Here is a 119,980-nt window from a genome sequence, read left to right on the forward strand (position 1 = left end):
GCAGGCAGACAGGCCTTGCAGCAGGGAGTTCATGAAGCAGGTGTTCCCTAAGTTGACAAGGCCAGGCACCAGCCCTGAAAAACGTTGGGGGAAGAAGAGAAAAGCACATCACATTGGACCAACTCTTTCTCTCCCACTTGGGAGCCAGGGTTTTTGCACTGGAACCTGACACCGAAAATCCCAATCTCAGAAAGTCCTTATCCACAGACATCAGGGGGCCAGGCATTCTGTTTGTACCAAGGCCTGGTCCTAATGCTCCTCCTTCAGAAGACTGTAAGCGACAGAAGGACAGGTCCCCTGTCATGGGTTACTTCTGACCGCCACCACAGTGTCTGGCACGGCTTGTACAAAACACTTCGTAACATCTCTCTCTCATTCTTTCTCTCCTTTGATAAGAAAGCAACATCAGAACAGAAGAAAACAATTGTTCTTTTGTTGCTCCCCAGGACAATGATTTTGTTCTTATAATCAGTGCGAAAGATACCACCAGAGAAATTCTGATCAGTCTTTCTGCGAAGAGATCAACAAAATTTGACATACTTCCCTTTTCTGCTGAAACTTTTTCAAAAAACTTTTTATTATGAAGGTTCTCACACATGCATAAAATGAGAGGATATATAATCAACTCTAATCATACATAACCACCCCCCCCCCGATTTAACAATGATCAATATTTTGCTATACCGATCCCTTTTTTGTTTGCTTGTTGTAGCTGAACTTTAAGCAACATAAGGAGAGTAGCATTTACAAAGGGGGCACATTTTAAAATAATGAAATAGAATTTTGTATTAAAGACGGTAGCTGGGAACCCTTACTAGCTGACTAGCAGCTAGTCAGCGAAACCACAAACGTGTCACACAATCGGTCAGCTGTACTACTGAACAACACATGCACCAGAGGAACAACAGTTAGACAATTAAGCCACGTGAACTTTTTCATTACAGAGCACGTCTCAAACTCAAGATTTTAGAGGGGGAGGAACAGAAATCTTTGCACAATAGGGTCTAAAATAATGAGTCATTAAAAATAATTTCTGCTTAAAAGGAAGCAATGTCCCAAAACTAGAGATACAAGAGAACAAAAAATGCCCTCCTCTTTTTGTACTGTTTTGGGACTGTAAGGGCTTGGGTCAAGTCTACAGACTATGATGCGATAACCTCATTCTTACCTTTTCTACGCTTCTTTCTTTCTGTAATAGGACCCCAAATCACATAGATGCCCGCAGCAAGGGCAGCAGCAATTCCACCTATAACACCCCAGTTCTTCATGACTTTATATCTAGAAAGGAAAATAAGTTTACTGTCTTCCCTCATCCCAAACGCAGCACGTGTAAATACAGATATAGGTACAAAGAAATAACATTTCATCAAAATAACCGACTGGCCCACCAAACCCCTAAGGTTCAAGCTGAACATTCTCATACAGTACAGGGTTATGTCTTGAAACTCAGCATGTTCAGACACTAGGATTTAAAGCTTAAGGCAGGTCACAGAAGCCCCATCTCACTCAGAGGGGGAGCTCAGGTGGGAGCTCTGCCTCCCATGCTGGCACCACACTGGCTAGGTCAGGGCCTTTGCCTGGAATGCTCTCCCCACTCCCCGGATCACTGCATGACTCTCTCTCATACCTCCCCTGCACTTCTAACCAACAGTGAGAACCTGTACTGCTGGTCCCTTCAACCCAGTTCTTCATTTTCTTTTTATCACCTTCACTTATTAACTACAGTTATTGTCCCTCACTGGAGAGCAAAGTCCCTGTGGGCAGGGATCTTTGTCTGTTTTATATACCCCAAGTCTCTAGATCATATTTGGCACCTAAGAGGTTCCTAATAGTATTTACTGGATGATTACACACTGGAGAAAACATATAGAAATGAATCTATCTTTTAGAAATAAACAGGGAGGGGAGGCTGGGTGGCTCAGATGGTTAAGCATCTGCCTTTGGCTCAGGTCATGATCCCAGGGTCCTGGGATCGAGTCCCGCATCAGGCTCCCTGCTCAGTGGGGAGCCTGCTTCTCCCTCTTCCACTCCCCCTGCTTGTGTTCCCTCTCTCACTGTCTCTCTCAAATACATAAATACAATCTTAAAAAAAAAAAAGAAGAAGAAGAAGAAAGGGGAGTTGCCTTAATCTGGTTCAATTAAGGCTCTGCTCTTCCTTAGAGCATCATTTTCCCTTCTCAGGCTCATCTCTGTCACCTGTACAATGGGGACAACCAAGAGACCTGCTTCATGGAGTTCTGACAATCAAACAAGCGCTAGGTCATACGAGGCAAAGGTAAGGGCTTAACAAACATTAGCTACTACAATTATTAAGTATTAACCATCTCAATTGCATTCGGGAAAGTTATTCTTGAATTTCTTAGTGCTGTATTGTGCTGACTTCCACACAACAGGTGTATTAACAAAAGTGCCTGGAAAAGTTAAAAGAACCATTACTGAAATTCTAAAGCACTATACAACTGCTTTAAATTCCCTAAGCAAACACTAATATTTAAGGGTGCATACTCTATGCCAGGCACTGTGACAATCTTATCTCATCCTAAAGACAATCCCACAGAGGTAGGTTCTGTTATCATCTTCATTTTCTTTTTTTTAAGATTTTTATTTACTTTAGAGAGAGCAAGAGCAGGGGAGAGAGAGAAGCAAATTCCCCTGCTGAGCAAAGAGCCCGATGCTGCGCTCGATCCCAGGACCCTGAGATCATGACCTGGGCTGAAGCCAGATGCTTAACCGAATGAGTCACCCACGTGCCCCTATCATCTTAATTTTCATGTTAGCAATGCAGCCAACTTGGTCAAAGTGAGTGAGGCAGCATTGAACTGAACTCGTGCCAAGTGTGTGCTTAAAACCACAAACCTCCTGAAGGAAACCGAAGGACAGAGAGTCCGAAGGGATGGGAGAGAGGACTTGCCCAGGTCCTCAGCAAGGTATGGACAAAAAACCCAGTGAAATTTGGTGACTCTGGAAACCCCCATCTCTCTGCAAAACGACAACACAGGACAGCAGTGGGGTCTAGGAGTAAAAAGATCTGTCTTTTCCCCCAGCTCTACTGTGAGGTCAGCTGTAGGCCACAGGCAAAACTGTCTCAAGGCCCGTTTCCCATCTACAGAATGGGGGCACTGGACAGGACAGCCATTGAGGGCTCCCAGCCCTGCCATAATAAGCTCTTTAAATCTGCTCCAGTTCCAGGGGAAAGAAGCTAGGCTGAGCAACAGGTCTCAGTCATTTAGGTTCAGTAATGGGGATGCAGTGTTCAGCTCTCAAGACTGGAGCCCATGGGAGGATGAAGAAAAGAAGGGAAAGAGGGACCCTGACACGACTGGGGGCCCATACTATTGGGGTTCCTAGCAGGAATGGGAGACCTTAACAGAACTGGAAGCCTTTACAGGTTAAGGAGTCCTGATCTGTTCTGGGACCCTCGCAAGACAGAGATTCACAAATCAGACTGAAGACCCACATTGAATAAAGGATCCCTGGCTTGACTGCGGGATGGAGGATGACAGGAATAGGGGTACTGACAAAATGGGGGAAGGGCTAGCAGACCTGGGTGGCTTTGCAGGGCTGTGAGAACCACGGCAGGACTGGGGAGCTTGGCAAGACTGAGGTACGCTGGCGGCCCAGGGCACGACAAGACTGGGAAGCCCAAAAGGACTGGGGGTACCCTGAAAGGATTAAGGGGTCCTGGAAGGCCTGCACGACGGCACTGAGAGGTCTGAGGGCCACTGGTAGAATTCGAGGCTTTGACAAACCTGAGGGTGTCTGGAAGTTCTGGGGACAAGGACAGGCTTGGAGGAGGATATGGCAGGTGGGGGGGCAGGGCACTGAGAATTTGGGGCGCTAGCAGCACTGGGGAAGGCTGACAGAATTGGCGTTGCCGAAGAAATGGAGGGCCTGGAGGCTCATCCGCCGTCCCGCTCCAACGGAGCCCGACGCAGAAGCCTCCGGAATGCTTGCTCCTGCTAGCGCCGTGAAAGGCCGCCGCAGGCCCAGGCTGGGGACCCTGGCCCCGGCCTCTCCGGCCGCCCCGCCCCCAAGGCTCACCTGACGGCCGCCCCGGTCCGCAGGAAGCGCTGGATGGCCCGGTCCGCCGCGGTCATCGCCGCCTGAGCCCGGGTGCTCAGCATAGCGGCCGCGCGGGAGACCCGCCGCCGCCCCCGCCACTACCACAGCACTGGACCGAGGGCTCGGAAGGTTCCCGAGGCGGCGGAACCTGCAGCCGTAGTCCCAGCTCCTCTGGGGAAGGTAGGACGAAGGACCGGCTCCCCCGAGAACCGGAAGCAGCTGCCGCCGGAGAACAAGAGCCGGCGGACCACATCCTTGTTTTCCCGTCTCCCGCTTAGCAACAGGCGTCAGCGTCGGTTACCAAGGGAGGCCCTGTGGCTCCGGCTCGCTGGGTGTTCAACCTGTGCTTTGGCTCCGTGCATTTTAAATGTCCCACTTCCAGCTCCTGGGACCATTTTAATTTTTTTAGTTATAAAGAGGGCCCGTCCGAAAGCGGGATCAGGCCTCGGCCACCCTTAGTTATTATTGTCGTCGGGAGTGTAAATAGGTCGCGGAGGAAAGGCCTTTAATGAACACGTAGGGCCATCTCTGACCGCATCACCAGAGAGCGCGAGGCCTTCGATGATAGCCACCGAGCTTACCGTTTACTTACATGCATTGCTAAGTACGTCACATGCATTTGTCCCATTCAACCTTCACACCAGCCCTAACGTGACCCATATGTTACAGGAGATAGGAAGCAGCTGGTAAGTGGTGGAAACAAGATTGGCAGCCAAGTCTGTCTCCAGAATATCGCTGTCCCCTAGAAATATAACGGAGGCCACATTTTACATTTTCTAATAGCCACGTTAAAAAAAAAAAGATGAAATTAATATTAACAATACCTTTTACTTGACCCGCTATGTCCAAAATATTGTCATTTCTTTATAAAAGTTTTTATAAAAACTTAAAAAAAAAGAGAGATCATTTACATTCTTTTGTGTGTGTGCAAAGTACATCTCGATTTGAACCAGGTGCTTCTCATGCGTTCAGTAACTGCACGTGGGCAGTGGCTACCACTTTGGACAGCACAGCTTCTAGAATCTTAGAGCCAGAGAGATTTGCACTCCCTTTTAATCATTCTCCCCAACTCTGGAGCAAGTGATTGCACCTGCTTTAGGAAAGAAAGCAATGTTTTAGCTCAGTGGTCCATTCTCAAAGTTTTAGGCCTCAGGACCCTTTGGTAGGCTTAAAAATTACTGAGAGCTTTTGTTTAGGTGGGTTATAACTAAGTATACTTAGGCTGTTAGAAATTGAAATCAAGAAATAATTTTGAGGAGCCTGGGTGGCTCAGTGGGTTAAGCCTCTGCCTTTGGCTCAGGTCATGATCCCAGGGTCTTGGGATAAAGCCCTGCATCTGGCTCTCTGCTCAGCGGGGAGTCTGCTTACCGCCCCCCCACCCGCCTGCCTCTCAGCCTACTTGTGATCTCTCTCTGTGTGTCAAATAAATAAATAAATAAATCTTAAAAAAAATAATTTTGTTTTTTTTTTTTCTAAACTGAAGTACCATTTATGGAATAAGATTCACCTATTTGGTTCTGTGAATTTCAGCAAATGCATAGTCATGTAACGATGACCACAAACAAGATATAGAAGCTTCACCCCTCACCTCAAATAAAATTACTGCCTATCTGTTTGTAGTCCACTCCTCCACCTACCTCCAGTCCTTGGTAACTACTGATCAAGACTGAGAAAAGTTTTAAAATCCAACAATACCAAAGCATACATTCCATTAGACATTAAAGCTATGACCTCATCACCTGTTGTGTACCTCTGGAAATTCCAAGGTACACTCATGAGTGAGTGACAGTGGGAAAGGAAAATTTAAAAATGTCTTAGTGATATTATGAAAATAGTTTTAACCTCAATAAACCCCTGAAAAGGTCCTCCAAATGGGGTCCTGCTACAGTATTTTGAGAATAGCCATGGTAGCCTGCCTAGTGAAAATTCTGCCATCCCAACCTACAAGTATGCTCTCGAGTCTATGTACCAGACTCTTTTAAATAATTGGCACTTACGGAGTATAGTCAATCAATTCACAAAATTTTAACCATTGTATATGCCTAACTTCAATTTAATGCTTGCAATGACCCCTTGAGTAATAAGAGTACAGACTATCTCCCAACTTATGATGACCTGACTTGAGATATTTTGACATTACAATAGTTTGAAAACTACATGCATTCATTCAAAACCTTACTTCAAATTTTGAATTTTGATCTTTTCCTGAGCTGGCCATATGCAGTTCAACGCTGTCTCCTGATGCTGTGTAATGGCAGCCAGCCCCAGCTCCCAGTCAGCCTGGCAACCAGCGGGGTAAACAACCAATACACTTACAGCTGCTTTGCACCCGTACAACCATCCTGTTTCTCACTTTCAGTAGTCAATAAATTACAAGAGATAGTCAACATTAAATTCTAAAATGGGCTTTTTGTTAGATGATTTTGCCCAACTGTAGGCCAATGTAAGTGTTCTGAGTCCATTTAAGGAAGACCAAGCTAAGCTGGAATGTTCAATAGGGTAGGTGTATTAAATGCATTTTTGACTTAGTAAATTTTAATCTATGTTGGGTTTATGGGAATGTAGCCCCATACAAGTCAAAGAAGATCTGTACTCCACATACCATGAGGTTAACAATGTCTGCAGCCTGGTCCTTGTTGCTCCTCTAACCAGTAGGGGTGTGGCTGTCACTGACTAACAGAAGTTCTTAAAAATAAGGATGTATTACCAATTTATGATGATGACTGCTGCCAGGAACAAGGCGGTGTCTGCTCTAACATCCATTGGGCGGGTCAAGGATTTGCAGCATCCTGGGAGATCACAAGGTCATCTTTCAGAACCTTTGGCATCTCTCAACTGTTGGGATTATTTTGTAGATAAATGGTTTATCTGAGATCTAAACTCCATGGGGTAAAAACTGGAAGTGGTATTTTTCCAACTGCCTGCACCTATACTAAGTCAGACCTCCTCCTTTCACACCATGGAGTAGGTCCCTAAATAATGCAACTAGGTAGACACTTTCAGAGATCCGTCTCATTTCAATAGTCTCTATCAAATATATAAAATATTTAAAAAAATAAAAATAAAAGGGGCGCCTGAGTGGCTCAGTGGGTTAAAGCCTCTGCCTTAGGCTCAGGTCATGATCTCAGGGTTCTGGGATCGAGCCCCACATCAGGCTCTCTGCTCAGCAGGGAGCCTGCTTCCCCCGCCCCCGCCTGCCTCTCTGCCTACTTGTGATCTCTCTCTGTCAAATAAATAAATAAAATCTTTTAAAAATTAAATAAATAAATAAATAAAACTCAAACGTGATTCTGAAGTCTTCTCCCAGACTCCAGAGGAGAGAGTGATGTGGAGAAAGAGGAGAAGTCCTGTTGTGAATACCTTTCTCACCCCCTCTCCTAGCAGGGGAGCTAGACAGAACTCAGAAACTCAGAAGACAGAACTCAGAAACTATAATCATATTGTCACACAAAGCCACAAGAAAGATCTAGAATCCAATCGGGAGTCTTTTTAATATTTTTAAAAGTTATCATTGTGCTGTGTTCCTACCAGATAGGTAAACTATGAAAAAGAGTATTGAATTCCTTTCCAGTTTTTAGAACTTGCTGCAGGATTTGTCATAGAATTTTCCTTGGGACACTGATTAATAGAGACCTTTGCTTTCAAAAGCCACATCAACCCAGGACCTCGTGGTGCAACGGTAGCGCGTCTGACTCCAAAAGCCACATCAACCCAACCCCTCTTAGGAAACTCTGAGGGCAGGACTGGCCCCAGTGGCTGGCTCTGGCGGGCAACTCTCTCAGCTTAGACTATGTAGCACTTGGTGTCTTTTTCCCTCAGATTTGGGCAAGAAGATAAGATCCCTTCACATGAATGGAACACTTGCTTTTTTTTTTAAATTTATTTTATTTTATTTATTTAACAGAAAGAGAGAGATCACAGTAGGCAGAGAGGCAGGTAGAGAGAGGGGGAAGCAGGCTCCCCGTTGAGCAGAGAGCCCAATGCGGGACTCAATCCCAGGACCCTGAGATCCTGACCCGAGCCGAAGGCAGAGGCTTTAACCCACTGAGGCACCCAGGTGCCCTGGAACACTTGCTTTTATTTCCAGGCAGAGAAAATAAAAACAGAAAGATACAAGCATTAGCAGAATTTTGTTGTTGTTTTTCTTATGTGGTTGTTTTGTAGACACCTCCCCCTCAAAACCCAAAAAAACAAAAAAACACATAACAACAAAATGGCTCAAAAATGGGTAAATTCTGCCTTAAACAGCACTCCAGGACTCTCCTGCATTCTTCTGTTATGTTTTTCCCAGAAGTCTTCTGACCACACAGTTGGCCCTCATGATGTCGGCAACACGTTCTTTTTCTTTTTCCTTTAAAGATTTTATTTTTTTTTTTTTATTTGTGAGAGAGCAAGCGAGAGACACAGCAGGGGGAGTGGAAGAGGGAGAAGCAGGCTTCCCGCAGAGCAGGGAGCCCAATGCGTGGCTCAATACCAGGACCCTGGGATCATGACCTGAGCTGAAGGCAGACCTTAACAACTGAGCCACGCAGGCATCCCAGCAACACATTCTTGAGGCTGGTCCTTCCTCCTCCCCAGATGAGTTTATGAGCTGATCCCGGGGGCCAGAGGGGACGGGGTAAAGGATAAGCACTCTCTCAGATTTCTAAATGTTTAGCAGAGTTGAAAAAGGGTTTCTCTGCTTAAACTGGACACTCTGGGAAGTCAAATGTAAGTGTTACTAGTATTAAAACTACAGGTTTGAACTGGGCTTAGATAAAGAGATCCTTGGTTCTAGATATAGACCAAAACTTTCATCTGGCTGGCCATGTGAACTTCAGCAATTCATCTCCCCTGGGTGTGATGGTTTATTTTATATGTTAACTTGGTGGGGTCACGGTGCCCAGATATTTGGTCAAACATTATTCTGGATGTTTGGGTGAGATTAATATTTAAATCTGTAGACTCTGAGTAAAATAAACTGCCCTCCCTAATGTGGGTGGGGCTCATCCAATCAGCTGAAGATCTGAGTAGAACAAAGAGACTGATGTCCCCCAAGCAGGCAAGAATTCTGCTGGCAGGTGGCCTTTAGACTTGAACTTCAATATTGACTCTTCTTTAGGTCTCTGCCTTGCTGGCCCATCCTGGATATTTTGGACTTGATAACTTCCACAATCATGTGAGCCATTACCTTAAAAATGATCTCTCAGTCTCTGTCTCTCTTTCTCTGATTGAATATATATCAGGTTGAAAGCATGAAAAATATGATAACACACAGTGATGTCGACTATATGAGGAAACAGGCACTCTTGGGATTCCCTGTGGGAGCATAAATGAAGATCTCCATCCAAGGCAATTTGAACTACTTAGAGAAACTAAAAATCTGCATATTCTGTGATCTAAGTATTTATCATACACACATAAGAATAAAGATATTTATTGCAGTCTTGTTTTTAATACTAAAAAGTATGGAAGCAACCTAAATACTCAGGAAAATTATGGCAACCCCACACAGCATAGTACTATGTACTGTGAAAATAATGAGCCACCTCTTTGTGGACTTACAAGGAAGACTCTAAGATTCCAGGACGTTGAGAGAAAACAGTAAGGCGTGGGACAATGAAATGGAATGTTGTTATTTGTGGGAGAGAATAAAAATGAAGTGTTTATAGATATAGAGAGAATCAAGAAACTGGGAATACTGTTTGCCTCTTGTAAGGAAGCTATGTTACTGAGAACAGGGAAAGACATCCTTTTGTCCTTTGTGAATTTTGTACCATAGGCATGCATTATTTATTAAAAAAATAATTAAAAATTTAAAACCTGAAAAACATAGGGGAAACAGTATCAAAATAGACATTCCTTTTGGTCAGAAATATTCATTGGAAGCTTGTGAAAAGTGAAAAAAGCAAGCCTCCATTGGATAAATAAGATCTCAAATATATAAAAAGATATATATGTACGGGTGTCCCAGCATAAAAAATGACCAGAAGGGTATATTCCCAAAGTGATAACTCTCGTTATCTCTTTGTGTATATAGTAATAATTTTTATTTTCTTCTGAATGCTTTTGCATGCTACCTGAATTTCTATAATGATCATTTATTTCTTTTACAATTAGAAAAACAATTTTTAAAAAATATTTTATTTATTTACTTGAGAGAGAGAGACAGCAGGAGAGGGAGAAGCAGACTCCCACTGAGCAGGGACCCCAGTGCAGTTGATCTCAGGACCCTGGGGTCATGACCTGAGCTGAAGGCAGATGCTTAACTGACTGAGCCACCCAGACACCCCTAGAAAACCAATTTAAAAAAATTTTTTTTTATTAACATATAATGTATTATTAGCCCCAGGGGTACAGGTCTGTGAATCGCCAGGTTTACACACTTCACAGTACTGACCATAGCACATCCCTCCCTAAGTGTCCATAACCCAACCACCCTCTCCACCCACCCCCCGGCAACCTTCAGTTTGTTTTGTGAGATTAAGAGTCTCTTATATAGAAAACCAATTTTTAAGAGAGGTCTATATGTATGATTTTGTCTTTCTTTAAGCAATAGCTCTGAATTATTGCAACTTTTGTTATTCATATCCTGGTTGATGTCCAGTCTCCAGAGGAATCCTAAAACTCAGATTTAAGCTCTTCTTAATAATATTAAGCCCACATTTAACCCTTTCTAGGTAGCTCTTCAGTGTAAGTCCTTTATAAAAATAGTTTGCAATAAGCAATTGCAGTAGTCATTGCCTAATTTATATGACTGATCAGTTCATACATTTTGTATATTCACTTTCTTTTTTAAAAAATTTTTATTTACTTATCTGACAGAGAGAGAAAGATCACAAGTAGGCAGAGAGGCAGGCAGAGAGAAGTGGGGAAGCAGGCTTCCTGCTGAGCAGAGAGCCCGATTCGGGGCTCAATCCCAGGACCCTGGGATCATGACCTGAGCCGAAGGCAGTGGCTTAACCGACTGAGCCACACAGGTGCCCTGTATATTCACTTTCTTAAACTAGCAAGCCCCTTTAAGCTTTTTAGAACTTGAATATGGTTAATCGTGTACACTTCTTCCTATCTGATGTTAATTTATGTCTTGTCAAATCGTGACTGGATTCTTTTCTTTGTTTTCCCCCAGTAAGAATGACATTCAAAGTCACTCACTCCTGTTCAAACAGTAGTCCTGTAAGATCTTAGCACATTGCTTTAAGAAACTGTCAAATAGTTTTCCAAAGTGTTTGTATCTGTCCCCCAGTTTCTGGCACAAGGCTCCTGAAACCTCTGTGATTTCCTAAGTGTTAAGAGAACTAGGAGCATCTTTCATTCTATTGAGGTGACTCTGAGTGGAAGCTGGCTACCAGAAAGCCCAAGCCATGATTAGAAGGTTGGAATGTTCAGCCCTACCTCCCATCCTCCAGAGAGGGGAGAGGGGTTAGAAGGGGAGTTAATAATTGATCATGCCTGCATGAGGAAAACTCCATACAATCCCAGTAATAGGGGTTTGGAGAGCTTCCAGGTTGGCAAATGCACCCCAACTCCATGGGAACAGAAACTCATGCACATTTGGGACCCTCCCAGTCCTCACCTTATGTATTTATTCATCTGGCTGTTCATCTGTATCCTTTATCATATCCTTTAATAATCTGATGAATGTGAGGAATTGTTTCCCTGAGTCCTGTGAACCACTCCAGCAAATTAATTGAACCTGAGGAGGGGGTCATGGGAATCTCCAATTTGTAGCCAAATTGGACAGAAGTTGTGGGTAACCTAATTGCGATTGTTATCTGTAGTAGGTTCAAAGTCTCATGGTCTTCTCATGGGATTGAGCCCTTAACCTATGGGATCTGACATTATCTTCAGGTAAATAGTGTCAAGGTTGAGTTAAATTGTAAGACTCCAGCTGGTGTTACAGACAATTGCTTGGTGTGAGAAATCATGGTATGAGAAATCTGGTGACAGAAGCATGGTGAATGTGATAGTAGTTTGAAAAGTGAAAGAGAAACACAGTAAGGAGCTGGGGTTTTTTCTCTACTAAGGAAAACTGAGCAGGTTTTCCCTATATACAGGTATGAAGAACTAAGGAAAAAGTGAGAAAAATATTTCATCAAATAGAGGATGTTGGGGCACCTGGGTGTCTCAGTCGTTACGTGTCTGACTTTAGCTCAGGTCGTGATCCCAGGGTCCTGGGATCAAGCCCCGGGTGGGGCTCTCTGCTTGGCGGGAGGACTGCTTCTCCCTTCCCTCTCTCTCTGCTTGGGTTCCCTCTCTCACTGTGTCTCTCTTTGTCAAATAAATAAATAGAATCTTTTTAAAAAATAGAAGATGTTAATAAAGAGATAGAAATTATAAAAAGAAATCAAGTAGAAATTCTGGACTTGAAACTGAAATGAAAAATTCACTAGAGGGACTCCACAACAGATCTGAGCAAGCAGAAGAAAGAATCAGTGAACACAAAGGTAGATCTATTGAGATTATTCATTTTAGAAACAGAAAGAAAAGTAAATAAAGAACACTGATTAGTGGCGCCTGGGTGGCTCAGTCGTTAAGCTTCTGCCTTCAGCTCAGATCATGATCCCAGGGTCCTGGGATCAAGCCCCACATCTGGCTCCCTACTTGTCGGGAAGCTTACTTCTCCCTCTCCCACTCCCCCTGCTTATGTTCTTTCTCCCACTGTATCTCTCTCTGTTAAAGAAATAAATAAAATCGTAAAAAAGAAAAAAAAAAGAACATCAATCAGAGTATAGAGACCTGTGGAACACCATCAGGCATATAACAGATGCACAGTGGAAATCCCAGAAAAGAGGAGAAAGAAAGAGACAGAAAAAATAGTTGACAAATAGTGACTAAAAACTTCCAAAATTTGATGGGAAACAATAATCTACACATCCAAGAAGCTCAGTGAACTCCAGGATAAATTCAAAGAGATTCACACTTAGACTCATAAAAACAGACCAAAAAAAAGAGAATTTTGAAAGCAGAAAAAGAGGTGACCCTCACACAAAAGGCTCTCAATAGGATTAACAACTGATTTCTCATCAGAAAGTATAGGGTACAGAAGGCAGTAGGATGATATATTCAATGTTCTTTAAAAAAAAAAAAGGATTTTCAGTCAAGAATCCTATATCTGGCAAAATGACTCTTCAAAAATGAAGGAGAGGGATGCCTGGATGGCTCAGTTGGTTGGACGACTGCCTTCGGCTCAGGTCATGATCCCGGAGTCCCAGGATCGAGTCCCGCATTGGGCTCCCAGCTCCATGGGGAGTCTGCTTCTCCCTCTGACCTTCTCCTCACTCATGCTCTTTCTCTGTCTCTCTCTCAAATAAATAAATAAAATGTTTTTTAAAAAATGAAGGAGAAATTGAGACATTCCAGATAAGCAAAAACTGAGATTTGTTTTCAGCAGTCTTGTCCTGCAACAAATACTAAAATGAATTTTTTAGACTAAAATGTGAAGACACTAGTTAGTAATTCAAGTCCACCTGAAGAAATAAAGATCACCAGGAAAGATATTATAAAGGTAAATATAAAAAATGGGAAGTGTGGTTTTTGTTTATAACTCATTTTTGTCTTTATTTACAGTGCATAAAGATGTAACTTACAATCATAACAATTTTTTAAAAGATTTTATTTATTTATTTGACAGACAGAGATCACAAGTAGGCAGAGAGGCAGGCAGAGTGGAGGAAGCAGGCTCCCCGCTGAGCAGTGAGCCCGATGTGGGGCTCTTTCCCAGGACCCCAGGATCATGACCTGAGCCGAAGACAGAGGCTCCAACCCACTGAGCCACCCAGGCACCCCCAATCATAACAATTTAAAAGATGGCAGAAATGAAGATATGCAGAAGCAAAGTTTTTGCAGAATAATGAGATTAAATTGGTATTAATCCAAACTAGATTGTTATAAATTGGGAACTTAATGGTAATCCTCAGAGCAACCACTAAGAAAATAACTAAAAATATATATAATAAAAGAAATGACAAGGGAATTAAAGTGGTACACTAGAAAAAAACATATTCATCACAAAACAAGGTAGGGATGGAAGAATGGAGGAACAAAATAGACATAAAACATAATTTGTTTTCTACATGATCCATGATCACATTAAATTTAAATGGATTAAACTCTCTAAAATCCAGGGATTGGCAGAATGGATGAGACAACATGATCCAACTATATGCTGTCTACAAGAGCTTTTATTCATTTTAGATTCAAAGACATAAATAGGTTGAAAGTAAAAGAATGGAAGTCTTGCCATGAAAATGGTAACCAAAAGAGAATGAGGTGATTATGAAATATGAGACAAAATAGGCTTTAAGACAAGAAAAATGTTACTAGAGACGATGAAAGACATTTTATGACAATAAAAGGGTCAATTCATCAAGAAGAGATAACAACTGTAAGCATGCATGCACTTAACAACACAGCCCCAAAATACATGAAGTAAAAGAAGACAGAATTTAAGGAGAATATAGACAATTCAAGAATAACAGTTGGAGATTTTGATACCCCACTTTCTCTTTTTTTCTTAAAGATTTTATTTACTTATTTGACAGAGAGAGATTACAAGTAGGCGGCGGGGGCGGGGGAAGCAGGCTCTCTGCTGAGCATCGAGCCCAATGTGGGGCTCGATCCCAGGACCCTGAGATAATGATCTGAGCTGAAGGCAGAGGCTTAACCCACTGAGCCACCCAGGTGCCCCAATACCCCATTTTCAATAATGGATAGAACAACCAGACAGAAGATCAGCAAAGAAAGAGAAGTTTGAGCAACATGATAAACCAACTAGATCTAACAGACATCTACAGAACATTTCCCACAATAGCAGAATATACTTTCTTTTTTTTTTTAAGATTTTATTCATTTATTTGACAGAGAGAGAGATCACAAGCAGACAGAGCAGCAGGCAGAGAGAGAGGGGGAAGCGGGCTCCCCGCTGAGCAGAGAGCCCGATGCAGGGCTCGATCCCAGGACCGTGAGATAATGACCTGAGCCGAAGGCAGAGGCTTAACACACTGAGCCACCCAGGTGCCCCCAGAATACACTTTCTTCTCAAATTTACATGGAGCATTCTCCAAGATAGACCATAAAACAAGTCTCAATGGATTCTAAGACCAACCGTACAAAGTATGCTCTCCAACCACAATGCAATGAAATTAGAAATCAGTAATGGAAGGAAATTTGGGAAACTAATAAATACATGGAAATTAGACAACACATTTCTAAATAATAAACAGGTAAACAAGGAACTGAGAAGGGAAATTAAGAAACACTTTGAAGTAAAGAAGTTGAAAGTACAAGTCACAAGACTGCAAAGAAAAGACCATCGCTTCTTCAGTGTTGACTCAGATATCTTGAACTTCTTCTGCTTGATAACCTCTTCCCTAGGTCTGGATAGGTGTTCTGGCCTCTGATTCACATTTATCTCTTCCTTATTTTATGTCCTTCTGAAAATACAATGTCTAAGAGATCACGGTTTTATTAGGAGAACTTTAGAGTTTGTCTTTTGAGCCAGCTGCCCCAAAATACAGGAAGAAAAAGAGGACAGAATTGAAGGGGAAAATAGTTCTCTTTGCCCTCTCCAGTCCTCTCTCATTGTAGATGAGAACACATCTTGTGTTTCATTGAAGAATAAGACATATGAGCAAGGGACTCTTTGAAGTTGTATGCTTTACATTTTTTAACAAGGGCTTACTCTCCTGGCCAAGCATCCCCTTTCTACTGGCTCCTGGGTAAAGTCCGTAAGTAATTAACAGCTCCCAGCACAATGCCAGGGACCTGGGAATGACTCCAGGTGGAAATGCCATCCTACCAGCAATGGCTAGCAGAGCAGGGATCTACCATCAAAGCCTTATTTGCCCTTTTTGTGTTTTTTTTTTAATCCAATTTCAGTTCTAAAGAAAAAAAAATCTCAATAATAAACAATAGGATTCAGAACACAGTCAATAGGAGAATCACTTGTTCATAGCACGTAATTGTATATTCAGTATTTCAGGCTACGGGACGGCTTGTCAGCCTTTATTCCAGCCCCTATAGGTTTTGTTTTAAGAATCTGAGAGGAGAGATCATGATGCATCACTCTGATGTGAAATAAAACCCATCTGGCTTTTGGCATGTCCCCATTTCCCGGGCAGATGGATAATGTGGTTAGCTGGAAGTAACTGCCTTTATAATATTCATATCTACTCAAGGATGTCTCAAAGACCAGAGGTATAAACAAACATGGGTCATATTTTTCTTGGCTGATAATCTCATTCAGACATAACTTTAGAACAGGGGTTCTCAGTGTGGTCCCCAGACCAACAGAATCAGTATCATTTGAGAACCCGTTAGAAATGGAAGCTCTCAGGCCTCACCCCAGACCTGCTGAATCAAACTCTGGGGGTGGTGCACAACCATATGCATGCAACAAGCCCTCTGGCGGGTGCTCACTCACACTCAAAGGCGGAAACCACTGCTTTAGAAAAGTGTAACCATATTTCTAAGAAAGAAGAAAAAACATTAATTCTTTAGGATTTTTAAAATACCTATTACATACTAAGTACTGTTCCCCCAGTTTTCAGCAGTGAGTGCCTCAAGTCTCCAAAGGGCAGTGAGGGAAACTAAATGTGTGAAGCCTTGATAAAGCCCGGCAGGCTGCTTGGAAGCATCACTTCCTAGTGGCCAGACAGAAAGGCAGACTCGGTGGAAGAACACTGCTTCCCTCTTCCCCAAAAAGCTGGTGATCCTGTTACGTGAAATCTCTGTTTAAATGTTGACAAAACTGGAAGTCAATTTTATTATTTATTATTAAAAATTATTGAAAGTCATTTTTTAAAAAACGGCTCTATGAAAGTTTAATTACACGCCACACAATTCACTCTTTTTGTTTGTTTTGGGTTTTTTAAAAAATTTTATTTATTTATTTATTTATTTGAGAGAGAGAGAGAGGGAGAGACAGAAAGAGAGAGCATGAGCAGAGGGAGGAGCAGAGGGAAAGGGAGGGAGAATCTCAAGCAGACTTAGTGCTGAGCCTCGAGCCTCACCTGGAGATCAGTCTCATAGCTCTGGGATCATGACCTGAGCCAAAAACAAGAGTTGGACATTCAGCTGACTGAGTCACCCAGACGTCCCCAATTCACTCCTTTTAAGTGTAAAATTTGATGACCACCTGATGAACTTTTGGGTGTTTTCACTTTTTGATGTTATGAATAATATAAACATTTGTGTACAAGCTTTGTGCACACTGTGTTTTCATTTCTTTTGGGTATTTACCTGCAATACAAGTGGTATTACAGGGTCATGAGGTAACTCTGTGTTTAAATTTTTGAGAAACTATCCAACTGTTTTCTATAACAGGTGCACCATTTTATATTCCCAGCAGCTGTGAATGAGGGGAATGTCCCATCTATATCCTCACAACACTAGTTATTGTCTGTCTTTTTAATTCTAGCCATTCCAGTGGGTATGAAGTGGTATCTCGTTGTCATTTTGATTTGCGTCTCCCTAATGGCTAATGATGTTAAGCAATTCTTTTCAAGTGCTTATTGGCTAGTCACACATTTTTAAAAAATATGTATTGATTTATTTGAGACAGAGCATGTGTGCGAGTGGGCAGGGAGGGGAGAGGGAGAGGGAGAGAATCTCAAACACACTTCCTGCTGAGTGCAGAGCCCTACGTGGGGCTGCACCTCACAACCCTGAGATCAGGACCTGAGACAAAATCAAGAGTCAGATGCTTAACCAACTGAGCCATCCAGGTGCCACATCTGGTCACACATCTTCTTTGCAGAAATATCTATTCATATTATTTTTCCATTTTTATTTTTTATTTTTTTAAAGATTTTATTTATTTATTTGACAGAGAGAGAGTGAGAGAGGGAACACAAGCAGAGAGTGGAAGAGGGAAAGCAGAGAGTGGGAGAGGGAGAAGCAGGCTCCCCGCTGAGCCAGAAGCCCTATGTGGGGCTGGATCCCAGGACCCTGGGATCATGACCTGAGCTGAAGGCAGTTGCTTAAATAACTGAGCCACCCAGGCTCCCCTATTTTTCCATTTTAAAATTATACTGTCTTTTTATTATTGAGTTGTAAGAGTGCTTTAAATTGTTTGAAGTAAGTCTCTTATCAGGTATATAATTTGCAAATATTTTCTCCCATGCCGTGGGTTGTCTTTTCACTTTCTTGACGGCGTCCTTTGAGACAGAAAAGCTTTTAACTTTGATCCAGCCCAATGTACCTAATTTTTTCTGTTGTCACTTGTGTTTTTGATGTCGTGTCTAAGAAACCACTGCTTAATTTAAGGTCGTGAGGATCTATTCCTATGGTTTCTTCTAAGAGTTTCATAATTTTGAATCTTTACACTTAAAAGTATTCTTGTTAACCCTTCAGGCTACTCAAAACACATCTCTTTGTGGATCTGGCTTATGACTGTCGAATAACCAACTGTCAGGCTTGCCTGGAACTCAGAGCTTCCAGGACTTGGAACTTTCAGAGCAAAGACTCAAGTTCTTCAGCAAACCAGGATGAATTGGACACACTACCAATAGACCTCCAACCTGCCAGCTCTAATAGAAATCATTACCCTTCCTCTCCATAGCTTATAATAGATACTGAATCCCTACTCACCTGGAATGAAAGATCAGTTTGCTTTCAGTTTAACAAGGATGTATTGAGTGTACACAATGCAAAGCCCTGGGGTTGCCTTTAGTGGGGAATATTAAATTCCAATTCCAGTGTCCATAAATAAAGTTTTATTGTTCTAGGCCCTTGGGGTACATCAACAAGCCTTTACCGAGCTTCAGTTCTAAGACGGCAGATATTCTAGACATTCTAGGAGGATGGGGAAAACAGATAGGGAGGATTTTGAAGGTGGGCATTTGGTTTTATTAATCTTTGATTCCCAAGGGTGGCTATAGAAATCACTCAATAATGCTTGTTTGTGGAATGAATGAATGAATGAATGAGTGACCTTTGGCTTTCTCATACTTAATTTACATCTTTTTTTTCTTGATTCATTTCACTAGACAGCTCCATGATGACAATGACATGTCTAACTTGTCTTGCATATGCTTGGTGCCTATTACAGTGCCTGGCATACAGTAGGTGCTCAATAAACGGTGTTTTAATGCATGCTCACATCTTTGAATTTTTCATTCCCTTCATTTGCTATACCAGCCTGGGTTTCAAGAATATTACACAGGTAACAACATTAATGAATCCCCACAAATAAACATTTAGAGAGGCGTTGTCAACCAAAGAGTGCTCATTGGTACCTCGACAGCCATTTCACAGGCTGTTGTGCCCTATAGGCACCCAGTAAAACATCGCCAATCACAGAGAGCCTGTAAATTCCTCTAACCAGAAGGGCTCTTCCCCGCCCCCTCTCCCCGCGCCGCTTGCTCTGCCCTCCGCCTCCTCCTCTCCGCCCACTCTCCTGGCGGCGGCGGCTTTGTCTCGTGGGCTGGTCCCTGGCGGCTCCCTCCCCCGAACAGCTGCTGCCGAGGGAGGAAGCGGCGCGGGAGCTATCCAGCACCCCAGTGCTGAAACCCCGACCGCCCGTCATCCACCAACACCATGTAAGGGCCATGAAAAGGGCTCGTCCTGGCTCAGCGCGGACATGGAGGAGGACTTATTCCAGCTAAGGCAGCTGCCGTGAGTATCATGGGGGCGAGGGAGAGGAAGGCAGGCTTTCCTTTAAAAAATGAAAACCTGCAGGGGGGCATCTCTGCATGGTTTCTTGAATGTACAAGGAACTGTTGGAGAGGAAAGAATTAGGCCCCGAGGAGACAAGCCATTTTCCTATTCCAGCAGTCCAGCCTCTGTATCTCTGACTCAGTTCTATCTTTCAGATCCGTCAGAATCTTATGGGGAGCTAGGGGTGTTATGTTTTCCTTTGTAATTTCTCTCAGTCCTAAAGGGATTTTTGAGGTCTGTGTTTTAAGAAAGCATTAGCTGCTGTTTTGAAATGTGGACTGAATTGATGAGTCCATGCAATGACATCGGTTTTTCCCAGCCTTTTCTCCTATGCCGTGAAATTCCCAATTTTTCTGCAAGGTCTTTTGGAAGGTAATGGTACTGCTGTTACGAAGTGGTTTCTAAAAAGCTGGAATGCCTTCCTAGAGGGGAGGCTTGGACAAAGTCTTGTTTATGAAGTGTGTGAATGAGAGGGCTGAAACCTCTTGCCTTCTTCTGAATGAAAGGTTTTTGTAAGAGCTGGCTAGAGTGAGACTCTGTCTATGGCTATCCTTGAGAACATCAGGAATACAAAGCTAGAGGATGGGAATTTTTAGGGGATGTCAGATTTGCTCTGAGAATCTTGGAGAAATACAACCAAGCAATGGAAAGGACAGGGGCCTTGTGGAGGGGTTTACAGATTTCTCCTACTACAAGCCAGTGGTGATTTGTTAAGCAAATCCCAAGACTATGAGATGGGGCATTAATGCGGATTTTTGTTTTAATTTTCAGACACACTAGCCATTTGGATGGTAAAAGTAGACACTGTTTGGAGTTGTTGTAAAAGATACATCATTGTTAGTATGTGTATTTTCTTGACTTAAATTTTTTTCCCCCTCTCTAAGCCACAGAGGAATTCTCCCAAGTGACTTTTAGTGTGATTGATACAGCTCTCTGAGGCTCTGAATACTGAAGGGTATTGTAAATGTTTACTTCTCAATTGGTGTAAAAATTAATTTTCATTTTAAAATTCTAATTAAATTTTACTCTCAAGTTTTTATTAATTGATCCACAAATAGCATATCTTATGTAATCAGCATTATTTCACAAATGCCAAAAGATGCTCAGTTATAATATCCAGAGGTCGATGTATGAATAAATAAAAATACACATATCTGAGTGTAAATCTCTCGAGGAAAACATACCACTTTCAATGGAAATAATATCATGTTAAAAAAAACAGCCTATTATCTCAAAATAAAAAATAATTCAGAAACTGAAATATGAAATCTCATACTCAGAAGAAGAATACAATACATATTGGAACTACCGCTACTGAGATGAATTTTCAAATAATGTCAGAGCATGTGAACTTTGCAGATTATTCAGAGCCCATGTATATTTAATCTATTCAGCTATAGACATGACACTATTGTGACAAATCCTTCCTTAATTAAAAAGAAAGTAAAAATGATGAGGCTTTTATTAACTTAAATTTTAAAAATCATTTAGTTTTTTATACTAATGTATATAATATAATGTACTAATATAATCTCTGCATAGAGTAAATAAAGTTAAAAAATACAAGAATAAAAACTAGTCTCTCTCTTACCAAACCACAGGTTAAGTTTCTTGGTTATTTTCATTGATACTTTAATGCATAAATACATGTAATATCTATTAGCGAGGCCAAATTGTGTTTTGGCTAAAAGCATTAGCTCTTGGGTAAGACAGACTTGAGTTCAGATCCTGGCTTTGCCACTTTCTGGCTATTTGACTTTGAGCAAGTGATTTAACCTTTCTGAGATTGAGTTTCCCTCGCCATAAAATGGGGCTCACAATCGTACTTGATTCACAGAGTTATTGTAATGACCAAGTGAGAAAATGTGTGTTGAATGCCTGGTAGACATAAAGCATTCAACATATATTAATTAATATTATTATTATCTTTAAAAATCATTTATAAAAATCTTTAAAAATCATTTAGGAAAATAGATATAGACTCCCTATGTTGGAGTCTTCAAAACTGTAATCTGCAATTTGAATGAAGTCAAAATTAGCCCTGAAACGTGTTGACATCTATTTATAAAAAAGGGAGTGAAGTAAAAGGAACAGCCACGTGAATCTGAGTGGGTTACAAATCACGACTTAGATGTTTTTTTAAACCACACCCTCTGTATACTGTGCACAGACTGCAGGCAACAGATTTCCTGAGAGCAATATGGTTTTTTAAAAAAAAATCAGAATGCCTTGGAGAGGGTTGGCAAGAGTGGACTTTGGAACAGCCTCAGTCCTGTGGGAATCCAAGTGTTAATAGATTATAAGCTGCTAAGTAGTTTACAGGGTTTGGGGAGGGGAAAAGGAGTTGAAGGTACCTAAGAAAACAGTCCCTCCTTGCACTTGGAAGCTCCTTCACACAGCTCTAGGATGGTTCATTTTAAGCCCCAAACAACCTCTGTCTTTCACCTGTTGTCCTTTCAGGCATGGTACCATGTACAGGAGACTTCAGAGGCTAAGATTTTGTATATAGTTCTGCCTTTTGTGTGACCTTGTACAAGGCAGACTTCTCTGGGTCTTTCTTTTCTAGGATGATTTCTTTTTTTTTTTTTAAGATTTTATTTATTTATTTGACAGATGGAGATCACAAGTAGGCAGAGAGGCAGGCAGAGAGAGAGGGAAGCAGGCTCTCTGCTAAGCAGAGAGCCCGATGTGGGCTCCGTCCCAGGACCCTGAGATCATGACCTGAGCTGAAGGCAGAGGCTTAACCCACTGAGCCACCCAGGTGCCCCTAGGATGATTTCTTGAAAGCAACTTTTGCAGACTGCATTGGTTAATTGATTGATTGATTCATTCATTATATTCATTTGGGCACATGGTACAAGGGATTCTGCAATTGAATAATATAGACACAGTCCTTGCCCTCAAGGTAGTCACAGTCTGGAGCTGCAATGTCCAATATGGTCGTCACTAGCCATATGTGGTTATTTAAATTTATTTTTTTAAGATTTTATTTATTTATTTGACAGAGATCACAAGTAGGCAGAGATGCAGGCAGAGAGAGAGAGGAGGAAGCAGGCTCCCCGCTGAGCAGAGAGCCTGATGCGGGGCTCGATCCCAGGACCCTGAGCCAAAGGCAGAGGCTTTAACCCACTGAACCACCCACGAGCCCCTGGTTATTTAAATTTAAACTTAAATTATATAATTTGGATATGAAATCATTTCTATAGTATAATATACAACATAAAATGTAATTTATAAATAAAATATGTGAAATTTTAAAAAATCATCTTTCTCAATTGCACTAACTACATTTCAGGTGCTCAATAGCCACATGTGGTTACTGGCTACCATATTGGACCACGCAGGCCTAAAACATTTCCATAACTGCAGAAAATTCTATTGGACAGCGCTGAACTGATGCTGGGAGAGGCAGACATCAAACACATATCATTGCCCAATAATTATGAAGATTGTTTTAAGGGCTGCAAAGGACAAGTGCAGGGTACGGTGAGACTAGTACTAGGTGGGGAAGGAGGGGAGGATCAGTGAAGGTTTCCTTGAGGAAGTGACATTGCTGTTGAGCCCCCAGAGATGTGTAGGAGTCATCCAAGGAAAGAGATGGGATGAGGAGTATTATGGACAAAGGGAACTGTGTAGATAAAAGCACTGAAGTAGGAAAAAAGTGTTGAGTCTCAAAATCAGGCCAGTGGAGGGGGCATACAAAACTAGGGACTTAAGGGAGGCTGCAGAGGATGACCTAGACCAGGCCATACAAGACCCTGTAGTCTGTGACAATGAGCTGGAACTTTATCCTCTGTTTGCCCAATTTTCTCTCTCCCTCCTTTCTTACAAACTTTGTCAAGATTAAACTTAAGCCCATTGTCTCAGTGAATCTCTCACTGACTTCTCCTGGGCTTAATCAACAGCAGGGATAAAAGTGTGGGCTCCGAGGCAAGCAGACCTGGGTTCGAAAACCAGGGTGGCCTTGGGCTAGTGACTTCACCTCCTGAAGGCTGGGTGTTCCTCCTTAAAGTCAAGATGATGGCAGTCTCTGCATGACAGGTCTGTTGTGAAGATCAAGATAGTCATCTTTGGGAAGTTCTTAGCACAGTACCTCCACACTAGCTTAGTTTCCCTTAACCTCCAACATTACCTAGAAGCCATGGCCTCCTTCTCCAAACACTAAGAAAATGTTCCCCAAAGGGGGAGATTCCTGGCCGAGGAGGAGAAGTGGTTTCAGTATCACTCACTTCACAAACAAAAAAAAAGAAAAAGAAAAGAAAAGAAAAAAGAAAAGAAAAGAAAAGAAAAGAAAAGAAAAGAAAAGAAAAGAAAAGAAAAGAAAAGAAAAGAAAAGAAGAGTTATTTCAGTAGCTTAGGTCCGGATCCTCAAGGTCAACCCACCAGAACCTTTTAAAACTTCAAGTTCAAAGCTGTTCACACCCCATCATTTCCAACACATGCCACCCAGCCTCACCTCTAGGGGATATGTGTTTTAGTGACTTAAGGGGAACAATCAATCTGGAGTCCAAATAAAGAAGCTCTCTTGCAAAGAAGCCACTGCTTGGGGGATTTTAGGTTTCAGGGAGGATCGTCCAAGGGTCTGCTGGCCCAGAGAGTAGCTTTACCGCCCCAGTCAAACTCCTCTCTGGCTGTCTAAAAGAATTATGCAGATCTGCATGCAAGTCACTGTGTGATCTTAGGCAATGTATTTGCTTTCCTGAGACCTAAGGGGTGCCTAGGCCAACTTTAAGGGCATTTTTAACTTTATGATTCTAAGCTCTCTAGTTGGGTGTGTCTGGTACCATCCTGGTTCAGGGAAATTTTCCTGCTCTAATTATTAATTACATCTCTTTTACCTTGTAATACCTGGTTTCTCGACTTTGACACTCTTCACATTGTAGACCAGGTAATACTTAGCGGTGGGGGCTGTGCTGTGCTTTATGGGATGTCTAGCACCGTCCCTGGATGCTTTACCCACTAGATATCACAGCCGTCCCCCCAAGTTGTGACAATCAAAAATGTCTCCTGATATTGCCAAATGTTCCCTAGGAGACAAAAATCACGCCCCATTGGGAACCACAACTCTAAAGTATTTTAGTGGAGGCAATGAATTATTCAGTCTCTCTATTTCTAGAGCATCCTTGGGTCTCTCTCTCAACCTCATTTCTCTGACCTTAGTCATGTCAGGACCCTCGTATGTGTTCTACCAGCAATTTGTGCACCTCCCTCCATCCTCAGTATACCTTTGGTAAAAGATTGTAAGATCCATGAGGACAAGAGCTCAGTCTCACACACAGAAGGTCCTCATGGCATGCTTATTGAATGAATAAGATACAAACTACCCAGAAACTTGTCACACAGACCTCTGTCCCCCATCCCTCTCTCCACTGAAGCCATGGCATAGAATGATCAAGTGTAGAGGCCTCTCTACTCAGGCAGACCTGGATTCAAATCCTGCCTTTCCTGATAAATTGGAAGGTAATCTTTTCTTCTCCAGGCCTCAGGTTCAAGTGCTTAGTGGAGCTAGCAGCACATGGTAAGGGCTTAATAAATGTTAACTATTATTTACTTGTGATTGTTACCTTTTGTCCAGAATATAAACTAGTGGTCCACTACCCAGGGAACAAGATCAATGCTATTCAGGTCGATGGGGGTGGCAGGAAAGTACAAACAAATAAAATCCACAGAAAATTAAAATCCCCTTTAATGTTGGCCTTCTAGACATTCAGGAATGGAAGGGACCTTAAAAGTCACTGTATCCAAACCCTCACACCTTATCTCCCCAAATCCAGAGCAGGAGGGCATCAAGGACTGCCTATCAAACATCTGAGGCCACCATTAATAGCTTATTAAAATTCAGATCCCTGGGCTCTACTCTTCAGAGATGCACTAGCATTAGGTCAGGGCAATGACCCAGGAATTGGCATTTTAATCAGTTCCCTAGGGGTATTCTTGGCCTCAGAGAAGCATCAGCTAATTGGTTGAGACCACAGGCTGTGGGACCACCCAGGCCAGTGACTGTAGTACCCTATTTACTATCTGGGGAACCCGGGACAATTGGTGTAATATCTGAGCTTCCATTTACTTGTTTATAATTTGGGGATTTTAATAACACGTCTCTCTCAGGGTTGAAGAGATTATATAAGAGCGTAAGTAAATATAGCATGTAGGCATATCGAAGTGCTACATGTTAAATATCCTCACCCCCGTGTCCATTCAGATGGATACCCTCCTCTCCTAGACCATCTCTCACGAAGGGGAGCTCTCTGCCTCTGAAAGCAGCCTTTTCCACCTCTGGACTTCTCTGCCCAAGAAGGCTCTCCCGACTGTGTTGAAATCTGCTCCCCTCTTCTCTAAACCCAGAAGCTCAAGCTCTGGTCTCGGGGTCCAAGTTGAACAAGTACCATCCTTCACTTGCCCAGACCTCAAATACGCCCCCGAAAAGGCACTTCCCAAATCACACAGATCAGGGAGTGCCACGTCTTGTCTTGAAGGAAACAAAAAGCAAGTCCTATTTTAAAGGACCTTGGCAATTTCCACTGCTTCGGGTCCACAGCCTTTAATCCCATTTGTCAATAGGCCTCAGATTCCAAAGAAGCCCCTGTGTGACACAGCTGAGCTCCTGGGACAAAACAGAGGGGTGCTGGTCATCAGCATTGCCGACTGTGTTCCCCAAATAAGTGGGTACTTGTCATGCCCTGCAGAAGGGTCTCCCAGGAAAGGTGTCTTCTGCCACTAATGGGGGCCAGTGGGGAGGGAGGTCAAATAAAAGCTTCAGCTCCCTCCATCCTTCCCTCACTCTAGTCCCTCTACCAAGCCACTGTCCCCTCTCACACAGCTGACCACACAGCCTCCTCCCTAGTCTCCCTGCTTCCTTTCTTGCTATCCTTCTGTGTTAAGCATGCCTTTTATTTCCTATCCTCTAGTGTTTTGACATCTTGGGGCTTTGCTGACCCTGAAGGGATTGACCCTCCCCGAGATAACTGTAATGATTCACCTGCCAGTGTCTGTGCACAAAGTAACCAATCCAGAGCCACTCTCCACCTGTTCTCAACATCCCAGGGCCAAGTACCAGACAGCCCCTATGTCCCAGAACCCACTGACATTATTCAAACTGGCCAGTTCCCCAGCCTGGTTACCCTGCCTCGCCCCTTCCTGTGGAAACCAGGATAAGGGCTCTTACCTGCCTTTCCTCCTCCACTCCCTCTGCTTCCCCATAGGGTGCCTGAGGTGTGACAGGCTATTGCACTTGTGATCTAGGAGTATTACAGGGTATATTTTTCCCCCTGGCAGTCATCTCCTGATCTGTTGGCCTTGCTATACCCAAATAATAATAAAACCTGCATTTTATTTTATTTTATTTTATTTAAAGATTTTATTTATTTATTTGACAGAGAGAGACAGAGAGAGAGAGGGAGCACAAGCAGGGGGAGTAGGAGAGGGAGAAGCAGGCTTCCTGCTGAGCAGGAATCCTGAGGTGGCGCTCAATCCCAGGACTTTGGGATCATGACCCGAGCAGAAGGCAGACACTTAATGACTCATTCAGGTGCGCCTAAAACCTGCATTTTAAAACACTCTCTACAATCTTGTTCCTCCTCTTGTGGACACATGTGTCTGATGAGTGATCTTCTCAAACTCAACTCTGATCATCTTCCGTCCTCTCTCGCCTACTTGAAAACTTTCAGTGGCATCTCCCTGGTCTCAGGAGAATATGGAAAATCCTCACTGTGGTGTCCAGAGCTCTGCGTGATCCGGCCTGTCTCTCCGACCTCTACATCTTGGTCCTGCCTCCGAGCCTTTGCACCGGCCATTTTCCCGGCTGTCTCCCCACCATCTGTGCACCACCCTCCTGGCCTTGCCGTCTTTATCTCAGCCTCTGTAGGGAGGTCTACGCTGACTCCTCCTTCCTCCAATTGTTCTTTATCTTGGCACCCCTTTTTTTCCTTCTCAAAATCAAAGCGTGTGCAAATCTATTATAATTTCTTCATTTACCATCTCCCCAACTAGAGCACCGGCCCCAAGAGGGCAGGGACCACATCTATTATTTTTGTCTCCTTTGGTATCTATCCCAGCAGTCAGCACATAGTCAGCACATAGTCAGCACTCACTCAGTAAACATTGAAATACTGAACGATTATGCCAGGCTCTGGAGACAATCTGTCAATATCGACTCCTTTTGTCTCCATGGCAAACCTGTGAGGTGGGCATTATCATCTCCATCCAATCAGGGAGGAAATGAAGACTCAGAGAAGTAAAGTAACCCACCCAGGATCACACAGCAATGGAGGAGCATGAGAAGGGATCCAAACCCCGATCAGTCCGTTTGTCAAAGCTGGACCCTCTTCTCCCCTGGGGCAGACCACCTCCCTTCATGATAGGACACCAAACACCACCCTGTGAAAATCAGTTAGGAGTAAGCTTCCTTTTCTGTCTGGTAGATTCATCAACTCAGAGGATCGAAGTCCAGAAGCTCAGATGAAAAGAGAAGAAGCTTCCTTATCTAAAATACCCTAACCGAGCCTCAGACCCTAATTTAAGGTACTGGAGAGAATTACATGATGGTACAAATAAGACCTTTAAGTTGACAGCCATCTCCTCAAGCTCTTCCCTTCTTTAAATAGCAAAATTATGTGAAATAAATGTTCTCTGCTATTTTGGTAAATTACATGCTGTATATACACAACAAATGCCAAGAAATTGTGAGCCAACTTGTTTCAGAGCCCTCATACACTTAACGGATGTCCCTTCGATTTTTATCTTTTGTATCACATTCCCCATCCCCCACCTTGGGAAACCTTGGCTCTGGTGGTTGATAGATACTTTCAGGAACCCGACCGAATCAAAATGTAGTCTGGCCAATTTCCGAGTATAAGTTAGTGTCAAAGGTCTCTTTGTACCTCTGTCTTTTTTTTTTTTTTTTTTTTTTGACAGAGAGAGATCACAAGTAAGCAGAAAGGCAGGCAGAGAGAGAGGAGGAAGCAGGCCCCCCAGCGAGCAGAGAGCCCGATGCGGGGCCCGATCCCAGAACCCCGGGATCATGACCTGAGCCGAAGGCAGAGGCTTTAACCCACTGAGCCACCCAGGCGCCCCTGTACCTCTGTCTCAAAACAAGTTTTCCTAAATACAGGTGCCCTGGCTTCTAGTGATATACCAGAGTAGGGATATGAACAGATCCTGGTTTACAACTGCAGGGAGGTAAGCTGCCTTCTTGGAGTCACATTGCGCAAACATCCGTATACTCCCAGCTCAGGCAGGAAGGTGACTTGAGTTGGGCCAGGTCAAGGGAAGCTGAACGCCCACCGTCTTCCCTTTAACCTTCATAGCAGTCTTGCAATTCCACTGTCATTCCCATTCCACAGATGAAAGCATCCCCAGCACGCTTAGCAGATGCCACATGATCAACAAGAGCTCTGTAAATAGTTGTTATTATCATTTATATGGGTTACTAAAGGAATAGATGCGCAGGTTAAAAATCACAAACAGGGGCACCTGGGTGGCTCAGTGGGTTAAGCCACTGCCTTCAGCTCAGTGCATGATCCCAGGGTCCGGGGGTCGAGCCCCACATCGGGCTCTCTGCTTGGCAGGGAGCTTGCTTCCCTTCCTCTCTCTCTGCCTGCCTCTCTGCCTACTTGTGATCTCTGTCAAATAAATAAATAAAATCTTAAAAAAATTTTTAAAAAATCGCAAACATGGCAGAAAGGTCCAAAATGAAAAGCAAAAAAAAAAATTTCCTTCCCATGCAAAAAGTCCCCATTCCCAATGCAGTCCTTCTCCTCCCCAGAAGCAACTAGTCTTTGGTTTCTTAGGGATCCTTCCAGAACGCCCAGGACTGTGGAAACATAAGTACTCGGCAGCTGCGCTTCTCAGACTTGAACACGCACACAGATTGTCTAGGGACCGCATTAAAATGCAGATGCTGTCTCTGAAGGTCTGGGTCAAGGTCTGGGACTCTGAATTTCTAACAGGCCTGTGGGGGATGCTGGGGCCCCTGATTCAAGACCACACTTAAATCTTAGTAACAAAGGACCTAGATCATGGGACCATATTCTAGCATATTTAATGACAAACCCCAGGACACCTGGGTGGCTCAGTCGGTTAAGCGTCCGACTCTTGATTTCAGCTCTGGTCAAGATCTCAGGGTCATGAGATTGATCCCCACATCAGGCTCTGTGCTGAACGTGAAGCCTGCTTAGAATTCTCTTCTTCTCCCTCAACCCCTCCTCACATCCCCGCTTGCACTCTCTCTCTCTCTCTCAAAAAAAATAAAATAATAAGCCCAACAATCTTTTCCTTTTGGCTCTTACAGGTCAGATCGTGTGTGTCTGTGTGTGTGTGTGTGTGTGCGTGTGTGCATGTGCCTGTGTCTGTGTTTATTGTGGTAAAATATACATAAGAGAAAATTTGCCATTTCTACAATTCTAAGCATAATTGTCAAAATGATAAGTTTTCTCTAAGTACATTCACACTGTCCACATTCTTGTGCAACCAGCACCACAATCCGTCCCCAAAACTTTTCATCTTCCCCAACTGAATCTCTGTCCCCATTAAACACCAACTCTCCCTTTCCCAAGCCCCTGACAACTTGCCCTTCTTCTTTCTATCCCTGTGAATTTGACTATTTTAGTCCCCCTCACATAGGTGGACTCACACGGTATTTGTCTTTTCAGGTCAGAAAAGACCTGCTTTAATTCTGCTTATTTCGTTAAGCAGAATATCTTCAAAATTCATCACGTTGTGGCATGTGTGAGACTCTCCTCTTTTTTCAAGGCTGCTTACTATTCCATTGTATGTACACACCACACTTTATCCATTCATCCATCGATGGACACTTGGGCTATTGTGATACTGTGACACGGATCAACAGACAAAATTTTTTCCCCCACATTTTCCTACGTGGATGTGTCATAATCTATATACTCATTCCTCTTCTGATGATTGATTCTGGTTTTGCTGCAAACAGCACCAGAAGGAACTATAGCAAAATGGCTGGGTGTGGGGACTCAGCAGGCAGGTGGTTTTGCCAGCATCTGGATTAGACACATGCTGTGTGACCTTGGGCCACTCTGGGCATGACTGTCCTCATCTGTAAAATGGGGTTAGCCACAGCAAAGATGATATAAGGTAATCAATGCAGAGCACAAACATGGCACTTGGCACACGGCCAGCTAACAATGCCTATCAGCCATTGTTCAAATGGTAAGTCATTGCCTACTCATGTCTGTCTCTGAAATGAATTGCCAGCTGCACAATTCTGAGTGAGAGCACAGAAGACTTAACATTTTGAAAGCTATCACAGAGTACCTTCTCTAAAGTCGCAGCGGTCACTATTCCGTCACGGGGAAGATGTGTGGAGCTCCGGATGGCCCTTGAAGAGAGGATGTGATGCAAACAGGATTCAGGGAAGATTATCAGGCTGCAGAGTCATTTTCTTCCGTGAGGTTCCCCTCAGAGTCGAGGGTGATCCATCGACCTTCCCTTCATCCCTGAAAGTGGGAGGATAATGCACATAAATGTCCCTTTCCCTCTCTCCTCTGATACTTCTCTGTATTTCCATCTCCCACGAATACCTTGGGGGCTGTTCATGTTTCTGATTGGGGGGTTGGTTCTTGAGGATAGAGAGTCCCACTTATTTGCAATTCCTTCTCATTGAATACCACCCCTTACTCAGTGGGCAGCGGAGTGGACATGTCACCCCCCACCCCAGCTAGCCTTTCATGACATTTGTTATTTGTAGCATTTCTCACAATGTGCAAGATAGCTATGTTATACACACACACATACACACACACACACACATCTGTGTGTGCATGCCTTTTTAAATGTCTGCCCCCCTGGGGCACCTGGGTGTCTCAGTGGGTTAAGCCTCTGCCTTCGGCTCAGGTCATGATCTCAGGGTCCTGGGATCGAGCCCCGTATCGGTCTCTCTGCTCCTCAGGGAGCCTGCTTCCCCCACTCTCTCTCTGCCTGCCTCTCTGCCTACTTGTGATCTCTCTCTCTCTCTGTCAAATAAATAAATAAATAAATAAATAAAGGTATGTCTGACACCACCACCACCCCCCCACTTTCCAGCAGACTATGAGCACCACGGGAAGGAGCCTAAGTCTGCTTGGCTCACCTTGGAAATCCCAGCAGTACCTTGGACTTGCTATGCGAGGCAGGAGCTCAATATGTATTCGTTGAATAAATGAACCAGAGGGTTCCAGTAACATCGGTGGCAGTATTAAGGGTGGAGAATTTTTTTGGGGGGGGATGGTGAATACACCTAACATAAATTTATCATCCTAATCATTTGCAAGCGTGCAATTCTGTTGCATGAAATACGTTCACAGTTGTGAACCAGCACCACCATCCTTCTCCAGGACCGTTTCATCTTCTCACACTGAAGCCCTGGCCCCATTAAACCCTAATCCTCTGTTCCTCCTTCCCCAGTCCCTGGCCACCGCTGTTCTATTTTGTGTCTGTGAAATTGACAGCTCCGAGCATCTCAAACATGGAATCATACAGTATTTGTCATTCTGTGACTGGCGTATTTCACTTAGCATGACGTTTTCAAAGTTCGTCCCTGTTGTAGCTCACATCGTTACTTCCTTCCTGTCTAAGACAGAAGAGTATCCCCTCGTGTGGATGGACCACATTTTGATTATCTTTCCATTCAGCTACTGATAACCCCCTGGATTGCTCCCATCTTTGGGGCTATCATGAGTAACGCTGCAGTGAACAGGGGCATACATTCACAAGGGTGTGTGACCATCACCTCTCTCTGATTCCAGAGAATTTTCATCACTCCTAAAGGAAACCCTGCACCATTAGGGAAACACTTCCCATACCCCCACTCCCCCAGGCCCTGGCAACCACAACTCTGCTTCCTGTCTTGTCTCTGTGCATTTGCCTGTTCTGGAAATTTCACCTAAATGGAATCCTACAACATGCAATCTTTTGTGTCTGGCTTCTTTCACTCAATAGCAAGACCCCTCTGTGTTGTAGCGGTGTCAGCGGCTAGAGGACTCCCGTACAGTGGTGTGCTCCAGACCATTCATACCAGCTCTAAGAGCAGATTGATTGATTGTTAAATGTTTGGAATTTTTGGAGCCCATTATTTAACCATTGGCAGGTTGAAATTGGTCACATATACACTCTGGATATTGTCCTATGTTACACACCTTCATGGTTTTGGGGGGTTTTCACTGAGATTCCATTTATAGGCATACCACTGGCTTGAGAACACGCCCATGAGCTCCATCAGCAGGCCCCCTAAAGCTGCCTCGGATAAATACATACTCAGAATAAAACCGTGTTCTTGTTGGCAAGTGCTGCTTAAGTGAAGCCCGAGACCCCAGCTTCTAACCAGATTTCGTCTGTCTCCTGGCCTTTGCTCCCAGGTGACACCTGCCACCAGGGTCTCAGGGAGACCCAACTCCAGATGGCCGGGACATTTGTCTGGGTCTCTATCACAGGGGTTCTGGGCCTGTCAAATGAGGCAGATGAGCTGCTGGCACCCACCTCTGCCAACAGAGTAGGGGCTCTGTTGCTCAGCATGACAGCTTCATTATCGACATGGGGCAGGACGACAGCAGAATGGTTCCTCTGATGCCCTAAATCAGTCCCCAGGTGAGCAAGAGTGGCACCACCTGGGAATGTGTCAGAAATGCAAAATCTCAGTTCCTGTCTAGGACCTTCTGAATCAGACCTTCTGGGAGTGGGGCCCAGACACTGGTGCTGTGACCAGCCTTGTGGGGGTTCTAAGGCTGCATCCAGATCAAAGCCCCCGCACCAGTGTGATGACCTGCAGAGCTGTCAGCCAGGCTGGGATGAAGCTGTGCCTTTTGATTCCTGCTCCAGAACATACCATTTCCCACTGTCTGGCAAAGTCTCCTACCTCGGCCAGCTCAGTTCAGGCCTCACAGTCATTCCCCAGACACAGGTGAATTCTGGGGAGAGAAAGTGATGCCCAGTGATTAGGACCAGGGCTCTAATAGGAAAGCCAACAAGCTTGGTCCTCAGTCCCTTCAAGCTGTGTGACCTTGGATGAGTGCCTTAACCTCTCTAAGCACTTGTTTCCTCATCTATAAAATGAGGACAAATAACAGTATCTAGTTCATAGGTGACTTGTCCGAGTAACAGGAGAGAACGTGAAAGGCTTATAGCATAGCTCTGTGCATATAACAAGTGCTCAATAAAAATTGATATGGCTTGAGAGCTATTAACTTAGGACTTTGAGGAAGGGGAATTCAATGTTTGTATGCTGCTTAAGATTTGTCTGCATGGGGACGCCTGGGTGGCTCAGTTGGTTAAGCAGCTGCCTTCGGCTCAGGTCATGATCCCAGCGTCCTGGGATCGAGTCCCACATCGGGCTCCTTGCTCATCAGGGAGCCTGCTTCTCCCTCTGCCTCTTCCTGCCATTCTGTCTGCCTGTGCTCTCTCCCTCTCTCTCTCTGACAAATAAATAAATAAAATCTTTAAAAAAAAAAACTTTAAAAAAAAAAAAAAAAGATTTGTCTGCATGATCACTCTGGAGGGGCTGGTTTGTAGCAGATGCCATTGGTGTCTGTCCCAGATCCCCTTTACTGGGCTGGTGCATCTCCCAGGTGCCTCCAGGGTTGGCTGCTAATAGCTCACAGCTGCCATTGGCTTTAGAAAATTGTCCTTAGCCCAGAGGAGCTGCCTTACCTGGGGACAACCTGGGAGGTTATGCCCTCCACCCCTGGGTGGACATACCAAGGCCTGACCCACGGGAGCCCAGACCCCAGACCTCTGGGTAGGACTATCTCAGTGGCATAACTCATATTCCAGAGCTCCACATCAGATCAGATTCCCCCAGAAACCATCTCCATTCCCCCAGAAACATCTATTAAGCTTGCCCCCCCACCTTGTCCCCGCCTGGTCCAGCCACCCTCACTTCCCAAGGGAAGTACTTCCTTAACGAATCATTGCACAAGAATCCCCAACCCATTTTTGCCAAAAGGGAAGACTTTATCCTAAAATTCATTTGGAATCTCAAGGGACCCAGAATAGGCAAAGCAATCTTGAGAAAGAAGAACAAAACTAGAGGCCTCACACTTTGTGACTTCAAACCTGACTACAACTGACTACAGTGGCCACAAGAAAGACAGAGACCAATGGAGAGAATGGAGAGCTCAGAAGTAAATCCTCACATATGCTGCGAAGTGATTTCTGACAAGCGTGCCGAGACCATTTGATGGGGGTGAAGGACAGTCTTTTCAACAACTGGTGCTGGGAAATCTGGAATATCCACCTGCAAAATAATGAAGTTGGACCCTTACCTTATACCATATACAAAAGTCAACTCAAAATAGAAAGACCTAACCCTATGAAAAGCTCTTAGAAGAAAATACAAGGAAGAAGACTCGTGGTATTGGAGTTGTCTGGACTACATCACAGTCAAAAACTTGTGTGCATCAAAGGACACAGTCAACAGGGTTAAAAGGCCACCGGCAGAATGGGAGAAAATATTTGCAAATCAATTCTCAGACAAGGGATTAATATCCAGAATAAACCGACAACGGAAACCCCCAAACATCCTGATTTAAAAATGGATATGAGAACAGACATTTAGTTCAAAGAAGATATACAAATGGCCAGTAAACACATGAAAAGATGCTCAGTTTTAGGGAAATTCAAATCAATACCACAATGAGATCCTTTTCCACACCCATTAGAGTGGATTTTATCCAAAAAATGAAACATGGTAATATCGGCAAGGATGTAGAAGCATTGGGACCTTCCTTCACTGGTGATGGAAATGTAAACTGGTGCAGATGCCTAGGACAAGAATATGCAGGCTTCTCAAAAATTAAACACAGAATTATCACATGATCCAGCAATTCCAACTCTGGGTATAGAACTAGAAGAAGTGGAAGCAGGGACTCAATAGATACTCGCACACCCACACTCATAACATTATTCACAACAGCCAAAAGGCAGAAGCATCCCAGGTGTCCACTGGTGAATAAATGGTTAAAAAATTATGGCATATCCACACAATGGAATATTATTTAATCTCGAAAAGGGAAGGGCATTCTGATGCTTGCTACAACATGAATGAGCCTTGAGGACATTTTTCTAAGTGAAAGAAACCAGGCACAAAAGCACCAGTACTGTATGATTCCACTTACGTTGAGGACCCTAGAATAGGCAAATTCATAAACAGAAAGTCGAATGGTGGTTAGCAGGGCTTGGAGGGAGAGGGGAATGGGGAGTTAGTGCTGGGTGAGTAGGGTTTCAGCTAGGGACAATACCTTAAATATCTCAAAATAAAATATTTCTTTTTTTTTCCATTTTTGCCATTTTTTAAAATTAACATATAATGAAGTATTTGTTTCAGGGGTACAGGTTTGTGAATCATCTGTCTTACACAATACACAAAACTCACCATAGCACATACCCTCCCCAATGGCCATAACCCAGCCACCCATCCTTACCACCTCCCTCCCCTCCAGAAACCCTCAGTTTGCTTCCTGAGATTAAGAGTCTCTTATGGTTTGTCTCCCTCTCTGTTTTCATCTCGTTTCATTTTTCCCTCCCTTCCCCTATGATCCTCTGTCTTGTTTCTAGAATTCCTCAAATTGGTGAGATCGTATGATAATTGTATTTCTCTGATTGACAAAATAAGATATTTTTATGGAATAAAAATTAGAGTAGGTAGGGAGTGACAGAAGGGTTTGGAGGGGGAGTATCCTGACTTTGGCTGGGAATATAAGGGTTTGATCTGACAGGCATCAGGTGGAACCCTGGTTCCATGTCCCTTGAACTGCATGACTGGGGGTGAGTCTAGGGCCTCAGTTTTCTTGTCTGGAAAGGGGTGGTCATAATCCCAACCTAGCAAATCAAGTGCATGGAAAATAGCAGCTAGCACAGAGCTGGAACATGAGCTCGATGCTGCTGGACTGTGTTGCTGATGCTCAAGGGGATGAATGTTAGCTCCAGGCTTCAGTGGGACCCCACCACCTACAAACTCCGGGCTCTGTGCTCCATGCTATCATTCTAGCCCAAGGTGAGCTTGATGGCTCCAGTTTTCCAGACCCAGGCTTGTTAGTGAGTGGGGGTACAGGTATTTACAAAATTGCTGTGATTTCTTCTGTTTTTCTCCTCTCCAAGTGCACCAGCAGGCTATGTTTCCCATGCTTCTGCAATTTGGTTTACTCTTTCTATGTCAGAAACCCAGTTATTCTTTGGTGAAATATATGGAAGAATGCAAGTTAACTAATAATAATACTTCAACAGATAAATGGATAAAGAAGATGTGGTCCATATATTTAATGGAATATTACTCAGCCATCAGAAAGGATGAATACCCAACTTTTGCATCAACATGGGTGGGACTGAAGGAGATTATGCTGAGTGAAATAAGTCAAGCAGAGAAAGTCAATTTCCATATGGTTTCACTTACTTGTGGAATTAAGGAATAACATGGAGGACATTAGGAGAAGGAAAGGAAAAGAGAAGTTGGGGGGGAGTCGGACGGGGAGACAAACCACGGGAGGCTTGTTTCTCGGACTCCGAGAAACGAATTGAGGATTTTAGAGGGGATGGGGGTGGGGGGATGGGTGAGCCTGGTGATGGGTATTAAGGACACGTATTGCATGGAGCACTGGGTGTTACACATAAACAATGAATCTTGGAACACTACATCAAAAACTAATGACGTATGGTGACTAACATAACAATTAAAAAAATAAATTAATTTTAAAAATAAAAAATAATAATAGCACTATGTTTTACTTAGATATTTCTCCTCTTTTACCTTGTTTTTTTATTAACATATAATGTATTATTTGCTTCAGGGCTACAGGTCTGTGAATCATCAGTCTTACACAATTCACAGCACTCACCATAGCACATACTCTCCCCAGTGTCCATCATCCAAACACTCTATCCCTCACCCCCCTCCTCCCAGCAACCCTCAGTTTGTTTCCTGAGATTAAAAGTCTCTTATAGTTTGTCTCCCTCCCCAGTCCCATCTTGTTTCATTTTTTTCCCTCCCTTCCCCCAACTATTGCCCACCCTGCCTCTCAAATCCCTCATTATTGGAGATATCATATGACAGTTCTCTTTCTCTGACCGACTTTTTTCGCTTAGCATAATACCCTTTAGTCCCACCCACATCATTGCAAATGGCAAGATTTCGGTTTTTTGATGGCTGCATAGTATTCCATTGTATATATACACCACATGTTCTTTACCCATTCATCTGTTGATGGACATCTAGGTTCTTTCCATAGTTTGGCTATTGTGGACATTGCTACTATAAACATTCGGGTCCACATGTCCCTTCGGATCAGTACATTTGTATCTTTAGGGTAAATACCCAGTAGTGTGATTGCTGGGTCATAGGGTAGCTCTATCTTCAACTTTTTGAGGACCTTCCATACTGTTTTCGAGAATGACTGCATCAGCTTGCATTCCCACCAACAGTGCAGGAGGGTTCTCCTTTTTCTGCATCCTCGCCAACATCTGTCATTGTCTGACTTGTTAATTTTGGCCATTCTGACTGGTGTGAGGTGGTATCTCACTGTGGTTTTGGTCTGTATATCCCTGATGCTGAGTGTTGTGGAGCACTTTTTCACGTGTCTGCTGGCCATTTGGATGTCTTCTTTGCAGAAATGTGTGATCATGTCTTCTGCCCATTTCTTGATTGGATTATTTGTTCTTTGGGTGTTGAGTTTGATAAGTTCTTTATAGATTTTGGATACTATGTCATTTGCAAATATCTTCTCCCATTCTGTCGGTTGTCTTTGGTTCTGTTGACTGTTTGCTTTGCTGTGCAAAAGTTTTTGATCTTGATGAAGTCCCAATAGTTCATTTTTGCCTTTTTTTGCTGTCTTCTGCTCCTCTCTCTCTTTATTCTTCTGGGATCCCAATTATTCTAATATTGTTTCGTCTTATGGTATCACTTATCTCTCAAATTCTCCCCTCATGGTCCAGTAGTTGTTTGTCTGTCTTATTCTCAGCTTCTTTATTTTCCATCATTTGGTCTTCTATATCACTAATTCTTTCTTCTGCCTCATTTATCCTAGCAGAAGGAGCCTCCATTTTTTATTGCACCTTATTAATAGGTTTTTTAATTTCAACTTGGTTGGATTTTAGTTCTTTTATTTCTCCAGAAAGGGATTTTATTTCTCCAGAAAGGGATTCTCTAGTATCTTCCATGTTTTTTTTTGAGCCCAGCTAGCACCTTGATAATTGTCATTCTGAACTCTGGTTCTGACATATTACCAATGTCCATATTGATTAGGTCCCTAGCCATCAGTACTGCCTCTTGTTCTTTTTTTTTTTTTTTTTGAGGTGAGTTTTTCCACCTTGTCGTTTTATCCAGCTAAGAATAGATGAATGAGAGAACAAAATACTAAAAAGGTAGCAACGACCCCAGAAAAATATACACTAACCAAATTGGAAGAGCTCTGGAACCAGGGGGAGAAGAAAAGAGAAGGAAGGAAGGAAGGAAAGAAAGAAAGATACACATATATACATATGTATATATATTAGACTGGTGAATAGAACAGAGCTACACACTTGATTCTGGGTGTATTCTGGTCTGTTAGAAGAAACTGCCTCCCAAAATTTTAAAGAAAGAAAAACCTACATGTATACAAAAAACAAGGTTAAATATAGTGAAAAGATAGAATATAACTGTAACAATGAGAATTTTGAAAGATTTTTTTAAAGGTATCGATAAAATACTTTAAAAAGGTTAAAATAGGAAAGAGGAAAAATTTTTTAAATGGAATAAGAAAAAAATTTTTTTTAAATTTTTAAAGATTTTTTTGTTTATTTGACAGACAAAAATCACAAGTAGGCACAGAGGCAGGCGGGGTGGGGGGGGAGGCAGGGGTTTGCAAGCTCCCTGCCGAGCAGACAGCCCGATGTGGGGCTCGATCCCAGGATTCTGGGATCATGACCTGAGCTGAAGGCAGAGGTTTTAACCCACTGAGCCCACCCAGGTGCCCCAAGAAAAAAATAAAATTTAAAAAACTTAATTTTGAAAGACTAAATGATCATGGCAGGAAAAGCCATGAATTCTATATGTTGCTTTCCCCTAACTCTGGAGTTCCGCAGTTCTCCTTGATCCGTGAACTTGGTCTTGGCTGGATGTTCTTGCTGATCTTCTGGGGGAAGGGTCTGTTGCAGGAATTCTCAAATGTCTTTGCCCGCCGGCGGAATTGTACCGCCCTTGCCAGGGGCCAGGCTAAGCAATGTGCTCGTGTTCACTCTCTCGGGAGCTTTTGTTCCCTGAACGCTTTTGGTACCGCTTTGGAGGACGGGAATGAAGATGGCGGCCTCCCAATATCAGGCCTGGAGTAGCGGAGAGCTCAGGGTGCCACTTCTCAGTGCAGCCTCAGAGAAAAGCCGTCAATCCTTCCCATCTCCCTGGTTTCCAGCCACACTCCGAGCTCACCTGGCCTGTGACTGAGCTTTTCTATCACGCACGGCCCCGTTTAGAGTCTCCAAACCCAGCAGATTCCTGCCATGCGCTCCCACACCGCTCCTCCCAGAGAAGGAAGGTGAGTCTCCCCAGATCTGCCTTTTGCGGGGTCACTGCTCAAAGAGCAGCAGCCCGACTGTGCCTTGGGTCATGGTTTAAGTTAATCCCGATCTGAGAGCCCCTCCTCAGCTCCATCTCTGCAGCCAGCTACCCTGCTCCGATACCTGGGGGCTCTGCCACACTCAGGCACCCCTGGTCTTTCTGTGACCCCACAAATCCTGATACCACATTGTCCCCGCAAGGGCTCCACCCCCGCACCCCTCCACCCCACCCCCCTTAGCCTCTGGAGTGACGTTCCTCAGGGGAGCACACTTCTAGAAGTTCCAGTTTTGTGGTCAGCTGCTCCACTGCTTGCCCTGGGAGCTGGCCCCTCCCCCCGCTGTCTATCTTCCCGTGTATGGCCTCACTTCTCCGCACGTCCTACCTTCCAGAAAGCGGTTGCTTTTCTGCTCCTAGAATTGCTGCTCTTCTTCTCTTCAAGCTCCTGTTGAGTTTGTAGGTGCTCAGAATGGTTCGATAACTGTCTAGCTGAACTCCTGGGACCCAACAATACCCAGGTCACCTACTCCTCCACCATCTTGCCCCTCCCATCCTCTCACCTTGTTAAAACATTGCCAAATTTGCCTCCTAGCCATTCATGCCTGTGACCTCCCAGATTTCTTTCGTCAAAGCCTTGATAGGAATGGGCATTACTCATTTGATATCACTCTCTGGAGGTGCTTAGTGGCTCAGTCAGTTAAGTGTCTGCCTTTGGCTCAGGTCCCTGGGATCAAGCCTGGCATGGGGCTCCTGGCTCAGTGGGGAGCCTGCTTCTCCCTCTCCTTCTGTGTGTGTGCTCTCTTGCTCTCTCTCTAGCACTTGCTCTCTCTCAAGTAAATAAATAAAATGTATTTTTAAAAAATATCACTCTCTCCTGTGATGGTAGGAACATGTCTATCTTGTCTCTGCTTTAACCGCAAAACCCAGCACAGGGCTGGCAGGCAGCAGGGGTTCTGTCTTTGGGAGTGAGGGAGTTGGAAGGACACAGGTACTTTCACTGTTGAACCTTAGATGAAGAGATTGCTGCTCAGAGAAACCAAGGTTTGTCCAGAGTAACAAGAAACAGCATAATTTGTATTGCAAAGTGGAGTCCGTGGGTCTCAAACTCAAAAGCCTACAAGGTCAGACAAATGGCTAACTGCCAAGTAAGAGGAACAAGGAGCGCACATCAGGCTAAGTGGCAAGAGACCCTCAGGGCTAGAGGTAATTTGGAGAGGAAGAGACTGATCAACCATGGTACGTCCTGTCTAGAGGAAGGACAGATCTAGCCACATGGCTCTATTATAGGAATGTGGGCCCCAAATGACCAGATACTCTACTCTTTTTTTTTTAAGTTACCTCTCCACACAATGTGGGGCTTGAACTCACAACCTCGAGATCAAGAGTCACATGCTCTACCAACTGAGCCAGCCTGGTGTTCCAGATACTCTACTTTATAAAGAGATATGAGGAATCTGGCTTTTTACATTAGTTTTCCCAATTTAAAAACATGAGCATCCACATTAAGTTAAAAAAAAACAAAACCAACTGTGTGGGCAATTTTTTGTGGGCATAATGTAACCCCTAGGTGACCAAATTTTTACCTTTGTTCCATACAGAGAGACAAATCTAAATTCTGAAAATGTGATTCCAAACAGTATTTACATCTAGAACAATGATGTCCTCTTTCATATTGCATAACATGTAAGTAGGGTCCCCCTGGAGTTGTGCAGTGCCCAACCTACGCAAATGTATGTGGCAGCCCTGATATGTAACTCTGGAAGCTGTCACACACCCACCAGTCCAACTCAATAGAAATGCCAACACATCTTGCCCCACGTCCACTCTATTCTCTGGACCATGAGGAAAAGCCTTTCACCTGTCTTGGGCCCAAGAGCTGTGCAGCAGGGCCATCAAAGGGAAGTTCTAGCTATCATGACCAGATTTTCTCTGTCCTCTAGGGTGGTGAAATTCCGTCGCACGGGCGAGAGTGCAAGGTCAGAGGATGACGCGGCTTCGGGAGAGCATGAGGTCCAGATTGAAGGGGTCCGCACGGGCCTAGAGGCTGTCGAGCTGGACGATGGGGCAGCTGTGCCCAAGGAGTTTGCCAATCCCACCGACGGTGAGAGGGCTCTGCAATTGGGACATCAGCCTGGACCACCGTCAGGGGCTCTGAGGTGCCAGGGTTACCTCCCCAGATCGTGCTCTCAGAGGTATCTAGGGAAGGGACAGGTAGGAGGGCCCAGAGGGCCCAGAGGTTATGCTGGAAGTGTGGGCTGGCCCTACATGGCTTCCTCCAGCAGATAAGGTTACATCACAATCCCCACCAGTCAGCTTCATTGCATAACACACAGCTGAGGACCACAGCAACAATGATGGTGATAGTTGTGATGGTGATGATGGTGATAATGTTGATGATGTTGATGATGGTGATGACGGTGATGATGATGGTAATGATGGTGGTAGTGGTGGTGTGATGACAGTGATGATGATGATGATGGTGATGGTGCTGATGGTGGTGGTAGTGGTGGTGGTGATGATGGTGATGATGATGAGGATGGTGGTGATGGTGATGATGGTGGTGGTGATGGTGATGGTGGTGCTGATGGTGATGATGGTGGTAATGATGATGAGGATGGTGGTGATGGTGATGATGGTGGTGGTGATGGTGATGGCGGTGCTGATGGTGATGATGGTGGTAATGATGGTGGTAGTGGTGGTGTGATGACAGTGATGATGATGATAATGTTGGTGGTGATGGTACTGATGGTGGTGCTGGTGGTAGTGGTGGTTGTGATAACAGTGATGATGATGAGGATGGTGGTGATGGTGATGATGGTGGTGGTGGTGATGACGGTGATGACGATAATGATGATGATGCTGCTGATGGTGGTGGTGGTGGTGATAACAGTGATGATGATGAGGATGGTGGTGATGGTGATGATGGTGGTGGTGGTGATGACGGTGATGACGATGATAATGATGATGATGCTGCTGATGGTGGTGGTGGTGGTGATGATGATGAGGAGGAGGAGGATGATAGTGAGGATGATGATGGTAGTGGTGATGATGCTGATGATGGCAAGGCTGATGACAACTCTGGTGGTGGTGATGATAGTGTAATGATAATGGTGGTGATGACAGTGATGATGACCATGGTGACAGGAACAGCTGACGGTGGCTGAGGATTTACTCTGGGCCAGGCACTGTGTGAAGCACTTTACACATAGGACCCATTTAATCTTCACACCGGTTCCAGTTGGAATTAGCATGCTCATCTTCCCCATATTGCAGAAGAGCAAACTAAAGCCCAGAAAGATTCAGCATCTTGCCCAGGGATACACAGCTAAAAATGAGCGAAGCTGAGTCTCCAGCCAGGCCATCCGACCTCCGAGCACGTATGCTAACCCATGACCTTGGGTTCCTCCGAGTAGAACTAGTCAAACAAGAGGCCGGAGGTGGGCCGTCGGACCTGGTCTACCCTCACACATGCCGCTAGTGGATGGAAACTTTCCATGCATTTCCAAAAGGTTCCAGATTCCCACCATGAGAAAGGGTTAATGTCTTCAACCCAAAGCCTGGTTGGGGTGGGAGGGAGTTCTAAGGAGGCAGTGGCCAGGGAGGGGGCAGACAGTGGGTGGGAGCAGCAGCTTTACTCTCAGGCTTATCTGGACTTAGCTCCCAGAGCTACAGTGTGGCCTCTGGGTGACGCTGGGCAAGTCCATGTCCTCCTCTGCAACCGGGAGCTGGGACTGGTCCTGAAGTAATAGCTGAGACAGGGACTAAATGGGACAGGGTACATCAAGGTCTTTGTGCAGTGCCTGGTCCATGATCAGCAATCAGACACACACCATTAGTTTACGTATTCCCCTTCTTATTACTGATGACTCTCCAGGACTCACTCTGCTTTCTCCTCAGTATTTTTTTGCTGGAGGAAACCAGCCCCTGCTGATATGATAAACACTAGCTCACACTTTGGGAGAAAATGATGATTGATGCGAGAGGCCCATGATTGAAATTCTGCAAAGATGACAGCTCCCAGCAGGGGTTGATGAGAGCCTCAGAAGCAGCCCACAGAAGGGCCACCCAGCGTGCTCTTTTAGTATTTTTATTTTGTAATTAAGTTTTTTTGGAAGCCCTTGTTGATTTCAGAAAGGTTGCAGACATAGCTCCCACAACCCTCCATGCAGCTCTCCCTGCTGGTACCCCTCACTCGGCCACTGTGCGTTTGTCGAAACGGAGGAAAGAACACTGGTACCATGCTGTTGACTAAACCCCAGACTTCATTCAGACTTCACCAGTTTTTTCCAGCAGCGCTGTTGCCGGACACCATCCAGCCTACTAGATTGTGTTCGGGCTTTCCATATTTTCCCAAAACACTTTGTGTATTAATTATATCCTACTTCTTCTGAACACACAAAGAACAAATGTTCCTTTGGAAAGCATTTCAACACAAGAGAAAGTTACCCAGTGGGAAAGTGAGTGCCAGCCTCAAAGATGACTCTGTTAACAGTTTGTGGACATTCAATCTTACTTCCCCTGCATGGCACACATGCACACACATCTCATTTTATCACGAAGACCGTTCTTAATGACGCCTACCTCTCCCCAGTTACCTTTCGACTTCACAATATGATGTGGACAGCTTTCCATCTGAGTGCAGGGGCATTTAGCTTTTAAAAAGTCTCTTTCTTTCCTGACTAAGGAAGCAATACATTGTTGAAGAGAGTTAAAATTTCACAGGAGCTCTCCCTTCCTCTCTCCAAAGACAACAAAAATGAAACCCTAAGGTGAAGTTTGGTATACAGTCCATGCATCAGCACATACATCCATCCATATGCATACACGTACACGTAGGTGTGTACATTTCTGAGAGTCATACCATACAGGCTGCACAGATTGCTTCATTTTTAAAAATTAATTAACAATATGTCGGGTACATCTTCCTATATCTGCACATTCCTTTTAACAGGCAGGTCATATTTCATAATGTGCATGTATACATGTGTATATATGATGATGAGACATATAATAATTTATCTAACCAACCCCTGTTGACAGACATTCGGGGTTTTCCTGTTTTCCCTTTTATAAACAATGTTGCCATGGACTTTGTAAGCAAGACATCTCTTAGCATTTGCAGGAATGTTTCTTTAGGATGACATTTCTAGAAGTAGCGTGTGATGCCTTTACTAAGCTTGGCTATAGACGGCTCCCCCCCACCCCCTCACATGAAGATAGCTGGGGGATGCCCTCATTCCTTCCTCTGCTCTCCCTCTCTCCTTTCCAGATACTTTCATGGTGGAAGATGCGGTGGAAGCTATTGGGTTTGGAAAATTTCAATGGAAGCTGTCTGTTCTCACCGGCTTGGCTTGGGCAAGTATTCCCAGGAACGGTGACCTCATATTCGGTCCCCGGGAAACCTCGTGCTGCTTGACTAGCTTCTGGGGGCCACAAGGAAGGACATAGTTCCCTCCACATGGAGGCTTTGCTTGAATCAACAAAAGTTTATGTTGAATGATCCTTGGCGACAATGAAGATCTGCCCTTGGTTGGAGTTTGTGGGTAATTGGCGATTGCCCTCAAGGTGGATTTGAAGCTTCTGGCTTAATTAAGGGGTTCTCAACCATTTGGGACTCAGGGCTGCCATAGGATGATGATGTCGTCTTTAGAGCTCCCCCTCAATAAACATGCGCCAATAAAAATGTGCCTCCTGCTTCAAGAGGTTCATGATGTGTTGTTAAAAATCCCCTAATCTACCTCTAGCAAGGAACACAGCTAGACCTTTAATACAACTGAAACTGATTTTTATGAAAGCTGCAAGACAGTGACCAGATGACCCACTTTTTTTCAAGTGGATCTCCAGTTTCCCCACGTCATTGAGCACCCCCCTAATTTAAAAAGCCACCAGCATTATCCATCACATTCCCACGGCCGTGCGGGTCTGCTTCTGGTCTCTCATTTCTGTCTCGTCTCATAAAGATACCATGATGTGTAATTACTGGGACTTCCTGGCATGTGTTAATATAGTAAAAGGTCGTACTTATTAAATACACTGACAGTTCTGCCTGAGGTTTATAAACCAAAGATAAACCTGTCTTCCATTGAGTTAAAGAGAAAAGACCATTTTCTCTCTACCTCTACAAAAAGTTTTTCTCAGATTTTAGAAATAGAATGTCTCCCCCACTTCATTTTGGGAATGCCCCTATTGCTTTATTTTTTTTAAGTTTATTTATTTTATTTATTTATTTGAGAGAGAGAGTGTGTGTGTGTGTGTGATCATGAACCGGGAGGAAGACTCCTTGCTGAGCAAGGAGCCCAACTCAGGGCTCCATCCCAGGACCCTGGGATCATGACCTGAGCTGAAGGCAGATTCTTAACTCACTGAGCCACCCAGGCGTCCCTGCCCCTATGGTTTGAAACGCAGAGACACACACAGAATATTAATTGCCTATTTGTCTGTTCCCACGTGGTACTCATACTGTTTGAACCTTTCAGTGTTTTGATGTGCAGCAGGGCGCTCAGCAGCCAGTAGAAGAGGAGGAGGGTTCTGTATGCCCTCTCAGGGGTTATGGACTTGGTCGCAGCCTGCCCCAGCCCTGGGCAGATCCTGGCCTTATGACGTTTGCTTCCTCCCTGCAGATGGCTGACGCCATGGAAATGATGATCCTCAGCATCCTTGCCCCGCAGCTGCACTGCGAGTGGAGACTCCCCAGTTGGCAGGTGGCGTTGCTGACCTCGGTAGGCAGCCCTGCAGCTCTCTCCTGGCGCGCGCGCACACAGTCAGGACCTCCCCCGGGGCGTTCTGTGGGGGTGTCTCCCTCTCTTTCTGCTGCCAAGGGCTCAGCAGGAAAGAATGAAGCCCTGGTTGGAAATCATGCACCACCTCCCCCTGTGGGGCCCCACAACCTGGGGTCCCAGACCTTCTGCGCAGTTGCTGGGAAGTTGGAATCCACCTGCTCATAAATCTCATAACCTCACTTGACGGCAAAATGGAGACGCCAGCACCAGCGTGATCTGAGGATTGAAACTACTCCATTCCTGACCCATAGTAGATGTTTAATAAATGGTGGGGAGCGCTGCTCCCTGAATGAAGACTCGATGGAGAGTGACGAAGAACCCTCAATATTTGTTAGGGGAGTCCAGCGGCAACCCTCTAAAAGGGAGAGGAATGGCCAGGCTGGAGAAGAGGGTAATAATAATGGTACAAAAGCTAATATTTCTTGAGCTCTTTCTGTGCAAAGGGCTTTACATATATTGCATGCAATCTATGTATAATATATCTTGTGCTCTTTAATCCTTACAACCCTAGGAGGTAGGTACTATTATTAAATGAGGAAAATGAGGCACAGAGAGGTTAAGTCACTCACGAAGGTCACACAGCCTAGCTACTGGCACAGTACAGTAATTGCTAGCCAGGAGCTCCTCCCAGAATGCTGTAACTGTCCTGGAATGGCCTTCAGCAACCAGGCCTGGTATTAGCAGTAAAGCTGTGCAGCCCCATGGGAGGAGTTTTATAAACACATAGTCCTGCCTTTTGTGGTTTAGTCACCTGGATGTGTGTGTGACCTTGAGCAAGGTGATTTATGGCTCTATTTCATCTCCTGCAAAATGGGTGTGATGACACCTGTTTCTCTGCAAATGAGCAATGAAAATATACAGTGCCTAGCATGTGGTAGGGTTGTGTGCTTGATACTTCTCTCTGTGTTCCTGATTCTCACTGATACCCCCGAAGCATACCCACAGGGCTATGTTTTTGCAATGTGGAACCTTTCTTGTCTCTGACAACCATTTTGTTTGTAACAAACAAACCATTTACTGAGCACTTACTATGTTCCAGACTCTGTGCTAAGGGTTTGGCATACATATCTTTTTAGCCTTCTCAACCCTGTGAAAGAGGTGCTCTTATCACTCCCATTTTCAGAGAGGTGTGATGACTTGCCCAAGCTCACACAGCCCATGAGAGGCAGAGGCAGAATTGAAATCCAGGTCTGTAAGACTCAGAGTCCCCATTCCCAGCCACTGCCCTGGACTACTTCCTTATGGCATAAAATTTGGACTCATGGGCTGGGTAAAGTTATGAAGTTTCATGGCCAAGCTTCTATGGAAAAGTTAGAGCACGGCAGGAGTTGCTTTACCTGTATAAGGTACATAAAGAGGATAAGAAAGACCAACACTATTGTCATAGGAAATACAGTGCACGATTACCGTAATGACTGTGGTATAAACCAGTGTTCTGCTGTGCCTAGATCTCTCCCTCCAGGGAGGGAAAATGGGACTGAGTGCTTACAGGGAAAGCTTAATTCTTCCAGGGTGCAGGGATATCCCTTAGTACATGATTAAGACAAAACTGCACCCAAAGACACCAGCCTTCAAACATTTTTGTTCTAAGTTATCTAGAAAAGAATTTTATGAAAACTATGCAGGTGCCAGGACTCTCATAGAATTCAAAATTGACATTAAATGTCTTTATTTTATTTTTATAACTTTTTTGACATTACTTTTTCTTATTATTTTATTTTTTTAAAGTTTTATTTATTTAAGTCATCTCAACACCCAAAGTGGGACTCAAACTCACAATCCTGAGATCAAGAGTCACACACTCCTCTGACTGAGCCACCTGGGTGCCCTAATGTTAAATGTTTTAAATTGTATGTTGCAGATTCAAAGATTTCTGGCATATTGACATATTTTAAAAATTGAGTAAAATTTCATATCACTTTTTAAAATGTACCAAATGGAATTGAAATATTTATCTGATACCCACTGTCCCATTTAAAAATAACATGAATAAGGTCTTCAGAAGTATTTGGAAATTTTGCCTTGTCTTGTTTTCTTCTTGGACTGGCATTTCCATTCCATATCTCTATGTTTCATCATAGCAATGTTTTACTCTATTCGAAAGCACGCCATTTATCACCTGTCAGAATCTTCTGGGACAGAATACATAAATTTTAAATTATTGCTTTTAATTTTCTGAGCTCATAAGGCTCTCCAGTGTTGACATTTTCCTCTTGCACTGAGTTATCATGATAGTTTTTAGAAATATGCAATAGATCAAAATGAGAAAGAATTACTTTTGATAGATAATGGTTAAACACAAGTGAATTTTTATCAGGAATCTACCTTGTAATGAGTGGCGTGCAGCATGTTCCAATTATATCCCATATTCTTGGATGAGGACTTTCTATTAAAGTGAGATAGAGCTTAGCAGCAATTCCTTCCTATTTTTCATTTTTACTTCGTTTCATGTAAAAAATGAGGGGGAACTGAAGGAGTTTTGTAATAACTCAAAAAACTAGTGCCACTTATTTTTTTTTTCACCAACTTCCAAGTTATATGCTGAAGAGCACACAGCAACTGCTTATGAAAGATTATTTTTAGGGATCTAATTTGCTGACAGCTTGATTAGGCTCTCTTTCAAGTCAGTTAAAAGGAAGTTAAATGGAAGTTAAATGGAAAAAAAGTCAGTTAAATGGAAGCATGACTCACACAATGATTTGTAACTTGTCATTGAGGTCCCTTTGGAGGTGTCCTAGAAGGTTTAACCTCGAAGCATTGCCCTGGGAGGTGGAGGCACTGAGAAGCAGGAGGGGGTGATTGAGAAAGGAAGAGGACAGGAAATGGGCAAGACCTCTAGCTTGTCCTCAGGAAAGAGTTTATATGTAAGTTGAGGACCTGGAAATTAATTCCTTTAAAATTAGCCATGTCTGGTTGGAGCACCTGCCTCTATGTCACCCCCATTTGCAGCCAGCTGCCCCACGACATGCCTGTGGTTTGGGGGGTCAGACAGCACCAGGCAGTGCCTTCACCTCTTTGGGCCTCAGTTGCCTTATCTGCAAAATGAGGATGATAATGGCACTTACCTCATAGGGCCACCGTGAACATTAGGTAAGATATGAGTACAAATCATTTAGTGCACTGTCCTGCACTTGGAGAGGACAAGAAGAGGACACAGGGATGAAAGCTCCATTCAGCCTTCCTGGGTTTCAGACCTGGCTCTTCCCCCACCCCCCTGGGGTACTGAGCCAATTTCTTAACCCTCTGAGCCTCAGGCTCCCCATCTATAAAATGGGTATGATCATTCAAACCTCATCAACTCTGTTTAATAATTAAGAAAGTGACAGTGACAATTGCGGGGCACTCCGTGAGTATTTCCTCTTAGAAATAACTTATGGTTCTCATCCCAAACTTTCTGTCTTCTGTTTCTCGCACCCTCCAAACTCTATCTTTGATCTTGTCTTAGCAACAGGGCAAGACCTTTCTTCGGTATGGTGAGAAATTGTTAAGAGTCTAGTTCTATGGTTATCCTGCCCGATTCTAGCCCAGGTTGTACCGTTTACACCTGCGTGACCCTGGCCAAGGGACGTCCCCTCTGTGAGCCTCCGTTTCCTGGTCTGTCCCCTGGGCATAATGATATCACCCCCCCCCACAGGATCATCGTGAGGCTTACCCAATAGCATGAAGCACACAGAACAGCATTTGCACCTTCACGGGATCCCAGCCAGTGTCAGCTCTGTGGTGTTCCTGGGCTGTGATAGCACAGTTTCCCATCATTGTTCCTTTTTTCTGCGATGCTCCGTGTCACTGTCTAACACACCCTGTCTTTCCATCCACAGGTAGTCTTTGTCGGCATGATGTCCAGCTCCACGCTCTGGGGAAACATCTCAGACCAGTATGGCAGGAAAACGGTAAGGTGACCTCGCCTAAGTGCATGTCCCCTGGGTTCTCTTCATGCAGCAAAATGGTGCTGTTTAGCATTTGGGAGCCCCGATGAGCTCTGTAGAAATGCAGTGAGAAGACATTGCTCTGAGGCGGTGGACTCTTGAAATCACACGTGCCTAGTGGGGCCCAAGCATGTATGTTTCAGAATGCAGAAGATTCTATCTGCCCTTCCTGGTCCCCTTGGCTCTCACCATTCCCTTACACAAGACTGGGGGCAGTCAGGAGCTGGTAGGTCGAGATGTCAACTTTCTTGCCCTAAATGAATCATTTCTCAATCCCAGCAGCATTGAGCTTCAGGGCCCACTGTGGGAACCTGTCTGCCTTTCCCAGCCCTCCTGGGATCACCACCTAAATAAACTGTTTGTACTAGAATTCTTATGTCAGGGTCTGCTTTGTGGGAAGCCCAGCCTCAGAGACAACATGAAATGGATTCGTAAAGAAGGAAGAAGGAGGGAAACTTTCAGGTCTGGCATCGCATTGAGCTCTTACTGTTTTCTTTGTCACTTTGTGGTCCCCTTTATATTTTACGCTGCTCTTGCTTTGCTAGGCTGCCCCTGGGTTCTTTGAATGCTTCAGCTGGTGAAGTTACCGTCCTCCAAACTATAAACTTGGGCCTTATGGGAGAAAAGATCTCTGGAGATCTAGGCAAGCTCTACTTGGTTAAGTACCCTGCTCAGGACTAATTGTGCAATTCTGAGTAATCACATGCCCTGACTGCTTTATCATTCTCTTTTCTGGACTCCCCTCCTCTGTCTGTAATTTCTCTGAGGCAGGATGGTGTAGCTGTTTACATGCTGGGGCTCTGGAATCTGGTGGGTCTGGGTACAGTTGCAACCCTGCCACCTCTGGCTGTGTGACCTCGGGCAAGTGAATTGACCTCTCTGAGCATCAGTTTCCTCTTCTGTATAAAGAAAAAAATAAGAGAGTCTACAGTGGAGGGTTCATTGAGAGCCTAGGTGTGAACGGCTTTGCACAATGCCAGGCACAGCGTAGACACAGGACACATGTGAGCTGGCACTGCAATGATAGCATTTCTGACAAGTTCCCAGGGAATGCTGATGCTGTTGGTCTGGGGCCATACTTTGAGAACTGACTTAGTCTAGTGTAGAGATCTAAAGAAACTTAGAATTTTATTAGGAAGGAAGAAAGAAGGTATGGATGCTGAGGCGGTAACAGGTGGGGCCCACTGTAACTAACCAGCATGCCATGGACTTATAATAACACAGTGCCTTGTATGGCAGGCCCTGTACCAAGCATGATACATGCATTAGCTCACCCAAACCCTGGTACTGTTGTCAATCTGGTTCTACAGAAGGGGAAACTGAGGCATGGGGTGTGGGCACCTTGCCCAAGCCACACGTTTTTATATCACAGAGCCAGGTCTCACTCCTTCTAAGTCTAAACTCTTGCCTTAACCATGATGCTACTGGCTTGAATCCATAGATGCTCAACCAATGTATGTTGGTTCAATGGATGGATGGATGGATGGATGGATGGTTGAACAATGCAGTCCTGCTGTAGCCCCTCCCACTGTGGCTGGACAGGAAACACATGGGCCAGCAGGCACCTGGGAGACATTGTCTTATAAAACCACCAAGAAGTGGCTGGGGCAAGGATCAGAGGTGACCAGGCTGGAAAACCAGCTACAACCATTGTAGTACAGGGGCTCTCGGTTGGTTTTAGAGGCTGGGGAGGTCAGTTGGGAAGACCTCTCCAGGCCTCCCAAGGAGACTCGAACCTGGATGACTCTGGTTTTCAGGCCGTAGCTCTCTAAACTCTGCCCATGCACCTCCTCCCACCCACTTCCTTTTTCTAGAGGGTGTAAGTCATTGCTTCAGCCATTTTCTGGCTGGAAGATAGAGCAGAGCCAAGGCTGGAGGGAGGGAGGGAGGAAGGGAGGGAAGGATATAGGGAGGGAGGATAGAAGGAAAGGAAGAAGACAGAAAGGAAGGAAAGAAGGAAAGATGGGAGGGAGGAAGGAAGGGAGGGAGGGTTAGAAGAAAGGATGGATAGAAGGGAGGGAGGATAGAAGGAAAGGAAGGAAAGAGAGAAAGATGGGAGGGAGGGAGTGAGGAAAGGAGGGAGGGAGGGAAGAAAGAAGGAAAAAAGGGAGGGAGGGAGGGAGGAAGGGAGGGAGGGAGAGAGGGGAAATCCCTCTTAAAATGAAGCAGAGCGATTCTTGGGTGACTTGAGCATTGAAAACTGTAAATATGTGGCTGAGGCTGGAACTAACATTAGCCTTCGCAGTTTTAAAATAATCTAAAGAGAAAGCTCTTCTGAAGTCTTCACGTGGTCTCTTCCTGTTCAGACTGGGCACGGGGTGGACGACTTGTCCCTCCGTCTCTGGCTAAAAACAATTTTTATTTACTTGTTCTTGAGGCAAACATCCATCTGCACACACAAAATATGCAGGAGCCCGTAACAAGGAACTTTACTGTGCCCCAAATCCTCTTACCCCATTGCCGAATCACGAAGCCGTGAGGAATACAGGGGGGATTCAGTGAAAACACCTGCATTTGGAGCCTGGGTCTGCCACTGGGTGAGTAAAGCAAGTTACTCTCCCCTCTTGGGGCCTCAGTTATGTCGGGGGAAATTGGATTAGTAATAGCTGATAGTAACAGCTACCATTTATGGAGTTCATGAAACTAAAGGGCAAATGGGTTTGTCGTCCGTTGTGTCTGTTCTAATCATTCCATAGGGGATGCCAGACACATGGATTGGAGGAGTGGGAAGGCTCAGTGGGATGGTGCCGTGATCGATCAGTGATGTCTGCCAGGGGCAGGAGGGTGGCCAGGTGAGTGCCGTAAACCCCATAAGGAAGGTGGCTGTGCCTGTTTTGCTCCCTAGGGTGGCCCTGGGCTCCTGGCAGAGGACCTACCTTATAGCAGACACTCTATAAATACCTCTCGAGTGGCTGAGCTCAATAGATGAAAATCAGACCTCCTTGTTGCCACTTTCTGCTGCTCTCTTATCCTCTCCAGACCAGCAAAGGACTTTACTGCTGAGTGTTTTCTGTTTGCCGAGAAGCCCCCAAAAGGTCGCTAGCTTATGATTCTGACATCCCTCAGAAGAGTGTACTCATTCTGCCACTAAGGTCAGTCATGCCTACCCTGTTCCCAGGAGGGAGCCCTATAGAATGTAGATGTCTTCGTTTTATGATGAGGAGGAGAAAACTATAGCTCAGATTTTAAAAAGATTCCTAGATGGGTTTTCAGTAATGCCATTTACTGAATCTTGTGAGTTCTGAACACGTTTTGGCAACTTCTAGAATAGTAGTTCTCACCGGAGGAGGGAGTGGGCAGATTTTTGTCTCCCCATTCCTCCAAGGGGACACTCAGCAATGTCTGGAGATGTTTTTTTGGTTGTCACAATGGAGGGGAGGTGTGCTCCTGGCATCTAGTGAGTCAGCTTCTGCTCGATTTCCAAAAAGTCCATAGGACTGTCCAAACTGTGAAGGGCACCAGGGTTGAGAAACCAGGCTGCAGAGTGAAGGCACAGGTGATGCCAATTTGTACTACAGTGGAGGCTTCATTCTGTAGCATCTGATTGTGTCACCTGGGACCACTGCACCCTGATTTCCTATTTACCTCCGGTGCTCATCTGGACAAATACTAACATGCCATCCCTGTGAAAGCATGGGCTTTCACTGTTGAGGTTCCTCCGCAGACAGGCTGCATGACCCTGAAGAAGTTACTCGACCTCCCTGTCCCTCAGTTCCCTCATCTGTCAGTAGGATAATAATATTCTCCCTTCCACAGGGGTGTTCTGGAGTCAATGGGCCTTTGCACAGAAAGCTCTTGGCCCAGAGGAAGCGATTCATAAATGCTCATTATTGTTTCTATCATTTGCCAAGCTCATGACAATAATTGGAAATGCCAGTGTTGAAATGCAGGTGTGTCTGGCTGCCGAGTCTGCTCCCGTGGCTGTTGAGAGAAGTAACTGAATTGTCCCCCCGAACTCAGCTGAGCAGTTCTACATTCATCCATTCCCAACAGAGGAAGCCTGAGAGGATGCCTCTAGAGTGGTCCTCTAGCTCTCCCGACGGGAGAGAGGAGAAAGCACCCCCAGACTGCAGGGCCCCCTCCTCCCTGCACGGAATTCTGGCCCAACCGCAGGGAGGATGGATCAGGTTCTAATTATATGGCTTCTGTAGAACTCCTCCAGAAACAGAGGGTGAGCCGGGCAGCTGGCGAGCTTTAGCAAGTGCCAAGAATCTCCTCCTAGCTCCTTGATCTGCCTCCACCCAGCTGGGAGGCTTCTGGGAGGGCGTCCGCTGCATGACTTTGCAAGGGACTCACTTTGCAAGGTTAGAACGCTGTGGGTCACTTTGATTCCTACAGAAGTTTCTGCACCCTGAAGGCTTATGGCAACCTCACAAAGGAAGGGCAACTGTGGGTGTGTGGCCTTGCTAGGATGAAAATTCTCCATCCCCTATGTCGAGCGAGGGAAACTTAAGCAAGTTGTTTCACTGCTCTGAGCCTCAGTTTCTCCATCTGTAAAATTGGGTTGACAAGAGCAATAATAGTTCAGAGGGTTGCAGGGAGGGTTATATGAGAAATGGAGGTAATGTGCTTAGAGCAGTATTTACTGATATGTGGTTAGCCCGTGATCAATGATAACTATTATTGGCTGCGACTCAAAGAAGAAACATTTCAGAATATGATCAGGTCACTAGCTAGTCCAAAGGCTATAGGTCCCTGTTATCTTTTGCGAGGGTAAAGGGGGTGGCTGGCAGTCAACAGGCCTTTCCTCTCAATATTTTGAAGATCCCCAGACCTCCTTGTCCCATGACTGTTTTCCTTGTCCTGGGCATCCCTGGAGGACACCAGGCATGAGTCTTCAGCCTTCCAGAACTGAGCGATGCTTATGATGATGACATCATCATCTCCTTTTGGAGGCTGCAGACCTGGAGCCCAAGTGGTGGCAAGACCCTCAGCTTCTTGGAGCAGAAGCTTGAAGGCTTTCCAGGCTACAGGTTGTGAACCAGTGAGCCATGAACTGATCATGGTCTACAGATGTGTTTTATTTAACCCATGCTATGTTGCACAGGATTTTGAATCAGTTGCCTCTGCTTCAGAAATGTATTTTGCATAAAAATAAACATTTGTGGCTTTTTTTTTTTTTTAATTCGGCTACCTGGCAACCCGGGGTCCATATTCTGTGATGGCAACTTTTGGCTAGAGCTTAGTAGAGACTGACAAGACAGGCCGAGTTCTCTTGCAGTCACCTGTACCCACCTGTCATTGCTGCACGACACTGTCACGTATGTTCTCTGTCAAAGGCAACTGGAGCCATCAAAGCCCCAGGAGGAGGGGAGTGGCTCATTCAGAGTACAGCATTCAGGGTTGGAAGTTCTGACTCCAGGTTTGACTCTGCTGATTCTGGACAAATCACTCAACTCTTTTGACCTTCACTGTGCTGATTTGTGAAGTAGGAGTGGAAATAGAAGCTTCTTTCCACAGGAGGCTGTGACGACCCAGTATAATGATGGGGCAGTGATTTATAAAACAGGAATGAAAGGTCCCTGAAGTCAGAGACTATGGCTGTCATCTTCCCTGCTATAGCCCAAGACAAAGTGCAGTGTTTAGCAAACAGCAGGCACTCAATGTATGCATGGCCAAGGGATGAATGAATGAATAATAGCATCTTGACTGCCAGGCATGTGACAGGTGCTCAATACATGCATATTGAACAAATGATTGAATGAGTGATGCATATCATTTGTTTAAGCAGGTGTCTGATACATGCATATTGAATGAATGAATAATACATAATATTATTTCCAGTGTCTGACATACAGCAGGGACTTGATATATGTTTACTATTAAATGAATAATCGAGTGAGCAATTTTTAATAAGTGCATAATGTCTAGAGCCTGGCATACAGGGAATGCTCAGTAAATGAATACGGAAGGAAGAAAAGGAGAAAGGAAGAGAAGGTAGGAGGGAGAAGGGACCAAGAGTCTGAAAGGCAGGACTGATGTTAGGCAGAATGACAAGTGTGGTTAATGAAAAGCTCAAAAACCCAGGAGACATTTCTGCAGAGTCCCCAGCAGTGCTTGGATGGGGCTTGCTGTAGTACCCATGCCTTTGCAGTAGCCATGATGATACTCACCAGTGGTTGCTGAGTCCACATTTCCTGGCCAACTGGAAAGCCCCAGCATCAGCAGACAAATGCAGAGCCAGCTGCAGCCTGCAGTGACCCCACAGAACAGGTGACAAGCAGGTCTTTGCTGCTTGGCATAGGGTCATGTGAGAACCCCAATGGGATACCGCAGCTCCCAGGCAGTCCCTGGAGGGAGGCTTAGCTCTCAGGCACTGGTCTGGGGGCCGTCTTCTCTAGCCTCTCCTCTCCTGCTCTGTTTTCCCTCTCTTCATTTTCTCTACTGCTAATGATGTCTTTTTTTTTTTTTTTAAGATTGTGTTTATTTCTTTGAGAGAGAGAGTGATCGAGAGAGAGAAGGAACAGTGGGAGAGTCAGAGGGAGAAGCAGACTCCCCACTGAGCAGAGAGCCTGACCTGGGGCTCCGTACTGGGACTCAGGATCATGACGGGAGCCAAAGGCAGATGCTTAACTGACTGAGCCCCCCAGGTGCCACCCCAATGATATCCTATTTCTGATTCAAGGCTCCTTCCAAGGAAGCAAACCCCTCTAAGTTAGCTTAAGCCAAAAGAAGAGAAGTAAGTATATGTGTGGCAAGTTACTAATTTCATAGTTATGTGTTTTAGGGTTGCAGAAATGTTGCTTTATTATTGTTGCAATAGATCCAGAGCTCCCTAGCCTTTAATAATTCCTATCCTACCTGTTTTGTTATGTACTTAATATCTATCTTTATACCCATTTCATTAAAAAAAAAACAAAAAACACAGAGCACCTGGGGGGCTCAGTTGGTTGAGTGGCCAAATCTTCATTTCAGCTCAGGTCATGATCTCAGAGTCCTGAGATTAAGCCCCACGACTGACAAGTGGAGTCTGCTTGAGATCCTCTCTCTTCCTCTCCCTCTGCCCCTTCCCCCACTCCCCCATGCCCTCTCTCTGAAATAAATAAATAGAATCTTTAAAAAAGAAAAAGAGAGAGAGAGACCTCAAATGCTTGTTTTTGAAAAAGGAAACTTTATAGAGCCTTAAATAGGAAATCAGTAGCAATTGCCCTAATTAGAAAATATCTGCAAAAATAAATACAATGAAAATAAGACAATGTTACTAATTCTAGTTGGTCATGGTTGCTCCCCTGCCCTGTTAAAAAGAAAGATCAGTGGGTGTTTAAAAAGGTGTTAAAGACAGACTAGCTCCACATGGATACTTTCTTGGAGATAATTAGAATAATGATTAAAATAAAAAAGAAATCACTTTCTTGCAAGCTAATGCAAGTTATTTAAAATATTCCCTCTCCCACTTAAAAAACATTTTCCAGAAGACTGGGGACCTCCATATTTCCTCTCTAGTCCCTTTTAATTCATTTTAGTTTTTTTTAAAGCTTTCTTAAGTAATCTCTACACTCAGCATGGGGCTTGAACTCATAACCCTGAGATGAAGAGTTGCATGCTCTTCCAACTGAGCCAGCCAGGTGCCCCAGTTCATTTTAATTTTAAAGCTAAAATCAGGGTGCTTCACAATTTCCTTCTGAATTGTCCCCAGGGGGATGGGAGAGTGAACTCAAGGTTGGATCTGGGAGAATTACTGCAGAAAGAGATCTTCCCAGACACCATGTTGCTGGTCTAAAATCCCTGAAAGTTTGTGTTCTACTCCATAATATGTTTGGTGTTGGTTTTGATACAAAAATTACATTTTAAGACTTGTACCCCTGGGGGGAAAAATATATGTTTATAAAAAATAAAATTTAAAAAAAAAAGGAAAAAAAAAAGAAAAAAATTACATTTTAAATTGCATTCACCCTTAATTTTTTCTCAGTCTTTAATGAACACTGCAGGAATATGAGTGTTTTGTCTTACAGCATTGTGTCCCTGGTGGTTCTCAACCCATCAAATGCAATGTTCCTTTTACTTAGAAATTGTAATGAAAACTCTTAATAATGCCCCTTAATTATCCAGGAGTAATTTCAAAACTAAACTGAAGTAGCCACTCACATAATCTCCAAAAGAATCCAGGTATAAAAAAAATTATAAAATAAATCAGGTAGAATGCCCCAAGTATGATATGATGGAAGATTTTTTTAAAAGAGGCAATTAATTAAATAAGGGTTATTTTCAATATGCAAATGTGCATGCACAATTGCCTAGATAATCAAAGGAAGTGGTTAATGTTTGTCCCTGATTATAAATAAGCTTGTATTTAACTGAATTTTATTGATTTTTTTCTTTATATTTGACATTTTGAAATAGGATTAGTTCAGTCTGTTCATAGATAACACATGGAAACCCAGTGACTGTATACAGATACTCCGTGACTCAAATACCGCAGGTAGTGTTGAATTTCACAGTATGGATTTCTGGGATAATGAACAATTTTGTGAAGTTCCAGATAAAACCACAACGGACTTCCTTTGATTTACCTACAAGTTGCACCCCTGCAAAATTAAGTGCATATTCAAACTATGTTCCTCCTCCAAATCTTATTTCTGTATAAAACAGAGTGAAGGTCAAGGTGCAGATAATCCTGGTTTTCACCTGCATGACAGTCAAGTAGAATGTTCCATTTGAGATGGTACAGGATGCAAGACAAGTCTTTGTTGAGTCTCATGCCCTGTTGGGCAACTAACATCTCAGGGCCCTAGGTACTAAATGCTGGTCATTGGGGACAACCAAGAATGTCCCATAATTCTCCCACACCACCAGCCCCAGGGGTTGGTACCATCACATAGAGAATCCCTGGTATTCCCTTGGCTGTGTGGACCGCTGTTGAGCATGACCCCATTGATGGCTTTCAACAGGTTCAGGGCCATGTGGTCTGGAGGTGCTGAGAAGCCCTGTGACTCGGTGTCTTCCTCCTCTGCAGGGGCTGAAGATCAGCGTGCTCTGGACTCTGTACTACGGTATCCTCAGTGCTTTCGCGCCTGTGTACAGCTGGATCCTGGTGCTCCGAGGCCTGGTGGGCTTCGGGATCGGCGGGGTTCCCCAGTCGTAAGTAAACGCCCAGCTCTGGCCATCCAGCAAGACAGCCAGTCAGCTATGTTCATGACCTTGGACCAGATGCGGAGATGGTGCACTAGGGCTTCTGGGGTCAAGGAGGTAGCCAGAGAGGAGTACCATTATCGGTATTGTAATGATTGACGATGCAAAAGCCACACAGTACGGGCATGTGGCTGGCTCAGTCAGTGGAGCATGGGACTCTCCATCTCGGGGTTGTAAGTTTGAGCCCCATGTTGGGTGTAGAGATTACTTAAACATAAATCCTAAGAGGGACCTGGGTGGCTCAGTCTGTTAGGCATCTGACTCTTGGTTTTGGCTAGGGTTGTGATCTCAGGGGCTTGGAATCGAGCCCTGTATTGGGCTCCACGTTCGGTATAGATTCTGCTTGGGATTCTTTCTCATTCTGTTCCTCCTGCTCATGCTCTCTCTCTCCATCTCCCCTCAAATAAATACATAAATCTTTAAAAAAAATCTTAAAAAAATGCAGTGTAATAGCTAGAAGGTCATAAATGTAAAAATGATAGATTTAGCATTGATGAGGCATTTCTCTGGGACACATCGCAGCAGCTCTGGGAGGTACGTGTTTATCAAGTGATTGTAGTCTCCATTTTATAGTTGAAATCAAAATGTGTGGGGTGCATAATGGAACTAAGAACCTGAGTCTGTCTGCCTACAGCATCTACGCTCTTAACCATCATGAGGGGCACAAGGTGCCTTCCCCCCCTTTAACCCAAGCTCAAGGTGGGGTGGGCCTAACCATATGCAAACTGAGTGTTAGTTTGTTGGTGCTGTTCTTAAGGTACTGAGAGAAGTCACTGTTGCAGGAAGAAGTTACCCTATCCTGGGAGATTGGCAGACAATGTCATGTGGGCTGTATCCAACCTGCTGAGTCATTTTATAAAGTTTTATTGGTACATAGCCACATCCTTCATTATCATGTGAACTATGCTCATTATCATGTACAGCAACAGAGTTGAATAGTCTCAACAGAGATAATATTTACGATCCAGCCCCTTGTAGAAAAGGTGCATTGACCCCAACCTAGAGGATGATAATGGCCAATATTTAGTGTTTACTAAGAAGCAGGTACTTTTCTAAACAGTTTACCAGACTATTTCCTTTAATCCCCCCAAAATTTCCCAGGTAAATTCCATTGTTCATACCATTTCACAGATACAGAAACTGAAGCACAGAAAGGTAAAGTGACTTGGCCCAGGTGAACTGCCAGGAAGAGGCAGAGTCAGAATCTGAACTCAGACCCTCTAACTCCAGAGCCTAGGTTCTAACCATCGCAATGTACGGCCTTTCTATTAAGGATTGGGAAAGAGTCAAAGGCAGATTGGGAATGATGTAGGATATTTCATAGGAAGTGATCTGAATGGAAAGAGGGATCTATAGCTGAGTCCAAGGAAGGCTAAGGGTCCCTTCTGGTTAGTTTGTTGGGGTGAGATATGTGAGAACTGAAAGCTGAGGTTGGACAGGTAGACCAGGGCAAGCTTCCTAGAAGTCTTGAATGCCAGGCCAAAGGGATTGTCCACAGGCACTGGGGAGCCACTGAGAGTTCTTGAGCAAGGGAAGTACTTTAGAAGTAGTCATCCGGCAATGGTGGGTAGGATGGGTTGAAGATAAGAAATAATAATTCCTCTTGCAATAATTTAGGGAAATTTTCCATAAGGACTAGTTTATTCATTTATTCAGCCAATATTTCTTGAGTGCCTACTATGGCACTGGCCTAGTACTAGATGCTGGGGATATAACAAGCAGTGAGCAAGACAGACATGGTCCCTGTTATAGATGGGGACCTCGCAAAAGAGAATGTGAGTTGGAGATGAGTGTGCAAGTGGTTATTGAGATCAGCACTGGCAAGGGAATGAGTAAAGCTGGAATGGGCAGAGGGAAGTGTTGAGCACAGCCGACTCTGTAGGAGTTCCAGAGCTAGGATGGCTTTTTAGAGTTGTTCCAAAATGAGCCATGGGGGCTGGACTTTTGTACCTTCACATCAACCCCATTAGACATGGGCTGCCCTTTAAGAGCGAGCATGACCTTGAGCAAGGCAGCTGCTTTTGGTCAAGGCCAGGAACCCAATTCTGAGTTCTTAGCAGGTAACATTCCTGGTCATTCCAGAGGGACTGTGTGCTTCAGTCCTGAAGGGTGAGTCCAGGTGGTATATCAAAGGACCCTTCACAGTCTACCCTCTGCACCTCTTGGATTCCCTTTCTTCATATAATAAACCCATCCCATCTTGGAACAGTTTCTCCAGGATTCCCCTTGATCTTTTCCCTGAAAAGATTTAAAAGAGGATGGCTAGTGGAATAAACTAAAGTCCCTATTATTGCTGCTGGCCTCCAGGCTACCCCTGAGGCCCAGTATCTCCCACCCTTGCTACTCATTCTACGTTCCCATGACCTCTGGCCAGCACTTCTGCAATTGAGATGGTTTACCTGGTGGGATGATCCAGACCCCATGCCTGAGTCACTGTGTCCTTCCCAGGCTGTAGCTGCTGCTTGTCCATTTTAACACCAAAATTGGGCAGGGGGTTACTGAGAGATGTCCATTGCATCACCTGGGTGTCCCATTAGATACAGCAGCCCCACTGCTTCCTGATGCTCAAGGTCAACTCTTCAGACAGAATGCTGACTCTCTTTCTTGAGAGGAACCCAAAGTTACTAAGTGGGAAACTTTGCCTAAAGTCTAATGGGATTCTTTTTTTATTTTTAGGTTTTATTTATTTATTTGACAGACATAGATCACAAGTAAGCAGAGAGACAGGCAGAGAGAGAGGAGGAAGCAGACTCCCTGCTGAGCAGAGAGCCCTATGTGGGACTCAATCCCAGGAACCTGGGATCATGACCTGAGCCGAAGGCAGAGGCTTTAACCGACTGAGCCACCCAAGCGCCGGGTCTAATGGGATTCTTGCAAGGGAAGCATCCCCTGAGGGAAGCATGCCCTCTCTGGGAACTGGGACCTCTAAGCCCACAGGTGGTAGGAGTACAAATTCCTCCTTCAACCCTTTGACTTCTGAACGATGTATTCCTTCTACATTGCACAATATGATAGGCATTGATTTAAGGGTGTGTTATGTCCTGGAAGACAGTATCTCATCCTCACAGAGCATCATCTCCAAGCTGATGCTTCCGTGCCACCTCCAAGAGTCTGTTCCATTCCCCTGTCCGGCCAGCAGCTGCAAGGTACCATAAGATATGATAGGACCAGTGGATTCCATGGTCCTATACCCACTGCTGCATCTCCTTTGTTATGTATCAGCTCCCTTGGTCCCAAGCATTGAAATGTGGGATTCTGTGTCAGTGAGTCAAACACCGAAAAGCCCTCAGATAGTGGTGCTGGGTGGGGCCCCCAGGGACGGGAAAGGCAAACCGATACCCAGGATATGTGCCAGTTCCTTCAGGATGAATCACTATTCCTTCCACAATGGAAAGATGTTCAGTATAAATGATTCGCCACCACGTGACATGGGATGGCTCCATCCTGGGGGGTCTGCGTTGGCCTCTGTCGGTAGAAGATGGGCTTTGGTGCATGAGGATCTGGCCCAGTTGCCTCTCGAGGGTTAACAGTTCACTGGCTGGCTTCTTGAGCCTGTTGAGTGTCACGGGTGGGGAAGACCAGGAAAGGGCATCTAGAAGGGTAAGGCTAACACTGAAGTAATGTGATTTGGTCATGACTACCAGATTCGAATCCTGACTCTGTCACATAACAGCCGTATGCCCTTAGGCGAGTCCCTAAACCTTTCTGTGCCTCAGTTTCTTCATCTCTAAAATGGGGATAATAGCATACCTATGTCATGGGGTCACTTAGGATATTACATGACAACACATGTGAAGTGCCCGCGACAGTGCCCTGCAGAGTGCTCAGGGAACGTTAGCACGTGTTGGGTCTGCCAAAGGCCGTGAAACTCAGGTGTCAGTGTGATGGATGTTGGACTCCGTGGGTAATTATGGAAGAGTAAATGGGAACGGGAGATGTAACCACATGGAGTGAACACAGGAACAAATCCCCAGACTCTTTCTGCCACTTAGAGGCTGGAAGGGCACTGAGTGGCTCTCAGTTCTCCCCAGTCCTTCCTTTCCTATTCATTATCGATCCCTCCAGGGCTCTGTGTAGTAGACATCTGACATATACTCCTGGACCTAGGATGGGCTTAAAAACCACTGGAGCTTGAGACAGAAGCCATTAAGCCAAGCCCATAAATCTGGGTTGGCAGGAGCTCGGGGCCAATGTCCTCCACGTCTGGACCAACTCCAGGAATTCCTGCAGACACAGCCACTGTCCCATTCATGGGCCACTCATTGACTAGAGAACAGTTTTCCTCTAGGGGCTGGAAGGAAGGCACTCACAGAAGTACCCATTAAATTCCTTTCCCAGGGAAATGACAGCAGAACCAGCCTCCAAAGAGCTACCTGGATTTTCCTCCCACAAGAGGGAAGGGAAAGGAACTACATATCCAGAATGTCCAGCGATTCTTGTCTGAAATGGGGGAAATGAGAAGAGCTGCTTTCCATTTCTTCTTCTCCACAGTGTCTGAAAATGTCATCAAAGGTCTAAGAAATAGATATATCTATGACAATTCTGGGAAACAAGAAAACGGCACCATCAGCCAACCAGAAATTTTGAGTAGCCTCTGGAAGATTGTAGGCAGATGGGATTCCAAAGGCAGAGTAACCGGAAGAGAGAACACCCACCTCCTAAACCTGCAAAGGGGAGAGATCATCGGGGAGAGAGGACAGGACACCAGGGGAATAAAATTAAGAACACAGAGCAGCTGGGAGGGCCTTTGCCCCTTACTCATCTGTCACGAGGGTCCTCAGCTTGCCTGCCTGCTCCCTACCCCCACCTCCCAAACACCATGCCTCCTCACTTAGCTGTTCCTTTACTTAACCCCAGCCCAGCCCTTCTGCTTGTTTATGGAGCTATTGTCCACATGACCATTTTAAAACTCTCCAAACCTCAAGACACAGGTATTATCACTGCCATTTTACAGATAAGAAAACTGGGGTTTTGAAGATTATGTAACATGCCCAAGTCCGCACAGCTAACAAAGGGCAGAGCTAAGTTTCAAACATCACTTGATCCTACAAACATTTTCTCTTGAATACTCCACTCTATAGCTCTTTTGTCCATGAAGAGAGCAAGTAAAAACAAACAAAATTACAGAAGAAGTATTCAGCCACCCAAGAGAGCCATTGGCTTCCCAGAACTTCCACTCCAGCCATTTATGTAAAAATAATCGTGGTTTAATTATGCAATGTTCTTAACTAGTTATAAAAATGGCTCCCTTAAGTTCATTATTTGGAAACATTGAGTTGAAGATTTTTTTTTAGTTGAAGATATTTTTATGTAATTAAATGTAACCAAGATTTTCCATTCATTTAGGCTTTGCACCACCTCATAAAACCAAATGAGTAAGACTTTGCTGTGTAATTTTTTTAAAAGTGAAACAAGCAAGAAGTTCTTATAATGAATTTTTAGTATAAATACAAATTATATTACTTAAAATTGAAAATTGTTAAAATTAAATTAAAAACTGTTTTTATTTCAGTTTTATCCATGTGTAACTGACATCCAGAATTCAAGGTATAGAGCATAATGACTTGACTTACCTATCCTGCAAAATGATCAGCTCAATAAGTTTAGTTAATGCACATCATCTTGTCTATAAACTATATTATTAATAAAGAGCCCATCCCTCAGCCCTGATCTGTGCTTTTCTATGTGCTTCCTTCTATCTCTCTTTTTGTAATTTTTAAGATTTTCCTGTAAGTCATCTCTACACCCAATATGGGGCTTGAACTCACAACCCCGAGATCAAGAGTCATGTACTCTACTGACTGAGCCAGTCAGATGCCCCATTCCTCTTTTTCTTCTTTCCTTTATTTCTTCCCCTGAAGTGGGTGTTTATATTGGTCCTTGGTGATAACGACTGTAACATTAATAGTGATGATAATCATGTCCATGGAGTGCTTACCAAGTGGCAGGCACTATGCTAAGTGCTCTCTTCCCACTACCTCATCTTGTTCACTGACAACCCTATCATCCCCAGTTTACAGAAGAGAAAAGTGAGGCTCAATGATCGTTAAATGGCTTGCTTAAGGCCAGATGGTTATAAAATGGAGTATGATATTACCTCTTGCTTTGTAACAAACCATCCCGACATTTATGGCTTAACAACAATTTATTGAACTCCTGATTCTGCAGTTGGGCAGTTTTGTTGTTCTGGGCTCAGCAGGGCTTGCTTGTGTGTCTCCGGTCAACTGGTGAATTGGATGGGGGCTGGCTGAGCTAGCATGGCCACAGCTGACTCATCTATGCTCCATAAGCCTTTCAAACTCCAGCTGGCTAGCCTGGGCACCTCGTCACCTGGGCAGAGGGTCCAAGTGAGCAAGCAAAAGCCAAGACCATCTTGAGACCCAAGCTTGGAATGGGCACGATATCACGTCTGCAACATTCTGTTGAACAAGGGCAAGTCGCAAGGCCCAGATTCAAGGGATACGTTCGTTGACTTTGCCTGGAGTGACCTCCTGCAAGGAAGCAAGACACAGGGAGGGAAAATAGTGGGGTACTTAGTGCAAACCACCTACCACGTGGAGAAACCAGATTCAAATCCACACCCATCTAATGCCAAAGCTCTTACATTTGAACAGATGTCATGAAAAGATTCTGAGCTTATTTAGTCAGAAAGTCCTGGTAAATCCATAATGTCCACTGGGTCCCTGGTACTGATTGGAAGATGACTCTGGAGATATAGAACTGGAGGTTCTGAGTGGTTACTATTCCCTTTAATTAAGACAGGAAAGAGAAGCACGTTTATTTAGGATGCCAAGTAATTACTTTTTCTGTCTATGAGGGAGCGTCAAGAGGGAAGAGACTTTAACTCAAGCAAAAAAAATTGGAAGTAATTTAATTTTTATCATTATAAGTAATACATTTTTGTTTTAGAAAATGTAGAGGGCTGCCTGGGTGGCTCAATGGGTGAAGTCTCTGCCTTCGGCTCAGGTCATGATCTCAGGGTCCTGGGATCGAGCCCCTCATTGGGCTCTCTGCTCAGCAGGGAGCCTGTTTCCTCCTCTCTCTCTGCCTGTCTCTCTGCCTACTTGTGATCTCTCTCTCTCTGTGTCAGGTAAATAAATAAAATCTTTTTTAAAAAGAAAGAAAATATAGAAAATGCAGATAAGCATCAAAAAATGATCATTGCCTCTAGTTGCAAAATAGACACAAAATACGTGTAAAGAGACATGGTGGCACCAAGGCATTTTGCTTATTGTTCCCAATAGAGGGTACTGAGTATTTCAGCAAAAATGCCCCCTGGCTAAGGGATGAGCTGGAACCCCACCTTAACTGGCACCCTGCCTGTGTGCTAGCCGTGCTTCAAGACTAAGACTCCAGGTAGCTGCCCACCTGTTCCACCTTGAAACCTCCTCAGAAGATTCTCCTGATTGGCGTCTAGGTGGATCTTGCTCACAGACCCACCCTTGGCACTGCTCTTTCCCCTCCAGACCAAGCAGAAATGCCAAATGGAGATCACAGGTCACTTCTTTCCAAGCATGTGATCCAGATGGCAAATCTCTAATTGCCAAGTGCTGTAAATGTGATTATCTTCAGCGGGAATTTATTGACGCCAATATCGGTGGCTTCCTGGCATTTCTACTTTCAGTGCTCATTCTTTTATTCTTCAGTGTGATTGTCATAATCACCATACTTTGGATGAAAATCAAACAGCTCGTTTTTATAATGAACTGCTATAAATAATGGCCAAGTGGGGGGCACAACAACAACAAGGAAAGGTTTCTTGTGGCAGAGGTGGCAAAAATAAGAAATTGAAAACAATCTAAGTATTAATCAATTGAGTGGTGGCAGTTTTAAAATAATGCCACTGGTCTACATATGTTAATATGGAAAGATCTCCAAACTGCCTTACTGAAAGCAGATCCTGACACAGAGATGCTAGTGCAAGTAGTTTAGTCTGGGAGATCCTGTAGCTCGCATCTCCAGATTGTCCTGTTCAAGGGACGAGGGAAATGTCATTTGTTGAAAGCTGCTTCTGGAAAGTTTAAATTCCTTGGCACTCCTGGTCTGCCACAGAGGTTGGCAGAGTAATCTTAAATAACCAGAGAATGCATTCAGGGGAGAGTTGCAGGTACTGACAATTGGAAACTGGACAGGCATGCATGGAAGTGTCAAGAATTGGGGCATTTGTATGGGTAGAAAATGAACAGTGTGCTGCATGTGTTAGGAAGGGAGGGAGGAAGGGAGGGAAGGAGAAACTAGGGAGGAAGGAAGAAAAGAGGGAAGGAAGGGAAGGAGGGAGGGAGGAAGGAAGGAAGAGGGAAGGAAGGAGGAAGGAAAGAGGGGAGGGAGGCAAGAGGGAAGGGTGGGAGGGAGGGAAAGAGGGAGGACAGGAGGGAAAGATGAAAGGAAGAAGAGAAAGGGAAAGGGAAGGGAATAAAAAAGAAAGATATGTTGCTTAAATTTATTTATTTATATAGAGAAAGGCCTGGAAGTTTGCAAAGCAAATTCCTGGTTGTTATGGCTTTGGGGGAGTGGAATGGAAGTAGGGGCAATGGAGAAGAGGAAGAATTATCAGATACTCTGTATACTTGTATACTGCTTAATTGTTTTACAGTGCAAATGTATTCAGGTACTACTTCTGTAACTAAAAAAGAAAAAAGAAAAGAAGACTGCATGTTATAGCTTCATTATAAAAAGAAATCCTCTCTCTAAGGACAGGCATAACTTTGTCCTTAGAATATGCTGTTGCATGTTTTTGCATGGTTAGTAGTTTAATTTGGTGGAGGAAAGGTAAACATGCTTCTCATTTTATTATCATCATCATCATTATTATTATTATTGATTTTTAAAATAATATAAGCACACCATTTGGAGAATAGTATAACAATGTCAAAGAAGTCCTCCATGGTAATTGCTGTAATCTCTGTAACCACTATAATCTTGATGCTCCTTCTCAGAGCCGAATTAGTGACATTCCTAATGGTTTTTGTTGAGAAAGCTACTTGTAGGCATATGAACTAGAACAAGTTTTTTTGGGAACAACTCTGGTATTATATATCAAAAGCCTTAAAACTGTGCATGCTCTTTGATACAAATTCTACTTAACAGGAAACCACATGAAGCAAAAATGTCTTCAGCCTAAAGATGTTTATTTATTTATAAATAAATAAATATTTATTTATAATATAATAGATATAAATATCTATTTATAATTGTGAAACCATCCAAATAGGGAAGTGGTTGATGGTCTACAAAATGTAGACAGATCTGGGTTAGAATTTTGGCTCTTCTAATACTAACTTACTAGCTGAAGGTTCCTGGTCAACTAACAATTTATCTGACATAGATCTAGAGATGAAAATGAGAATCAAACACACACACATGCACACACACAGAGGATTATAAATAAGTATCTACTCCCCTTGATTTGAAATGTTTGAGTGAGGGAAACCTGGGTGGCTCAGTGGGTTAAGCCTCTGCCTTCAGCTCAGATCATGATCTCAGGGTCCTGGGATCGAGCCCTGCATAGGGCTCTCTGCTCAGTGGGAAGCCTGCTTCCCCCTCTCTGCCTGTTTACCTCTCTGACTACTTGTGATCTCTGTCTGTCAAATAAATAAATCAAATATTTTTTAAAAAAGGAAATGCTTGAGTGAGATTATCCATGTAAAACATCTCAAAGAATGTTTGGCACATAGTAGGTCCTCAATAAAAAGTATCTATTATTAAGAAAAGTATGGTTCATTCATAGGATAGAATATATGCGTGGGAAAAAAAAGAATATATGTGTGTAAGAGGATTTTAAATGGCATGGAAATGCTATTTATAAATCAAAAAGTAGGGTTCAAAATTCTTGAGTATGAGCTCAGCTGCAGAGAGAGATTGAGAAAGAGAATGGGAGAGAGATAAAGACAAAAGATCAAGACAGGAAGAGAGAATATATTAAAATACTTATCCCATGAATTAAACTAGGTGATATCGACTTTCTGTTCATGTTTTTCTCTAAATAGAATATATCTAAACTACTAAAGTCCTGGCCTTTTCACTGAGGCTCCTAAGAAGTCTTCCTTCTTTGGACAGAGATATCTTTTATCATAACCCTAAGAAGGACTTCTACTGGAGATAGAACGCTTCCTAAATCTCAGTGGTATTACTAAGACCAACTTTTCAAATGTTAGATATTATGCAGGGAAAGACATCTTTCTGGTCAGGCAGCTCCAATTGTTCAAAAGCAATGCTAGGAGAAGGTTGTGGGTATGAGCCATTAGTAGCAGCAGCTGGAAATCAGGCAAACTGAAATAGTAAAATGATCCCAGGAGATCTTGATAGGTCATCAGCAACATCTGCCTCAAAATGGTCAATGGAAATGAACCTCTCTCTACCCTGTCTCCCTTATGAGGAGCCAGGAGAATAACATGAAGCCATCTAGTTGCTCAGATGCTTGACTTAGGTGGGAGATGTGAGAAAAAAGAAGCCCTCTTCCTAGAAAAATGGGAAGCAGCACGGAGAAGAAGTTTAGAGGTTTCCTTCACTTTCTGGCATGGCCAGTGGCTGAGGATGTGAAAGATAGGGGAGGGGGGCATGAATGTAGTAGATGGAAGAGGCAGCCAGTATAGTTAGGTAGTCAGAGCACTGGTTACATTCAGCAAGCTAATAAATTGATTAGGCAAATAAGAAATATACAGAGAATAATGAGGCCTGGGTGTCTCAATGTTGGAGAAGGGAATTACAATCATGGAAACTGGGGCAGGCTAGAAAGAACCCTAAACTCGGAGTGCCTGGCTGGCTTGGTCAGTGGAGCATGCAGCTCTTGATCTCAGGGTTGTGTGTTTAAGCCCACATTGAGTATAGTGATTACTTAGAAAGAAAGAAAGGGCCCTAACATTCTGGTTGTACTAGAATTGAAAGTATCAGTGTGAACCCAATGTTTTTTTAAATACATATACGCAGATAGATATAGAAACAGACATAAATGTATGGTGTGCATGTGGAGAGAAAGAAAGAAAGGGACAGACCAAGATAGATAGATAGCTAGATCTCTTAGCTGTGTCCTCTGAGAAGGCCTAGAAGCAATGGCAGACCAGTAGTAATGTGCACACTGAGTGCTCAGATCTTGGTTTCTAAATACCAAGTACCACAAGGAACCAGGACCTCTTGGACAAATGCCTGACTTCATTGTTGGGGCCAGAAAAGTACACCATGAGCCTGGACATATTGGTGTGCCAGAATGTAAAGAACGATGGAGGCATATAAAAAAGACACAGGGACTGGATTGAAAGATCTTCCAATGGCCAGACTGGGACAGTCTGAGCATTGAAAGAATAATGGTAGTAGTGGCTTACAACTCACTGAATGAAATAGGAATTCACAGGTCCATAATGATTAAATGAATGAATAGGTAGATAGATAGATTGAAAGACAGACAGAGGTCTGGGATAGGGTCTGAGGATCTAAGCACTCAGCCATTGTCCCAGGAAATTCTGAAGTTAAGTGTTCCACAGACCATCCTCAGAAGAATGTTGACCTAGAAATTCAGAAAGTGGGGTGCCTGGGTGTCTCAGTTGGTTAAGCATTAGACTCTTGATTTCAGCTCCAGTCGTGATCTCAAAGTTGTAAGATTGAGCCCCATGTCCAGGCTTCATGCTCAGTGTGGAGTCTGCTTGTCTCTCTCCCCCTATGCACGCACATGTTCTCACTCTCTCTCAAATAAATAAATAAATGAAATATTTAAAAAAAGAAAAAGAAAAGGAAGTCAGAAAGCTGTGGCAATATTCTCAGTCCTGACCTTAACTCCTTTCCTATCTCTCTGCTTTCCCAGGGTGACACTGTACGCTGAGTTCCTTCCCATGAAGGCCAGAGCTAAGTGCATTTTGCTGATTGAGGTAAGGAAGGTGGTCTGGGTTCCCCCAAGAGAGCTCAGTCTCTGAGCAAGAGATCCTCAGGCATCCTCAGCCTCAGGATAAGGAAATGGGATTTTGTCGGGTTTGTTAATTTGAACTTTGTTGTTGTTGTTTTGGGTTTGGGGGTTTTATTTGCTATATGGATAAATTCAACTGACCAAAAAAATCCAGTCTCTTAAACTGGTGGCAGGCAGGTGGTATGTCATTCTTGGACTGGACATGGCTTTTATCTGAGAGTTGCAGCCAAACAACAGAGACTAGGGGACCAAAACTCCTGCTTCTTGTCCATAGCATCCCGCTCCACCCCTATGTGTATCTGGACTCACCTGCGTCTTGTGTGAGTGGCCACCTCTGTAGCTGCCTTAAAAGCCCCTTGGTCCACCTAGCCCCTCTCAAGCCCTCTTTCTGCCAGGGTCTTATGACCCATTTTCCAATCATGATCTTGGAATCTCACGGGGCAAGTATGTAACTGCCCCCTTGACACCATGCAGTAGCAGTAGTGTTTACTTGTCCTTTCCGGACACCACTGTCCACAGTGATGACTATGATGCCACTCTCTAGTCACCATGACCACACTGACAATATTCATTACATTAACCCCACAGCCCAATTTACCACCCTGATTGCATCTCCCTTGACCAGTAAGGATGGTAGTCAGCTGGTCCACACTGGCATGGATGAACCAACTGTTTAAATATTGAGATTGTATCTGTGCCAGCAGAGCCTGGTCGCTGATTACCCCTCATCACCTGACACACCCTCAGAGGACCCCCTAGAACTTCAATGATCTAGCAACTAAAGAGTTAACTCCTGGCACAGTCATGGAGTGTGTGTGTGTGTGTGTGTGTTGGGAGCAGGGTGTGTATGACCAGTGCCTGGTATCCATTCTGGTTGGTCTGTACTGTATCAGTTTGTTAGACATCTTAGCCATCATCCCTGGTTGTAAGCAACAGAAATAGACTGTGGTTAATTTAAGCAAAAGGGGATTTAGGAAGGCTCTTACAGGCTCCCAGAACTGATGGGCAAGTTGAAGGACCAGGTTTGTCCATGGTCAATGGTTGTAGGGTCCCAGCAGGAACCAGCATACTCAAACTGAGTAATCTGAAGAGGGTTTGGTAAAGGGACTACTTCTAAGTAGCCCCAGGCTAGAAGTTCTGGTTGCCAGGCAAAGGCAGGAAGTAGTTAGCAGTTCAGAGAGAGAGTTATATGTCAAGGGCTGTTGGACAGGAGCTGTGCCCTTCTGCTGAGAGATGCAGCAAGCCCATGAGCATCCTGCAGAGAGGGAGCCAGAGTCCCACCTCTCTTACCTTCCTCCCTCCCCTTTCCTGTAGGGCTCCCCATTGGCTGTGCCCAATGGGAAGCCAGAAGACAGAGAGCCTATGGCAGCAGTGCACACAAAGAGCAAGGTGGGGAAAGATGGGGAGTGACTGAAAGAGGCACAGAAGATACTCAGCTCTGCAGGGAAGAAGCAATTGTGACAAGAATACTAGGGCCCTTGTGGACAAGAGAGGTGGATGTCAGTAGATAAAAACCAATGTGTCCATCACCATATTGACCTCACACAAGGTGGTATTGGTCTCCTTAACTGGAGCTGCCACACTGTACACTCCAGTGGGTACTATGCCAATATTAGACCATGTGCATGGCACCATCGGGAGATGGACAACATAGTGGCCCTGGCCCAACCATATGGACCACAGAAAAGTGGTGGTCATTCCAACTTTGCAGACCCCAAGGACCTCTTACCCATATTGAGAGTGTCGTCTGTCATGATGCTGACATTGCTCATGCGTTGACCATGCTGCTCCCATCACTGATCCTGTTTTCCCATCCCAGGTCTTCTGGGCCATCGGGACAGTGTTCGAGGTCATCCTGGCTGTGTTTGTGATGCCCAGCCTGGGCTGGCGCTGGCTACTCATCCTCTCGGCTGTCCCGCTGCTCCTCTTTGCAGTCTTGTGTTTTGTAGGTATCCTTTAAGACATCTCAACCTTTGCCCTCTTGGCCTCCTGCTGTTCACTGTATTTCGGTGGGGAGGGGGTGGAGGAGGACACCATCCCATAAGGAGTATTTTTAAGATTTTTTTTGGGGGGGGAGGACTTTGACAGCAACACCAATTAATAATAATTATAACAACAGCAGCAATCATAACTACAAGAACCCATCCCATTCCATTCCTCTGGGTCCAGAGACCCCACCCTTAAAGACTCCACATCTAGATGAGAGTATGTGGCTGGGACCCAGTGTTCTGTGCCACCGTAACCTATCACTCCTGTCCCCACAGTGGCTGCCAGAGAGCGCAAGGTACGATGTGTTGTCCGGGAATCAGGAGAAGGCCATCGCCACCTTAAAGAGGATAGCAACTGAAAATGGAGCCCCCATGCCACTGGGGAAACTGATCATCTCCAGACAGGTCCGTGCCTGGCCCACTGTCTGTGGCGTGTGTGTTTGTGCACCTGCATGGGAGTGTGTACGTGGGTGGAATGGGGTAACTCCTGAGACACACAAAAAGAGCAGAAGCAGAAAGCAGACCAATTCTCCAAAAGCCTATTTTCCTGAATTTACTTGGGAATGTATCTTTTTACCAAAAACATGTTTCAGGGATCCTTCTTTTTGAATATATGTAGTAAATAGGAATGTATTTTTCCTAATATATATTAATATATTTATTTCCTCAATATGTTCTCTTTATAAATATATTGATGAGCCTATTTTAAAATATATTCAACAAAAACAAACATTCTCAAATATATTCAATTAACATTTGAAGAGTGTTATCTTTTTATTCAAGAATATACTAAAAAATACATTTTTATTCATGAAAGCAATATTCACAGGTAGACTAAACCACCTACAGTCCATAATCTGTTTTTATATGTTTAGATTAGCAAGCATTTCTCAAACTAAGAAAAATATATTTGTTAAATATATCTAAGGAGAATATAATCACAGTCAAAGAATACACTTAAAAAAAAGAATATACTTTTTTTAAGATTTTATTTATTTATTTATTTATTTATCAGAGAGAGAGAGAGAGAGAGAGAGAGCGGGAGCAACAGGCAGAGGGAGAAGCAGGTTCCCCGCTGAGCAGGAAACCCGAAGTGGGACTCAACCCCAGAACCCTGGGATTAAGACTGGAGCCAAAGACAGATGCTTAACCAATAAGCCACCCAGGCTCTATGTGGCATCCCCCATAGAATATACTCTTAAAAAGAATATTGTAGCATAGCTCAGTCTGCTAAGTGTCTGCTTTCAGCTCAACTCAGTGGGGAGCCTACCTCACCCTCTTCCTCTCTCCCATTGTCCCTCCCCCTGTTCAGGCTCTCTCTCTGTCTCTCAAATAAATAAATAAAATCTTAAAAAAAATTATAGAGCAAAAATTTGATAAATTAGCAAATTATATGAAATTGGCAAGTGGGTCATTCAACTAATCAATCTTTCGGCACATTGGCTTCTGGTGAATTGATTTTCAAGACATGAGTGTTTGCGATCTTAACCTAGAGCTGGCTTCGGCAGGGCATGAAATGGTTAGACACAGCTTGGACAGACTGTCTGCTCCCCAGGTCCATGGGACTACCTGAGAGTCCTCAGGGCAGGGAGTCTGCTTCCTGGATCCAGGATTTCAGGCTGGGGTTGGGGGTTGCAGGATGTCTCCATCCTTGGGGAATCAAGCCTGCAGACGTTGCTGGGTCCTGGCTAGAGGGCCTCACCGGGCTGGGGGACTTTGTGTTATGGGATTGAGTGCTGGGTTCTCGGATCCTGAGCGTGCAGCCCACCAGCAGCCTCCCTCCCAGCCATGGGTGTTCACCAGTCCCAGCCCAAGGTCAGCGCTGCTGGAGGAGACGAGAGCAAACAGCATGTCCTTGTCTTGAAACAGGAAGACCGAGGAAGAATGAGGGACCTTTTCACGCCCCATTTTAGATGGACAACCTTGTTGCTGTGGTTTATATGGTAAGAGCTGCTTCTTGACCTCTTGACACTTTGATCCCCTTCACCCAGCCCTGTTTTGGGTTCTGTTTTTATGTAATGCACGGAGAACTCTTTGAACTTAGGCAACATTTACCAAATTCGGTGGTTTGAACATCCCTTTCCTGATCTCTGCCTTATCCAGGTATAACCTGTACTATTATTTTCTTAGTCTTTTTCTTTAATTGGACTCACTTCCAACTCAGATAACTGTCTTATTTTTAATTAAGTTATTAATTTTATTTCCAATATAGATCACATACAATGTTATGTTAGTTTCAGGTATACAATACAGTGATTCAGCAAGTTTATACATTACTCGGTGCTCATCATGATCAGTGTATCCTTAATCCCCATCACCTGTTTAATCCGTACCCCCCCCCCCAGCTCCCTTCTGGTAACCATCAGTTTGTTCTAATAGTTAAGGGCCTGTTTTTTGGTTTGTCCCTTTTTCTTTCCCTTTGTTTTGTTCCTTAAATTCCACATATGAGTGAAATCATATGGTATTTGTCTTTCTCTGACTGACTTATTTCACTTAGCATAATATACTCTAGCTCCATCCACATCATTACAAATGGCAAGATTTCATTCTTTTTATGGCAGAATAATATTCCATTGTGTGTCTATGTGTGTATATAAATGTGTGTGTGTGTCACATCTTCTTTTTCATTCATCTATCAGTGGACATGGGCTGCTTCCATAATTTGGCTATTATAAATAATGCTGTAATAAACATAGGGGCACATATATCCTTTTGAATTAGTGTTTTTGTACCCTTTGGGTAAATACCCAGTAATGCACTTACTGGATCATAGGGTAGTTGTATTTTTAATTTTTTGAGGACCCTCCATACTGTTTTCCAGAGTGGCTGTACCAATCTGCATTCCTACCATTAGTGCACAAGGGTTCAGATAAATATCTTTCAAGAGGCAATTTTATATATCTGCTTTAAAGGGAAAAAACCTTAACCGCAGGCCATATATTTTTAAGTGATATACAGTAAAACGTAGCTAGATTGATGATCTGCCGAGGGAGGAGACAAGATGACGGAGAAGTAGGAGGTGCTGTTTCAACCTGTCTCCTAAAGTGAGCTGATTACCTACCAAAGAACTCTGATCACCCATGAAATCAGCCTGAGATTAGAATTATAGATTGATGATCTGCCAAGGCACTGAGCTGCTGTATTTAATAGAGAGATGCAGAGAGAGGGTAGGTGTCAATGACACATTCATTAGCAAGTAAGTGAGAGGAAACCATCAAAATACAGTTGACCTTGAACAGTGCAGAAAGGGGGTTAAAAGCACAGACCCCTGAGCAGTCAAAAATCTTTTGAATCCCCCAAAACTTAACTAATAGCCTCCTATTGACTAGAAGCCTTGCTGGCAACGTAAACAGTCAACGAACACATATTTTGTATGCGATATGTATTATGTATTATATATTATATCTTAAAGTAGGCTAGAGAAAAAGAAAATGTTATTAAAATCACCTGGAAGAGAAAATGCACTTGTAGTGGTGTACTGTATTTGTTGGAAAAAATCCCTTTATAAGTGGCCTGTGTTGTTCAAACCCATGCTGTCCCAGAGTTGACTGTGATTGAAAGGAAATGTAAAATGAGATTTTTGTCACAATTGAGATTTAATATTGCCATATTGCCTTGGATATCAGCAGTGGCATGGGGCCTGCCATATTTGGGGAACCATTAATTTGGTCAACACAGGCATCCTTAGAACTTTCAGTCCTGATCCTGGTCCGTCTTCCTTAAATAACAGCCATTGGCGATGTGTGGATGTGGGCAGGATGGAAGGAAAGGATTTGTACTGAGTAATCCCCTGAAAATCCACAACTAGTTAAATCTCAGCTATTCTTTGAACCTTTTTCTACCAAATCATGTACACACCATGAACAGTGTGCAGAAGGGGCCTGGCTAACACTCTGCATTCTGGTTTAACCAGTGCTCACTTTTCCCATGCACCTTTGAGTAGAGGGGCTAATTAGCAGGGGATTGTCCTGAAAAGTGGTCAGTTGTAGGAAGTGGAAGGGAAAGTTTTGAAAATATATAGAACTGGGCTTTAGCTCTGTCCCTGCATTCCTAAGAGCTGAACCAGGCATTTATTAAACACCTGCTGTGTGCCCAACACAAGCGTAGAGTCTATAGGGTTTTTTTTTTTTTAAGATAGTGGAGATGAGAGTTGAGGGTCTGTCTTTGCAGGCAGGTGATTCAGTTGGGCCAACACTACCCAAATACTGAAGTGATTAATTGGAGACTAATTTTTGCACACTATAGAAATTGCTAAACTTGCTAGCACATATTGTAATGCAAGGAAATTAATCTCTGCTGTCTGGTTATGACAGTTCCCACATAACTGTACTACAGGATAAGAATGTTCTGGTCCTACACACTTGAGTGTTCTAGTTCCTAGGACAATTGGGAATTAATCAACTGTTTCATTCTGATCTGAAATTTTAGGGAAGTCTGCAGAACCTGCACTTGTACGGGCCACACAGCAGGTGTTTAATAAATGCTTGGTGAGTTGATTCAGCTCTCAGGAGTTCAAGGGAAGAGCTGGAGCCCACTTCTTGATATTATCAAAGATTTCCCCTCTTCTTCTCTCTTCATGTTGACCAAATTGGCCCAGAAGTCCTGATTGATGTCATTCATGACTGTGTTCTTCCAAATATTGGTATCCCAAAGTTGTTCTCCCTATTGCCAGTTGAATAAACAGCCTTGGGTGTTTTCTGTGATACAATACAGTTCTTAGTCTTTCAAAGGACACAAGATCATGTCCCTTCATCACATCGCTATGCTTTGTACCTGCCATTTTCCTTCTCAAGGGCCCCAAGAAAGCCCCCAAAGGTCCACTGTCACCCATGCCCAAAGACTGGTCCTCACTGCTATAGAAGAGGGGTTGGGGAAAGGGGACTTGCATGTCTCCCATCATTTCTTGATATCTTCTTGCTTCCTTCCTGGCAGGTTTTCCAATGCGTTTTCTTACTACGGATTAGTTCTGCTCACCACTGAGCTCTTTCAGGCAGGAGATGTCTGCAGCAGTGAGTATCAGACCACCCCCCTCCCCCCTACACAGTCAGATACGCATGCCCACCCCATATTCCACCGCTCCTGAGCTTGGCCATGCACAGATGCCCGTGACTCTACCCTGCTGACCCCCTGGAGAAATTCTCTGCCAAATCTGAGCATAGAAGACCTGGACTGTGGTCCCCAAGAAACTCTGTGGAAAACCAAATAATCCTGAAGTGACATTGCAGCAGAGTCATATCTTATGTCACCTAAAGGGTGAGGTGAAGTACAGCACTGTGTTTGATGGCCACGACCCTATGCAGCTGTTCTCACGTGCATATGAAGTCTGAAAACCAGGTTGGATCTCAACTCTAGCCGCACAACAGGATCACCTGGAGGAGCTTTTATTTTTTTATTTTTTAAAGATTTTATTTATTTATTTGAAAGCATGAGCATGCATGTAAGGGAGCACATGAGCAAGGGAAGAGGGGGGCAGAGAGCGAGGAAGAAGCAGACTCCCTGCTGAGCAGGGAACCCCATTTGGGGCTGAATCCCAGGAATCCGGGATCATGACCTGAGCTGAAGGCAGATTCTCTTGTACAGCTAGAGGTGGGAACCGCTGGACAAAAGGAACAAAACAGAAAGCAAAGTCTCTATGTGGATGTCTGGGCTTTCAAACCATTCTATCTCCAAGAACAGGTTCTTAGCATTGAACCTGGGGTGGAGGATAAAAGGATCAAGTTCTTACTTGTGTGAAGGATTTGCCCAGTTATCTTTTTCATAAGCCTCTGTAATCTTAGTTAATAGTTTGGTTTATTGGTATAAAGATTTAATGAGCTGGTGACTCAGCTGCAGATTTGGGGTTTGGTATTGAGAGAGTATAAATCGCATGTCCCTAACAGGGGACCCACTGAAGCAAAGCAGAGGATCCAGGAGAATGTTACAAAGCAGGGATTGGCAAACTTTTTCTATAAAGGGCCGGATAGTTAATATTTTAGGCTTTGGGAGCCATACACCTCTGCCATTGGAGCAGGAAAGTAGCTGTGGATAGCAGGTTAGTGAACACCACATTGCTGGTGTTCTGACAAAACCTTTTTTGTGAATACAAATTTGGATGGCATATCATTTCTGTGTCATGAAGTGCTATTCCTCTTTGATTTTTTTTTTTTTTAGTTTTTTAAATTTATTTGACAGAAAGACACAGCGAGAGAGGGAACACAAGCAGACAAGCAGGGAGAGTGGGAGGGGGAGAAGCAGGCTATCTGCTGAGCAGCGAGCCCAAAGCAGGGCTCGTTCCCAGGACCCTGGGATCTTGACCTGAGCCGAAGGCAGACACTTAGTGGCTGAGCCACCCAGGCGCCCCTCCTCTTTGATTTTGAAAAATCATTTTAGAATGTAAAACCCATTCTTAGCATGCAGGCCAGGAAGAAACAGGCAGAAGACCAGATGTCAAATCTGCAGGTGATAGTTTACCAACTCCTGTTTAAAGCTATCTCTTATACCTGAGTAAGAAAATGAATGAGCTCATAGCTGAAAATCAGAGAGCCTAGGTTCTAGCACCAAGTAGTTATGAGACCTTGGACAAGTCATTCATTTGATATTTTCTGTATGCCAGGTACTGATCTAGGTGTTAGGCTATATCAGTGAACACAAAGGACACATATCCCTACCGTGTAAGCTCATGTTTTGGTGGGGAGACAGAAAAAGAGGGGAAGTAACATAATAAGTAAGTAAATAACATAGTGTATTGGAAGGTGATAGGTGCATCAAAGAAAAAAATTAAGAAAAGGTAAACTCCTGCCTCTCCTTCAAATATGCAATGAACAGATGTCAAAGATGTTATTTTATTTAACTCCTCAATTACTGAATGAACCAGTTAAGAACTGTGAAAAGTCCGAGGATTTATCTCTTTATAAGCTAACAAGTTAGCCTTCCATAGCTTCCACAGGTGCCTTCAAAAGACACAACACTCCTGGGTCAGAGACAAAGGACTTTATTACTCATAATAATAGCAGTGGCTGAAGTAACAGTACTTCCTTACACCAGCAAGGAGCTCCCGTTCCCACAGGGTGATGTGAAGAGGGGAGACCACCTAGAGTCTGTCTGCCACAAAAACACCTGGTATGTGCCAATTCTGGGCTAAGTACATTCATATGCACAGGCTGAGTTCAGGCTCCCAACTACCTTGCCCAGTGGTTTTATTAGCTCCAGGTTTATGAAGAAACTGAGACTCAGAGAGATTAAAGCTGAGCTCTGGGACACCTGGGTGGCTCAATTGGTTGAGCAACTGCCTTTGGCTCGGGTCATGAACCCAGACTTCCAGGATCGAGTCCCGCATCGGGCTCCCAGCTCCATGGGGAGTCTGCTTCTCCCTCCAACCTTCTCCCTTCTCATGCTCTCTCTCTCTCACTGTCTCTCTCTCTCAAATAAATAAATTAAAAAAAAAAAAAAAAAGCTGAGCTCTGCTGTTTGGGGTTCGGACCTGAATCTGTCTGACTCCAGAGCCTGGGATCTTTCCACGGTATCCCAGCTGAAACATACCCAGGGAAGGAGGTGTAGGAGCAGGAGGGTGTGATTCAAGGTTCTGTACATGGCTCTTCTTTCTCCCGTCTCCCACCTCCCAGTCTCCAGCCAGAAGAAGGCAGTGGAAGCAAAATGCAGCCTGGCCTGTGAGTACCTGAGTGAGGAGGATTACATGGACCTGCTGTGGACGACCCTCTCTGAGTTCCCAGGTGAGGAACCTGTGCGAGGTGGGGCCGGGGCAGCCAAGCCTGTGAACGTGGCAGCTGGTCCTGTGGTGGTTCCAGCTGGTGTTGTCTGGAAGCAAATCCCCTTTCCAGGGAAGCTGGAGATTCTTTTTTTTTTTCAACCCTTAGCTGCAAGTTGACAAGAACCGTGAAGGCTCCTCTCCTTGAAGGCTAGCAAATTAAGCCGTCCCTTGTCACATTCACTGGCAGAAGACACGAGACTCCTGGGTCACAAACAAAGACTACTATGCATGGCACAGCAAGCAATAGGAATAGTATATTAGTGTCAGCTCCCCTTGCTCCCAAATCTCACAGGGATGATGACGAAGGGTCCAGGTGGATGCTGCACATGCAATGATGTAATGGGTACAACTGTTGGGCTCTAACTCTTGTCCTATGACAAGAACTAGCTCACCCAAATGCATGCAAATGCTGATAATGGATGATGGTCGCTCCCTGAGGAATTACCTGAGTGTTCCCTTCCAGGTACCCGATTGATCTACTACGCCCTATATTCTTGACCGTGTATTCCAGTTTTCCTTGCCTTCCCATATCTTCCTCAGTCCCTTTTTCACTTTGCTTCCCTGAGGAATCCCAGGCTTAGGGAAATCAAATCTTCTGTAGTGGGTTCCCAGAAATCTGCCCAGCTTTTGTCCAGAGAGAGACATCATCTTTATTATATTGGGCAGTAAACAGACCTGCCCTTTGCTCTGGAAGGAGACAGTATCTCTCTCTTCCGAGGTTGTTGAGTATCCAAATGAAAGGACAGCCTGGAACAAAGGCTTCCTGGAACAAATTGCTTCTGCATGCAAGAAATACAAGAGACCCATGGAGAATTGTCTCCCATCAGCACTCACATTGGAAGGATCAGTGGGGCATCAAAAAATCCAAAGTTGCACATAAAGTGAAGGTGATCTTTTTCCTTTAAAAAACTGAATAATTATTATAACAATAGTAGTATTTAGTATTTATTGAGTGCTTACTCAATAAATGAGTATATATTTGATTCTATGCTCTATACAATGAGTGTATATTTGGTTCTATGCTCAGTGTTTTATAGATATATCTCATTTCGTCCTGTGAAGTACATAATTATCCCCCATTTTACAACTGAAAAAACTAAGGCATAGAAAGGGGTAGCAAAAACTGTTCCTAAACTTTCACGTGCCAGTCTCTGTATCTTTGTGCCTGAGGGCTAACTCAAGAGGAATGGAAATCCTCAGGATCTAAAAGCACCCCAGGTTGCTGAGAGTGCCAAGGAGTTAAAACCTGGGAGCTGCCTTTGAACAATAAATGCAGGAGTTGGTGGTGTACAAATACCCCAGCTTCCTCACTCCTTAGGCAGCAGAATGCTAAGATGCATTTTCCACACTGGCTCCCAGAACTCCCCAGCTGAATCTGAGAGTAACTGCCCACAGTGGTAACTGTCTGACAGGCTCTCTTGCCTTCCCTTCCCTATCTTGCTTTCCCACCCTCCCACTGGTGCTTCTTTGGGTTACCTCTCAAGTAAACACTTGTACTTGGACCCTTGTCCCAGGGTCTGCTTCTGGGAGAGCTCAGCTAAAACACTCAGTGTCCTACACCTGGCAGAGCTAAGAGTTGGGTTCCCACCCCAGAGCCCACAGTCTTCATTCCTGTATGATCCTGTCTATCTTTTTCTTAAAACCCTTCCCCTATATGGCTCAGTGGGTAAGACTAGGGACATGTAATTAGACACCACATCGCCAATAACCATTTCCATGACTTTGGGCACTCACTATGATTTTCCAACAATTTCCATGATGTTGTCTTTCTGAAACTCAGATAATTCTTATTTATTACATTTATGATTTGTTGTGTCTGTTCCCTGACAGCCTCGCGATGCCGAGGCTCCTAGAATAGTTCCTTTTTATTAAAAAGCTTAATTTAAAAATTAGTTTTTTAAATTTATTTATTTAATTTATTAAAAAGTTTAATTTAATTTAAAAATTAGTTCCACTTAATTTTTTGACTGAAGAAGTGTGGGAAATTGACAGCATTTATTTTAGGGGGTTGTTTTTGATGATTAAGCAAGATAATAGATGCAAAAGTGTTGAGCCCAGAGTTAATTATTATTAATAAAAACCACCATGCTATACTGCCTCTACTGAAGTAGGGAGTCTTATTTTATTGAGCCCCATTTTACCAGTGAAGTAACTAAGGCTCTGAAAAGGCAAGGGACAAATCCAAGACCACAGGACAAGTCAGAGACAGGTCTGACTCCCATCCCTGGTGTCCATTGCCTGGATCCAGTGAACCCCACATCCCTTGGTGCCTATTTCGTTATCCATTGCTGTGCAACAAATTATCCCATATTTTAGTGGCTTCAAATAACATATTTATTACTCACAGTTTCTGTGGGTCAGGAAGCTGGGTGTGGCCTACCTGGGTCCTCTGCTTTGGCATAACCGACAAGATGACAATGGCGGTGTTGGCCTAACATCCATAGTCACATCTGGAAGTTCAGCGGGAGCAGGGTCTGTTTCCACACTCGCTCACGTGCTTGCTGGCAAGATTCAATGCCTCCAAGGGCTGTTGGCCTGAGGACCTCAGTTCCTCACTGGCTGTTGGCCAGAGACCACTTATAGGCCACTGCCTAAGAAGAGTCAGGGGGACAGAGAATGCTAAGAAAACAGAAGACACATTCTTTTATAACTTCATCTCAGAAGTGACCTCTAGTGTTTTTTTGTATTCTAGTCTTTAGAAGAGACTCCCTAGGTCCAGCCTGCTCTCAGGGGCAGGGAATTCTTTTTTTTTTTTTTTTTTTTTAAGGATTTTATTTATTTATTTTATGGAGAGAGATCACAAGTAGGCAGAGAGGCAGGCAGAGAGGGGGTGGGAAGCAGGCTCCCTGCTGAGCTAGAGAGCCCAATGCAGGGCTCGATCCCAGGACCCTGAGATCATGACCTGAGCCAAAGGCAGAGGCTTCACCAAAACTGAGCCAGCCAGGAGCCCCAGGGGCAGGGAACTCTATGGGGTGTGAATACCAGGAGGTGGGGGGTGCTGGGAGCCATATTGGAAGCTGTTTGCTATGGTGTCCCTGCTCTCTCCCAGGTGTCCTTGTGACTCTGTGGATCATCGATCGCCTGGGCCGCAAGAAGACCATGGCCCTGTGCTTCGTCATTTTCTCCCTCTGCAGCCTCCTGCTGTTCATCTGTGTTGGAAGGTGGGTCAAGAGACCGGCTCTCTCCGACCAGCAGGCTCACGTCTCAGGTCACGGTCAGTGGCTCTTTGGGCCTGTAAGCTGTGGGCTGCACTCCTGTCGGTGATCTGAGAGCTCACCGCCTGCCCCAGCCCCTCACTGGGACTGAGACTCTTGACCACAAGATCAGACTCAATTTGGGACCTCTGATGGGGGTAGGGCTGGGAGGTTTTGCTCCAACACTGTCACATTTAGACTGTTGACTTTGTCTCCCAGTGAGATCATGTGTGCAACTGTTTATGTATGGCTTAAAAGCATTCCTCTGTTCAATGGAAATACTTCAAGGTCCTGTTGTATAATCCCTTTTCTGGCATTTCTCCATTTTTCCATCTATCAAGGACCTCAAAATATAGAAGGGGCTTGTGTCTCTCTTGACCTTAGAGAGGCCCCAGACCAATGCTGGTGAGGACTGTGTGGAAGGTCTGGAGAGGTAGCTTAGACCCTGATGTGTTGGTGTTCTTAGGCATTTTGGGGAACCATGGAACAGGGGGTCGGGGACAGGATTATCCTAAAAATACTGCATAGAAGTTTACTGTCCCTGGCTCAGCTGGCTCCTGACTCTATCAGGTCCCATCTGGGTTTTCAATGATTTGTATCACTTCTCTCTGACCTTGCGACCAACCTGGGCACCACAGATGTTTGCAGCTCTTAGCCCAGAACTTTGGAGAACAATAAACTTATAAAGGCAGGCCTTTCGAGAAGGCACCAGGATTGTGTGCCTGTGTGGATGTGTTGGGTGGGGGCGGGCTGTGCCAATTTCTAGGTTCTAAATTCTGCCTGGGCAGATAGGACTTTGCTGGAACAAGCTGAGAGAAGAAAAAAAAAAAAAAAGTGCTCATCTTCTTTTTTTATTTCTCTCCCTAGAAACATGCTCACTCTGTTACTCTTCATTGCAAGAGCGTTTATTTCTGGAGGCTTCCAGGCAGCCTATGTTTACACACCTGAGGTAAGAGGGGTGCCTGGGAACAGCTGGGAAGGGGAAGGAGTGAGCTCTGCCTCCAGAAACACCCAGCCTGGGCTCCTCAGAATGGGATTTGTCCAGGGGCCTGTCTGAGTAGTGACTGTGAAGCTCTTCATTCCTGCAGGCTATCTTCCAATTGTTTTGTTTTTTGTTTTTTTCATTTTTTTGCTTCTTATGAAAGCTGATGTTCAGTGTAAAAGTTCCAAATGGTATCGAACTGCATAAAACCAAAAATTAAAGGGCCCCACGGTCCCCCTTCCTAGACACCACCTTTCTGAATAGTGTTTTCTAGGCACGTACTGATTTATGTTAGTGCAGGTACCGAACTGGGGAAGTGAACGGCTATTTCTTAATAAAGAAACTAATTATAATTGTGTGGGACAAGACTTAGGGAAACAAGAAAACAATAAAGCAGTGCCCCAGAGCTTGCAATGGGGTTGGAGGTTGCTGGGGACACAGCTGTCACCGGAGGCCAGTGGGATGAGGAGAGGGGAGTGTTCCAGAGTCCCAGGAGAGAGATGTAGAGAGAAGTTGTGGCCCTTAGTTGAGGGACACATGTGGCCTGAGGCAACCTGGAAGGGAAGGAGCAGGAGAATAAATACTCAGACCTCTCTCTCTTCTACCTCCTTCCCATCTCCCACTGGGGCTCCCATCTTCCCAACCAGAAGCCAGAGGGCCAGGAGCCCTTAATGGTCCACATAGGCCAGGCCCAGGGCAGGGAATGAGGTGGGGAATTTTGGAGGAGAAGATTGAAGACAGTGAGTACAAGACACGTGGATCTTCTTTGGTGTTTCCAACCTTTGCTCTACTATGCTATGTAGTAAACAGTATATACTATATATAGTATATCCTACATATAATATACTAATGTATACTATATACTATACAGTACATTATATAGTATATATATATATATTATATATATTATATGCTATCCCTTTACTCCTATATAATATATAAGTGTATATTATATACTCTATTTTATTATGCTATATTTTATATATACTATGTTTATATACTTCACTATATATGTATATATATGTATATATGTTACACATAGTATATACTCATAGTATATACTATGGGTATATACTTTATATGTATTATGTATATGGACTTCACTAAACAGTATATATACTTTATATTGTATACTATATTATACTATATGGCACATATATGCATATATATTATATATTTTACTATACTATATAGTATAGTGTGGGCAAATCATAATTTCATAATAATTCTCCTACTAACAGATATTTGGATTTTTTACAAATTTTCACTATCACAAACAATACCAAGGTGAACAGCTTTATATAGTCATGTGCGTGTGTGTGCTTCCCTTAGAATAAATGTCAAGATGTGGAGTTGCTGAGTTTAAAGCCTATAAACATTGAGTGGAATTGAAAGCTCACCCCCTAAAATGTGGCACGAATTTACACTCCACACAGCAGAGCCTGAGCAGTTCTAATTTCCCACAGTCAGGGATTATGGGTTAATTTTTTTATACCTATTATATTTTATTTCACCTTATTTTAGATAGGAGCAAAAGAAGGAGGAGAATATTATGTAACAGATGCTGTGCCAGGGGAAGGACGGTGTCTAGATTATCCCTCATTCCCACAACACTCCAGAGCCCTCACTGAGTCATCATCCTGAAGCCTGCTCCCTCCACCCCACCTCAGGCCTATCACCAATCCTGCCTCCTCCAAGGAGGCCTCCCAGATCTCCCCCTCCCCTGACTTGTTTTTGCTGGTCAGTGCCTGTGTCCCTCATTTAATCCAACGTCTATCAATCTGTATTAAATTGTAAACTATGGAATATCCATCATGGAATACAATTGCAGCAGTGAAAGAGAATGAGGTAATGTCTATAAACTGCTGTCCGTAGGATTTTAAGACATAATGCTGAATGGATAAAGCAAGTTGGACTGGTGAGTATGATATGACACCATTTATATTTTGAAAATAATGCTGTATTTTGTATACACATATGTTTAATGCATCTGGATGGATACCTTCCAAACTTCATGACAGTCGGGACCTCTGAGGAATATAGGAAAACCTGGGACAGGTTCTGGGTCAAAGGCAGTTCAGGTGTCTTGATTTCTGTTAAGGAGAAATTATTTATGTATTGCTGTATCATTGGGTGAATTAAAATATCATATGGTATGCACTCAAAAGTATTTGTTGAGTGAATAAATAAATGAATGAATGTCAATGTATCTACAGTCATAGAAAAATCTAAAAGGATATACAGGGAAATGTGACAATGGTTACTTCTGAGTGTTGGGTTCCTGCCCGAGCTTTGCTTTTCCCTGTATATTCATCCTTCCTGAGCTTCAACACCGAGCACTGTACTTGTTAGAGGTGTGCTAGCTGCTGTAACAGAAGATTCCTCAAGTACAATGTATTGACACAGCGAAGTTTCTCACTAATGAAACAGGCCGATATGGATGTGCTTTCACTTCCGCAGTGTGATTCAGGGACCCAAGCTCTTTGCATCTTGCCAATTCCTCATCCAGTAATTGTTAATCAAGGGTGATTTTGCCCCTCCCCCAGGGGACATTTACAATGCCTGTGGGTATTTTGGGTTGTCACAACTCGGGAGAGCAGTGCAGAAGGTGCTACAGGCATCTAGTGGGTAGAGGTCAGGGGTGTTGCCAAACATCCTACAATGCACAGGACAGCCCCCAGCATGAAGAAGGACCCATCCCCAAATGTCCCTTGTGCTAAGGTTGAGAAATCTTGCCACAGGGCCTCGGAGGCCTTGAGTCCTCTTTCAAGCTAGCAGACTGGGAAAGGGAGTAGAGAAGACGTGCCTACTTTTTAATTCTCTTGGCCTGGAAGATGTGACATCTCACTTTGCCCAAGGGAGAGCTAGGCATGGGGCCCCCTCGTTTACAAACTGAGACACCATGTAAACATTTCTACCTCTCTCTTTATGAAATGCAGGTCACAACCCTTCAAGGTGAATGAATGAAAAGAGGCAGGTGGGGTAGGGTCTGGATTCTGAATTGCACCAGTTCTGGTAGAGCTTTGGGGGACCTCCCAGGGCAGGGAGGACCCCCTCACTGGGTTCCCACCCACAGCTTGGTCTCTTGCCTTCTTTCTCAGTTGAACTTCCTATCCCCCTTGAGATGAGACTCCCCACCTGGTCTCCCACCCCTTGAAGTGGTTACCAACACCTGTGTGATTCACACTAACTTCAAGCCTGCCCACGGGTGGCAGTCCCATCACTCCTGAGCTAGAGAGGAAGGAGGATCCTACATTTTCTCAACCCTACACGAATGCCTGTGTTTCAGGTCTATCCCACGGCGACTCGAGCGCTGGGCCTGGGCACCTGCAGCGGCATGGCAAGAGTGGGTGCTCTCATTACTCCATTCATTGCTCAGGTGGGTGTCACCCTCAAATACCGGGGGGTGGGGGGGCATGACAAAAGCCAAAGCATGGCGAGCAGCTCCTCCACGCTGAGCCTTCTGCAGAGCCCGCGGTGGTGTGCATCACCTTCTCTTACCCTAACAACCATCCTATGAAAGGAGTCATATCTCTTGCAAATGAGAAAACAGGCTCAAAAAGGTAAAGAGACTCATCCAAGGTCACACAGCTGGGAAGCAGAGAAGCTGGGACTTAGACCCGAGACCCCAGAAGACCCTGGGGGTGCCATATGATTTGGCCAAAAATTAATTGGATGAGAACAAGTAAGATGAAAACAAACTGCTGAAAACAACATGATTTGATGGGAAACATGTCTCAGGCCCTGGTTTCTGAGTTGCATGATTAGGTGTATTTGCAGAATTTTGTAGCCCCTGGTAGGTCTTGGAACATTTCTCTCTACTTCCAGGGACCTTATTTTGAAGTCATTTTGCTTTTTTGATAGCCAATTCATTTTTTTTCCTGTCTTTATCATTTTTTTTTACCAAGGTAAAAGTCACAGAATGTAAAATTAACCATGTTAAAGTGAACAATCCAGTGGCATTTAGCACATTTCATAGTCTAGTTTCCAAACATTCCCATCAAATAAAACTTCATGTCCATGAGGCAGCCACTCCCCATGTCTCCTCTCCCCCAGACCACCAATGTGAGTTTTTTTTTTTTTTTCAAATAAGCTGTACACCCAACGTGGGGCTTGAACTCACAACCCTGAGATCCAGAGTCCCGTGCCATACTGACCAAGCCAGGCGGGCGCCCCCGGTGCATTCCGTTTGCATGAATTTACCTATTCTGGATATTTCACATAAACAGAATTCCGCCACAAGTTTTAGCCAAGTGTCTCTGTTCTGGGCCGCTGTGTGTAGCCGTTGTGAGACACTATTACCCGCTGCAGAGGGTCAGCCACGTGCCTGCATGGTGCCAAGTCCTCTTGGGTATCCTATCCTCAGGAGGTAGATACTGCCCTACCCATTTGGCAGGTGAGAAAACAGGGTTTAGCTCTGCTGTTAAGCTAGAAAGTAAACAGAGGTACTGCTCTGAGAGAGTGTAGTTGAAGGAATACAGACCCTTGAGCCTGATGGGGTGTGAGCTCAAACCCCAGGCCCATCCTTCGTGTCTGTGTGAGCTGGATTATGCTACTTGGCCCTCTCTGAGGCTCAGTTTTTCCGTCTGGAAAATGGGGCCAATTCCCTTGCTCTTAGTCGACGGGAATGAACTGAATGGGATAATCCCACAGAGGGCTTACAAGACGGCCTGGCATTATCCATATTTCCTGAATATCCCCTCTCACGGGTCCATGTCTCCCTCCCCAGGTCATGCTGGAATCTTCCGTGTACCTGACCCTGGCAGTGTACAGCGGCTGCTGCCTCCTGGCTGCCCTGGCCTCCTGCTTCTTGCCCATCGAGACCAAAGGCCGCGGACTACAGGAGTCCAGCCACCGGGAGTGGGGCCAGGAGATGGTCGGCCGAGGGACGCATGGCACAGGCGTCACCAGGTCGAACTCTGGCTCTCAGGAGTAGTGACCAATGCGGGGCTGAGCTGGTCTTTGAGGCCGTAGAACGCAGGTTGCTGGTGAAGCCCAGCTGGGGCTCCGACCCTCACAGCCCACGTCAAGAACTCACCCCGAAGGACAACCTGGACCAACAGGGTTTTGTGTCTTGACTCCGTTTGCTCATATTCACTGAGATCCCCCTGGGGCTGGGGAAGCATTTGCTCCGGGGGGGGGGGGGTTCTCTGGGGGGGGGGGGGGAGGTTTGTTAATAACCTGTGGACCTGCATGGGGAAAACTGCCACATTAGGAGTGGCTGGTGTCACCGGTCACCAACCAGATGCCGCCCAGAGTCAGCCAGTCACACCCTTGGTGAACAACCCCCACACATCTCTGTAGATACAGTCCAGGCCCAGGGCCTGGTAGAGACCCGCCTCGAGGGACTCAACACCTGCCACCGGGACCTGTTCAGGAGGTTTCTTCTCCATCCCTGGCCCCGGAGTCGTCTTCTTTGAAATTGCAGGTGACCCGGCTGTGGCCTGGACAGCTTCTTCCTGGGTCTGAGAGATGCTGTCTCCAAAGGGGTCCCTTGGTCTGCCTCCCCAGGGCCTGACTACTGGCGACTCTGGCATATGGACATGTGTTTGAACTTGAGCCACGTGTCCCCTCCTGGTCCCCTCTGGAGTTGCTCTCTCTGGATCCAGCGGATCTATGGGTCTGTGGGGACGTCTGGGCTTCTACCAGATGACCACCTCAGAGAGCTGTCGTCCTCCCCCTCCCCCAGGAATTGGGGACTGAGGCCAGAGGAGGTGAGGATAAAGTCCAAAGCCAAAGCTGGGGCCTCCCGTTTGGAAACAACGAAGGCCAATGCCAGGGGCTTCTTTTCTGACCTCCTCGTTGGTCAGGCTGGTTGGTGACTCTTGGAGAAAGAAAATAGTTAACTCAGGTTTCAGTGCTGTGGATGTTGGGGGTGGGTAACTGGCTACTTGGGCAGAGAAATGGAAAAGATTCTACACCAACCACCCCCTCCCATCAGGGTCAGGGAACCAGGAATCCTTGCCCGCCCCTTGGTTTCTTGTTTCCCCTTGCCGTCAAGGGCCGGCTTGGTCTTTGCATAGAGGCAGCTCCTGGGGGTCCAGCAATAGTTCTCTGCCATCAGTGGGGAGGACCGGGAGGGCCCACATGTGTGACATGCGTACATTTGCAAAGGAAGAAAGGGCAGTGAGTTGGGTTTTGGGTTGGCCTCGGGAGGAAGGGCTGATGCCATTGTCTCAGCAGACAACATGCACCTCCAGGATCTGGTTTCCATGAGCCCTTTCCCCATCCTGAAGGCAGGGAACCTAGAACAGGAGGGTGGAAGCTGCTGGATCCCATCAAAGGCCAGAGAAGACTGACCTTCTGCGTGGAGACGCCTGCTTGAAGTCAACATTTTGAGGAAGCCAAATGTGTACGTTCATCTCTTATTAAAACATGTTGGTGATGGACATTGTAAGGTTTGAAGTTTGTCCATGTGTCATGATGTCTTAGTGATGGTTCAACCTCCCAACTTTGTCTATTCAAGGTAATCTCAATGCCTTAATGTGATACTCTTTCCAATAAGGTGGGCAAGTCGCACCATTGGCTATCAATGTTGTGACCTTGAGCCTGTCTGAGATACTTTCTTCCAATGGCGTGGGTGGGTAACTATTGCAGGTTCAGGTCCTGGGTCAATGGCAAACAATCCCACATTCCCAAAATATAGACTATAGCCCCCTCAGCCCAGGCAGCCAGAGAGGAAGCAGCTTAGCAGATCTACCTCTCCCCAACACCCCCATTTCCTTGAGCCATGGTGGCTATGGTTCTAATTCTTTCTGGCCTGTTGAGCTCTTCTGGGTAATAGAAACTTAGCTTGCCTTCCTTCCTTCCTTCTTTCACCTTCTAGCTAGTCAGACAACGCCGGATGAGTATGTCCACTCCCATCCCCATCAAATAACCTGGCAGAGCTGGGGGCTGTAGTGGAACAGAAATGCTTGGTGGGAAGGAATGTTTTCCAGGCCCCAGGGTAAAGAGGCTTGCAGTTGAGGGCGTTCTCTTCTTGAGAAAATGAAAGTTTAAATCTCTTTGCCCTCTAGATTGCCTACCCTTAGAAAAAAATTAGTATTATTGAATGATACAAGAGCTGCCACCAAAACTGTCCAAGCTCTGCATTACACAAGGTCTTTAGCTGAAGACATTCATATCTAATTTCGAACTTTCCAAATGCTTCTGTTTCCATTAATGGAAATGTCAGCGGTTTCTCTCAGTGTTAAGAAAGATTTCAGAAAATGTAAAAGATGGTTAATGTAGCGAAGACTATGTGGTTTCTTTCTTTCCCTTGTTGCGAGTATTCTTACAACACAGAAGTGAGATATGTTGGCAATGACATTAGAGTACCTTAGGTACGGACTTTGAAATAAATATAGATATTCATTACTTTGGGCGAATGTTAAGTAACAGAGAGCCTTGAAGGGTGAGATCGAGAGTCTCCCTTGGTTGCTACTAGTAAATTAGTCTGGGATAACAGGGAGATGCAAACGACAATAAAAGCAGTCAATAATAATAGTTTACCCATTTGAATATTAATTTCTCATTTAACAACAAGCACTGGGTCAGGCCGTTCTAAGGAAGGTTCAGCAGCTCAAGAATGTCATCAAGAACCCACCTTCTTTTTGTTTTTCTTCTCCGCCCTCCTCTGCCTGTTGGCCATTTGACCCTATGCAGGAAACCTCATGACTCCAAGATGGCTGCCAAGGTACCAGGTATCTGATTTTTCAAAGGAGGCAGAAAGGGAAAGGAACAGTCACAAAAAGTTTTCTTGCTAAAAGATCTGAGTCTAAAAGCATGAGTCTTCCCCCAGAGCTGGAGAAGGAAGGACCTACTTCCCGCAGGATCAAAGGATACCCACAACTTCTTGACCACGAAATTGGGATTCTGTTAGCATGAAGAAGGATGGTGATGGGGCATGGTTGAGAGGAGCCTTGCTACAGAGCTCTCATCAAGGCTGCTTTAATTGCAAGGAATCAAAATTGGACTCGTGTTCATTCAAGTGAAGAAGTACAGCTTTATTATAAGACTGGGATCAATAGTGAATTTCCTCCAGGGGACAGCCAGGGAACATAAGTGAGTGGAACAGATGTAAGGAACAACAGGGAGAGGGAAGAATTGTGGCAGAGTGAGAAGCACAGACCCCCTCCAAAGGGGACATCTATTGCTCACCTCTACCTGATTTTGTTGCATGGTGGGAGCTCCCAATTTTCCAAGACTGGAATCTGGCTTTTTATATGAACTCTCCCAATTTTAATATGTTGGATCAAAAACATTTATGTGATGTGTGAGCCCATACAATTCACCTGCGGGCCAAGTTTCACTGATGGGTTGCCAGTTTGCACCTCTGAGAGATTAGAAAAATCTCAGAAATAAAGTGCAGCCTGGCTTCACAAATGAAACTAGAACCAGGGAACCACCAGAGCCCAAGGAAGCCCCCGCTCTGGAGCTGTGGCCTGGTTCCACCCTCCTCTACAGACTGGCTTCCTTCTGCCTCCTCATGGCTGCTGTACATGCGTAATCATGCGTATGGTTTCCCTTCACCCTGACTCAGCTCTGCAAACATATCCGACTCAGTTGTTCAGGGCACCACTTCCAAATTCGCAAGAGAGGCAGCTGATGGGACCAGATGAATGTTGGTTCCAGTCTTGGTCCAACGAAGTTGAGTCAGGAAGGGGTGGATTCAAGAAGTGGCTTTGGCCGGCCCTTTCTGGAACCCACAGCAACATGTACGTCAACTCTTGTGTCTGTTCATTATAACTCCATCATGGATCAGGGTATGTGGTCATGGCATGTGGTCAGTGTGCATGGAGCATCTACCACATGTGTATCAGGCATGCTACTCAATCCTGAGGATCCAGAAAAAGAAGACGTGGTCCTTATCTTCATGCACTCATGGTGCAGTGGGGAGAACAGGCATAAACAGATCACTGCGATACAGGACAATGTGAGCCCTAACGGAAGTATACAGAGAGTTGTGGGAGGTGTACAGAACGCCAATTTGAAAGCCCTTTCTCACTCTTCAAAGATTCAGTGGTTTCAATCAGACTTTAGTCATTGGTGGTACGATGTCGTATTCTGCTTCCGTGACATTTAAACATACAGACATGTCACATACTCACGATTAATCAAGAATACTCGATGATGAACCACTTCAAATCCCCCTCCCCCTACCATGCCAGAGAACAGAACACTTTCTAAATTCATCAGAAAGCAATTCCACTCACAATACTGTCCGAAAGAATAAAATTCTTAGGGATAAGTTTAACAAAGGGAGGGCAAGCCTTTTACAAACTGCGAAACATTGCTTAAAGGAATCGAAGATTTGAATAAATGGAGAAATAGTCCATATTCATGGATCAGAAGACTTACTATTGTTGAGGTGTCCATCAATACACCCCCCCCAAATTGATCTAGAATTCATACGGAGCTACAAAGGATGCAGAAGAGTAAAAAAAAAAAAAAAAAAAGCCCACTTGAGAAAGAGGAATAAACGTGGAAGACTCACACTTCCTAATTGTAAGACTTTTTACAAAGCTACAGTAATCAAGATAGTGCGGTACTAGCACAAGGATAAACATAGATCAATGGAGTAGAATTGAAATTCCAAAAAATACACCCATATAGTTATGGTCAATTGATTCTTGACAAAAGCGCTGAGGCATTTCCACAAGGAACGATAATACTCCCTAAATTCATCAAGCTGCCAAGAATTCATCGAAAAATGTGGTCATAGATCACCTTCAGGGAGAGAGCAGGAATGGCAGGTGAAGGGAAGGTGGAGAAATCAAGCCTTGCTAAACCTCCTCCAATGTCACATGGGTTGGGGAATGTTCCCCATGCTCCTTCTGCTCTGAATTTCAGGCAGAATGGAGTGGAAACCACATTGCAAAGAGGTTCTTAACCATTTACAAAGAAAACAGGAAGGGTGTAGGGTGGACTTCCGGGCCCCTGTATTTTTTTTGTCGGTTCTCTGTCTTCTAAGTTCGATGGGGTTCCTGCTTGACCACCTAGCCTTGACCGGTAGGGGTTTCTCTCCCTCGGGAATTTTAGATTGGGGAAAGTCATCACTTTGGCCAGATACTGAATGCTGTGTTCCACTCCGGGCACTGGGAGATGCCCCCAACCAATCTTGGGCGAGTCCCTAGACTTGACCCAATGAGGTTCTGAGGAGGAGGGAGCTAGTTCCTTCTAAAGGAGTCAAGGGAATACTCAGCAGCTTCCTCCATAGCTGGATCTTCACGTCCCAGCACAGGATTCAGTGTTGTGCACTGGTTGGAAGTGGGGCACTTGAATCACCCAATGCCTGGCTCTCCATCTCCTTCCTACTCCTTCCTAGCCGTTGGCCAGAACTGCCTCTCTGTACCTTGTTCACCAGTGAAATGGGAATGGGAGCTACTTTGTGGGCAGGTGTGTGTGTGTGACTGCACATTACACGAGTAATGTGTGCAAGAGTTGAGTACCGATGCCCAGTGAGAAGGCAATATGTTTTAGGTATAATAATAATAATAATTAATAATTTATTCTTATTCTTATGATTAGGATGGGAACTCTAACAGATCTCGGTTCCCTCACTCTACTTAGCTCAGCGTCAGTCAAAATCATGGCAGATGCTTCATGGAGACCCCGCCAGGTGATACAGTGTGGGAAACATCAGATAGTGATGGCGTGGATGTAGATGGCATGACGTGGGCCAATCAAGACCTCGTCACAGCACATAGGGTGCCACGGGTCCCAGGTGCTTGAAGGCTTCCTCCAGGTTCTGGTCTTTCTCAAAAACCCAGACAGATGCAAATTCCACCCCAGAGCCTGATACAGCTAATTAGAGATAAAGATGCTAAGGTGCCCTCTAGGTTCACTTAAAGCTTTCGAAACATCTGGAAGTCTGTTTATCATCTCAGAGGGTACCAGTCAGAACAGAAGAGAGACATTAAATCTGCCCCCAGACAAGGATTATGTTTGGTGAGTTCAGTTCCTTGTGGGATGAAACCTCTGGCGGCCCCTCCTTAGGGGTTACCATGGGACCATTCAGCAGGTCACTGATGCTGTTGGGAATCCCGGATGTCGAATGGGTATCATGTTGTTAGTTCAACTCCTTCCCTCTTCTGCCTCCCTGCACTCCAGCTCTGCATATGACTTCCTACAATGAGATCTATCACAGTCTTCCCTCAAGTGCACTCTGTGGCATCAGTGCTCTGGGCAAAAAGGGTTCCATAGCTAAATAAGTTTAGGTCCAGATGAAAGAACATAAGTTAGATGTCTTTGTTGCAGGACTTTTCAGAACCTTTTTGATATGTTAATGTAATTTGTCCTCAAGTTACCTAACCTCAACTGTCCTCAATTTTCTGCTGGCCCCTTTGATTTTCTGAGCTTTCCTTTCTTCTGAGGAATTAGAATGTAACAGCCCCCAGCTGTTCTTTATTCTGTGCAGCCCAGAGTGGGTAGAGACCCCAGTGATCAGAGTGAGTCCCAAGTAGGGCCCAACTTGCCTCCGTCTCATCTTGTTTCTTGCAGAAAGGAACCAGGGTAGAAGTGAAGGGTAAGTGACAGCTGGGGAGGGGGGTAACATTGATTGGTTGGCTGAGGGGCATGGGGAGTCCTTGGGGCGGCAGTGTTTTCAGAGGTGTGGTGGTGGCATCCTGAGCAACTTCCTTTCTTCTAGGATCTTCCCAAAGAGCTTGGCGGCCTCCATGGCACAGCCCCAGTGGATGGTGAGCCCGTAGCCTCCATGACCATAGTTGTGGATGACCTGGGAAAGGCAAGAAAGAAGGTAGCCAGGAGGGCCCTGGAAGACTCGGGAGCTCCCTGAAGAGTTCTGAGGAATGCCAGAGAGCACCAGAGGGCCTTTGAGTTCCCCGGCAGGATGGTGGGGCCCCAAGAACTCCAGTAAGGGGACTGTTCGGGGAGCTAGAGATCAACACCCTAGGCTCTCTTTTGCTTAGAAGATGGACCTGTTTTATACACTCAGCATGGGAAAAGCACAGTCATCTAGAACTTGAGGTCAGGGATTCCCTCCCCCAATCAAATTTTTTGAAGTTCCCTAAATCACCTTTCTTGTTTCCATCCTGCTCCGGAATGCCAAACGTCTTGTGTTAATAGATAAACTCTTCTACCCACCTCGGGAGGAAAGAAAAGCCAGGGCATCCTACCGGGGGTACTCTGGCTAGCATGCTAATTTGTCCCAGGGACAGAGGCAAGACCCCTGGGGCCTTTTTTAAAGCTAAAACCATCAGCAAGGAGTCTGACTCCATATGTGACCCTTTGCTCTGTATGTGTGTACACAGGCATGCAAGCACATACACATCCCATATACACATATCACATACACAAAATTTTCCTACACACACAGACACACACACAAACACACACACACACACACACACACACACACACACACACCCCACATGCCCGGCATAAGGGAGGAAGGAGGACCTACAAAAGGAGGATGGCATTCCTGTGGCAACCCCAGCTACCACTTGGTCAGGTCAGTTCCTTAAACCAGGGCATCCTCTGCCATCTCAATAAGCTCCCTTCTTACCCCAGAAGAAGGAACATGAAAGAGGAACTCCAGAGAGCTGATGGAGCAGCCACAAAATGGACATCTGCAAAATGGCTCTGGAGTCAAGTTCAAACCACCTCCCAGCCATGCCCTTCACCAGTTGTCTGATTCAGCCAAATGATTTCGGGTCTTAGATCCCCATTATCCTCACCTGAAGCGTGGGGAAGCAGTCCTTGCCCCAAAGAGCTGGAGGAAAGATTCAGTGAGGTCATTGGACCACAGGCTTTGACAAACCGAGGTGCACTGTCCTCTCTGTAACCTTGAACAAGTCCCTTACCATCACTGAACCTCAGTTTCTTTACAGAGGAGGGGAGGTTAGCCAGCATTGTCCTGGTCTGCCAGTAGGCTATGTGAAGCCGGATGTCAGGCAAGACTGGAAATGCCAGAGCCTATCAGGTGTAGGAAAGGACTTTGTTTTCCTTGCCAAGAGAGCATACCTCTGTGTTTAAAGATCCGAAGTGAAGCCGTTCTCTTTCTAGCCGAATTTGGGGGCGTACTGGCCGGAGGCCAGTAAATTCAGCAACAATTTTGGCATCCTGGAAAAAAAGGTGTTAAGAATTCATCTCTGGATTTTTATTTTTATTTTATTTATTTATTTTTTTTTTTGCTGCTGCCATTTTTGGGTGATAGAGTTAGCTTTGGAGTCTCATTATCATCACCAACAAGAACACCATCACTTTCATTAACCATCACTACCATTACCACCTTTATCAGCCACCAACATCATTATTGTCACTCTTACCACACCACTACCGGTTCTATCAATGACCCCATCTCCATCAACCACCACTACTAGCCACCACCATGATGTCAACAGTCCTGCCTGAATGAGCATGTTCATCACCATCAACACCACCATGGTCATTGTCACCAACAGGCAAAGGAAAAAACTGAGATTTCAAAACACACAAACAGCTAATACTGAGATTTCTAGGACAAATGTATCTGCTCCTTGTGCAGACAGACTAAAAGTGTTTTTAGGGATGTCACCTCAAAAGACAGCAACTCTTAGTCAAGGATCGATAGGGGTCACCAGCTCACAGTAGGACTTCCTTGTGCATTATCAAATTCTAGTGAATTTCACAGTCCCTTGCTGGAATAAATCTGCCCAGTTATCCCGGGGGCAGTGTCTTCCCATCCTCAAGGGGCCTCATGATCAAGCTGCCAAGACCCTGGTCTAGGGTACTGATACCCCTCCCCGCCTTACCTTCAGTGTGGGCTCCAGTCTGCAGCAGCCTTCCCAGATGGTGTTGTGGTCCTGGATATTGTTTACCTCACTCCAATTCCCCAGCTGGAAGATGCCTCCCAGGGTCACTGTCTGCATCCTAGGTAAAAGTGACGAGGGTCAATGACGAAGGGACATGTAGCCTTTGAGGTGAATGGGGGCCATTGCTATGTTCACCCTTCCAGCCATCTCTACCTAAATCCCCATGACCATCTGCATTTTCATCCTTGCTAACACCACCATCAACACCATTGCAATTGCCACTGTCATCAGCACCCATCACCATCTCCACTGTCACCATTAATGTCACTGTTAACCTCATCATCTCTTCCAATGCACAGCATGGTGACTATAGTTAACAATACTGTATTACATACTTGAAAATTGCTAAGAGAGTGAATCTTTTTTTTTTAAGATTTTATTATTTACTTGACAGAGATCACAAGTAGGCAGAGAGGCAGGCAGAGGTGGGGGGGAATCAGGATCCCCGCTGAGCAGAGAACCTGATGCGGGTCTCGATTCCAGGACCCCGGACCATGACCTGAGCAGAAGGCAGAGGCTTTAACCCACTGAGCCACCCAAGCGCCCCAAGAGAGTGAATCTCAAATGTGCTCACTGCACACAAGGAAATCATAATTACGTGACATGATAGATGTCTTAGCTAATCTTATTGTGGTAATCATCCCCCAATATATACATATATCAAATTGTCACGTACATTGTAAATGTTCACCATTGTCAATTATATCTTAATGAAACTGGAAAAAAATGTCATCTATGTCAACAACATCATCTTCACAATTGCCTTCTTTGCTACCATGAATATGTCATCACCATCAACCCCATTCACCATTTCCATCACCAGCATTCATGTTGCCATTGATAATGTCATCTCTGCAACACCACTAACATTCCCATGAAGATAGCACAGCCCCACTTAACATTAATGTCCCAGTCAACATGAATTAACATTGCCTTTGAGTTTGTCATCTCCACTATACATCATCATTGATGGCATCTTCTCAGTCAGCACCAGATACTGTCTCCACTCCCAATCACTGCCATCGTCATCGACCTCCTCAACACCACCACGCCACCCCATTAATGTTAGCACTCTACCATCCTTGTCCCAATCACCACCCCTGTGAACTTTCCCAACAATGACAGTACTATCTCCACTATCACCACTATCTCGATGACATTGTCATCCCATCAACATGGCCATCATCTTCACTAACATCACCTCTCCCATTAATACCATCATCACCAACAACCCAGATCCCTATTCCCACCACACTCCTGTTATTTCTGTTCACATCTTCCAATGTCATTGCCCTCACACCCACTACCATTGTCTCCAGGATCACCACTCCTGTTGTCCAAAAGCGTATTCAAGATGGAGTCCAGTTAAGGCTGAGTCCTGCCTTTCCAGGGATTTAATGGCTCAACCTCACTTAGAAAACATTGGAAGAAAAAAACCTGAAGGGACTAAGCAAAGGGCCTGGGGTGGGCAGCATGAAGAGGGCATGAAGTTATCCCTTCTTCAGCCCTAAGATGTCAGATTCTTACCCTGGGATGATGTATGGGGACTGGTAGATGCCTTTCTCTGGGTCATGGGTGAGAATAAAGTGCTTCATCCAAGGGGCATCCACCTGTTGATTGAGGGCAGACAAGTTTCATTAGAGGAGTTGGATCACTGGGCTTCCCTGCCCTGCTTCCGTCTGCCTAGATGTTCTGACAAGTGTGGCAAAACCCATTCTTCAGCTCTCCACTGACCCCTGTGCTCCAAGTCTGCACTGACTGCTTGCCCTTGCAGGAAAAGCCATCCCTGGTCCCTGAAATATCACACATTCTCACTTACATAACCACAGAAAAGCCCAGCACACATGAACAATATGCATACACATCAGCCCACATCAGGAACACACCAACACTCACACAGGCACACATATACACACATGTCCACAAATGGGCATCCTTCACACACAGGCACACATACACAGTGAAGGGCATTGTGGGATGATGTTTATAAGACACAGGCTCTTAAACCAGGTTGCCAGGGTATCAATCCCAATTCCACAACCCACTACCATGAGAACTTGTGCATGTTACTTAATTCCTCTGTACCTCAGTTTTCCCATCTGTAAAATAGCAATGGCTATATGATAGACCTCATCTCAAAGGGTTCTGGTAAGGATGAAATTAATAACACAATAAAGTGCTCACACCTGTACCTGGCACTTAATAAACACTCCAAAATTGTTTGCTCTTTTTATTGTAATACAGGAATATGCAACTCCTACATAGATACAAACACATACATGCATGCTTTGCTATATTATGAAGAAAAAAAAACCCAAAAGAGAATGTTTGGAGGGGTTATGTTGGTCCTTCTTATTTCTTTAATATGTGAATTGCCCTAAATCTGTGAGGCTCCTCTAACAGATGTCCCCAACACATCCTCTATTTTCAGAGAGAAAATAAACAGGCAGTTACAGTCTCTCTGTCAAGAAAATCAGCAGGTTCCATCCTTCACCTTCACACTCACCTTAATAATTTGTCCCCGGCCTGGCTTCAGTAGAGGGTCTGGCTGTAATGCCCCAGCACACACCCCGGTACAGTTGACAATCACATCAGCACCATCTCCTGCCACCTGGCAGCAATGAACAGAGCAGGTGGCATGGGAGGGGGGAGGGCCCTGGTATCCCCTGCCCCCTCCTTCCCTCCACCCTTCACCCTGCAGCTCTCTGCCCCCTATGGAACAGCAGGGAGGGGACTCAATGAGGAATACAAGGAACAGACTCCAGATCTCCACTCCACCCACTTACCTGCTATGTGACCTCAGAAATGTCCCATCACCTCCTCAAGGCTCATCTACCTTCCCTATTAAGTAGGGCTGGTAATATCTGTTCTTAGGCTGTGTGTGGATCCAGTGTGACCCTGGATGTGAAAGTGTTCAGGAAGGAGGACTGTGGAGTGGGGGAAAGCTTCTTGGGACTTCCCAGAAGAAGTCAGATGCAGAGATAGTTCTCTTCTTTCTTCTGACTCCTTTTTATTTCATTCTCTTGCCTTCTGCTCTGGTGAGGCATTTTCAGAAGGCATGTGGGAACCCCAGGCTCTGTGCAGGTGTGGGATACTTGACAGTTCAAGGGTATAGCATGATGGGCACCCAACACCCCAGACCAGTGCCCCCCCCAAGTCACAGGGCAGTCATGGGACATACACATTGCAAGGCACTATTGTCATTCGAGAGACAATAGTTGCTACAATGGACTATGAGCTTCTTGGAATAAGGGCTGTGTCTGAGTCAACCATGTATCCCAAGTGCCCATTAGGACTCAACCTGGAATAGGTACTCATATATAATGTTAGTAGCTGTATTTACCAACACCTTCACATGCCAAGCACATTCTAGGTGCTAGGATTGAGTGAAGTCTTGCAACAAAGCTCCTGGTGTTGAGCCAGTGCCTGATGGTGATAGCTGCTACTATCATTGTTATTGATGATGGTGTCACTCTGGAACCAAGTCAGCTAAGAGCCTTGACTTTGCAGAAACATTAACTCTGATTTATGTAGGAGGCAACCAAGTATCTGGAACTCAAGAGTGGAGTGCAGCTGATACTGGTAAGAGGCAGCTAGCTCTCTAGCACTAAAACCCATGGAGGCTCAGAGGTAGATTAGCCCCTAATGTCCACCACTATCTTACCATCCCTTTGTTCTAGCCACCAACATCAAGACAGAATGCTTGAGTCTCTGTGAGTTGAAGAAAGGCCTGGAGATAAGAACAGGCCTCAAGGGGACCCTGGGAGTCTGACCAGGGGGCCCCCAACCCAGCAACAGGAAGCAGAGGCCTCCCCTCTTCACCTTTCTCCCACATCCAGCCCCTTCCAGCCCTTCAACTCACCTTCTCAAAAGACTCTACCTTCCGGTGGAAGAATTTCACTCCCCTCTCAGTTAACCTGGGGGGATCAGATACATCAAAAAGCCCAGTATTCAGTTCTTTGCCCCATCTCTCCAAGAAGATGGCATGGTGGGTGTTCCCTCAAAGAACGTTCTGTGGATGTTAGTCCCACAGGATGCTCCTTGAGAAAATGGCTGTGTAGTCAGATCAGATCAATTCATAAGCACCTTGATGGACTAGTGGTCCATGAAATGTCCCTTGAGATGGCCCAAGCCCCTTGTCAAGCAGATGGAGATGGGAGAAGAGCTTTGGTGAAGGTCGTACAGTGAGTTAATGATGGGATTGGGACTTAGACCCAGACCGCTTAGTTCAAAACTCTTCTTACTACCACCACATTGCTTTTTTGTACCATCAAAGAGAATGAGATGCAGGGTGGAGGAGGGGCAGAGTTGGACCAATGCTAAAAACCCTTTTGTCAGAAGCAAGGCATGAGGAGGAAGGTGGGCTGGGGACATCCACCCCTCCCTCAAAATGTCCCAGAGGAAAAATAACTGTCATTTTTAGAAATGTAGGAGAAACATGAAAAGAACAGGAAGTAAATCCTATGAAAGGTGAAGCATAACTCCAGGACTATTTCCTAAAGATAGAAAAAGTGAGGTTTTTAGTTTAGTTAGAGGCTAGATAGGAGTCACAAGTACCCTAATGTTAGGAGAAATAACTATGATTTAGTGCAATGATTCCCATACCTGGCTGATAATTAGAATCACTAAGGGAACTTCTTAAAACACAATTTTCTAAGCCCCACCCCAGAGGATCTGATTCAGTAGATATACAGTGGGGTCCTGAAATCTGCATTTCTAAAACTCTCCTCAGGTCATTTGACAAAAGCTGCAATCCACTCTAGATTTTTTTTAAAATCTTAATAAAATAGTAAAACATAGGAAATATATGGAATCTTCCTTAATACTAATATAAATATAAATATGTCTCTCAAGATAGTGTTTGCTAATTTAAAACACTGCAGGATTTCTATTAACATCATGAACCAGACAGAGACAACCACTATCCCCTGTATTAGTTAACATTGTTCTGGAGGTAGTGGCCACAGCAGTTAGATAAGAAAAAAAAAATGAGGTATAAAAATAAAAGATAACTTATGTCTTGCAAATTATTTAAATATGTCTGGAAAACTTAAGGGAATCCATTTAAAACAATTACACAAACACTATGGATTTTGGTGAGGTCAATAATAAATATTACACATCAAGAGCTGCCCAGGTGGTTTTGATGCCCAATCAGATATGGAAACCATGGTTTAGTACACAGAGGTGATCAGAACCAATGACAGCTCCCACCAAGACTGAGCTTTCCTTTAACATTTGGGGTTTGTAAATATAAGAACAAAAACAAATCCCATGAACAATTGTCCATAGACACCCTGGTCCTTGGGAGGTGCTTTCCTTAAACCAAAGTTGAAATTCTCACCTTTCAGTCAGCCATGGTAGATACCTCCTCCCCTCCACAATCAAGCTTGTGTTGAACCAGCCATAGCTAGAGTCAAAACCAGGCAAGAGAGGTGATAAAGAATCAGAATCAGAACAATATTCAGACTTTCAAAGGGAGGTGGGAGGAGTCTCACTTTGGGGGACCCCCAAGTGTAGAGCCAGGACCACTGAGTGAAGTTCAAATGAGGACTGGTTTTCAGTGCAAAGAAATTTTTTTTTTATCAGAAAACCCATCTCTGACATTGGGGTGTGCACATGGAGACTGGATGTGCATTCTTAGAGGGGATTCAGGTATGGGGTGGGGTGAGGGGAGGGCCAAAGAGACATCAGGCTGCAAGAGAAAGAATAGAGGTGCTTGGAGTCACACAGACTGGGTTGGAATCCCATTTTGGTTGCTTGGTTGTGTGACCTTGGGATGTCAGCTTCTCTGTAGCTCAGTTTCTTCATCTACAAAAGAGGGTAGTGACATGGAGCTTCTGGGCTTCAGATCTGTGACTCCATATCCCCCACCATCTTAGCCCAGGGCCCCGTTGGGTGGGTGGCTTCTCCAAAGGAGCTGGACAGAGCAGCAGGAGTCTAATATACCAGTGGCTTTTGGCTTCGGATGGGACAGAAAACTTGGTGCCTCCATCTTCTGCTGCTTTCTTGGCAGATCTGTCTGAATCATGGGACCACATCCCCTTTGCCCCTGACAACAACCTCACCTATAATCAGGGAACATGTCTAACTCTCTGCCGGTCAGCTTCCGAAATCCCAGAACTGTGTCCTTCCAGGAAGGATCCTGCCAAGGGAAGAGAGAGGGAGGCACAGGGATGAGTGGAAGTGAATTGAAAGTTGTCCAATGTGTACCATGTGTAAGGTGCCTTTCCAAGTATGTTACTTATACCTATCCATTTAATATCCCCAACAATTCATTGAGATACATACTATTCTTATCTCCATTTTCACAGATGGGCCAGCTGAGACTTAAAGAGGTTAAGCAACTTGTCTAAAGTCACACCACTAATAAACAATGGAGCTGAACCAACACAGCCTGGCTTCAGAGTCCATGGTCTTAACCATGATCCTATATGAAGGAAGGGTAAGGTGAGAATAAGGCTGAGGGCAAGTGATAGGGTAAGAGTCAGAAATAGGACAGAAACCACTGACAGTGAGGGTTATACCAAGGGTGAGGGTGGGAGGCAGCAGAGCATAGAATCAGACAACCTGGTGGAGTTTTGGGCCTCCCCACAGACCACCTTGAATTCTCTGAGACTTCCATTTTTCTTGTCTGTATCATGGAGTTAATAATCACTCTTGGTCCCATGGAAGAGAACAGATAATATGGGTGATGCCCGTCACCCAGTGCTAAACATTGACTCAGCCTTAGAGAGCTGGCCTGGGTTTCTGGACGCCCAGCCAAAACCATCTCCTCCAAGCAACTTGAGAACATCCCCCAAGGCTGTGTCCTTCTTAGCGCATTGGGCACCATGGGGTCCCAGACAACCTGGGTTCAAATCCCAGGTCTATCATGTAAGAGATTTGTGACTTGAGGAAGTTACTCCATTTCTCTGAGCTTCTATTTCCTCATTGTACAAAGAGGCTAATGATAACACTTTTGATTAATTATGAGAATTAAACAAGTCACTAGTTGAAAAGTAGTTAGCACAGCGCCTGGTACAAAGTAAGGCTCCTGTGCCACGATGAGTGTTTTAGTCTCTCTTGGTGGAAAGTCCTGGCATCTCCAGGGGCCCAGGCAACCTTGTGACTTCAGCATGAAATCACCACCAGTACACGACGTGTCTGGATTTGCCTCGACCAAAGACTAGTTCCCCTGGTTCATCAGAAAATTCTTTGGTCTCTGCCAATTTAAGGACAAAATCAGAACCAAAAATAATTTTAAAGCAGAAATAGAATTTAAAGGAAACCTGATTTGAATGTAAGAGGCTGTCATCTACAAGGCTCAAAGTACTCCCTAGATTTGGGCTTCCAGCTCTGGTCTGTGATCAAGGATGCCTCACTCACCGGAAAAGCTTCACGGAAGAGGTTGTAGCCTGAGATTAGGGCCAGGCCCATGTTTGCAGCGTTGGGAGAATGGATGTGGCTCAGGAGATAGTCGAATGTTTGCCGGTTCCAATGCCTGGAAGGATCCCGCAGATTCTCGGTCACCTAATACCCCGAGCTGGATGAGAAATCTCTTAGGGTTGGCTTGCATTGGGATTGTGACCAGGCTGGTGGGGATAGGTCAAAATTCAGAAACCCACCACGTTCCCTTCTGCAATATCTCAAATGCTTATGGGGCTTCCCTATCCCCAGACTTTCTAGTAGTTTTCCCCATTGATAGGAAAGAGAAAGTAGGAAGCAAGGGATGGCCCAGCACAACCATTTGGAGCCCACCTCAGCCTTGGGATTATGTAGCTGCAAGTTTAAATGATGGCTTGGGCCCGCTTTGAGATCTGCCCCATAATTCAGGCTCACTCCAAGCACTCCCCTCTCCATATAAATGCCAGCAGGAGACCTTAGCTTGCTGCTCCCGAACACTTTCCTCCTCCTCTTCCTGGGCACAGAACCTGGCTATGTCTCCTCGGCTCCCAGGCAGCCGGGTGTGGTCACATGACTGCACTCTGCCCAATGGACCCTAAGACTGCACACGTCATCTTCATGCTGTATTCCTTCCAAAACCAAAGCCTAGTGACATCAGAAGGTATGATGACACAGGTACTGTGGCCACATGAGAAGCCACAGAGGAGGACAGCAGAGCTGTGAGATGCAAGGAACCAGGGCCCCTGAATTGCCACCCACTGGTCAGGAACATCAGTTCTAGAATTTGTGGGAGAATGTAACTTCTGTTTGAGTCTTTACACACTTGGGGATTCTTTCCTGAAGCAGTCAGCAGTTTGCAGTTTCTAAACAGACAAAATAACCTTTGCTACACCTGGTCATCCGCCTACCCAAACATCCACCTGGAGGATCCTCAGAAAGTTAAAACTAACATTACCCTATGATCCGGCAATCACACTACTGGGTATTTACCCAAAGAATACAAAAACACTAATTCAAACGGATACATGAATCCCGTTCATAGCAGCATTATTGGCAATAGCCAAGATACGGAAGCAGCCCAAGCATCCGTCAATTGATGAATGGATAAAGATGTGGTCTATATATACAATGGACTACTGCTCAGCCATAAAAGAGAATGAAATCTTGCCATGTGCAATGACATGGACAGAGCTAGAGAGGACAATGCTAAGCGAAATAAGGGAAAGACAAATGCCCTATGATCTCACTCCTCTGTGGAATTAAAGAAACAAAAGAACTGAGCAAAGGGGAAAAGAGAAAAAGAGAGACTCTCAACTGTAGAGAACAAAGTGATGGTTCCCAGAGAGGAGGTGGGTGGGGGGTGCAGGGAAATAGGTGATGGGGATGAAGGAAAACACTCATGGCAAGCACCAGGCATTCAATCCATGTAGTACACACCTGAAACTAATGTAACACTGTATGTTACCTAACTGGAGCTAAAGTAAACACATTTAAAAATTGTTAAATAAAAATTGTCACGGGCGTCTGGGTGGCTTAGTGGGTTAAGCCTCTGCCTCCAGCTCAGGTCATGATCTCAGAGTCCTGGGATCGAGCCCCGCATCGGGCTCTCTGCTCAGCAGGGAGCCTGCTTCCCCCACCCCTTTTCCTGCCTCTCTGTCTACTTGTGATCTCTCTCTCTGTTAAATAAAGAAATAAAAAATCTTAAAAAAAAATGATTGTCGCAATGGGCAAATTCAGGGGAGATACATTTCTAAGCTGTTAAATACAGCCGAGAGACTGTTAGAAATGGCAATTGGAATGAATTCAAATAAACCGAAAGATCTTTTTACGAATTCATATATGGAAAAAAAATTACATCTCCAAGGGCAAAATTGCCCCCTACTGTACCCAGTATCAAGGACTTTAGTGCATTTTGTCCTTCTTTGTAATTATTGCTGGGATTCGAAGGGCTCTGTCTCCTTTTTTTCTTTTTTTTTAGATTTTTTTTTTTAATTTGAGAGAGAAATGAGAGAGAGAGAGAATAAGGAGGGGCAGTGGCAGAGGGAGAGGGAGAAGCAGACCCCCCACTGAGCAGAGAGCCCAGGACCCTGAGCTGAAGGCAGCCGCCTAAATGACTGAGCCACCCATGTGCCCCCAAAGGGCTCTGTTTCCTATTAGCCCCTGGGGAAATCAGATGAAAATGACCTTTAAATAAATAAACTAGGAAAAAATATCCCAGTATTCCTGACCCATCCATGCACATGGCATCCACAGCCACCCAGTTTATGCGAGGCATGGAGGAAAGCCTCCATTCATCTAGCACATAGTAGGGCTTACTATTTAGTAGCATTTTCTTCTAAGCCTTGACAAGGCACTTTTTCTTTTTTTTTTTTATGTTATTTTTTCAGTGTTCCAAGATTCATTGTTTATGCACCACACCGAGTGCTCCATGCAATACGTGCCCTCCTTAATACCCACCACCAGGCTCACCCAACCTCCCACCCACCTTCCCTCCAAAACCCTCAGTTTATTTCTCGGAGTCCACTGTCTTTCTTGGTTCATCTCCCCCTCCGATTTCTCCCAAATCACTTCTCCTCTCCTTCACCCAATGTCCTCTGTGTTATTCCTTATGCTCTACAAATAAACAAAACCATATGATAATTGACGCTCTCTGCTTGACTTATTTCACTCAGCAGAATCTCCTCCAGTCCGGTCCACGTTGACAAAAACGTTGGGCATTCATCCTTTCTGATGGAGCCATAATACTCCATAGTGTATATGGACCACATCTTCCTTATCCATTCATCCGTTGAAGGGCATCTTGGCTCTTTCCACAGTTTGGCGACTGTGGCCATTGCTGCTATGCACATTGGGGTACAGATGGCCCTTCTTTCCACTACATCTGTATCTTTGTATCTAAATACCCAGTAGTGCAATGGCAGGGTCATAGGGAAGCTCGATTTTTAATTTCTCAAGGAATGTCCACACTGTTTTCCAAAGTGGCTGCACCAACTTGCATTCCCAACAAAGAGCTTGTTCTTGCTGATGGGAACCCTGAGAGGGAGCGTCCCCTCTTCGAATTCAGCCCCTCCACTTCCCCGGGCCGCCCTCTGGGACCCTCACTCACACTTCCTGTGGGTTGCTGGGGTCCGAGAGGTAGGCCTGACAGAGGCCAGCAGCCACGTCGCTGTTGGTGAACGGGGTGAAGCGGTCCGCATAGACCCTCACATCCAGTGACGGCAGGACCGAATGGTAACGCTCGTGGATGCACAGGGCAGTGGAGAGCCCAACGACACCTGCTCCAATCACCACCACGCGCATCGTGCCAGCCTGCAGGGAGGAAAGTTTGCAGTGTGCCATCACCACCATCGCCGCTGTCCCTTGAAAGCTTAGAAAGTGCTAGACACTGCCAAGCGCTTCTACACCTGATCCTCCTACTGACCCTCAGAAACAGAAAAATGGAATCACAGAGAGGCAAAGCAACTTGCCCAAAGTCACACAGTGGGTAAGTGAAGCAGCTGTGGTTGGGGAGCCTTGCCCAAAGACCTTGCCCCAAGCCAGGAATGTAACTAGGACCGGAGAGAGTTTTCTGGCCAGCCGCTGACAGGGAGGTAGCAGCGAGGACCATGAGCTCCAGCTTCAACGCTGCCTCAACTCTGCCACCTACTGGCCATTGGCTTTGGGCGGGATGCTCATGAGCCTTCACCTTCTGGGAAACGGTGGGAAAAAGGACTCATGCCTTGGAGAAGAGATGGGACTTTTAACTAGATGGCCAGTGTGGAAACCTCAGCATAGTGTCAAGTGCAAAAGAAGATGTTTACTGACATTTGTGGAGCACCTACTGCGTGCAGCCCCAGTGCTGAGTGCTTCTCCCCACGTCCTTAGGAGGCTGGGGCTGGTGTTATTGGCCCCATTGTTCAGATGAGGAAAAAGAGGCTCAGAGAGGTGAAGTAAGTTACCTGAGGTCACACAGCCAGTAAGTGATGCTGCTGGGATTTCATTTCAATTCAAGAAAACTCAATGTCCACGTAGGGCACACCTACTATGTGCCAAGCTTGGAGCGAGTAGGTGCAGGTCTGACTTATAGAACTCAGGTCTTCCAGCACACCCACTCAGGGAATGCCTCGGTGGCTGGGCTGGCTGGGTCCTCAGAAGTTGAAAAGGCCTAGCAGCTTTTGACCTTGAAGCTGCTTGGGCCCTGCACAGCAGGGAAATACCCTGTGGGCTCCTGCTGAGGCAGAACAAGAGGACTTTTTATGCCCGGAAGGGCCAAATTCAACTTTCCCTCCTCTACACTCACAGCCCTCTTCCCACAGACCGAGCCTCCTGGCAACCCAGTGGCCCTGAACGGCAGGACATTCTCAATATGGCCTAGTTTTATAAAAGGGGAAAACGGCTCCAGCCCACAAAAACTGGACTCCGTTGGGGTTTCAGCAGCCAAGTTGGAGATAAAACCAGGAAACGGAAAGGCATTGCTCATTGTCCTTCCAGCTGCGAGGCTTGGTTGCAGGGGCAGACCCTCTCAAGGACCCCTAGGCTCCTGCCATCCCTCCTCCCCACTACTTTGACTTAAGAGATTCAATATCCTCTTCTGTAAACTAAGAGTGACCTTGACCTCACAAGGTCACCCTGAAAATGAATCCACTAGCCTGGCGGAAGTTTCTGGTGTGGCCCTTGGCACAGAGTAGGCCCTCAGTATGTAGTGACCTCCTTCTGTCCCACGGCCTCTTGAAGATAACAAGGGAAAGAACACCGAGGGAAGGAGAAGAGGAAGAAGGGAGAATCAAACCCGGCTTCACTTCTTACTCTCTGTGTGGCCTTGACCAAGTTACTTCCCCTCTCTGGGCCTTCTGACTCTCTCCATGAAACTCCGGAGAGTTGACCACTTTTGTGCATTAACAGTAAGAAGGCAAGAATAGAGGGCTTTCCTGTAATTTCCAAATACCCCGAATGAATCCCAGAGGCGGTAGTAACAGCCCAGGCTGGGGGTCAGACATATGCAGGTTCATAGCCTGGCATCTGGTCCACACCAGCTGTGTGTCCCTAGGCAAGTCACTTAACTCAACTGAGTGAGGGTGACCAATCTCCTCCATGTCTCAGGACTGAGGATGTTCCCAGGACGTGGACTCTGAGAGAGAAAACCAGGGGAGTCCTGGGGCAAACAGGGCTGAGTTGGTCATCCTCACTGAGGACTTTTAAGGCTTAACAAAGCTTCCTGCCCATTGTCTCCCTACCAGAGTATCAGCTCCAGGAGGACAGGGCATTTCTTTTTTAAGGTTTATTTATTTATTTGAGAGAGAGAGAGAGTGAGTGCACAAGTTCGTGGGGGCAGGGGGAGTACAGAGGGAGAGAAGCTCAAGCAGATGCCCTGCTGAGCCCAGGGCCTGGCACGGGGCTCGATCTCACAACCCATGAGGTCATGATCTGAGCTGAAACCAAGAGTCAGACGCTTAACCAACTGGACCCTGGGCAGGGTTTTTTATGTACTGCCCTATCCCCAGGGCCTAGAATAGTGCCAGGGATGAATGAATGAATGAATGATTCAAGTTTTTATGAGGCTCAAAAGAGAAAATACTGGTGAAGCGCTGGGAAGCTCATAAATTACCACAGTTGATTTTCACCATCCCAGTTCACAGGTGAGGGAGCCAAGGGCAGAGAGAGGAAGCTAAGTTATTTGAGGTCATAACAAGGGTTGGATGAAAAGTGGGGTGTGAACCCCACTCTGCCTTTTCCAGGGCCCGAGTTTTTGTTGTTGTTGTTGTTGTTGTTTTCCATTCTCATGTCACCTAGAAAACCAGCAAAGGATGGGAGAAAAAGAAGCTGCTTCTATAGGGGAGGTTGTGAGGGATGAGGAAAGCGTGAAAACCCTCCAGAGGTTTCTGGGCAGGGAGAAAGAGGCCTCGGACCGAGGCAAAGCAGGCACACCGCCTGTCTTTCAATAACCAGGCTGGTCAGGTGTGTCAAAGCCTCTGGTTAGGAGCAGGAGCACGTGCCGAAGAGAAGAGCTTGGGGGACGCCCAGAACAACATCTGGAACCAAATGGCCAATAGGAACAGGGACAAGTCACAGCGTGGGACTCAGTTTCTCCAGCGCATAAAGTTCTAAAGATGAGTTAGACATTGTCATGCAGACGGTGAAACTGAGGTCTGGAAAAGCGGAGGGACTCAACCAAAATGATGCATTTGTGATAAAAGGGTTTGTGTGGTCTTGGGATGAAAAAGTCTCCATAGGTTGAATCAGGAAAAGAACGGGCCATACAGAGACAGCAGTAAGCCTGCTAGCATGTTCCAGTCACTGCACTAAGAACTTTACGTGCTTTTATCTGCTTTCATCCTCTGACAGCCCTCGGGGTTATCATTATGCCCATTTTCCAGATGAAGCAAGTGAGGCTCAGACACCCATGAGCAGCAGAGCCCGTGTCCCTAAACACCACCGAGAGAAGCTGGCGAATCACACTATTTGAAAAAACATCCGAGAGCTAAGCAGCTGAACATAAAGAGACAGTATTTCAGGGTCCTGCGTTGAAAGAACCCATACCATACAACGTGCGTGTGAATTCTTAGCGTGTTGATAGTAGGCACAGACTCGAGAAGGAGGAATGTGTTTCCTAAAGCCAATCATCTTCAGCTGCGTGAATCTAATCTGATGCTGATTAGAGCAAATTGTGTGTATGCATTAAAGCACACTATAAACGCATGACGTTCTTCCACGAAGCAGAAGCCGAGCTGTAGGATCGGACAGATCCAGCCTCCGGTTAAAATCATTCATGCATGTGGATCATGAACTTGGGGACTGGCATACACACGGCTCGACTGCTAGGTCCGCCATTTCTCGCTGTTGTTGGCGTTCCTGTTAGTGTGGCTTCTCCCATGTCTTATGCCGTTACTTCAACCAAGCATGCTCAGGGTGGGGAGGGGGTACGTCCAGGAAGATGCAGAGGTTCCCACATTTATCTGCATGTGTGTGTCATTATAATGTCTCCGTCAGCGTGGGGCGGGAGGGGAATTTTGGGCGTCTGCCCCTCGCCAGGCACATGTAGGTTCAGTACAGATGGTCCTCTTGCTTCCTCCTCTCAACTGCTCTGGGAGGTTTTACAGACGTGGGGCTAAGATTCGGGGAGAGGAAGTCACTCTGCCAAAGTCACACAGCCAGTGTGGGACAGCACTGGGACCTGGACCCTGCTCTGGGCTTTCCACACCGTGCTAGGTAACTATTAGCCAACAGGCGGTAAGTGGGCACCTGACGCTTTCTGCTTGCTTTTTGCTTGCTCTGGCGTTTGTTTGCTTATAACCTCCCTTGTCCCTCAAAAAGAATTTAGGGCAGCTTGTGCCTTTGATTGCTATTTGCATGTAGCAAAAAAAAAAAAAAAAAAAGGAGACTTGTTACAAAAAAATCGGGCGAGGTATTTGACTGAACTAAATCAGGTTGTCCCATACGGCTACTTCTTCTGCCGCTGATATTTTCACAATTTACCTTTAAAAGGAACAGATTCAATAAATGCTTGACAAGCAGGCTACCAGCCCCCTGTCCCCAAATAATAATGACCATTTACTGAGTACTTGCTACATGCCCAGTTCTGTGCTAAGCTCTTTCTGTTCATCACCTCTTTTGATATTCAGACTAGCCCTATAAGAGGTGATTATGATCCCTGTCTTCCAGAGGAGAAGGAGATCTGGAGAGGTGAAGGCACCTGCCTAGCCACAGAGCTGTCGCCTGCCTTGGGCTCTGATATGGAGCCTTCTCCTTGGTGCTGGGAGGACTTTGAGTCCCGGGGCACCGACACCCCCACTCACCTGGACTTCCAGACTTCTGAAGAGACAGCTGCTGTAGACGCAGGATCTTATCTCCTGAGGGGAGCCTCCTGATTCTGGGGCGTCCTGTCCTCAGCCCTCTGCCCACCAACTGGGACTGGAGCTCAGGGTCAAAATCTGGAGTTATGGACAGGGCACAGCAAGGGGCGGGGCTTGGCACTGTGCTGCTCACAGGCTGGGAGACCTCCCCTCCCCTCCCTTCCTTCTGGTCCCTGAAAAGTTGCCTGACTTTTCTGGCTGATCCCAAGCCCCTGGGGACAGCCCTCGGGGGAAGGAGGGCGGGAGGGCTGATGGGGACAAGGAGGTCTGTCTCTCGGGCCAGCTGGAGACGATCCTTTCTTCCCTCTTCCTGCTGCCACGCTGGGGGAAGGGAGGGTTGTTCCCCCGGCCACTGTGGGCCTGGCAGCCTGGCAGCACTGTGGGGAGGCCACAGATACAGGACAGGGCCTCCAGCGGCCAGCCTAATGCCATTCTTGGATGCTGGATGCCTGAGGCCAAGGAGAGACTCAAGGCAACGCCTGTTTGGGCCATAAGGATGCGTGGCTCTTTTCTGCCGTATCCCAGAGACACAGGCGGCAGAACTCCAGGTCCCTCCTCTGCCAGGGCTAGACGTGGAGTTGTGATTATTGGAGCCAAAGGATTACCAGGCGCCTACTGTGTCGATGGGGAGACTGAGGCCCGGAGACAGGGACTAACCAGCCCCAAGTCAGGCATCCTTTGGGTCAGCTTTGAAGATCCAGCTTCCACTTCCCTGTCTTCAGCATCATCAAATAAACAAGTGAGGATAAAATAAGAAAATGCATAGAAAAAAACTTAGTGCATGGTATTTTTCAATAATAACTTTAATTTTTAAATTTTAGATTTTTTCTTTGTTTGACAGAGATAGAGAAAGAGCAAGCACAAGCAGTGGGAGCAGGGGAGGGAGAAGCAGGCTCCCCACTGAGCAGGGAGTCTGATGCGGGGCTCAATCCCAGGACCCCAGGACCATGACCTGAGCCGAAGGCAGACACCCAACCAACGGAGCCACCCAGGTGTCCTTTTTTTAATAATAATTTTTTAAAAGATGGAGTGAACTTTACATTTTACTCTATATATTTCTATTTCATTTGAATTTTTAAAATAGTAGTCATATCACATGACCTTGTGTCCCTAATGCCTTGTGCCCCTAGTTCATCATGGGAATATTTAAAATTAACAGTTAATTTAAAGTTAACAGAAATTCACCAGATAGCTTCATGTGCCCCCCAACTCTTATCCCAGCAACGATGTATATCTTAGAAATTTCAGTATGCCAGTTTTATGTATTATTTTTTTTAAGGGTTTCTTTTTAAGTGATCTCTACACAGGGCTCGAACTCCTAACCCTGAGATCTAGAGACCTGTTCTCCGCCAACTGAGCCGGCCAGGAACCCCATGATGTGACAGTTTAAATACTTTGCCTGGATTATATCATTAAAAAAAAAGTTTATTTATGTATTTATTTGAGAGAGAGTGTTCACAAGCAAGAGCACGAGCTAGGGGTCGGGAGCAGAGGAAGAGGAAGACAGAGAGGCAGACTCCTCGCTGAGTAGGGAGCCTGATACTGGGCTCGATCCCAGGACCCCGGGACCATGACCCAAGCCAAAAGCAAACACTTAATGGACTGAGCCAACCCAGGTGTTCTGGATTATCTCATTTAATCTCACAACAGCCCTATACACTAGGGGTTATTATGATCAGCCCTCCCTTCAGTTAAAAAACTTGTTCCCCATGTCCACTCATGCTAGATACACAATTATCCCCATACCCAGGAACCCCGAATCTTACACACATCCCCAAAAGAAATTAAAACATGCCTCAACCAAAAAGCTTGTACAAGAACATTCTCAGCCCAAAAGTGGAAACAACTCAAATTATCTATCAGCTGGAGAATGAATGAAACCAGTGGTGGAGTTTTTGCACAATTCCCACCATGGAATATTACACAGCGATGAAAAAGTCAAATGTTGCCACATGCAACAGCCCAGAGGAATGCCATAGTTGCTCTGTTGAGCGGAAGAAGCCATACAGCGGAGGAAACCCATACAGCATGCTTCCGTGTTTGTGAAATACAAGAAAAAGGCAAAACAAATTAATGGTCATAGAGGATATGGGAAGATCGATTGCCTCTGGGGGAGGCACTGAGGAGAACGGGGCACAAAGACATCTTCTGAGAGGCTGGAAATGTGCTCCTTAATAAGTTGGTGGTTACGGGAATATGTACACATAAAAATTCATACGGTTGCGAATTTAAAATTAAGATCAATTAGAAGAGGGGGGTGGGACACCTGGGTGGCTCAATGGGTTGGTCCGCTGTCTTTGGCTCCGGTCATAGTCCCAGGGTCCTGGGATCGAGTCCCACATTGGGCTCCTTGCTCGGCAGGAAGCCTGCTTCTCTCTCTGCCTCTGCCTGACACTCTGCCTGCTTGTGCGCTCTCTCTCTGACAAATAAATAAATAAAATCCTTAGAAGTGGGGGGGAGGGAGAGAGGGAAAGAAAGAAGGAAAGAAGTCCCACAGACTGGGTATAGGGCTCACGTGGTCTCAGTGATCATTAAGGCCCTTAAGAATCTACTCTAAATCCCCAAAGCTCGCTGCTTGTGCTGGTAGAAGCTTCCCAAAGAGGCCCCCAAAAGGACCTCTGGAAGCAATTTCTGTACATTTGGGTGGAGCTCGGGGAGTCAAAGATCCTTCTGTTCCAGTGGCTGGTTGACAAACAGCGTGACCTCGTAGCAGCTCTGAACCACTCTTGGTTAAGGCGAAAGAATCATTCACCGAGAGAATTCCCTGCAGGAGGCAGAATTCGGCGTCCCGCAGGGAATTTGAGGTGGAGCAGGTGAAGCTCTAGAACAAGTTAGCTGCTCTCCCTCAGAGAACCTGAAGTTTTACTTTAACTTTTCTAAGTATGAAGATCATCAGAACCTCTGTAAACGTGTATAACACTGGAGGGGTAAAGAAGAAAGGGCTCATCACCTGCCACCAATCCCACCACTAGCAAATAGGGGCTGTTAATGTCTGATGAATAAGGGCGCCTGGGTGGCTCAGTGGGTTAAAGCCTCTGCCTTCCGCTCGGGTCATAACCCTGGGGTCCTGGGATCGAGCCCCATATCGGGCTCTCTTCTCAGTGGGGAGCCTGCTTCCTCCTCTCTGCCTATTTGTGATCTCTGTCAAATGAATAAATAAAATCTTTAAAAAAAAAAAAAAATAAGGGCACCTGCGTGGCTCAGTCATTAAGCATCTGCCTTACTCAGGTCATGATCCCAGGGTCCTGGGATCAAACCCCACTTTGGGTTTCCCACTCAGTGGGAAAGCCTGCTTCTCCCTGTCCCTCTCCCTCTCCCCATGTCTCTCTCTGTCAAATAAATAAACAAATAAAATCTTTAAAAAAATATGTCGGATGAACATCTGAATGAAAAAATGGGATTGTGTTATATGTTGCCTTGTCTCCTGTTCTGTTTACTTATCAGTGTGGTAGGTCCTGGAATATATCTCTCTGAGCAACTAGGGAACAACAGCATCCATCTCGCACAGGGTACAAGTGTCTACGGATGTAACAGTTTTTCAAGTCAGTCCCTATGGGGGGCTGTCCCTATACGTTTTTGGTGGTTTTTTTTTTTTTGATGTTACAAAGAAATATCCTGAACATGTTTCTTGGCACACTCGTCTAATTATTTCCTTAGACTCAATTCCAAAAATGTTGCCATTGTGCCAAAGAGTTTGCATGTTTAGAATGTTGCTCCAGGGACGCCTGGGTGACTCAGTCGGTTAAAGCCTCTGCCTTCGGCTCAGGTCATGATCTCAGGGTCCTGGGATTGAGCCCTGCATCGGGCTCTCAGTTCAGCAGGGAGCCTGCTTCCTCCTCTCTCTCTCTCTCTCTCTGCCTCCCTCTCTGCCTACTTGTGATCTCTGTCTGTCAAATAAATAAATAAAATCTTTAAAAAAAATTACTTGCACAGACTTTTAAGAATCTCTGGGGGCTTTTTTTCACATTTATTTATTTACTTTTAAAGATTTTATTTATTTATTTGAGAGAGAGAGAGAGAATGGCAGTGGGAGAGTGAGAGGGAGAAGCAGGCTCCCCACTGAGCAGGGAGCCTGATGTGGGGCTCAATTCTAGGACCCTGGGATCATGACCTCTGGCAGAGGCAGGCACTTAACCAACTGAGCCACGCAGGTGCCCTTTTTGGTTTTTTTACACTTAGGTATTTGATTTATTTGAAATTAATTTTGGAGACAAGAAGCGGGGTATGGATCTTGCTGTACTGGCTAGCTAATGGCACAAAAACCATTGGGTAAGTCACTTAGATTTTCTCTACAGATACCTACCTGATTTTATCATTCACTAAACTCCTCATATGTCTGGGTCTATTCCTGAACTCTCCATCGATCTATCTGTGGCTTTCTAACCCAGTGTCCATTCTGTTTCAATTTCTGCAGCTTCATCATGTGTTTTAATATCTGGTAGAACAGACCCCTTCTCTTTACTTTTCCTTCTCGGAGTTTATCCCTCTCTCTTCTCCCACAGTTACCTTTCCGGGGATGGGGGGAGGTGTGGGGAGTGGTTAAGGTCATGGACTCTGGAGTGCAACAAGCAGACTCAATTGGCAGCCCAGCTTTGCCCTCTCTACCTGTGTAGTCTTGCACTGATGTTTAAGGAAACCAGAGCACCATAGAGCATGGGACTCTCAATCTTAGGGCCATGAGTTCAAGCCCCACGTTGGGCCTAGAGCTTCCTTTAAAGAAAAAAAAAATCATCATCATAAATGCCAACTATGAAATTATTCAAGAGAAGGCAAAAAGGAAATCAGAGCACAATTGGGAGACACATGGCAGGAGGTCCAAGAGCACACGCTTTGATATCAGACAGTCAACCCCCAGCTCCACACCTCATGGTCCTCTGGATCTCCAGCCAGTGCCCCCCTCCCCCGCCATGTTTCGTGTGGAATAGGGGAGGGGCCTGGGAACTGCTCCTTATTATTGGAAAAATTACATAACTAGGGCCTTTCTCCTGTGGAATTAAGATGAAATAGTGATTGTCAGAGGACACGGTACACAGTATGTGTCCAACAAACATTCGCTTGTTCTGTTATCTCTCGTCAGGACCCCTTACACCCCCAAAAAATCAGGCTGAGATT

At 45.0% G+C, this 119,980-nt stretch overlaps 3 protein-coding genes across 4 annotated transcripts in view; 1 reads left to right on the forward strand and 2 right to left on the reverse strand.

Annotated features, from left to right (window-relative positions):
• Positions 1-4,262, reverse strand: part of USP30 (ubiquitin specific peptidase 30) — a 25,106-nt gene extending 20,844 nt beyond the window's left edge. The window contains 3 exon segments of the mRNA XM_032847441.1: positions 1-74; positions 1,169-1,278; positions 4,042-4,262. The exon segment at positions 1-74 is cut by the window's left edge and continues 60 nt beyond it. Coding sequence (XP_032703332.1) covers positions 1-74; positions 1,169-1,278; positions 4,042-4,124 — 267 coding nt within the window. The 5' untranslated portion in view covers positions 4,125-4,262.
• A 15,114-nt stretch (positions 4,263-19,376) lies between these two features.
• On the forward strand, positions 19,377-90,994 carry SVOP (SV2 related protein). Of its 2 annotated transcripts, none has more exons than XM_032847418.1 (16): positions 19,377-19,659; positions 42,163-42,323; positions 45,492-45,577; positions 46,843-46,941; positions 50,820-50,891; positions 59,881-60,005; positions 71,851-71,914; positions 73,769-73,894; positions 74,214-74,342; positions 75,807-75,880; positions 78,870-78,946; positions 81,539-81,646; positions 84,734-84,845; positions 85,746-85,827; positions 89,150-89,239; positions 90,590-90,994. In XM_032847418.1, exons 1-16 carry the CDS (start codon positions 19,625-19,627, stop codon positions 90,794-90,796), a joined length of 1,647 nt encoding a protein of 548 aa, XP_032703309.1. In that variant the 5' UTR covers positions 19,377-19,624; the 3' UTR covers positions 90,797-90,994. The 2 variants fall into 2 exon arrangements, with proteins under 2 accessions (XP_032703309.1, XP_032703310.1); XM_032847419.1 differs by lacking the exon at positions 19,377-19,659 and adding an exon at positions 41,828-41,905.
• A 5,705-nt stretch (positions 90,995-96,699) lies between these two features.
• On the reverse strand, positions 96,700-115,028 carry DAO (D-amino acid oxidase). Its single transcript, XM_032847400.1, has 11 exons — positions 114,812-115,028; positions 110,146-110,348; positions 107,022-107,136; positions 105,722-105,798; positions 104,998-105,063; positions 103,516-103,570; positions 102,160-102,264; positions 101,181-101,263; positions 99,594-99,711; positions 98,824-98,922; positions 96,700-97,576 (listed from the first exon to the last, which is right to left on the reverse strand). The coding sequence occupies exons 2-11, from the start codon at positions 110,337-110,339 to the stop codon at positions 97,445-97,447; spliced, it is 1,044 nt and encodes a 347-aa protein (XP_032703291.1). The 5' UTR covers positions 110,340-110,348; positions 114,812-115,028; the 3' UTR covers positions 96,700-97,444.
• Positions 115,029-119,980: the final 4,952 nt, after the last annotated feature.

The sequence above is a fragment of the Lontra canadensis genome, unplaced genomic scaffold (assembly GCF_010015895.1).
Source record: "Lontra canadensis isolate GAN:19392208 unplaced genomic scaffold, GSC_riverotter_1.0 scaffold187, whole genome shotgun sequence".
NCBI classification, from domain to species: Eukaryota; Metazoa; Chordata; class Mammalia; order Carnivora; family Mustelidae; genus Lontra; species Lontra canadensis.

Bases quoted from the DNA above. Each gene is read 5' to 3' on its own strand.
- SVOP (XM_032847418.1), top strand. From the start codon at position 19,625: ATGGAGGAGGACTTATTCCAGCTAAGGCAGCTGCC. The intron at 46,942-50,819 runs GTAGGCAGCCCT...TTCCATCCACAG, and splicing joins AGGTGGCGTTGCTGACCTCG to GTAGTCTTTGTCGGCATGAT. The intron at 71,915-73,768 runs GTAAGGAAGGTG...TTCCCATCCCAG, and splicing joins AGTGCATTTTGCTGATTGAG to GTCTTCTGGGCCATCGGGAC.
- DAO (XM_032847400.1), bottom strand. From the start codon at position 110,339: ATGCGCGTGGTGGTGATTGGAGCAGGTGTCGTTGGGCTCTCCACTGCC. The intron at 102,265-103,515 runs GTGAGTTGAAGG...CATTGCTGCCAG, and splicing joins AGGTAGAGTCTTTTGAGAAG to GTGGCAGGAGATGGTGCTGA. The intron at 98,923-99,593 runs GTAAGGCGGGGA...CTTTTTTTCCAG, and splicing joins GACTGGAGCCCACACTGAAG to GATGCCAAAATTGTTGCTGA.